The sequence below is a fragment of the Micromys minutus genome (assembly GCF_963924665.1).
Source record: "Micromys minutus genome assembly, chromosome: X".
NCBI lineage: Eukaryota > Metazoa > Chordata > Mammalia > Rodentia > Muridae > Micromys > Micromys minutus.
The window spans coordinates 27,388,810-27,532,988 of record NC_137970.1 but is presented as its reverse complement, the minus strand read 5'-3'; the positions used below and the strand labels follow the sequence as shown (position 1 = coordinate 27,532,988).

At 41.4% G+C, this 144,179-nt stretch overlaps 2 protein-coding genes and 2 pseudogenes across 5 annotated transcripts; 3 read left to right on the top strand and 1 right to left on the bottom strand.

The window, feature by feature from the left end:
• Nucleotides 1-27,041: 27,041 nt before the first annotated feature.
• Nucleotides 27,042-27,546, top strand: LOC308415411 (translationally-controlled tumor protein-like; annotated as a pseudogene). Its single transcript has one exon. The product of its transcript is annotated as a translationally-controlled tumor protein-like (transcript).
• Nucleotides 27,547-49,763: 22,217 nt separating this feature from the next.
• Nucleotides 49,764-50,354, top strand: LOC308414840 (large ribosomal subunit protein uL11-like; annotated as a pseudogene). The gene has a single exon. The product of its transcript is annotated as a large ribosomal subunit protein uL11-like (transcript).
• A 29,717-nt stretch (nt 50,355-80,071) lies between these two features.
• Nucleotides 80,072-97,774, top strand: RBBP7 (RB binding protein 7, chromatin remodeling factor). Its single transcript, XM_080910040.1, has 12 exons — nt 80,072-80,356; nt 81,224-81,368; nt 88,708-88,853; nt 89,428-89,601; nt 90,476-90,591; nt 91,432-91,592; nt 92,292-92,418; nt 92,513-92,590; nt 93,233-93,309; nt 94,535-94,592; nt 96,621-96,731; nt 97,336-97,774. Exons 1-12 carry the CDS (start codon nt 80,341-80,343, stop codon nt 97,402-97,404), a joined length of 1,278 nt encoding a protein of 425 aa, XP_080766166.1. The 5' UTR covers nt 80,072-80,340; the 3' UTR covers nt 97,405-97,774.
• Nucleotides 97,775-97,928: 154 nt separating this feature from the next.
• Nucleotides 97,929-140,292, bottom strand: TXLNG (taxilin gamma; the record flags this gene model as incomplete). 2 transcript variants are annotated; one of them, XM_080910038.1, is made up of 11 exons in its annotated part: nt 97,929-100,583; nt 101,570-101,665; nt 104,129-104,221; nt 106,494-106,568; nt 107,224-107,343; nt 110,307-110,501; nt 112,575-112,745; nt 118,726-118,817; nt 121,237-121,333; nt 121,481-121,540; nt 140,176-140,277. In XM_080910038.1, 11 exons carry the CDS (start codon nt 140,275-140,277, stop codon nt 100,248-100,250), a joined length of 1,437 nt encoding a protein of 478 aa, XP_080766164.1. In that variant the 3' UTR covers nt 97,929-100,247. The 2 variants fall into 2 exon arrangements, with proteins under 2 accessions (XP_080766164.1, XP_080766165.1); XM_080910039.1 differs by having other exon boundaries at nt 121,237-121,540; nt 140,176-140,292.
• Between the last annotated feature and the right edge of the window lie 3,887 nt (nt 140,293-144,179).

The following is a 144,179-nucleotide window of genomic DNA, read 5'->3' as shown; positions in this document are numbered from 1 at the left end:
ACAAGGCAGAGATCAATGATTCTGGGAAGCCTGACCCCTATGGATACATGTATTCCACAGCTCCTGTAATCTCTGGCTCAGAGAAGACTGTGGAAGAAGAACTGGAAAGATGGTTAAAACAATAATACCAGGTAGTCTGTTGTGAAAACCTAGCCTAGAAATGTCTGCATAAATAAGTCTGAAACAATGCTAACAGCAATAGTGATCATGTTAACATAGAATGCAAGGTAGGGGTTCATGGGATTCCACCCCTGGATAGAAAACTACAGGTAACTAACAATGGCTAATAAAAAAAGAATTAGCCTGTCCCGGGGATGGGCTCCCACACTGGTTATCCAGTACAAAGTGGCCAGCCTTGAAGCCAAATGTACATAAACAACAAAAGGATGCAGCATGGTGTATTTATATATTTTTGGAGACACATGTTTATATGTATTATGTAACAATTAAAATTAATGAAAAGAGGCTCCAGAGAATCAAACAACCCTATTAAAAATGGGCTACAGAGTTAAACAAAGAATTCTCAATTGAGAAATATCAAATGGTTGAAAAGCATCATTAGTCATCAGGGAAATTCAAATCAAAACAACCCTGAGATTCTACCTCACACCAGTCAGATTAGCCAAGATCCAAAACTCAGATGACAGCAGATGCTGGCGAGGTTGTGGAGAAAGAGGAACACTCCTCCACTGTTGGGGTTGTAAGCTGGTACAACCACTCTGGAAATCAGTCTGGTGGTTCCTCAGACAATTGGACATAGTTCTACCTGAAGACCCAGTTATTCCACTTCTGGACATATATCCCAAAGATGCTCCAACATACAATAAGGACAGATACTCCACCATGTTCATAGCAGCTCTATTTATAGTAGCCAGAAGCTGGAAAGAACCCAGATGCCCTTCAGTAGATGAATGGATACAAAAATTGTGGTATATTTACACAATGGAGTACTACTCAGCTATCAGAAACAATGACTTTATTAAATTCTTAAGAAAATGGATACATCTAGAGAATATCATCCTGAGTGAGGTAACCCAGTCACAAAAGAACAGACATAATATGCAATCACTGATAAGTAGATACTAACCCCAGAAAGCTCTGAACATCCCAGAAACAACTCACAGACTATATGAAGCTTAAAAAAAGAAAGGCCAAAATGTAGAAGCCTCAGTCCTTCGTAGGAAAAACAAAAACAAAAACAAAAACAGCAAGAGTATAGCACCCACTCAGTAGAGTACAACTAGACCTTAAACCATTAATAACTCAATAGCTAAGAAGATAGCCTTGTGGCAATTTTTGGTAGTTAAAAATCTTTAATCTTTACACACCAAGAAAACTTTGAATGTTTCCATGTTACATTCTGTTTTACATGTACTTTATGCTTATGGTAACTAGTAAGATTTCAATGCATACTATCAAACCTTTAAAAATATCAAGTACTGCAAATATATATTCATATAGTTTTATGCCAAAATGCTTTTAAAAATCTGTACATGTATCTCTATTTTTTTAAAATAAAGTTGTAAGGGAAAAAAAGAAAGAAAAGAGGCTATAAAATTGAGGGAGAGGTATGGGAGTGGTTGGAGAGAGAAAAGGGAAGGGCTAAGTGATGTAATCTATTTTAATTAAAAGTGTATAAAAATAAGAAATTTTTTTGGCTTCCTGAATTCACCCTCTGTTTCCCAGAGGGTCTGTTTCTCTGTGTCTGTTGCATGTGTGTATTTCCTCATATCAATAAAATGCCTTTCTTAACTGCTAATTCTGTCCTGGTGGGTGAGTTTTCTCTGCTGCTACCTGTTGTTCTTCAGGGTTTTTTTTCTGTCTTTAAATATTTTAACTGGAAGAGAAAACAAACTGAACCAAGACCCTTAGACTGCATCATTTCTAGACTTTATCATTAGGGGGAAGGGTTCACCTCTGGATTTCTTTTGAATATGGTATCATTTTGGGATCTTGGAATTTGCTTTTTAGGACCACCAACTCATCAAGATGGGGACAAACTCCCCCAAGATTTCTTCACTGCTACCACTGGCTTGTCTCCTGGACAACTGGAGCAAGTTAGACCCTCAGTCAAAGAAACCCAATGGCTGAATTTTAAACTTAAAATGGTTGACAAAAAGGTTCCTTGAACTCTTGAACCAGACAAATGACCTCCTCCACAGTGTGCATCTTACAGTAGACAATGGTACTACCTCACTTGCATGACAAGCTCCAAAGATACACACCTTCACCCAATAATTGCCTCTGTGCTATCTCTATCTGTTAAGTTTTATTTTGGCCACTTAGATAGGCCCTTCTAATGTAAGGGTCAGTGATTCACTGAAGAATAATAACCCAGACTCAAATAGTTACATAAAATCAAAGAGGGTTTTATTCTGCAGAAGTCTGGCATGCAAGGGTCTACCTTTTACCAAGATGGAGACACCCAGGTTAATTCTCAGGCCCAATTTAAAGCAGATTAGGGGAATTCCAGAGAGGGGTAGGTGACCTTTATCTTGATTTGGTTGGCTCAATCTCTAAGGGTGTGGAGGTCTTTGGAGTTGGCTAGGACCCTGGGGACATTCCAGGACTATTGTTCGAAGGGAAGGGGGACTGGAAATTGTTGCTGACTCACTGCTCTTGCCTCAGGCCAGGTGGCCGGGCAGCTTCTGATGGCAGGACAACTTCTGGTTGGCTGCCCACAGCCTGTGGTTTTTCTAGTAACTGACTTGTCCTGGCTTGTCAGAAACAAATTTAGGCCTAGTCTTATGAACTGCCAATTTGAAGCCTGTCATGGAGTCAGCCTGTCTCAGTCCTCTCCCCATGAGGTACTCCAACTGCTGATCGCCATCATCAACTCTTTGGTCATCTTCCCAAATCCTTTAAAAGCAGTTAGGGTGACCTCAGAGAGTAGGGAATGAGAGACCTGGAATTAGACAGACTTCCTATTAAGCAGACAGATAGGGAGAGAGGCCACAGCTAGTTAAGAAAAGTGTCAAAATTCCAGGATGTCCAGTTAATCTGAGACAGACTCCCTGATAGACAAGTAGAGAGGGGAGCCATGGTTAGATAATAAAGGTGGTAAATCTCCAAGATAGCCAGGTTCTTTCTTAACCTCCTAATTTAAGACAAAAGACTTTGTTGACTTTTGTCTTCCACCATCTGTCCCCCTGCTAATGAACTGGCTCAACAAGTTTAAGGCTGGATCAGGATACATCATACAACAGTTCTGGCCCAGTCAACCGTCCTAGCTTTCTGCAAACTGACCAACCCTAACTCAGGGGAGGAGGACGCTTCAGAGGCCTTAAAATCCCCAGACCTGGATTTTCCAGCCTCACAATCCTCCCTCTATTTTACAGAAAGTCTTTTTCTCTGTGTGTCTGCTACATATATGCATTTCCTCACCCCCCATAAATGCCATTCTTAACTGCTAAAAATACATTATTTATGCATGTATATATCTGTGTGTGTTTATATGTATGCCTTTAGAGTAAAACTAGAATGGAGATCTTGGAAAGAGAGGAAAAGAGTTCAAGTGATAAATAGAAAGGACCATGGAATACATGGACTAGAAAAGCAGAAGGGGTAATTACAGGGAGATGAAAGGGAAATCGGCATGGGATTGAAGGATGGAATGAGAGAACTAATGAGAAAGTAATATATGACATGTGTATACATACATGACATAATAAATTACATACCTTTGATGCTGAACCAAAATAGCTATATAAAGATAAGTAAGTGTGTGTGTGTGTGTGTGTGTGTGTGTCCTGGAACTGAAAGGAGGACTGTTGCACAAGAGAAAGAAACCTTATAAGAGGAAGGGAAAGAGAAGAGTTTTGAAATAAATATGACATAAGTGCATGGGAAGGCATTACCTAGGGGAGGGAAGGTAAGCAGCCAGAGAGGGGCAGAGGGTATGGGAGAGAGCAGTAGAGGAAGGCAATGAATAACAAAAAAGTATGATGACACGCCACACGAAAATTATATAGTACAACTTATTATTCTGCATAAAATTTGTTGACAAAGTAAAATGAGCAAATAAAATTCCAAAAAAAAAAAAAAAAAAATGAAAAGGCCGATTGAGTCTTACCACAGCATCTGACCATATTTTAAGAAAACACACCTTAGTGCATAAATGGAACAGATGGACAGTCATAAAGCAGAGATGAGTGTCAACACTGCCTGGGTAGAGTCCAGCGAGTCGAACAAGGCAGCCATTCTGCTTCTGTGGCTCCCTTACTGCCTCAAACAACCCTCCACACAATCCTCCACACACATCTGCAGGGCCCCAAAACCCCCCTGGTGTCTGCTCCCTTCTCCAACCTCTTGGACTGCACCCACGTCTAGTCCTGTCTCACACAGGTCACTCCTTTCTTGTGCCTCTTTGCCTTAGCCTATTCTTAACTCTCTTAAGTCCTCGTGCAAACTGAAAGGACTGGCTTGCATAATTTGTCTAATGGTGACTTTTCTCACAAATCCACCAAAGTAAAACCTCCGATGAACAAACCTGAGCTTATGGCTTATTTTAGTAAGAGAGACCAGGACCTTGATAGTCTTTATAGCATCTCAGAAGGGCAACAATGAAATTAGTATATTTATGAGGTCTTTTTGGCAAGGCTGCACTAAATCTGGTCAAGGTCACTCCTCACTGAGGAGCTAGTCTGCTGAGTTCCATCACTGTAAATTAGCTTTGCACACTCTTGAACTACACTTTAGTGGAAGTGCACAGTATTTCCTCTTGGGTGTCTGGCTTCTTTCACTTATCATGTCCATGAATCATGTATGTGATTAAGTACAGCAGGGGCCTGTTTTCATCAGATTACTATGTAGTATTCCGTTTGTGTGAAGATCCCTTATTTATTTATTGTCCTGTCAATGAGTGCTAGAGTTGTCTCTAGTTCTATTATGAACAAAGCTGCTTTGAACAGTCTCATGAAGTCCGTGGTAGACATGGACACCACTTTTCTTGATCCTATAAGTAGCATTGCAGTTATTAGGCTATGGGATGCCATATGTTTCCTTTCAGTAGATAATGCTAAGAGAATTTGACACTGTATACATAAATTTATATGTAGTTGAATGGGCTCTAATGAACATCCAAGGCATGTAAATAAGAGACCTTCTGCTCTACTTAACTCCCAGATCTATAGGGTCCGCATTACATCTGTCTTCCTCATGTAGTGCAGAGCCTGCTGCAGCTGAGATAAAGTACCTATGTGGGGAAATGAACAAGTAAGATTTTTCATGTCCAGCTGGAGAGATGGCTCAGTGGTTAAGAGCACTGACTTCTCTTCCAGAGGACCTGAGTTCAATTCCCAGAGACCACATGGTGGCTCACAGCCATCTGTAATGGGATCTGATGTCCTCTTCTGGTGTGTCTAAAAATAGCTACAGTGTACTCACATACATAAAATAAATAAATAAATCTTTTTTTTAAAAAAAAAAGTTTTTCAATTTAACAGCGAGAAATATCTCTTTAAGTTTATCTTTTAGGGGAATCAATACAGGAGAATACACTATCCCCAAATTCTTAATGCATCTTTGTTAGGATTCTCCAAACCCCACCCCACAGTTACCTGGCAACAGCCAGGTATGCTCTGCCCCACAGTTACCTGGCACTATAAAAGGGGCATATCTTTTCTTTATCTTTTTATAGCACATCATTGGTGCCGTGACTCGGATTGAGAAACTACTGGTCTGCATCCCACTGCTCACTAGCCTAAACTTCAGAGAACTGGTAAGCCCTCCTCCCCCACCCCCACTAGTCAGAGTAAGCGTCCACATGGCCCCAGAGAAGAGTTCTTAAACTTAGAGCTACCCCTGGGGATGGATCTTTTCACTAACCCTTATTCTAGGAATTTTGCCCTTGGGTGATATTTTCATCCCTCCTTTTCAGACAGTGTCTTTCTCTCTGATGAAGATGCCAGGCAGGGCCTGGGTGAACTGCTCTCTGGTTCAGGAGCACCGCCTCTGCCTCCGAGTGTAGCCTCTTTGCTGGCAGGGGCAACTAATCTCTATTCTCACACACGGGTCTATTAGTCTTCACTGTCTGTCCCTATTTCCTGAGATGTTTTGGTCTAATTTACAGTAAACGGAAAACAATATCTCTATGTGGTTACTAAACTGGCACGCCCTTGCTAGCAATCCATAGTGTAGGCTCCTTCCCTCATTGCTGCTGCCCTGCAGCATGAAAAGTAGGTCTGGTCCTGCCCCCTGCACCTACTAGGTGCTCTGTCTGTGAGACTTGCTTTCCCACAAGGCGAACATGCAACCACCTACAGCCCATCTCTCCCTCAGGGCTTCTCTGAGCTGTCCATCTGCTGCTTTGACCTCTACAGTACTGGTTTGCAATCAGGCCTGGCCCCGCCCCTTGCCCAGGGACCCTGCCTGCCTTGACTTGATTTCCATCCTCCTTAAGGCTCTCTGTCCAGAGAAGAACCGGTCAGGACCCGCCCCTTGCCTCCTGCTAGGGACCGTGTTTATGAGACTCACTTCCCTCCTATCCCCTGCTCCCCGTGTACAACCATTCTCCCTGTGTTCTTCCCATCCCACGTGTACTAGCTCTCTCTGTCCTGGACCTTTTCTGCCTGCTTCTAAAAACCTTGCGCCGCTACTGCCTTTGATTGTGGTTTTATTTTGCGCCCCACTACAGCTACCAGATAGTGATAGTTCAGGTATTTCACTTCCCCTGCCCACTGAGAGGCAGGGCAGCGCAGCCAGCCGGTGGCCTGAATCGCTGGTCTTGGGGCTGCTAGGAGGAAGCTCCACCTGCCTGGGTGCTAGCCATACCTGCCACAGAACCACCCTCACGCATGCCTGCGCCTGTCACATTCCCAAGGCTTGCTTGCTCCGTGTCACAGGCCTAAATCCTCCTTGTCACAGTCCTTGTCACAGTCTCAAGCACAGTACAGCTTTTTTTCCCTTTTCTCCTCTACTTCGAAAACCTGCCAAAGTTAAAGACGTTCAATCCTATCCTGTCTTGATAAATAATGATTTCTGCTACTGCCATTAAGTTATGATGTGCTCTATTTAGATGTAACCAATAGATAAAACCCTCAATCTTTACCAGTCAGAAGTCTGGTAATTATTAATATATGTAAGTTTATAATGGACAGACTCTCCCAAAGCCTTTAACGGTCACCCCTCGAGGTCGCAGAAGATAGCACAGTGTCAAGAGGCTTCCTGGGTCGTGGTATGAGAGCCACTGAGAAACAGTGGACAAAACTGGATACCCTCAAGTCAAATGATTTATCTAAATACAGGTAAGTCATTTTTCACACATATCTGCTCCACTGAGAAAAGGCCCTTTGTCTTCTGGGCTTGAAAGCCAGACTGACTCCGCCCAAGTTGCAGTGAAGACAACAGAGACCACAGGGAACTGTTGACTAATAGGCTCTGTCATTTTTTTAAATTGATATATGACTGCTAGATTATAGTTTATTCGTACCCAGATTTCTGACTCCACTGACAGCTAAGGTTACTGTAGCCTGACAACTAAAAGAAACAGACCTCTAATTTCTAGTAACTAGTCCAGATGTAAGCTCTCACAGATATGATTGGTTACTTCCTTACCTAAACTCGGGTTCAATAAATGCTTCATGTTTCCTCTTCTTGCTAAACGTTCCTTTCCACTATACAATCCAAATATATAACCACAAATTCTTCTTCCGTCTGCTCCACAAAAAGCTCATCTTAAAGAATGTTCATATTGTTAACTCATGTTGTTACCTCTTGTGTAAAATTATAAACTACAGGGAACCCACTCAGATCTCATGGAACAAATAAGACTCCACCCAGATAAGTACATCTTCCTAAAGGTCACTACCTGTTCCAAAGGGTGGGATTCCTTTAGCTTTCAAATGTACATCTAAGAAAAAGAAATATTTTTTCATGGAGATAGCTCCTGCCGTGTGGGTCACTTAGACAGGCTTTCATCAACCACACAGTTTCACATTTCCTGATACCAGATTGTGGCTAAAATTTTCACACAAACACCAGCAGATTGGTAGGTTTTCCCTCTAGTGGGCAAGGAGGACCCCGATTTCCCAGATAAAGCTTTCCCAGCCTTTACAGGGTAGGAGGGTTGGTCCTCTGCAGCCAAAGTCCAAAATAAAACTTTGACCATTGGGCGGAAGTTCCCTCGAAAGCGGTTCCTCGATCTCCTCCCCTCAGGGCTCAGGCTCCTTCATCCGACTGGAAATTTCCAGGCCTGGGTAGAAAGACTTTCTGTCGGGTCAGGACCTGTCACGTATAACCCCCAAGAGTCTAAGTGACGACTCAGACCTCTGGGCTTTGGCAGATTTTCGCTATTGAATTTACCAACTGGGGAGGTCCCCCATCCTGACGCCTCCCATCTCATCATTTGACTGTTTTCACTCCAAACCCCACAGATAACAGTCTTTCCAAACAGGGTCATAAAACTGCTTCATAACCAGATGCCAGGAACCAATCCAAATTGCTGATATCCCTATATTGGTCATCCTATCTAAATATTATGGTCTCTTTGCTTGCTTTTGACCAGACAAAAGATGATTGTAAAAAAAATGGCCAGATGAATATAGGAATTGCCCATATTGGTCTTGTCAGATACATATGCTAGGATCACAGATCAATTACTTCTTCTATCAGCAACATAAGACACTCTTTTTCTACATCCATGAAATCCCAGGTGGGAGACCGGAGTTGTTGCTGTGGTGCTTCAGAATCGTCAGGGGCTGGACAAACTGACAGCTAGAGAAGGTGGTCTTTGCCTGTTCCTCCAAGAAGAATGCTATTTCTTCGCCAACAAATCCAGAATAGTGAGAAATACAGAATTCCAAGAAATGTGAGGCCTCCAGTTCCTGGATTTTTGGAAAAATTTGAAATTGGATATTCCCTTTCATAATGTCTTTCCTAGTCAATAGTAATGTCGTCTTTCTGGCATTACTATTCACTCCCTGCCTCATTAATCTTGTTCCTACATTCCTACAACTACAGATACAAAACATTTCTAACCAAACTATTAATACGTTTCTGTTACAAGACTACCAGCCACTGTCCACAGAGAAACCTGATTCAAATGTTTACCAAGTAGACCCCGACAGTGAAATCCAGCTACACTCCAAAATTGACAATGCCCCAAGACAGCAAGAAGTAGCCTAAGTGAAATTGCATCTCTGTTCCCCTTTCATCATTGGCCTCCTCCCCACCTTTTCCTTTTTATGATAAGAAAAGGGGAGGAATGCTAGCACTAGGACCACTCCTGCAAAAATTTTCTTTCTTCCAAACGTTCTTAATCTCTACCTATAGTGTGTGTGTGTGTGTGTGTGTGTGTGTGTGTGTGTGTGTGTGTGTGAGTGTGTGTGTGTGAGTGTGTGTGTGTTCTAGCATCTTGTCAAGTCCATGTGTTTATTACCTCTAGAACAGCTCCAGAGAAACAACCTACAGAAGCTTCAACCTTCTCTCGAAGACACGGACATGTCTATTGGACCTGTTCCTTCTGACTTGTCCTCAAATGGTTCCACAGACCCTGAACAACAAAGAAACAACCAACTCTAAGACTGGACAAACATCCCCATTCCCACTTTTCTAGGTTCAACGAAAAACGTCATCCCAAAGCAAGCATGAAGTAGTCAGAGATCAGGATGACCCTATTCCTGCTCTACCATCACCTCTATTTTTTCTTTTTAATTAAACCAAAATGGGAAAAGGTTAGGATTCTCCAAACCTCACCCCACAGTTACCTGGCAAGAGCCAGGCATGCTCCACCCCACAGTTACCTGGCACTATAAAAGGGGCTTCTTGCCTCCTCCGCACTCTCTTGCTCTCTTCTCTTGCCTTCTTGCTCTTTCCCCTTTGTCCTTCCTCTCCCCATTCCCTTCCCACCTCTTTCACCACGTGCTCATGGCCAGCCTCTACTCCTCTACTTCTCTTCTCTCTTTTCTCTCTCTGTCTCTATTACCCTGTTAAATCCCCTCCCCATGCCCTGAATAAACTCTATTCTATACTATATTGTCATGTGGCTGGTCCCTCAGTGGGAGGAGATGCCAACATGGGTCCCCCAGAGGCATCCCTTCCCTCCCCCCAGACCTCACCACACCTCCATAGAACATACCCTCTTACTCTCTTTATCTTTTTCCTAACATTAATGCTGAAACCTGAGACATATATTTTCCTTATCATTTTATAAACAGAATATTGACTATAGGTGTATGAAGAAAAATTCACACAAGATTTTAGCACTGTAAAGACATACCCAAAATAAAATTATAACAGTTTTAGTTTTGGCTTTTTTCAAGACACGGTTTCTCTGTAGCCCTAATTGTCCTGGTTGCTCTACAGACCTGGGTGAGCTCAAGCTCAGAGATCCTCTTGCCTCTGCCTCCCAAATGCAGGGATTAAAGGTGTGTGCCACCACCCCCCAGCTCCATTTTTTTGTAGTACTGGTGATGGAACCCAGAGTCCCTTACATGCTAAGCCAGTGATATGCTATGAAAGCACACCCTGGACACTGGCAACTAACTTTTTTTCTTTCTTTTTTAAGTGTGTGTGTGTGTGTGTTTGGGAATTGAGCCTAGTAGCCTTATACATGCCTGTCAAATGCTCCACCAGACTTATAACCCCTGCCCTCTCTCCATTTCCCCCTTCCTAAATATCCATCAACATATGAAAGTATAAAAAAATGTGACCAAATACTTGGTGGAATTTTATGCAATCACAGTGGAAAAGGAAATCATGAAACTTACAGGAAGTACTTGGTGATCATTATGTAGAGCAAAATAAGCCATTTACAAGTGTGTATTTGTAAGTCTCAAAGGTAGAAAGGAGCATGAGCGGAGGAGGAAGAAATTGTAAGAGCGCTAGGAAGTATAGAGGCAGCAGAACACATGCAACAGGAAAGAGAACTATAGCAAAGCAAAACTATAGCAGAGGCAGTACAGGTCTGAAAAGGGGAATGGACAATGACATCAAGAAAGGAACTAAAAAGAACAAACTATAATCACACACACACGACATTGACATATAAAAATATATGAAATGCCATAATGATTCTTATTACTTCACATACTAATTTAACCATTTATATTTAAATAATAAGAGCAACTAAAATTAAATGATACAAGCTTCCATGTACTCCTAATGGCCTTCTTGTTCCTGTCTCCAAAATCCTAGCCTCCCCGTCTCACAAACCAAATCAAGCAGATTGAAAATAGGGCTGTTCCTTTCTGTTGTTTCTTACATTGCAAGTCAGTATGTATTACTCTGCTGAATTCCCTACTCTCTTAGGGCTCTACCCTTTGATATGCTAAACCTCAATTGTCTTCATATAGCTCAAAAAATGGGCTTGTATACTATGCTCAAGGATGAATCTATCTCAGATGCACCTAGGTAACCTGGTGAGAAAGCAACCTGAGTTTACTGTCTTATTGCAGTGAGGGAAACCATGACCTTCCAATATTGGCAGTCTCTGAAAGGCAACAGGTTTCAAATATTCGTTAAATCTTTTAGCAGATCGTCACTAAAGCTGCTCTTTCCATCTGAAGTCTTGATTAGGCTTGAGTAAGGATCTAACTGAGATATAAGAGAGGTGGGGGACATGAGGATTACAAGTTCTAGGCCAGCCTGAACTACATAACAAGAGCTGGTCTCCAAAAGGAAGGATCTAGACAGAGCAGTGAAGTGCTTGAGTGTGAGAAGAAACTTAATGTAATGCCTGTCACTGCACTTACAGCCAGAGTTAGTTTGGCTGATCTCATTTACTAGGCAGGTGTCTCCTTCCTCCATCCCAACTCCATTTAAAAGCTATATTCTCCATCCAAAAGGATAACCCCCAGTAGAAAACTGTTCTTTGGCCATGTGTATATGAGTAACTGTGCTTATGTACTCAAACTTTGAAAAGCTCCCACAGTCCATTTGTAGGATAACAGAGGATAGTCAAGCTTCCAAGACTCCAGACATTACCAAATGTGGCACTACATGGGGAAGATTGTCATATTATGAAGTAAGGGGGGGCTCAGTGGTTAAGAGCACCGACTGCTCCTCCAAAGGTCCTGAGTTCAATTCCCAGCACCCACATGGTGGCTCACAACCATTTGTAATGGGATCTGATGCCCTCTTCTGGTGTGTCTGAAGACAGCTACAGTGTACTCATATACATAAAATAAATATTTTAAAAAGAAGGAAGGAAGGAAGAGGGAGGAAGGAAGGGATGAAAAGGGAGGGCAGAAAGAGCTTGGTAGGTTAGAACCTTGCTGAGTTAACAAAAATAAATGTGAAGAAATGGTGTTTATTCTCTGTTCTCTAGTACAGCCTCTGAAATACATTTCTAAGACAATTCTGATCCTTAAAGTCTATAGTTTGCCTTTCTCTCTACATTCCTGCATCAATAAACTTGAAAATCATCAAGACAATGGAGACCTCTGGGGCAATGTGTTAAGAAAAACATTTATAAAGTATCAACATGAAAACATGTAACTACCCCCCTAGATCTTATATTCCTACATAAATATTATCAAACCCTTGACTTGGGGAGGTCTTTGGATTGTTTTTCAATAGAATGTCAAGTAGCCCAGGCTGACTTGGAAACCAATATGTAGCTGAAGCTAAACTTGAACTCTTGAACCTCCTGATTTGACTCCAAAGTGCAGAGATAATAGACATGCCCTACCTCAGTGGCTTTAATTTTTTAGGAACTGATGCTTGAAACAGTAGCTTACTCTATAGTCCAGGCTCATCTGAAAGTCAGAATATATCTCAAGTTAGTATGAAATTCATTAGGTAGGTAAGGCCCATCTCAAACTTATGGTAATCCTTTTATCTCAATTCCCAAAGTGCTGATCTTTGACAGGCATGTGCCACTATGCACAGCACCTGAGGCCAGGTCTACTCTGGGTTCCCCATCACCCTGACCAAGAATTTCTTAGGCCTGAGCTGCTTCCTAGTCAACCTTCTTCTACTCTTCTCTCACTTTGCAAGTGTGACCTGGAACACAATTGGAAATGCTTCTCGGGTTACTTCTTCTCCCTTGGCCTTTTCCTTCCACTGAAATTTCCTAAAATAGATTTCTTGTACAACTAGATGTGGTGGTTCACCTAGTATCATAATGCTCAGAAGTGGGTGAGCAAGAAGATCAGGAGTTTTGAAGACTTGCTCTCAACTAAATTTCTCAACCATCAGGTAACACACTACCTACTCTCAAATTGTATTGCAGAGCCATAATAAGAAAATCAGCATGATACTTGCAAAAACAGATGTGTAAGCCAATGACATAGAGGATCTAGAAATAAACTCATACCATTAAAGCCACCTGAATTGTGAAAAGGGTATCAAAAACATATCCCAGAGAACGAACAGTGACTTTAACAAATGATGCTAGGCCAAGTGCATTTCCACATGTAGAAGAATTCGTCTATATCCAGCCCCCTCACTTTGCACACAAAAAATGGTTTAAAATGGATCAAAGACCACAAATGGATCAAAGGCCACAATGTGAGAACTGGAACTCTGAAACTGCTAAAAGGGAACCTAGAGAAAACACTGGAAGCCATAGGCATGGGTAAGGTCTGTCTAAAAAGGATTTCTGTAGAACAGGAAATAATCTCAAGAATTGACAAATAAGATTACATGAAATAAAGAAGCTTTTACATAACAACAACAAAACAATCACCAGAGTTAAGAGACAACTAACAAAATGGGGGTAATACCAAATTATACATGAGTATATAAAGAACTGAACATTAGTGGGGTCTGAAGAGATGCACCAGTTTAGAGCACTTGATGCTCTTACAGAGGACCTGGGTTCAGTTCCCAGCATCCACATGGTGATTCACAACTATCCATAACTTTAGTTCCAGGGGATCTAATGCCTTCTTTTGACCTCCAATGGCATGAGGCACACATGAGGTACACATACATGCATGCAGGAAAAAAACACTCATATACATAAAACAAATCTTTTTAATGTAAAACTATGAAAAATTAAGTACCAATAAAGTATCATCCAGTCAAAAAATAGGACAATGACAGTAGACAGCTCTCAAAAGCAGAAACCCAAATGGTCAATAGATGCCTCTGAAAGTGTGTAAGATCTGGGAAATGCAAACTAAAGCTGCAGTGAGTGCTGCTCTTCCGGAAGAGCAGTTCTGACCCTAGTACACATGTCAGGAGGCTCACAATCATATGAAACTCTGCCCCAGGAAATCCAATGCCCTCTTCTGCACTCCTCCTGTACCCGCACACAAAAGATATCAGGACCACAAGCACATGCGCATAAAGATTCAACATACAAAAACTTTAAAAAAAATAAATTGAATTTTCAATGATAACAAATCCAGGGAGATATGCCCATTTGCTTTTTCCTTTATCCACTTTCAAGTTTTTTAATTTATTTGATTACAAAAACAATCTACTATGAGATAGAACTTCACACCGGTCAGAATGACAAACACCAACAAAGGCTGTGAAAATGTGGGAAAATGAACTCTCACTGTTGGGAGGTCTACAAATCTGTGTAGCCATAATTCTGAGGGTTCCTCAAAGAACTAAAATTAGCCAGACCGATGAATAAAAAGGAAGATACTGAAGGTCAACCTCTGAACTCCCCCCAGGTGCATGCACAGGTTAGTATGCCTGTACACACACACACACATACACACATACACACACACACACACACACACACACACACACACACACACACACACATACATACACACACTCACAAGTCTAAAAGTAGAAGTATCATACGTCCCAAGTATACTTCTATTTGGTCTATACCTGAAGGAATTCAACAATGTATCAGAGTTATTTTGCACATCTATATTTATTACTGCACAATCCTCAATAGCCAGGAAATGTTCTTTGCCATGTAAATGAATAAAAAAAATGTAGTACATACAGCAAAATTGTATGCAGCCATTAATAAAAATGAATCATAACATTCATTTACAGGAACTACATTCAACTGGTAATCATTATGCTAACCAAAATGAGCCAGACTCAACACAAATATTCCATGTTTCCTCACATGTGCAGAATCTAGATTTAAGAGCATATGTGTGTATCTACTTGTGTGTTTATATATCTGTACGTGTATATCACAACACTAAAAAAGATACTGAGAAAGGATGAGAATAAAATATGATACAAAGGTATGCAGCTGACAAAAAAAAAAACTGCATTACCTTGCACACTAACCTAAATAATTACAATATCTCTTCTCTCTGCCGGTCTCTCTTTCTCTCCCACCTCTCTACCCCATTTAATACTTATGTGCATGAACCATGTGTATACACATGAGTGGGTGTGTGTCTTGATCATGATACTGTATAAAGGGCCATGAAGGCAGGAAAAAGATGGGGCAGGGTTGGCGAAACAACTGTAAGAGCAACTGCTGGTCATCCATCAGTCCAGAGCTTGGACTCCCCTGGCACCCACTTCAGGAGGTTCACAGATGTCTGTAACTCCGGCTACCTGGGGTTTAACACCCTCTTCGGGCACCTTCAGGCACACACATGTGTGTGACACATGTACAGACACAGACACATAAATAAAAAGGCATCCAAAAGGAAGGCAAGAGAATATAAGGGACATGAGTGCAGGTGGGGGAGAGGACTTACCTGGAGAAAGAAGGGACCCAGCTGGAGTCAGGCAGGAAGCACCAGAGATAGTGGAGCATAAAAATGAATGTGTGATAATGCCATAATGAAAAGAGTAAAAAAATAATAACTCATTGAGGAGGAGAAAAAACAAGACAAATTGAAACAGCAGGTTCAGATACAGCAGAGACTCTGACTTTAAGACAACAAGGATCAGTGCACAGATGGAACAGATGGGCAGTCTGTTGTCCCAGTACATAGATGGAACAGATGAGCAGATGAGTGTCAACATCGGGAGTGACAGGATAGCCATTCTACGCATGTGGCTCCCTGACTGCCTCAAACATCCATGCACTCACACCTCTAGGACCTCAAAGCCCCCTGACGTCTAGTCCTGTCTCACAGGGTCACTCTTTTATTCTGGGCCACCGGAGGCCTTGCTAAGAATGTCTTAAGCCCACACTGCCTAATTCTTGGACACGTGAATGGGTCAAGTTTTGTAAAATCTGTCACCTCACTGACTGCCAAGGTCATTTCACTGATCTGGCTGGCTAAATGGCTGTCCCCCTTTCCCTCGACACTCTCTGTGCAACCTTCTCCAATACGTGGTCTGATGCAAAAGGCTAAACTGCCCAAAGAGGAGGCCCTTTCTTGGGTCAGGGGTATTAGGAGTAGCTGCACTCCTGTGCTACTAAAGCCTCCAAACGAGCCCTTAAGGTCCACTTGAGAACAAAGGGTGGTCACACTTCCTGGCCTCCAAAAAAATCCAGAGGAGACCCTGTGTGAGGTCTATCTTTGACAAAATAAAGAAGGGGTGGGAAAGGGAAAAGGTGAAAAGAAAGAATGCTGGGGAGGACAGTGAGGGGGGAAAGGAAAGAGGATAAGAAGGGTCGGCATTCTAGACCAGTGTTAGCAGAGCTAGTAAGCTGGAGGGTACATTTTTTTCAGTTTAATAATTATTGGACTTTGATATAAACGGTAGTGATCTAAGTAAGGAGTTGCACAGCATCAGATTTGGCAATTAGAAAAATCGAACACGGACTGGTCAGGTGGCTCAGTGGGTAAAGGCACTGGCTCCCATGTCTGACACTATGAGCTTGTCCCCAGATCCTGCATGGTAGAAGGAAACAACTGGCTCACACAAATTGTCCTCCTGCTTCCAGACACATACAAGTACACACACACACACACACACACACACACACACACACACACATACACTACATAAATGTAAAAAAAAAATACTGTGTTTTCTTTTAAAAAGAGAGAGAAAATATGATTAAGAAAAGACAAAGAGGGCTACTAGAGAGATGTCTCAGTGGTTAAGATCACTGTCTGTTCTTCCAGAGAAGCCAGGCTTGGTTCCCAGCACCCATATGGTAGCTCACAAACATTCTAACTCCAAAAGAAATATCATGCTGTCTTCTGGCCTCAGACACTGCATGTATGTGGTGTACATACATACTCAAGACAAAACCCCCATATACACAAAATAATTTAGAAATAAAGGAAATAATTTTAGAAAGACAGAAAAACTGGGGTTGGTGAAATGGCTTATTGATTGGGTAAAGGAGTTTATGGAACCTATTGACCTGAGTCCCACACAAAGGTGGAAAGAGAAAAGTGACTCCACAATGTTGTTCTCTGACACGCACTATGGAATATGCACACATGCACACATCATACACATAAAACATGTTTTTTTTTTTTTAAAAAAAGCCAGGCATGGTAGCTCACAACTTTAATTCCAGCACTCAGGAGACAGAGGGAAGCAGCTCTATGAGTTTCAGGTCACCCAGGGCTTTAAAGTGAAACCCTGCCTCAGAAGACAGACAGAGAGATGGAGAGAGAAGGAGGGAGGAAGGGAGGGGGAGGGGAGGGGGAGATGAGAGGGAGGGGAGAGGGAGGGGAAGGGGAGAGGGAGGGGAAGGGGAGAGGGAGGGGAAGGGGAGAGGGAGGGGAAGGGAAGAGGGAGGGGAAGGGGAGAGGGAAGGGAAGGGGAGAAGAGAGGGAGGGGAAGGGGAGAGGGAAGGGAGGGGGAGAGGAGAGGGAGGGGAAGGGAAGAGGGAAGGGAGGGGGAGAGGGAAAGGGAGAGAGAGAAATCCCCAGGATTATCAGGCTCTGGTAGGACAAAGCCACAGCATAAGCCTGTGAATTGCTAAAGCTAGCAGGTCTTACCTTGAAAAAGAAGCTTTTGGTGCTTCAGGCCTCCTGGGAAGATGTTCTCTTGGGTAGAATGTGAGGTTTGGAAGGGCTCTTACTTTTCAAATTAAAATATAAACGACATTTTTTTAAAGCCCAGGCCCAGATGGAGTCACAGCTGAATCCTCCCAGACCTTTAAAGAAGAACTAATGCTAACGCTTCTCAAACTATTCCATAAAATAAAGAAGAAAGGGACGGTGCCAAATCCATCTGAGAAAGCCGGCGTCACATTCCTACCAAAGCCAGACAGAAAGCAACAGAAAAAAAGAACTTAAAGGCCAATCACTCTGATGAATATGGATGTAAATTATCTCAATAAAATACAAACTGAACTCAAGTACACATCAAAAAGACTGTTACTATGATCATGTAGATTTCATTCCAGGCATGCAGAGATGCTTCAACATACACAAACTGATATTTGTTTCTCTTTACATACAGAACATCTTGGCTGCAGTTTTCCCCTACTTCCACTCCACCCACCATCCACCACTTCCCCTTCCCCCAGATCCACTCCTCCTCTGTTTCCCTGAGAGGGAGGGAGGGAGGGAGGGAGGGAGGAAGCAGGCCTCCTGGGAATCTCAACGAAACATGGTATAACAAGGGAGAAGAGAGAGGAGTGGGGCTGTGATCAGGATGTAAAGTGAATAAATTAATTAATGGGAAAAAAAACAAATTACAATAAGACTAGGCCCAAACCCTCAAATCAGTAGGAAGGAAAGGGCTCCACGCTCAAGCAAAAGAGCCAGAGACAACCCCTCTCCCACTGTTTGGAGGTCCCACAAGTACACTAACCATAATATGTACACTGAGGACCTAGCTCAGATTTATGCAGGCTCCTTGGTTATTGCTTCCGTCTCTGTGAGTCCTCATGAGCTGTGCTTAGGTGGTTCTATGGGTTTTACTCTTATGGTGTCCTCAACCCCTCTGGTTCCTACATTCCTTCCTCCTCCCTCTTCTGCAGGTTCCCCAAGCTCTGCCTGGTATTAAGCTGTGGGTCGCTGCATCTGCTCCCATCCGTTGCTAGAACAAACCTCTCTGAGGACAACTGGCCTAGGCACTGATCTTTGAGTACAGCAGAATATCATTAGTAATCATTTCACTGATTTTTTTTTTCGTCAGTCGTCTTTGGTTCTTTCTATACTGAGTCTCTGATCTGAGCTATCCAGCCTCTGGTTACTGGTCATCCAGGCAGGGCCAGGCATGGGCTCCTTCTCAGGTATGGATCTCACGTTGGACCACCCACTGATTGGCCACTCCCACGAGTTCCAGGCCACCATTACCTCAGCACATCTTGCAGGCAGAAAATATTGCAAGTGGAAGGTTTTGTGGCTGAATTAATGTCCTAGTCCCCACTGCTGGGAGCCCTGTCTGCACAGATCAATATTTGTAATTCAATATATTAATAGACTGTGGGGAAGAAAAGGCCTTTGACAATGTCTGACATTCTTTCACGATAAAGTCCTGAAGAATCTAGAAATAGATTGAACATACCTCAACCTCAATAAAGGTTACATATGCTAAACCTGTAGCTGATAAATGCCTTGGTCACTCCTGATTTTAATGGAGTTGCTTTCTACTCTCTTACTTTTGCCTCATGGTGTCTCCCCTTTATGGGGGGATATCTTTTTGAGATAGGATCTCACTATGTAGTGGCCTCAAAGTTTCACTAATCCTCATGCCTCCCAAGTGTTGTGGTAACAAGCACACCCTTTCACAAAGTTGTCACATGTGTCCTATTTACCAGTTCCTGTTTATCACTCAGTAGTACTCCACTGGATAATGATAGCCCTATTTGCTCATCCACTTTCCTGCTGATGGGTGTTTGAGTTGATTCCAACCCGAGTTTTTCTGAAGAGAGTTGCTAATGAATATTCAAATAGCTGTGTTGTTTATGCATGTGTAGGTGTGATGTGCTTGTTCATGTGTACATGTATTTGGAAAACAGGGGAGGGGGTGTCAAGAACACACATGTATATGTGTATGTGCTTATGGAGGCCAGAGCTCTACTCTGAATGTCATTCCTCAAGAGCTATCCAGATTTTCTTTTTGAGACAGTTCTCACTGAGACCTGGAACCTACCAAAAAAATCTAGGCTGGCTGGAATGTGAACTCCAGGGATCTGCTTGTCTCAGCCTCCCCATTGCCGGAAATACACATGTATAACGCCACACCTGGCTTTTTACATGGGTTCTGGGATAAAACTCGGGTTGTTCTTGTTGCTACTGTTGCTGTTGCTGTTGCTGTTGCTGAGATCCACTTGTCTCTGGCCTTGCCTAGCTTTTTATGTGCATGCTGGGAATCCAAACGCTTATACAGCAAACATTCAGTCCACTGAGCCATCGCCCTGTCCCTGTTGTAGACAGCTGCAGGGAGGGGAGTGGATGTTTTTATGGCTCTTCTTTTTTTAATTTATTTATTTGATAAAATATTATTATAGTTCACAAAATTTGTTACATAATAATATATGATGATTTATGGCTCTTCTTAAACATTAAATTATGTGAATTTGTGTGTGCCTGCATTGGGGGTTGTACACATGACTGCGGTGCCCAGAGGCCAGAAAAGAGTATTACATCCTGGAGCTGGAGTTATAAGGGATTGTGAGCCACGTAGTGTGAATGTTAGCAACCAAACTCTGTCTTTGGTGAGATCGGCAAGCTGTCTTGACTGCTGACGATCTCTCCAGACCCTGTTTTTGTGATGCCTGAGAAAATGCCTCAAGATATAAGATTTGTGAGTCCTCAAAGGTAGAGGTCAAGTTAGGATCAAGAACTTACAAAAAGTTCAACCAAGTCATATTTTACACTTCTACCAGCAGTTCTAGAATTCCACCAGGGTTGGAAAGATGGCTTCTCCACTAAGAGCAATGGCTTCTCTTCCAGAAGGCCCAGCTTTGGTTCCAGGCACCCACATGGCAGCTCACAACTGTCTGTAGCATAAGTTCCAGAGGATCCAACACCCTCTTCTACCCTCTGTGAGCACCCAGCATGCACACGGTATGCTGGCATAGATAGATGCGAGTATGTGACCTCTGTACTCAGTGGGGTGGGTGCAGGTAGAAATATTAGGAGTTCAAGATCACTCTTGACTATATGGGGAATTTAAAGCAGCCTGGGATACAAGAGACCCTATCTCCAAACAACAAAGAAGCAGTTATCTGGTAGGTATAGTGACTCTTATCTCTCTAACCCTGGTACTTGGAAGGTTTCAGCAGGATAACTGCCCTAAATCCAAAGTCAGTTTGGGCTACATAGTGAGTTCCAGGCCGGTCTAAACTACAGACTAATATTCTGTCTCAAATAATCACAACAATAATCAAATTTTTAAATAGTGAGAAACCAGAGCCAGGAATGAGGTCTTGTCCCTATAATCTCAGCACCAGAAGGCTAAAACAGGGTTACCAAGAGTTCGAGGCCAGCATAGCTATATAAGTGAATTACAGGCCAGCCTGTTCCATAGCAAGAAACTATTCAAAAAGGAGGAAGAGGAGAAGAAGAAAAGAAAGAGGAGGAAGGAATAGAAAGAGTAGGAGCTGATGTCTGAGCTTGTAGTCTAAAAGATGCCCATGATGAAACAGGTCCATTTGAGGTACATATTTACCCAAATTGCTTTTTATACTGGTCCAGTTTCACTGTGAAAAGCAGCCAGGATGGTGACTCATACCTATAATCCCTACAGTCTGGAAACTGAGGCAGAGAGTTTGCTGTGAGTTTGAGAACATCTTGGGCTCTGTCATGAATTCTGGCTAGCCTGGGGTACACAGGAAGATATATGTCTCTCGCTTGCTCTCTCTCATGAATATAGAAGGGGTAGCTGGGGAAGCAGGGATAATGTAAATATAGTGTACTCGTATCTAAAGTCTTCAAATAAATCAAAAAAAGAAATGAAAAAAAAAGGGCAAAACTTCCCCTCAAATAACTCCATATAACTTTCCCAAAGTAAAGTGCTGGCTGTGGTGTTTTATTCCCAAATTAGGGTATAAGCAGTTTCACCACGAGCATGACAGCTGGAAGCTCTGATCTATTAGAAATAAATTATGTTTCTCAAAACCAACCTATCGGATTTGGAACCAAGCTGAACAGACCTAAGGGAACATTGCAAATCATGACAATTTTTATTCCCACAAAATGAGGCTGAAAGAACAAGAATATATACATTAATTTTCAGTTGTGATAAGGCTGTAACCCAAGGCCTCAAATATGCTAGGCAAGAGCTACAGTCCACACAACAAAAGCGTGCATGCACGCGCGCGCACACATACATACACACACACACACACACACACACACACACACACACACACACCATGTATATACTAGTCAATGAGTCTTAAAAGTCTTTAGAAGACTGTTTTCATGTTATGTTCTGTTCTACATGTACTTCATGCTTATGGTAACTAGTGGGACTTCAATGCATGCTACCAAACCTCTAAAAGAATTGCCAAAATTCTGTACATGTATCTTTTAAAAATCTGTACATGTATCTCTCTTCTTTAAATAAAGCTGTAAGAAAAAAAAAGAGATTGGGGTGGAAGAAGAAACTGTCAGATTTTATTAAAGGATGCTTACAAAAAGTCCATTTTTTTCAAGCCGGGAGTAATAATGAATGCTTTCAATCTCAGCAGTTGAGAGGCAGGTGGATGTGAGATCAAGGCCATCCTGGTCTACATCCTGGTTCAGGCCAACCAGGGTTACACGGAGAAACCCTGTCTCAAAACAAAATAAAAAGAAAGTGTTTCTAAAAGAATCAAGCCATATGGTAGTGCCACATGCCTTTAATCTCAACACTTAGGAGACAGAGGCTGGTTGATCTCTGAGTTCAAGGTCAGCCTGGTCTACAGAGTGAGTTCCAGGACAGCCAGAGTCACATAATAAGACCCTGTCTGGCATCATAAGCTTTGCAAGCAAATGGATGGAACTCAAGAATATCATCCTGAGTGAGGTAACCCAGACACAAAAGGACATGTATTGTATGTACTCACTGATAAGTGGATATTAGCCATAAAATACAGGTATGCTATTATACTCCACAGACCAACAGAAGCTAAACAAGGAGAAAGACCCAAGCAAGGAAGCTTGAATCTCACTTAAAAGGGGAAAAATAGTCATAAGAGTCAGATAGAAGTAGAGACCTGGGAAGGAAGGAAAGAAGATGTGGGGAAATGGGGGATTCAGGGTCAGGTGTGGGTAAGGACAGGACAGATGGATAGATGGCCATGAAAATGAATGAAGGGCTGGAGAGATGGCTCAGCAGTTAAGAATATTGACTGCTCTTCCAGAGGTCCTGAGTTCAATTCTCAGCAACCACCTGATGGCTCACAACCATCTGTAATGGGATCGGATGCCCTCTTCTGGTGGGTTTGAAGGGAGCAATGGTGTACTCATATACATAAAATAAATAAATCTTTTTTTAAAAAAAGAAAGAAAGAAAATGAATGGAAATCTGCAACTTATGGAGGTAAGGAGTGGAGGGACATCTCTAGAAAGAGACAGAGACCTGGGATAAAGGATGCACCCAAGGATCAATGGGAGTGACCTTAGCTGTGGCTCACTACATTGGAGATATGGCACCTGAAGAGGCCACCTCCTGTATCCAGGCAGGAACCCCAGTGGAGTGATAGGGACACCAACCCACCCACAAAACTTTCAACCCCAAATTCAACCTGTCTACAAGAAATGTGGGGATAGGGTATAGAGCAGAAACTCAGAGAATGGCCAACCAATAACCAGCCTAACTTCACACTCATTCCATAGGCAAGCAACAATCCATGGCACTATTAATGATACTCTGTCATACTTGCAGACACACACAGACAAACAGTGTCATGTTGTCCTCTGAGAGACTCCACCAAGCAGCTGACAGATGCAGACACCCACAGACAAACAGTGGATGGAGGTTGGGGACTCTTATGTAAGAATAGGAGGAAGGATTATGGGCCTGGAAGGGATTAGTGACTTCATTAAAAAAATCAACTAACCTGGACGCTTGGCACTCTCAGAGTCTGAACCACCAACCAAAGAACATACTCAGGCTGGACCTAGGCCTGCCCCTTCATATGTAGCAGATGTGCAGCTTGGCTCAAACCCTAAAGCTGTTGCTTGTATGTGGGATATATAACTGGGCTCCCTTGTCTGACCTCCGTGGGAGAGGAAGTACCTAGCCTCACAGAGAATTGAAGTGCCAGGGGTCTGGGGAGTATACCCAGGGTGACTTCCCCTGCTCAGAGGAGAAAGGGAGTGGGGATAGGGGAAGGATTGTGGGAGGGGGTGACCAGGAAGGGGGCAGTGAGCAGGATGCAAAGTAAATAAGTAAAAATTAATAAATTTAAATAAAAAGAAGACCCTGTCTGAAACAACAAGAGGAAGGAAGAAAGGGGGAGGGAGTGAGTGAGTGAGGGAGGGAGGGAGGGAGGGAGGGAGGGAGGGAGAAAGGGAGGGAGGGAAGAAAATCAAAATCTTAAGCAAATAATGCTTGTTATAGCTGCAATCCTGACACTAAGGAAGCAGAAGCAAGAGAATTCTAAATTCAAGGTCAGCCTGAAATACAGAATGAGATCTTGTCTCAAAGAAAACCAAAATGAGGAGTCAGAAAGCCTGGGATCTAGTAGAGTGCTTTGCTAGCACGCATGAAGCCCTAGGTTTGAGACTTAGCACTGCAAAAGCCTAGCATGCTGTCTCGAGCCTGTGATGTCAGCATTTACAAGGTGAGAGAACCATCGGAAAGTGAGGGTCATTCTCAGCTCCAGTGTAGATCCCGTGTTGTAGCATGAAGAAAAAAAGAAATCTCCCTCCTCAGAGGACAGAGATTTTAAAAGAAAGATAGAAAGAACGAAAAACAGGAAAGAAGAGAAAAGAAAAGAAAATGGAAAATCTTGTATAAAGATATTAGGTTTCTGAGGAAGGCCCATTTGTCTTTAAATTGGATCTCCCTGGTTTCAATGGATTCTTCCTCACATTGAACAGCTGAAAGTTTGGTTATCACATCTTTGCAGGGGAAGATTTGTTACCTAGTATGTAATGTGCTATGTGGGATTCAGTATCACTGGCTGTGATTGTAAAGTCATGTTCGTGTGCAGTACAACAGCCATCATACCATTTAAGCTTCACAACTTAGTTTCTTACCTTCTTGGATATCTGTTGCATTATGTTCACATTACAACAACTCAAAGTTTTATCATCTTTACTCTGTATATTATATGCAGTCATTTTGAAGAAAGAGTCTCATTTCTCCCAGGCTGGCCTTGAACTCATTGTGTAGTCAAGATGACCATGAAGCCTCAATCCTCTGCCTTTACCTCCCATGTACTGGGATCACATGTATACCACATAGCCTGGTTTATATGGTGCTGGGAATGGAGCCTGGGGCTTTGTGAGTGACACACAAGTACTCTACCAACTGAGCTACAAGGCCAGTCCCCTTCTCTCATGGTTCTGGAATCCAGGAACCTGAAAGCAGTGCAGTGACAGAGTTGGTTCCTGTCCCTGAGCTCATGGTGTCTGCAGGAGTCCCTGGCATGGCTTAACTGATAGAGATCCACCATTCATTCCAGTCTCTGTCTCCCACCTCATAAGGGCTTCTCCACACGTCTCTGACTGCTCCTCTTATGTTCTTTAAAAAGCCACACTTTAGCTTTAGAGCCTACCTTCTATGGGATGCTCTTACAGTGAGAGCTTTCTACTAGTCAATTCTAAGAAGGCACTTACCTGTGATTCTAGCACTCTGGAGGTAGGGGCAACAAGACCATTACAAATTCTATATAGTGAATCACAAGGCAGCCAAGACTATGGAGTGAGAATCTATTTTCAAAAGCCAGAAGGCTGGAAGCATAGCTTGGTTGGTAGAGCACAAAGCTCTGGGTTCAATTCCCAGCACCCTGGCTGTGACAGACCATATTTATAACCCCAGCACTCAGGAGGTAGAATCAGAATGATCAGAAGTCTAAATTGGGACTGGGGAGATGGCTCAGTCAGTAAAGAACTTGTTGCCAAGCCTGAGGACCTTAGTATCCACATAAAAACCAGGTGGTACCTACCAGGATGGCGGTGGCACACTCCTATAATCCCAGCACTCAGGAGGCATGGGGCAGGCAGATCTCTCTGAATTGGAGGCCAGTCTGGTCTACAAAGTGAGTAGTTCCAGGACAACCAGGGCTACACAGAGAAACCCTGTCAATAAAAAAAATAATTATAAATAAACAAACAAGAAGACAGGTGCAGCGGCATGCATGTACTTGCAGTCCTAGCACTGAGGCAGCAGAGAGGGGTGGATCCCTAGTGCTCAGTGGCCAGACAGTCTACCAAAATTGATGAGCTATAGGGTTCAGTGAGAGACCCTATGTCAAAAATAAGGTGGACAGTGCTTGAGGAAGATAGCCAACATCAATCTCTGGTCTCATGCACACCCACAGACAAATATGTATATGTGCACATGAATATGAAAACACACACCACATACACACACACATATATGCACATGCACATATGCAACCAGAAATGCATGAAAATGAATGCCCGAGCTCATGCACACACACAACCACAGTAGATGGAGAATGAGCTTATGACCCAGCAAATGGCTCTGTATCCTGTCACAGAGACACCTGCTCAGTTTATGCTCATCGCAGCTCTTCTCACAAAAAGCCAGGAAGTGGAAACAGCTTAGATGTCCATCAACTGATGAACAGACAACGAAAATGGAGTGTGTATATGGGATGGGATTTTATCCAGCCATAAATAAAAAGGAAGTAGTAAATTTCAGAGGAAATGAATGAAACTGTGAATCATTTTATGTGAGTACAGTGCCACTATTCAGACGCACCAGAAGAGGGCATCAGATGTCATTACAGATGGTTATGAGCCACCATGTGGTTGCTGGAAATTGAACTCAGGACCTCTGGAAGAACAGTTAGTGCTCTTAACCAGTCAGTGCTCCTAAATGCTGAGCCATCTCTTTGGCCCCCGAAACTGTAAATTATTTCTTGAGCAAAATATCTCAACTTCAGAAAGAGAAATATCATATATCCATCCCTCATATGAAGATCCTAGGTTTTGATTTTTTTATACGTGTATATGTAAGAGGTAGGAGGTATATGTCATGAAAAACAAAAGAGGACCATTAGAGGGCAAGAAGATATTAAGGAAAGGTTGGGGAGAAGAGGAATAAAACGGTATAAGAAAATACATGTGGCTTTTCCACCCCACCCCGCCCCAGTGTTGGTCCTGCTCCACTGGGCTCGCTCCAAGCTGTCAGACTAGTTGTCCCCAGCTATCACCATAATCATCTACCAGGACCTCATCAGCCTTGAAGAACTGTTCTCCGACATCTACAAGATCCGGGAGACGGCGGACGGACTGTGCCTGGAGGTGGAGGGTAAGATGGTCAGTAGAGCAGAGGGTGCCATCGATGACTCGCTCATTGGTGGAAATGCTTCCGCTGAAGGTCCAGAGGGCGGAGGTACTGAAAGCACAGTGGTCACCGGTATTGACATTGTCGTGAAACAACACCTACAAGAAACCAGCTTCGCCAAAGAGTCCTACAGAAAGTACATCAAAGACTACAGGAAATCACTCAAAGGCAAACTTGAACATAAACCAGAAAAGAGAGCCTTTAATGGCTGGGGCTGCAGAGCAAAGGAAGCACATCCTTGCTAACTCCAGTAAGTACCAGTTTTTTATTGGTGAAAACGTGAATCCAGATGGCACGGTTGCTCTCCTGGACCACCATGAGGATGGTGCGACTCCACTCATGGTTTTCTTTAAGGATGGCTCCGAGATGGAAAAATGTTAACAAATCGGATCTATCACCTGTCACCGTAATTGGCTGCTGCTTACCATCCATAGAACACCAGGACTTAGGACAAATGGGACTGATGTCATCTTGAGCTCTATTTTGATTTATTTGGAGTGGAGGCACTGTTTTTTACAGAAAAACATGTCATGTGGATTGTCTAAAATTAAAGTGCAATAAAATTCAAAATAATTTAAAAAGAATACATGTGACACGGAAGAGGGAGGGGGCTGGTGGTGGAGAAAAGGGATCAGGAAAGAAACAAAGGGTTAGAGAAGGAGAATGGCAGGAGAAGCAACAGAACAAATGACTTCCCATTGCTGCACACGCTGATAGAAACTAAGGAAGACTAAAAAGCTAGGACTGGAACTGTGTGGCTGTAACCCTAGTACTTGAGTGGTGGAAACAGAAGGATACGAGGTTTAAAGTCCTCCTCAGCTTCACCGTGAGCTCAGCCTGGGTGCTTGAGATCTTGCAGTTGATTCTTTTGTTTCAGAATAACTTAGCAAAGCATGATAGCATACACACATAATCCTTGCACTCCAAATGGATCTCTGAGAGTTCAGGGGCAGCCCAAATCTATATAACGAGCTCAAGGCCAGCCAGAGTTACGTGTTAAGACCTTATCTAAAAAAAAAAAAGAAAGACTTATTTTGGCAAAGTTATAAAAAAAAAATAAACAATTCTCCAATACACTTCCTATTCGGTTAAGAAGATGAACAAACATAGATGCCTTCACCATTCTTTGGAGCTACAAAGACCAGAATTTAGGGGTCAGACACAGTGGCATGAATCTGTAATCTCAGCAGTTTGGGAGGCAGGGGTAAGTGGATGTCTGATAGTTCCAGGCCAGCCAGGGCCACATAGTGAGACCTTGTCTCAAAAAAAAAAGAAAAAAAGAAAAAAAGAAAAAAGAAAAAGAAAAAGAAATAAAGAAAGAAAGGAAGGAAGGAAGGAAGAAGGAAAGAGAAAAAGAAAATAAAAAAGCACTAAAATATCATTCCTTTTTTTCCTCAGTCCAGTTTATTATTTTGTTTGTTTAAAGATAGAGTCTGTAGTCCAGGCTGGCCCTGACCCCATGATCTTTCTGCCCCAGGCTCTCAAGTTTGGGATTACTGTGTGTGATAATGCTGGTGGTGGTGGTGATTAAAGGGACTTGAGAGGATTTTCATGAGGTTTGGGAGGGGTTTTTGTCTTGTTTTTGTTTTGCTTTGTTTTGGTGTTGGTGGTGATGTGTTTTGGTTCGATTTGGTCTTTTATTTATTTTTTAGTGTTTTGGAAGGTTGTAACTATGTAGTCCAGGATGGCCTAAAACTCACTAAGTAGCCAAGAGGTCTCAAAGTTCTGACCCTTCTGACTCTTCTTACCAAGTTGCTGGCATTACAGAAATGAGCTATCATGCTCGCCTCGTGGTCCAATTTAAATGTCATTTTGAAGCTCTCAAGAATTCTATGAAATGGAGAAGCTCCTGACCACGTTCTTGCGCTTATAATTTTAAAACTCCCATTAGGGAAAACGCTAGTCTTGCAAAGCTAACCACAAGCTGCCAAACAAAAAGAAATGAGAACTAAGCCATTTGCGGTGTTAAAAATAGGCATTCCAAATAGTAACAGTTCCACCCTGCGTCCTGGTGCTTTGTCTTCATTTCTCTCAGAAACACTATTACAATTTTATTGGATAATTGAATTTTGTCATGCCAAGTGTAAGGATTTTTAGTTGATTTGAGGTGAGGTCTCTCTGTGTAGCTTTAGGTGGCCTGGAACTCACTACCTAGACAGACCAGGCTGCTTTCAAATTCACAGAGATCTGCCTGACTTTGCCTCCCAGTGGTGAGATCAAAGGTATACACCACTATGTCTGGCTTCTTTTATTTTAACTTCTATTACATTTTTATTTATTTTTGGAAGGAGGGCATGCTACAACATGTGTGGATTTGTGAAAGTCATTTTCCTTCCACCATGTAGGTCCTGGTGATCAAACTTGGATTTTACAATTTTGTTTATTTTATCTGCATGAGTGTTTTACCCACATGTATGTCTGTATCATATGCATCCTGGAACTTGAGTGATGGATGATTGTGAACCACCATGTGAGTGATGAGAATTGAATCCTGGTCCTCTGCAAGAACAAGTGCTCCTAACTCCTTACTCATCTCTCCAGCCCCTGCTGTTATAAGTCCTAATGGGTACCCATTTCAAAGGAAACTGCTCACATCTTTCTTTTTTTTTTTTTTTTTTCTTCTTAACATGGGATTGTTACATGTCAAGTTAAGCTTGGTTAACTTCTGTTAAGACTGTGCTTTTGCTGGCAACATAAACAATAGCAGGGCTTTTCTCCTATAAAATCTGCTATGGGGTTTCTAGGATTCCAGGGGTCTTTAGGTTTTATTTATAAGGTCAATAAAATGAAATAAAGCCAGGTGTGGTAGCATTTATTTATAATTCCATAACTCCGGAGATGGAGTCAGGAAGAGCAGAAGTTCAAAGTCATTCTTGGCTACGTGACAAATTCAAGGCCAGCCTAGGATGCATAAAATGCTGACTCTAAAGGAAAAGAAGAAGGAAGAAGAAAAGAAAAAAGGAAGAAGAAAACAACATAAAAACCTCACAAATTATATATGTTTTGAGAATGCTTGAGTTACTTGGTTCATATAAACAATCATGCAATTATGTATAACTTTCAAATAAACTTGGATTCCATGAAAAAGATTCAGATAAAAGCACATATGAGAAAAAAATGCCTAAGTTAACTGTGTTGGCTAGTTTTTTGTTTTGTTTTTTTCAAGAAGGGGTCTCAGTATGTTGTACTGAATGTCCTGAAACTCACTATGTAGACCAGGCTGACCTCAAACTCATAGAGATTCACTTGTCTCTGCCTCCCAAGTGATGACATTAAAGGTGTGCACTGCCATGCCTGACTATGTGCCGGCTACTTTTGTGCCAACTTGACACAGTCATGTGAAAGGAGGGAACCTCCACTGAGAAAATGCCTCCATAAGATGAGGCTGTAAGGAAGACTATAGGGTATTTTCTCAATTAGTGATCAAGGGCAATTAGGTAATAATATCATAAACTTCCTCATATACATAAAGGTCCTTCCGAAATTTGGATTCTTTCTTCAGGAGGATTTCATTGAGCACAGCATTTGGATGACAAACCATAAGCATTTTCTATTAGTTCCCTTTGCAGCCCTATGACCACAATGCCTGAGAGAAATAACTCAGCAGCTTGGTCAAGGCAGCAGGATCCAAGTAGAAGACAGCTATTTATATCACAGGGAACCAAGAACAGGAGGGTGAGGCTTGGGCAAATTATTCAGAGTCCCACTCTTAGTGACTACTCCCTGCAGCTAGGCCATAGCTCCTAACATTTCTAGAACCTCCCAAAACAGCACCACTGGCTGGAGAACAAGCATTCAAAAGATGAGTCTATGAGAGACATTTGTGATTCAAATGGTAACAAATCTCACTTGGGCCAACATACATTTACAAAAAAATTAAAGGAGTTTCATAATAATTTACATACCCATAATAATCATTTACATACCATTGTCTAAATGCACTTTCTGCTTTCTTTCTTTCTTTTATTCCTTCCTTCCCTCGTTTTCTTTCTTTCAAGATAGGGTCTTGCTATGCTGCTCTGGATGGCCTAGAACTCCCTATGTAGATAGATCTCAACTCAGATGATTGGTCTCAAACTCAGAGATGTCTGGCTCTGCCTCCCAAGAGCTGGAATTAAAGGCATGTACTACCACACCTGGCCCATCTCTTATTTTTAAAAGTTCATTTAGTTTTTTATTACATTTTATCTGTTTACTGTGTATGTATCCATGTCCATACCCATACCCATGTTCATGCTAGTGTGTGTGTGTGTGTGTAAGCATGTGCATTTCATAGCACACATGTGACGAGATGCTACTGTATGTGTTGGCTCTCTCCTACCTTGTGGGTCCTAGGGATTAAACTCTGGTTATCATACTTGGCAATCCATGATTTTGCCCACTGAGCCATCTCATGTGTCCCATCTCTTGTTTTTTGAAGGCAGCCTCTAACTGAGCAATCCTCCTCCTTCACTCCAACCTCAAACTTGAAGAAATCCCTTGCCTCAGCCTCACCGGCACTAAGATTACAGGTGTAATTAATGTAATTAATTACAGATGTATTAATTTTGGTATAAGAGGATAATTGTTTCTCCAATAATTAATAAGTTTTAAAAATTTGGAAAGTGGTATTTTTTCCATACCTATCAGAACACTAGGTTAGTTGATTTTTTTTTTTTTTTTTTTTTTGGTTAAGTTTGGGGTTTGGTTATGTGAGCCAGTCTTATTTACCTGAGGCTAGCTTTAAACCCCTGGCTTTTCTGCTCCTACCTCCTGCATGCTGGAATAGCATGTGTGCATTAGCACATCCACCTTGAGTTGTGTTGGTTTGTTTGTTTATTTATTTATTTGTTTGTGTGATGGGTTTCTATATGCTTGGCCCATGGAGTGGCATTATTAGAAGTTATGGCCTTGATGGAGTAGGGGTGTCACTGTGGGGGTGAGCTTAATACCCTCACCCTAGCTGCCTGGAAGTGAGTATAATCCTAGCAGTCAGCAGATGAAGATATAGACCTCTCAGCCCCTTCTTCACCATGCCTGCCTGGATGCTGCCATGTTCCTGCCTTGATGATAATGGACTGAAACTCTGAACCTGTAAGCCAGCCCCAATTAAATGTTGTTATTTATAAGACTTGCCTTGGCCATGATGTCTGTTCACAGCAGTAAAACCCTAAGACACTTTGTTTCATTTTGGTTTGTTTCAATGCAGGGTTTCTCTGTGTATCTCTGGCTGTCTTGGAACTCACTGTGCCAACCACTTTGGTCTCAAACTCAGAGATCTGCCTGCCTCTGCCTCCTGAATGCTGGGATTTAACCTACTGCCCAACAGGTTTCTCTTTTGTAACTAAGCTTTCTATTTTTTAAATTAAAATACAGGGCTAGAGAGATGACTCAGTGGTTAAGAGCACTGACTGCTCTTCCAGAGGTCCTGAGTTCAATTCCCAGCACCCAGATGGTGGCTCACAACCACCTGTAATGGGATCTGATGCCCTCTTCTGGTGTGTCTGAATACAGCTACAGTATGCTTATATATATTAAATAAATAAATCTTTTTAAAAAAGAAATTAAAACACAATGACATCATTTTGTCCTTCCTTTTCTCCCCACAACCCCTCCTTTTTCTCTCTTAAACTCATCATCCTTTTTAGCTTGATTTCTTAAAATATTTTTTTTTTATTTCTCGTATTGCACAGCTACGTACAAACACTGAAAGAATGCCAGGTGTGCATTTCTCAATGTAGACCTATCAACATGAAGATTATTGATTGCGGCCTAACTCTCCCCTCCACAAGTCCTGACCAGGAAATTCCCATCACTATATTGTACCAATTTACAGATAATTACCTTAAATCATGGAGATCTTTGCCTAAAAATAATTTAGAGTTAGGGCTCTGAGAACATGCCTCTGTGGTAGAATATTTGTCCTAAGGTGCAAAAGGCCCTGGGTTCCATCCTCAGCAGCATAAGGTCCCATATCAGAGTCTAATTAGACTATCAGGTTAACTGAATGGCAGCTTCTGTTCATACAACAAAATAGCAAATAAAGTATAAGAAGGATAAAATGTCTCTGGGCATGGTGTCACACACACCTTTAATCCCAGCACTCATGAGGCAGAAGTAGATGGATCTCTGAGTTCAAGGTCAGTCTGGTCTACAGAGTGAGTATCAGGACTGTCAGGGCTACACAGAGATACTGTCTCAGATGGCAACAAAGAGGAGGAGGAGGAGGAAGGAGTCATTAAAATATTCTTCTTCATTGGTCATGATGATACACACCTTCAATCCCAGCACTTTGTAGGAAGAGGATCTCTATGAGTTTGAGGTCAGCTTGGTCTATATAGTGAATTATATATAGGTCAGCCAGGGCTACACAGAGACCCTGTCTCAAAAAACAAGTCCCTCCTTGTATGAACATGTCTGAATTAAACCCATTATTTTGCATATGCTAATATAAAACAGACTATACAGCTTATATCTCTTTAGATATGGCTTTAATTTATTGCTTGTTAATCAGTTATGTGACTATCAGAAATTTGTAATCACTTAATATTAATAAATGGTACTTTTTATAGGGCCCTTTTGGATTTGCTAAAGATTTATTTTTGTTTTATTGTGTGTGTATATATAAGTGTGCACTTGGGAATGCAGGTGCCTGTGGAGCCCAGGAGAGGGCATCAGATTCCCTGCAGCAAGAGCCATGGGCGATTGTAAGCCGCCTGGCATGCTGGGAACCAAACTCTGGCTTCTCTATGAGGATAATACGTGGTCGTGACCACTAAGCCATCTCTTCAGCTCCTTTTTTATAAGTGGGGGTGGGAGTATTGAGACAGTCACACTGCAGTCCAGGCTGCCTTGTAGTGCCAGAGAAATGGTAGTGACCCTCCTCGCCCCCCCCCCCAAAAAAAAAAACAGACAGGAGCTGATCTGATGTAACTCACAGCAGAGTCTTTATTCTATTCAAACTAGATCGCCCCCACCCAATGCACCACCATCATGCAGGATGGCTTTGGGGTGGGGATCCCCAAATGTCTACAGGGCAAGGCTTTATAGTAAGCAGCAAGCAGGGAGTAAGTGTGCAAGCATCTAATTGGAAAACTACTGTGGCCTTTAACATAATTGGTTGGTGCTGGTAGTCATATCAGAAACTTAATTTCTGCTCCCCTCTACATTGGTGATCATTAGGCAGGGGCTGGGCTTGTAACATGGGGTTACAGGTTTGTTGTAGGGAACAACCAGGAGACACTGGTATTGTTGGGGATTAGCTTAGAGACTGGAGCTCAGCTCAGGTTTCATTGAGGGGCAACTTGGAAACTAATGCTAGCTACCAGCCTGTTGGTTTACCTGAGTTCAAACATAGTCGTGTTCTCTAAAATGGAGTCTGAACTTAAAAGATTTGGCATCTCAGCCTGAATTCACTGTATAACCCACAGTGTCCTCAACCTCATGGCAATCCTCCTGCTTCATACTCCTAAGTGCTGAGATTACAGTCATGAGCCTACTACACACAGCTGAAAAGGGCCTCTTATACAGTATTTCTCTAATACATTCATTTCTCACATCTCTACTGATACCACCCTGTGGAGGTTTGAATAGGAATGGCCCCATAGCCTAATGTGTTTGAATGCTTGGTCCATAAGGCATGACACTATTAGGAGATGTGGCCTTGTTGGAGTAGGTGTGTCACTGTGGGGTGGACTTTGAGGTCTCCTCCTGTGGTCAAGTTATACCCAGTGTGGAAGATAGTCTTCTTCTGCTACTTGTGGATCAAGATGTAGAAGTCTCAGGTCCTTCTCCTGCACCATGTCTGCCTGGATGCTGCCATGTTCCTGCCTTGATGATAATGGACTGAACCTCTGAACCTGTAAGCCAGCCCTAATTAAGTGTTTTCCTTTATAAGAGTTGCCTTGGTCATGGTGTCTCTTCACAGCAATGAAACCCTAACTAAGATGGGGTGGAGGAGTGACCTTTCTTTCTTTTCTTTCTTTTTTTTTCTTTCTTTTCATTCCCTAAATCTTTACTATCTGCTATGGAATAGGCACAGTGGGTACTAGATTGTAAAGAAGGCCCAAGGTTTGCTAGTATTGGACTCATTCTGTCAAAAGATACCGTCAAGAATAAACATTAACAAAGATAAATTCTTCTCAATGTGGTCAGTACCTGAAAGAAAGCAGAGGGTTGTGTTGGACTAGAAAGTAATGGCAACTTAGATTGGACGTTGGTCAAGGTCTAACTAGGAAAGCGATGTTTAAGGTGATACTTAAAGGAAAAAAACAGAAGGATTAAGGCTACAGAGAAGCTGAAAAAGAAAAATCAATTCATTGTTCCCGAAGTAGAACAAATAATTGGCAAGTTCAGTGAACTGAAGGACCAAAATGTTCTTGGTTCTGAAGCAAGGAGAAAGTCAGCAGGAAATGCACCTGACATGCAAGAATGTGCCCTAGAGACTCCACTCAAGAGTTTGCATTTTCTTCTGATGAAGAAGAAAGCATTGATGTTAGAAAAGGGAAGAGAAATTATCAAATGTCCCATGGCGCTTTGTGGAGAGTGGACTAGAAGGGTCAAGGATAACGGTGGAAAGATAGAATTCTGCTCAGTCTACAGATAATGTTGGTTGGGACTGGTCTAAGGACTATGAAGAAGGAAAGGTTTGAGGATGGAGCTCAACAATAGAGCACTTGTGTAGCATGAGTGAGGGTGTGGGGCCCTAAAGACACAGAAATGGCTGAAGTCAGACTCAGGGACTTTCCAGTCATCCCAAGGCCATGAGATAAATGATGCTCTTGGAAGAAACCAAGCCCCGCCTGTGCCTGACAAATAAAAACAATGGCCCAGAGTAATTCTCAGAAAAAAACAGCAGAATATACTGACTGATAGCCACCTGACCCTCTAGAAAGCCCTAGATAGGGTCCTGACGCATGCCATAGTTAGCTCATGCTCTAATCACCCAATTCTGAGAAACAAAACAAGGATGAAAACCCACAGAATTTTCTAGCTGACAGCCACAAGGTCTCATGGAAAAGACCCAAATATACATCGGCAGCAGCCTAAACCTCCTCATTCAATGAATCCAAGGGTCACTATAACCCACCAATGCGACGTCACCACCCCATGCTATTGCTGAATAGCCCTCAGAATTGTATAAAAATTGGGTACTTTGAAACCTCAGGGTTGTTTCTGTCCCGCTTACAGAATGACCCCAAAATAATGGACTTATTAAACCTCTTGCTTATTTCATCGTTCTCAGACTGTCTCTGTGGGAGTGGACACCCTGATCACTGGGCCATGTGGGTCCAACAAGGGCCAGGCTTTTAGCTCTTGGAATGGAAAACAAAAGAAAAAGGTGGAAGTAGACAGAATCTGGAGATCTTGAGGCACATTTCACAGGTAGACTCATGTCTCCCCTATCCTTCCCCACACCTGACCCTGAATCCCCCATTCCTCCCAACCTCCTTCCTTCTCAAGTCTCTCCCTCCATCTTTCTCTTATGACTATTTTCCCCCTTCTGAGTGAGATTCAAGCTTCCTTCCTTGTGCTGTCCTTCTTGTTTAGCTTCTGTGGGTCTATGGAGTGTAGCGCAGTACCTGTATTTTATGGCTAATGTCCACTTATAAGAAAATACATCCTTTTGTGTCTGGGTTACTTCACTCAGCTATTCTCAAGTTCCAGCCATTTGCCTGCAAAATTTATGGTACCAGACAGAGTCTTACTATGTAGCTCTCACTCTATATATCGGGCTGACCTTGAACTTAGGGATCCACCTGCCTCTGTCTCCCAAGTGCTGGGACTAAAGGTGTGTGGCACTACCATATGGCTTGGTTCGTTTTGGAAACACTTGCATGATACACACTCCTGCAATCTCAGCACTTTGGAGGTGGAGGTAGGCAGGCCAATGTCAGCCTTGGATACACAGGAGACCTTGTCTAAACAAACAAGTAACAAAACAAAAGAAATTGCTTTTAAAATCCACTTTCACCAAATAGTTATAGGCTCTTTTGTTTGTGCGTTTGTTTTTATTTTTTGAAACAGGGTATCACTGTGTAGACCTAGCAGGCCCTGGCCAACTGTATAGATCAGGCTGGCCTTGAATTTGTGGCAATTCTTCTGCCTCTGCCTTCAAAGTACTGGGATTATAGATTCGGGTCACCAGGCCTGGCTCACTGTTTCCATTTGGCTTGGTTTGGTTTCGATTTGGATTGGTTTGGGTGGGCATTTTTCTTTGATTCTTTGATTTTTGATACAGGGAGCCATGTATGTTACACTGGCCTCCAACCAAGGATGACCTTGGACTTCTGATCATCTTGCCTCAACTTCCCAAGTGCAAAATTACAAGCATATGCCACCACAATCAGATTTATGTGCTTTTTAATAGTAAAAAATAATCATCTCGTTATCCCTGTATGAAAACGGTAAAACAGGGCTGGAGAGATGGCTCAGTGGTTAAGAGCACTGACTGCTCTTCCAGAGGTCCTGAGTTCAATTCCCAGCAACCACATGGTGGCTCACAACCATCTGTAACAGAATCTGATACCCTCTTCTGGTGTGTCTTAAGATAGCGACAGTGTACTCACATATATGAAATTAAATAAATAAATAAATAAATAAATAAATAAATAAAAAGAAAATGGTAAAACAATACGTGGGGGTGTCCTAGAAAGAAAGGTATTAGATGAAGCAACTAGTTATAACTGGAGTGGCTCATATCTAGTCTCAAAAAGTAACTTTCTAGAGAGAAATTGCTATGGGTATAATGTGAACAGTAGAGGACTCGGTTTTAGATTGGATGGCAGAAGACCAGGGAAGAAAAAGAAAATGCATCTAGACGGGGGTGACGTAGGCCTTTAACTCCAGCACTCGGGAGGCAGAGGCAGGCAAATCTGAGTTCAAGGTCAGCCTGGTCTACAGAGTGAGTTCCAGGACAGCCAGGGCTACACAGAGAAACCCTGTGTCCAAAAAAAGCCTCCAAATTAATGGTGAAATTAGTGGTGACTTGGAGGCAGGGCACTTGCCTCAGTGAAATAGCCTCTACTCAGTTCCCTCTGCTACAGAAAATATCCTCACGGTCATGTTCCTGAGGGTAGCCCCACTTAAACTCAGTAGCTCACACACAGAGAGAGATGAAAATCGGAGGAATACTCGTTGGGAGGAAGAAGTGATTCAGTGGGAGAAAGAGTGGAGATAAGATAAGGCAGTAGGAAGTAAAGGAACTGAAACCCATTATATGGATGAGTAAAACTGACTGATGATAAAAATGATTTGTAAAAACACCTATCAAAGACACAAGAGGCAAGCTCATTATCTAACTTGCTGATACACTAATGAGCAGTTACATTAAGACAATAAACAAAATGATCCAGTTGTGGTGGCACACACCTTTAATCCTAGTGCTTGGGAGGCAGAGGCAGAAGGATCTCTGTGAGCTAGAGGCCAACATACTACATAGTGAGACCTTTTCTCAAAAATAAAATAAATAAAACAACATAAATTCCAAATTCGTGGTTAAAAATAAATTTTAGAAAAGAAAAAAAAAGTATATATGCATATATATTTTTAAAGGAAATCAACTCTCTAAAAATAGACGGGCATAACGGCACATGCGTGTAAGGCCAGAACTCAGAAGGCAGAGGCAGGAGTTTCAACAGTTCGAATCATCATTGGCTACCTAGTGAGCTCAAAGCCAGCCCCAGCTGCATAGAGCTTGACTCCAAAACGGGGAGAGGAGCTGGAGATACAGCTCAATAAGCACAGCATCCGGGGTTTGAACTTCAGGACTAAAGTGGAGGGAGCGTCATCAAAAACTACGGAGATAATGAAGACGGAAGCTAGGCTCATATAAACTGTAGTAACTTGTGATAAATGTAGGAAAAGACTACCTTGTTTTTATGACATTTTCTCCCGGTGCCAAGCCTGTGTTCTCAGACAGATGACAACGGGGCCAGGCCTCCGGAATGGTTGTTTCATCAGGTCTTCATCACTATGCTCTGCCAGAAGAGGGCGCTAGAGGGAGGCTATAAACCTGGACACTAAGAGGCTTGCCTCTGACCTGCTTTCCCTACCCTGACCTAAGTGGTTCCTTCCTTAGGGGGACAGCATCTATCCCTGAGGGCGGGGTCCAAAACCCTCTACCACTAAGTTTCTAAGCTTTAATAATTCCAGTATCTTCCTCCTATTCACTCAACAATGACACCTTAGAATTCTCATTTTACCCTATCCTACTTAAAAATTACATTAAATGATGTGTGCCTGGACTGGCAAAATGGCTCATCAAGTAAAGGAGCTTGCTGCCAAAGCTGAGGATCTGATTTTGCTTCCTGAATCCTATATAATAATGACAGAAATAGCCAGGCGTGGTGGCGCACATCTTTTTTTTTTTTTAAGATTTATTTATAGATTGATTTTTATTTATATAAGTACACTGTAGCTGTCCTCAGACACACCAGAAGAGGGCATCAGATCCCATTACAGATGATTGTGAACCACCATGTGGTTTCTGGGAATTGAACTCAGGACTTCTGGAAGAGCAGTCGGTGCTCTTAACCACTGAGCCATCTCTCCAGCCAGGTGCACATCTTTTATCCCAGCACTCAGAAGAGTCCAGCCTGGTCTACATAGTGAGTTCTAGGACAGTCAAGGATACATACAAAGATCCTGTCTCATGAACAAACAAACAAAAAAGGTGAGAGGAGAGAACCTAATCCACAAATCTATTCTCTGATCTTTATACATGCACTGTGGCACATGCATGCACACACACACATTAAACAAACAACAAATAACTTACAAAATTATGTGACTAATGTGGTTTCTGCCTCATTAGACCCCCTAGCTAATACAGGCTTGAAAACAAATAAAAAATATCAACAGATGTCATTTATGAATGTAGATGTAAAACCCTAAGTCAAAATGTTTTAAAGATATATATACACTGTCACTATCTTCAGACACACCAGAAGAGGGCAACAGATCCAAGTTCAGATGGTCATGAGCCAGCCACCATGTAGGTGCTGGGATTTGAACTCAGGCCCTCTGGAAGAGCAGTCAGTGCTCTTAACCTCTGAGCCATCTGTCCAACCCCTAAGTCAAATTTGAATCATCTCAGAATTAAAACAGTTAAGGTACAGCCTGTAGCCTTGACCTGGACTATCCAGGCAGAGTAGCCTAATTTTCCAAACCATTTATTTGCCCATTTGTTCAATGTGTTCTTACATTGATGTAGTCAGGAAGAGGGGAGGCAATAGTGACCAAAATTAGAGGCTTTCCTTCCTAGAGCTCACCATCAGGAGAAGCCTGACGTTACCTCAACAGTCGCTAAGCCACAAACCCTATGAGAGCTGCTAATGGGAATGTGGCATAGTAAGGCAGGTGATGGAAAACTTAAGAACTATTGGACCAAAGATACATATATAAATGTACATAGTAATACATAAGTGTATGTGTGTGTGTGTGTGAGTGAGTGTAAAAGTAAGGGCTCATGAAAGAAGCCATTTGCTGGAAGGGAGCATAGATTGTAAGAGAAATCAAGAGGCCAGTTTAGCAAGAGCTGGGAGGGCAAGGATAAGGGAACTGGAAAATAAGGCTGAAGAACTAGGCAGGGGACCAATCATAATAGGCACTGTAAGGTATGCTAGCGAGTTTTGATTTTACTTAAATTTTAGTAAATCTAGACAGCAGGATACTGGTATACTAACATATATAGAAGACACTGGAACAAAATCGAGACCACCTATCTGTGGCCTACTTTTTTTTAGGTCTTATTTATTTGTGTGTTTTATGTGTTTGCCTGAATGTTCATGCAAACATAGTATTGCAGTACCCATAGCAGCCAGAAGAGGGCGGCATCAGATCCCCAAGAAAGCAGTTACAAATGATCGTGAGCCACCATGTGAGTGCTGGAACTCAAACCCCCGTCATCTGAAAGAGCAGTAAGTGTTCATAACTGCTGAGCCATCTCCCCAGGCCCATGGCCAGTTAATTTTTGACAATGGTGCTAATACCAATAAGTTGACAAAGCATGTCCTCTATAACAAATGGTACTGAGACAATTGTAAACAGAACACAAAAGAAAGAATCATAAGTTTTCAGAAGGCCTGGGCTACCAACTGAAACCTGTGTCAAAAAACGACTGTGCCAAAATGTGCCATTTCACCTAGTGATTCCATTTTGAGGTAAGGAAAATAAAATATGGCCACACAGGGCTTTATTAAAATAAAATGTCATAGGTGTCCTCTGAAAGGCTCCACCCAGCAGCCAATAGAAAGAGATGCAGAGACCCATGACCAGACATTAGATGGATCTTGGGGAGTCTTATGGGAGAGATGCAGAGACTCACAGCCAGACGTTAGATGAAGCTTGGGGAATCTTATGGGAGACTTGAAGGAAGGATTGAGGGACTGGAAGAAGACAGACTCCACCAGAAGACCATCAGAGTCAACTAACCTAGACCTTTGAAGGCTCACAGTGACTGAACCACCAAGCAAAGAGCACACACGGGCTGGACCTAGGCCTCCCCGCTCTATGTAGGAGATGTGCAGCCTGGTCTTCATGTGGACCCACCAACAACCAATAACTGGAGCAGGGGCTGTGCCTGAGTCTGTTGCCTGTCTGTGGGTCCAGTTCCCCTAACCTGGGCTGCTTCCTCTGGCTCAGTGGGAGAGAATGTGCCCAGTCTTACAGTGATTTGATGTGCGGGTGGTGGTGGGTACCCAAGGGGGCTTCCCCTTCTTAAAGGAGAAAAGGAGGGGGAATGGGAGAGGAACTTTGTGAGGGAAGACTAGAAGGGGAGATGGGACTGATACTAGGATGTAAATTAAATAGGCAAATAATTGTTTTATTGGTTCTTTTATTTATTTACATTTCAAATGTTATCCCCTTTCCTGGATTTCCCTCTGCAAACCCTGTACCTATCCTATCCCTCCCCTCCTCCTGCTTCTATGAGGGTGCTCCCTCTCCCACCCACCCACTGGCACCTCCCCACCCTAGCATTTTAGGTAAATAGTTTTTTAAAATTTTAAAAACTATATCCATACCACCATTATTCATGATCACTCTAAGCTTAGAAAAACTAAAATACCTACCAACTGACTGGTTCAACAAAATGTGGTGTTAAGAAAATCTGGATAAGCCAGCCGGGAGTAGCTCACACCTTTAATCCAGCACTGAAGAGGCAGAGGCAGGTGGGTGTCTGTCGAGGCCAGCCCGATCTACAGACCAAATTCCAGGACAGCCAGGGCTACACAGAGAAACCCTGTCTCAAAAAATCAAAGTAGAGGAGGAGGAAAAAGACAAAGATGACGACAACGATGAGGGGCTGGAGAGATGGCTCAGTGGTTAAGAGCACCGACTGCTCTTCCAGAGGTCCTGAGTTCAAATCCCAGCAATCACATGGTGGCTCACAACCATCTGTAATAGGATCTGATACCCTTTTCTGGTGTGTCTGAGACAGTGACAATATACTCACATTAAGTAGATAAAAAGATAAATAAATCTTTAAAGAAGACAACAATGACCTATATAAATCTAGATTAAATAGTTCTTATCAGCTTGTTTATTTTGTGTGTGTGTGCACATGTGTGGAGGTGCTCACAGAGCTGGAAGATGGCATCATATTCCCTGGGACATGAGTTGTTCAGTGGTTGTAATCAGCTGGGTGGTTGTAAACCATCTGATTTGGGTTCTGGGAACTAAACCTGGTTCTTCTGAAAGAGTACCGAGCGCTCCCACGTGTTGAGTCAAATCTCCAGCCCCTAGGTTTGGTTTTCTGAGACAGGCTCTCATGTAGCCCAGGCTGGCCAGCAACTCACTAAGCAGTGATGTATGACCTTAATCCTCTTGCCTCTACTTCGCAAGTGCTAGGATTACAGGAACAGGCTCCCGAATACTGCTTACCAACTTTTGGGGTGTGGGGAACCAAAACTAGGTGGACTGGAGAGATGGCTCAGTGGTTAAGAGCACTGACTGCTCTTCCAGAGGTCCTGAGTTCAATTCCCAGCAACCACATGGTGGCTCACAACCATCTGTAATGGGACCTGATGCCCTCTTCTGGTGTGTCTGATTAAAATATATTTAGGTGTGTTTAACTTCTATTCTCAATATCGATTTATGTAACACGCTACAAAGAAAAATGTCCACCTGTAGTGTAGTCAGATATGCCAGGGGTCCCAAGCTTTTGTCTATGCATATGGTTTTATTGGGTAAGAACATATTGGATCCTGAACATTTTTCATCATTTCTTCACTACATATTTGAACAATTACCATGGGTGGTAGAAAAATCTAAAAGATGCTTTTGATGAAAGAGCTCAGAAGCCTCCTGAGAGTAGGGCCTGTTATCTCACTTTCAAAAGGCATCCAGTTGTTTTGCCGTGAACCCTTTGATCCAGGAGCCTGTAGTGGGGGAAGTGATATGAACATACTCACACATTTTAATGAAGGTAAAAAATAAGAAAAAAAATCTGTAAAAGTAGGTAAGCTCTCTCTCTTTTTTTTTTTTTGACTCCTGTTGCCTTTTCAAGATTCTCCTACCCAGGCTGAGTCATCTCTATCTGTGGCATCTCTTAAAATGTTACTGCAGAGATGACTCAGTGGCTAAGAATGCACACTACCCTTGCCTAAGGCCTGAGTTCAGTGTCCAGCAACCACTTTAGACAGCTCACAAGCTTCAGAGATTTCAAACTCCAGTCTTAAGCTGTAATGCCAGGTTCGGTGGCATTCAGCACCTCCGGCCTCTGTGGTGCCTCCAGCCTACATATATGCCAGGAGTTTCTGCAGGCATCTTAACCCACACACACAAACACAAACACTCAGAGAGATAGGCATCTTCAAATGTATACGATGGCACACACCTTTAATCCCAGCACTTGGGAGTCAGAGGCAGGTGACTGACTACACAGTGAGTTCAGGTCACCCAAGGCTACACAGTCAGATCCTGTCTCCAAAGAAAAGAGTATATGTGTGAGTGTTTCGCCTGCACATATGTAAGTGTGCCATGTGCATACCTGATGCCTGACGAGGCCAGAGGAGGGCTCAGATCCCGAGGAACTGGAATTCCAGATGGCTATGAGTTACAATGTGGGTTCTGGGATTTGAACCCGGGTCTTCTAGAAGAGCAGCCAGTGCTCCTAACAACTGTGCCACCTCTCTAGGCCCCCACATTCGGTAATGCATAGCTGTAAGTGTAGAAATTAGAAGGTTAATGCAGTAGGATCACTCCAGCTTTAAGACTAGATAAGCTACCTGGTGAGTTCGAGGCTAGTCTATCCTACTAAATAAAACTCTATCTAAAAACAAAAGAAGAAGAAGATGAAGAAGAGGGGAGAAAGGGAGAGGAAGGAAAAGAGGAAGTTGTCTAGGCAAAGAAAGGCTGTAGGATCTTCACCACATATTAGAATCATCTAGACAGCTTTTTTTTCAAGGCCTCGAGCTGGGATGCAGAGCATTTAAGTTAAAATGCAGGGAGAATGACCTAAACATCGGCACTTGAAAAGATCCCCTAGGTGATTCCAAAGTTTAAAGTCAATGGAATGGTATCAGAAGCCTTAAGCTGAAAAACACACAAAACGCATCGCTTTGCTTTACTGATTAATAGCATGCTATTTACAAGCTACACAAAGTCATTTTTCCTTGGACGTTTCTGTCTGTTCAGGCAACTAAAGACAAACAGGTTGGTTAGTCATTTGAACTCCTATCTGTCTGTAAATTATTACTGCCCACTCCAAGAGAGCTTGTGGGCTTCAAATGCAAATGGAAACTGTGAGTTCAAAGCATTCAGAAAGTTAATGATTTGGCTTCTTTCGTTGTCATAGAATGATGACTTCGATAACCCTAGTCCGTGTTTTGAAAGCACAGGAGATACCTATCTGTTATAAACAGTGATTCCAAACTCCATTCGAAATGATAACCACATTTTTTAAGGGTTTTGTTGGGGTGTGTGGGGTGGAGACAGGGTCTCTCTGTGTAACTTAGCCTTAGCCTCATGAATGGTGTATTGTTCTTGATGAAACTATAACATCAAAGTTTCATGAAGTTAGCTTGACCCATTATTTTATCACTTCAGGAATTATTTTTGGTTTTTTTTTGGAGACAAAATCTTATGAAGTCCAGACTTGTTTGAAACTCAAAGTGACTCCCCCCACCACCACCCCCTTTTGGGATGACAGGTATGTACCATGCCCATCATTTCAGCATTTGACATAAAATGCTTAGCACACTCTAACCCATAATCTAATCTCTTCAACCTTCTGAATGTTGCGGCCCTTTGATACAGTTCTCTGTGTTGCACTGACCTCCAACCACAAAATTATTTTCATTGCTACTGCTTAACTGTAATTTTACTATTATTATTTACCAAAGGGTTTGCAACCCACAGGTTGAGAGCTGCTGGCCTAATCCTTCCTAGAGAGACGTTAACTTCTCCCCTTTTAAAAAACACACCAGCACAAGGCTGTGGTGGTGCACACCTTTATTCCCAGTGGCCGTGGCCTCTGTGAGTTTGAAGCCAGCTCAGTCTGTAGAGCAAGTTCCAGGACAGCCAAGGCTACATAGAGAAACCCTGTCTCAAAAACAATGTGTGTGTGTGTGTGTGTGTGTGTGTGTGTGTGTGTGTGTGCTTTGGCTGGGGAGAAAGCTCAGTTGGTAGAGTACTTGCTGCAAAAACGTAAGGATCTGAATGTGGATTCTTAACACCGACATAAAAAGGGGAAGCGGTGAATCCCTGGAGCTCAGCAGTCAACCACTCTGGGTGAAGCAGTGAGCTCCAGGTCCAGTGAGAGACCCTGTCTCAGCAACAATACTAACAAAATGGAGGGCAGCTAAGGTCTAAGCAAGCCCAGCCCAGTAGCACAGGCCTGTTTTCTCAGCTATTTGGGAGCCTGAGGCAAGAGGACCGTAAATTCAAAGCAATCTTCAGTAACCTAGCCAGACCCTCTCAAAATCAAAGGGTAAGGGTAGTGGCAGAACAAACTCAAGCCACCTCCCGGTACTTCAAAACAAATTAAAACACAAAAGCAATTCACCAGGCGTCTCTCACCAGGTTTGGGAGGAAAACTTTCAAAAATATAATTATACTATCAGTGTTTTTAAAAAAAAAAAATATATATATATATATATATATATGCTTACATTTTATTTCGTTAGGTCCTGATTGAAATATTTTAGCTGATATACTGTCTAGTTTACCTGATAATTTCAGTGAGCTACTTGGTAAAGCAATAAATAAAAATAACGGAGCATGAACCAGCAAGAGGGCTTAATGGGTAAAGGGGGCACTTGTGGCCAGGCCTGTTAATGTGACTTAGATTTCCAGAGCCTACAGGGTAGAAGAGAATCAACTCCTGAAAGCTGTTCTGTGACCTACAGAAGCACACTACAGCTCCACCCACCCACACACACACACACACACACACACACACACACACACACACAGTACAAGAAATAAATGTAATTTTTAAATAAATGCATTTATTTGTTTATGTATATATAAGTACACTGTAGCTGTCTCCAGACACACCAGAAGAGGGCATCAGATCCCATTACAGATGGTTGTGAGCCACTATGTGGTTGCTGGGATCTGAACTCAGGACCTCTGGAAGAGTAGTCAGTGCTCATAACCACTGAGCCATCTCTCCAGCCCCAATAAATGTAATTTTAAAGCTAAAAAATAAGTAAAATTTTAAGTTTGATTATACTTTAAAAATCATGTTCACAAAGTACCTTTAATATTTATCTTCTCTTGGTGTTACTGAATTATTTTATAACACATAGTTTAACTTTTTTGCTTTAATTTGTTTATTTTACTGTTTAGCTTGGGAGGCAAAGGAAAGCATATTTTTGTGAGTTTGAGACCAGCCTGGTCTAATGAGCTCCAGGACAGCCTGACTCTTTGCCTCCCAAGTGTTGGGATTAAAGTATATGTTATAAAATAATAATTAAAGGCCAAGATTATATTTTAAACACGTTATTTACACACACACACTGAGAAAGACTCCTTTTTTTGTTTCCTCCTCAGAAAATATATGTTTATATCACTACTGTAGGTGTGATTTAGAATTAGATACCTTTAAATGTTCATCAAAAGTTTAAGGCCAGCCTCATCTAATTTCAACAAATTTCAGGGATACATAGAAAGACTCTGTCTCACCCCCCCCCATTTTTAAATTAAAATAAAATTTACATCAAAGACTATAACTCCTTTCCTCTTTTGCTATTGTCTTGAAGTTGGAAGATTAACTTTATTTTTAGCACCTAAAATTATGCTATCAAGGTTTTTTAATGTAAAATGAAATTACAGTGTCAATTTAGTCTAAATGAGGAGAAGGAAAAAGGAACATGGAATAGGGAGAGAGAATGCAGGTGGTTGCAGTTCAGGATCAAAAATCAAACCATACAGGCAGGAACAGGCAGAGAAGAGTTAGCAAAAGCTCCCTCAGGCACCAAGCTCAGATTACTAGGAGAGTTTCGCTGGCCCTTTTTCGTTTCATCTTGTCCTCCCTCGGTCTGTCTCAAGTGGAAACTCCTGTGGAGAAAATGCCATTGTGCAATTATGTCCCGCTGCCCTCAGAGTGAAAGGAAAAAAGGCTTAACCGGGGGCCCAGCAACTGTTCCCACCCACCTCGCCGACCTCTCACCCACCACGGGCCATAGCTCACAGAGCTCACCAGGCTGCTCTGGTCTTTTTGTTTGCACCCTGGGAGAACAAAGCCAGCTCTCCCAGCCTTGCCCTGCATGCCTGGCGGCAGCCTAGGACGCTCTGTTCCACACAATCAAGGGGCTCTCCTTCCCCTCTGCAGTGGTCTGCTTGACCTCCCAATAAGGCCTTGTCAGATCACCCACAAAATGTCCTCTGTTCGCTTGCCCTCCCACTCTGTCTTTTATTTTTTGAAACCCTTGTAGCCCAAGCTGGCCTTGATCTCCTTAGGGCTAGAACTACAGGAATTCACCAGCACCACAGCCCGTTTTTCTGTCCTGTGATGTCACTTTTCCACTTTACCTTTCTCCAGGGTCCTTACAAGGGTCCACCATAGAACAAGCTCGTTTGCTTTGTCTGCTCCAGCCTATTAGCATGTAAGCCTCCCCGGGTGGGCATTTCTTAAAATATTTTGTGTACCAGTATGGAAGCCAGAACCTTGCAGGGAGCTACATGCTCAGCCCCCCGGCGGACATTTTTGTCACTAGATCCTCAGAACCAGAATGTATGTATGTAAGGCTCAGGAGGCAGAGACAGACAGACAAACAGAGACAGACAGAGAAAGAGACACACAGAGAGAGAGAGAGAGACGGAGTCAAAGACAGAGATAGAAACAAGCAGGGACACAGAAAAAGACAGAGAGGCAGAGAGATGTGGAGGAGACATACTCAGAAACAGAAGCAGAAAAGAGGACAAGACAGAAGAGGAGGGTGGGTCAGATAAAGCAGAGAGACAGGTTGGAGCTAGATTCTGTTGACTCTGTGACAAGGAATTGCCATTAAGTTAATGAGGCTTCAGGAAAAACCCTAGCAACCAGTTGAAATGTGCCAAACTAAACCACTCAAGCCGTGGTCAGCTACAAGCATTGTCTCTTTGCATTTCCAGCTCGACCTTTGCTGCACACGCTGTGGTTGCTTTGTGCTCGGTCTGTTTAGCTACGCTGAATGCCGTTTCCCAGAATTCCCCGCCCAGTGTGGTTCTGGCTTCTAGAAGCATTCTGTAGGCAAACCAGAAGGAAAAGCTACCACAACGTGTGTGGTGTGTGTGTGTGTGTGTGTGTGTGTGTGTGTGTGTGTGTGTGTGTGTGTGTGAGTGTGTGTGTGTGTGTGTGTGTGTGTGTGTGTATTAACTCTTGAAGCTTAATTCCAGGCTGGAGCAGCTCTTACAATGTCACTGTGTCACTGATCTGATCCCTCATTTACATGGCCCTGGGTGGCACTCAGTCCTATAGTCCCTACAGCTCCCACCACATCTCCCTTTGGAACAGGCTACACATTCTCTGTCACTTTTGACCAGCTTTCACAGTGACGTTAAGATTGAAGCCCTGAGGTTCAGTGGTAGAGCATTTACCTACACTGGGTTAGGATTACCTTAAAAGGTCACTGTCCTTGCCTTGGGAGGAATTTCAAAACAAATACTAAGACAGAGGTTGGGACTTAGCAGGTAAGTGGGCCAGAACCCAAGTCAAAAACCTGAGTATGGAGGCAGACATGGTAACACAGACCCTAGATCCCAGCATTCGGAAGATAGAGGCAGGAAGATCTCTGAGTTCGAGGCCAGCCTGGTTCACATAGCAAGCTCTGGACTAGCCAGGGCTGCATAATGTGACCCTGTCTTTTGGGGAAAAAAAATGCCTATCTCAGCCTAGTTCCAGATTCAATGAGTGACCCTGTATTAAGAGAATAAGGCAGCCTTCACACTTGCACAAAAAGAAACACACACACATATACACACACACCCACACACGTATATATACTATATGTATATAAATATCACACTCATGCACAACACACACAAAAATAAGTACTTTTTAAATGTATTATGAATGTGAACTTTTTCACTGACTGCCTCTCCTTTTTTGTACCCTAGAGATCAAACCCAAGGCCTTGTGTGTTCTGAGTGTGCTCTCCTATTTAGTCATATTTCCGCTAATATAAGATGTCATGATTGGCTTTCGGCTTTCAGCTCGCAGGAGGCACCAGTGCAACTTTCTTCAGTCATCCCAAATCCGGGTTCATCTGACACCAGCCGTCTCTACCTTGCTGCCCAAGTTCGGCCCCAGCAAGATCAAAGTTGTATACTTGAGGTGCATCAGAGGTGAGGTCAGTGCCACATCTGCCTTGGCCCCTAAGATCGGTCCTCTGGGTCCATGTCCAAAAAAAGCTGGTGATGGCATTGTCAAGGCTAACAGTGACTAGCAAGGCCTCGGGATTACAATGGGACTGACCATTCATAACAGACAGACCCAGACTGAGTGGTACCCTCTGCCTCTGCCCTGATCATCAAAACCCTCAAGGAGCCACCAAGAGACAGGAAGAAGCAGAAAAATATCAAATACAGTAGAAACATCACTTTTGATGAGATATTCAACATAGCCCGGCAAATGTGACACCAGTCCTTAGCCAGAGAGCTTTCTGGAACTATCGAGGAGATTCTGGGGACTGCACAGTCTGTGGCTGCAATGTGGATGCTACCTCCCTCGTGACATCATAGATGACACCAATAGTGGTGCAGTGGAGTGCCCGGCTAGTTAAGAAGTAACAAGAAAATATTTCAATGAAAGAGTTATCTGATCAAAAAAAAAAAAAAGATGTCATGATTATAAGACACATTTTATATTTTTAAAAAGCCAAAAAGGGGATGGAGAGATGGGTCAGCAGGCTAGAGCGCTAGCTGGTCTTCTTGAGGACCCAGGTTTGGTTCCCAGCACCCACATAGTGGCTCACAACCATCTTTAACCCCAATTCCAGAGGATCCGATACCCTCTTCTGGCACTCTGTGGGCACCAACTGACACTCATTACATATAAGATAATAAAATGAATTTAAAGAAAGAAAAGATAAGAAAACGGTTGCAAATTATGCCAGGAAGTGCTATCTGCTCTCAGATGAGCCCCAAGTTCACAGGTGAGACACACAGGAAAATGGTAAAGGTAAGATATGAACTATCACTTAGAACACCTGGGCCTTAGAGCATTGTTTGTGACGTGAGGAAGCACAGATCTGGAAAGACAAACCATCCCTTTAAGGCAAAGGCCTAATTAGTGACCTGTGTGGTCATGGTGCCCTAGGATACTGCCTTAGATCAGCAGAGTTCGAGTTAGTTAGAAAATTCTATGGAGGCAACCTTTCAGTGTTTTTTTTTTTTCCCACCCCAAGAACAGGGTGTGCTAAAATGTAGTCATCTTTCTGGATGGTCCCCCACCTCCCACTCCCAGAAGCTGCATATTTCCATTTATTCTCCTAGCCTTCTGAGTTTCTCTCCTGTCCTCCCCCCATACCTAATCCTGTTCCCCTTTCCCTTTTCTCTCCCCTCTCATACCTAGGTCCCTGTCTCCTGTGATTATTCTGTTCCCCTTTCTAAGAGGGGTTGAAGTATCCTCACTTGGGTCTTCCTTCTTGTTAAGCTTCTTACAGTCTGTGGTTGTATCCTGGGTATTCTGTACGTTTTGTCTAATAACTACTTATCAGTGAGTACATACCATGCATGTCCTTTGGGTCTGGGTTACCTCACTCAGGATGTGAGAGATTCCCAGGACTCAGCGGGGGGGGGGGGCTTAGACAAAGAAGAGGGAACCTGTAGAGCCCACCTCCAATAGATAGACAGGGCCCCAAGTGGAGGGATGGAGTTACCAGCCCACAGTGAAAATTTCTGACCCAGAATTGTTCCTGTCTAAAAGAACTGCAGGGATAAAGATGGAGAAGAAACTGAGGCAAAGGAAGCTCAGTGACCGGCCCAAATTGGGATCCAGCTCTAGGGGAGTCCCCAAGGCCTGTCGCTATTACTGATGCTATGATGTGCTTACAGACAGGAGCCTAGCATGGCTGTCCTCTGAGAGGCCCTATCAGCAGCTGACTGAGACAGATGCAGATAGTTATACCCAACCATTGGACTGAAGTCGGGGACTCCTATGGAGGAATTAAAGGAAGGACTGAAGGAACTGAAGGGGAGGGTAACCCATAGGAAGACCAGCAGTCTCAACTAACCCTGCGAGTTCCCAGAGACTGAGCCACCAACCAGGCAGCATACACGGGCTGGTCCAAGGCCCCCAGCACATATATAGTAGAGAACTATCTTGTCTGGCTTCAGTGGGAGAAGATGTGCCTAATCCTAGGGAGATTTGAGGCCCCAGGGAAGGGGGATGCTCAAACAGGGGTGGAGAAGCACCCTCTTGGAGGCAAGGGGGAAGGGGAATAGGATGAGGAAGTGTGGGAGGGGGGGACCAGGAGAGGGCAATGAATAGAATGTAAAGAAATAAAATAATTAATTAAATAAAGATAAAATATAGTTATCCTCAGATCCAAAAATGCCCCCCAAAAGCCATATACTGTCTAGTAAACACTACAACATCAGGCATGAGAAGCCCCCTCTTGAGGTATTGATCAGGGATGTCTAGGACCCACAAATCATAATCGGCTACTGCGGTGGCCCTTGGTTCCCTCTCCAAGGTGAAAAGTAAATTCCCATTGCTTACGATATCATGCACTTTGGACACAGGGCCCAGAGGACATGAGCTGGATCTGATCTGAAAGCCTCCTCCCTGAGGAGTAGCTTCAGTGGTACCAGAAGCCACCATGCAAGTCCTATCTAGCTCTGATACCCATGAACCACAAGAATACTATACCTATAGTATTTGCACAAATAACTTGGAGGCAACCAACAGCTCTCTAATTGGGCTTAAGATCCACTTACTAAGAGGGAAAAGATGTGTATTACTGGAAGTGTAGCCAAGTACTCAGGACTAGTGAAGTCATGGGTCTTGGAGGAGAACCTACAGCCACCACTCTACTAGACCAACATAATCCCTAACTGTATTCTATATTTCTCCCCATGCTCACAGATAAATCCATTCTTGCCTCTCATCGAAGAAGCTTCTCTTTGCCACAGACGGATACCATGACAGAATACCACAACCGATCATAAGGCAGAGTTGTGGGGATCAGTCCCAACTGATACATCTACAACACAGTCCCTACACCTAAGGCTCGGGGATCCTTACAGAAGAGGGGGCAGAGGGACTGTAAAAGTCAAAGGAACAGGAAGTTTGCTGAGCTATTGTGTCTCCTAGAAACACCAGAGAAGCTACTCCCATGAGGTCTCATCAACATGGCTGTCTAAACAACATCTGAACAAAAATACCAATGGCCATGCTATGAAGGAAGGAGAAAGCCCAGGAGGCCCCAATCCTAACCCAAGAACTATGAGCAATTCAGGAGTGCTAAGGGTAAGGGCAATAGTCTTCCCCAGGAAAGAGGACCCCCAAATGATAATCCAACACCAGATTTTCAGCGCCAAAATCATATACATGCAAGTAACACTGTACAGACTAAGAATATCATATTTATAAATTAGACATAGACTATATATATATATACATATATTATCTATGATCTCACAACAATGAAAAAAAAGGGGGCTGTGAATTTGAAAGACACAAAGTGAGGTACATGGGAGTGGTTGGTGATGTTAAAGGGAAGAAAGGCATGATGTAATTATAATTTCAAAACTAAACAATAAATGTAAAATATAGGCTAGAATGGCAACTGCCTTTTAAAAATGTTCCCATTGGAGTTCAGATCTCCAGCACCCACATAAAATCAAGTATTGGTTTCTTTTTTCAATTTAATTTTATGTGGACAAATGTTTTGCCTGCATATATATATATATATATATATATATATATATATATATATACACACACACACACACACAACACATGTGCCTGGTGCCCACAGAAAGTAGAAGATCCCCTGAAACTTAAGTATGCATGGTCATAAATCACTGTGTGGGTGCTAGGAACCAATATGGATTTTCAGAAAGAGCATCGAGTGTTCTTCACTGCTGAGACCATGTCCAGCCCCCAATCAGTGGTTTCTATTAAAAATTCCCAATGTCTCTCTTATATCTTTATCAGCATTATTTATTTGTCATTAACCTTAGGTGGGTACTACTGAACTCAATGACTATCTCAATGATTTGGGGCCAGTGGCTTTGTCTCTTTGACTTGTCTGCAAAGGAAGCTTATTAACAACCATCTTTCAAGTGAATTGAGGTTGACTAAGATAGGTGTATAAGCAAGCTTGGAACAAAAGCTGTCCATGGTAGGAATATCAATGTGAGCTTCCCTTACCTCTTAAGCTGTTAATCATTTATAAATGATTACAAATTCATACCGTCTTTCAGAAAAGTTAACCTCCTTATAGGGTCTAAGGCTCTAGATTTGTTGAATCCAATGTGGTTGCCAGCCCTTGTGGCTAAAGTTACAATTACCCTAAGCAAAATTTAAAATTCATTCCTAAAGCTAGGGAGATGGCTCCGTGGATCTTGATGCACAAACACGGGAACCTCAGTTCGGATGGACAGCACCCACATAACAAGCAGGGCATGGCAGCATCTCTGTAACCACAGAGTTCAGAGTCAGTCAGAAAGATCCTGGCAGCCAGCCAGACAACCAAGGAGGCCAGGTTCAGTGAAAGACCCTGCCTCAGACATAAGGTGTAAAGCAATAAAGGAAGATAGCCTGTGTCCACATAGGGCCTCCACACACCCATGCTCAAGTACTCTCACCTGAATACACATGTGTATACACGTGTACATACACACTCACTCACACACACACACGCATACATTCATTTCCAGGCTGGGCATGACCACACCTCCCAGCACTAATGAGTTAGAAGCAAGCAGATCAGAAACTCAAGTTCAGGTACATCTGGAATTCAAGGCCAGGCTGGGCTAAATGAGACCCTGTCTCAAAACAAAACAAACAAAAAATGATGTCCTCAGTTGTATGAATCACATTTCCAGGGTTTGGTAGTCACATGCCACTAATGGCTGGTGTGATGGCCAATACAGATGCAGGATTTCCGTCGCCATAGAAATGTCCACCGGACAATGCTACTCCATAGTAATAACAGTTCAACAGTGCCCAAGGTCTTTTTTCTTAACTCAGGTCACCCCAACATGTAATGCCAACCCTCAAGTGTTAATGTCTCTGTGCGCCCTCCGGTGGCTGGAGTTGGGAACTGGTCTGCCCATTCCACACTCGGTGGAACAAGACAGTTTTATACACAGGATTGCTTGGACATTTTCAAATCTGATTGTGAGACAAGATGGTAACAATGGCGTGGATGCACACCGAACGCTCTGGCGACTACTAAGGAAAATCGGTTTGGCTGACCGCGAAATCACATTATCCCTAAATCTCAGTACTTTCTGAACTACCTACATCTGTGAGAATAACACACTTGGTTTAAACAAAGGAGGGTACCACATGGCTGTTTGAGGTGTAGAATATCAGCGGCCCCCTAGCTCAGTCGCTGGAGCATAAAACTGTAGCGAGAGATGCAGGATCACTGGAAGAACAAGGCAGGGGCTCTCTCAGTGGAACCTAGCAACAAACACGCAGGGAGCTCACTCTCCGGGCCAATAGGAAGGTTAAATTGAAACTCCACCTCCCACTGGATAAGGGAGACGCCTAATTCTGGGGTGCCCGCCACCTGGCCGGTCCCATCGCTTCCTCTCACAGCTGGCATCTAAGCTCAGTCCTCCAGATATCTGAACCCCAAATTTATATCCCACTTCCTGACTCTTTGTGCAAGGCTGGTCTCGTGCTTGCGCAATAAAACATGGAGGCCAGTGGCGCTGGGCGGGGCTTCCCAGGGAACAGTTGGCGCCTGAGAGCTGCGGAGGATCCGGCTCTGCAGCAAGCTGAGAGAGGGAAGTTAGGGTTTCTGGTGGGGTTCTTGCTACTCTGCCAAAGGTGCCACCTTCGCCAATGATCCCCTGGTGTTGGTGAGGGTGGGAGATGCCAGTCAGCCCTTTTAGTAAAGGTTATTTTTTTTTCTGAGTACAGTTTTCAATACACACAAAACCTGAAAACGGAAATACAAATAAGCATCACCCATAATCCCATCAGCCAAGGAGAATCGCAGAACTAATATATCTAAATATAAGACTCCATTATTGCAGGGCATAATGGCACACACCTTTAATCCCAGCACTAGGGAGGCAGAGGCAGGGAGATTGCTGTGAGAGTTCAAAGCAAGCATATTTTACACAGTGAGACCCTTGTCTCAAAAGAAAAAAAAAAAAATACTGCATTATGTATAATGAGATCTAGCTCCACCTCCCAGAACTAGTTTACTCGGCCTTTAGAAGACATGAAGCAATCAATGTACTTAGCTGAAAAGCAGCCACCCCCTGAGGACTGGACCCTTGGCCAGGTGCAGCTTCCAGACCTTTCCAGGCCTTTCTCCCCCCCCCCCAACCCCCAAGCAGGGCGTGCTCAGTACAACAGCTGGGAAGAACCAGACACAAAGAGTCTCCTCCGTGCAGCACGTGTGTGCTATGCTCAGTACGTTGTTCCTGTCCAGGAGAAAATGCCAAGTCATAGCCCTCCTATAGCAGCTGCAATCCATCAACTGGGGAGGGGGAAGGTCACAATGAATGTTTTTGTAAGCCAGGTACAAGCTGAACTGCTAGCATTCCAGATTTATCTGAGTGCACTGCATTCCAGGGAACAGATAGTGTTGCTGTCCCCCACCCCCACCCCTGCCTTTAAAAAAAAAAGCTAACTGAGCTATATAGTTCACAGACTATACCACTCGCCCATTTAAAATATACAAATCGATGGCTTTTCATTTCCTGGGTTTATTTTGACTTTAAGTTAAAGAGAGGTTAGTTTTGTGTTTTTGTCTCCTGTAATGAACACAAGAACAGTTTAAGAATATAGGTCAGTTTTAAAGCCTTAAAAAATGTACTAGCTTTTAGTAGTCACAATGTAATAGAAGTAATTCATTCACCCAAAAGAGACCGGACAAAGCAGGTGTGGTGGCACATGCCTGTAATCCCAGGATTCTGGAGGCAGGGGCACAATAACCAGGAGTTCAAATCCATCCTGAGCTACATAGGGAGGTTCATGTCAGTCACAGTTGTGACAATGCCATACAGGGGACTGGAAAGATGACTCCGTGGTTAAAAGTTCTGGCTGCTCTTCCAGAGGATCTGGGTTACACCTACATTGCAGCTCATCTACAACTTCAGAAAATCTTGAGCCATCTTCAGCCTCCTTGAGTACCAGGTATGGACATTGTATACAGACATACATGCAGACAAAACACATATACACATTAAAAAAATACTCTCACCAGGCACAGTGATGCACCCTTTTAATCAAAGCACTTGGGAGGCAAAGGTAGGCTGACCTCTGTGAGTTTAAGGCCGGCCTGTTTACATAGCAAGTTCCAGGACAGCCAACGCTACATGCAGAGACCAAGCAAACAAACCAGCAACAAAAAGCAGCTTCCACACAGTGTAACTGTGTTTCCAGTTCTGGGAAGCAGAGACAGGCTGACCCACTGGGCTTGCTGGCCAGCCAATATAACCAAAACTCGGTGTGCTACAGATTCAGCCAGAAACCCTGTCTTAATAAATAAGGTCATCATAGAGGGACACCGTGTCACACAGTCTCTGGCCTCTTCACTCATTACATGGACAAAGATAAGACATAATATTTAACATTCTACAAATGTTTTTGGTGTTCTCAAGACAGGGTTTCTCTGTGGAACATCCCTGACTGTCCTGGAACTCACTCTATGGACCAGGCTGACCTTGAACTCAGAGATCCACCTACCTCTTACCTATTATGAATTCGCTCCTATGAACATTCATGGATGACTCCTGTATAAATTTGTTTTTGTTTCTTTTTTGGAGCATTCTACCAGAAGCAGAACTGCAGAATTTCTTGATAAAGCAACATTTTGCTGCATTATTTTTAGATAGTCTTTTACAGCTCAGGCTGGCCTCGAACTCCTTACATAGATAGCTGAGGCTGGCCTTGAACTCCTGATCCTCCTGCTTCACACTCCTAAATCCAGAATTACAGGGGTGCAATGGTTTGTGTGCAGTGCTAGAGGTCACACCCAGGGCTTCAGGCAAACTACCAACCGGGGTATATCTCCACCTCACAGTTCCACTTTCTTTTTTAAAATTTATTTATTTTATATATGTGTACATACTGTTGCTGTCTTCGGACACACCAGAAAAGGACATCAGATCCCATCAAAGATGGTTGTTAGTCACCATGTGGTTGCTGGGATTTGAACTCTGAAAGAGCAGTCAGTGCTCTTAACCATTGAGCCATCTCTCCAGCCCTGTTTTTACTTTCTTAATGGTATCATTTGCAACACAGACGTTTTTAATTTTGATGAATTAAGTTTATGTTGTTATTTTTTAAATCCCTTATGCTTTTGGTACTGTATCTCAGAAACTCAAAGTCATAATGTTTTTCTCTAAAGCTCTTTTGCTCTGCTTTTGAGACACTGCTGTGTACAGTAGGCTTGCACCATCGTGTCCAGTGGCTCCTAAAATTTGCCCTGAGTGTTTCATGTATATGTATGTTTAGCAGTCCCAAAAGTCAACTGAGCACACACACTGTCTTACTCTTCACCCGCCACTTCCGTCACATTAACACATGCTTGTACTGTGCCACTTGTCCACAACTTTGTCATTGGTCTTGATATAGGTGTGTAAGCCCTCCAGTTTGTTCAAGATGATTTTAGCTTTGCAAAGTCTTTGTGACTCTCCGTGCGAACCTGAGGATCTGCTTGTCTCTCCCACCAAGAAGGGGGTTCAGGGTTCAGGTTCTGCTCGGAGTCTGATGGACTCTGTCATGTCACTGGTACTGTGTTTAGGGGGTGGGGGGTTGGTTGCTGTGGTTTGCTTGCTTATTTTTTTATATTTCTTTTTTATTTTAAATTGGTTGTGCACGGCAGGAGTTAGGCACATGGAAGGGGAGGGCAGTGCCTGCAGAGTCCAAAAATCAATATCAGATCCCCTGTAGCTGGAGTTACAGACACTTGTGAGCCACTCAACATGGAGGCTGAAAACTGAACTCTGGTTGTCTTAAAGAGGAACACCTGATATTAACCACTGAGAGGCCCAGCCCAATAATGGGTTTCATTATGACATTTTCACATGTGTACATAAAGCATGTCTGTTGATCATATCCACTCTCCTTACCTTCTTTTCCCCTCTTCCACTCCCTCTGACACACTTCCTCTTCCCAACAAGGCCCTCCTCAAACAGCATGCCTTTTTTGGTGTTTTTACTGATGAGATTCAGTGATGTTGCTTGCAGGGTTATAGGTGAGGAGTTACAGGAGTGTGAGCAACTTACCAATGGATATATTGCTGAAGAAAATGTTCCCTCCCTATACTGTGTATAAATTTTCGGGGAGTAGGGGGACCCAAGGAGTGACCCCCACCTCTTCCAAGACAGGGTGTTTCTCCAGTCTTTTCAGATGTAATCTGAAATTCCCTGTATCACTGCAGAAGTCAAGCTGAATTCTCTCTCAACCACTACCTTTCCCCAACCTCAACCAGGTGACTCATAAAGCGCCTGTAGGCAGGAGGAAATTACAGGTCTTCGTATTTGAGGACAGAGGTTGACAAAGTCTGTAAAAGGCCAGAGCTGCTGAGACAGCTCTCCAGCCTCCTGCTTTGTCTGGTTTTGAGGTAGCTCAGTTTGGCAGAGGGCTTGTTGTAATCCTCCTGCCTCATCTTCATGAAAGCTGGAATTACTGGCTTTCTCACCACATCTGGTTAGTCATATCATTTTATAAGTGGCTTTTTTTCCCCAGCTGAACATATTGTAAACATGTTTCTATTTCAATAGCCACAAAGTCCACCATTTCTGTTATGTAAAATATTTCAACAATTGCAGGACACAAGATAATCTGGTTGCTTAGATACCAAGATGAATCGTGTATGTATCCCAGCTATAATAAAGAGATTTCAGCTGGGTGTGGTGTTCTGCATTTGTAACACCGGTGCTTAGATGGTTGAACCAGGAGGATCAACAAGTCAAGGGAAGCCTGGGCTACATAATGAAACTCAGTCTCAAACAAACAAGGTCTAGGAATATTGCTTATTAAGTGAACATTTGCCTTTTACATACAATGCTTTGGGTTGGATTTCTAGTACTCTCAAAAAAAAAAAAAAATCCCAGCTTTTAAGGATGGCAAGGTCAATCCAAACTGGGCAACCTGACAGATAAATAAAGCTGGACATATGCTTTTAATTCCAACACTCAAGTTGAAGATACAAGCAGACTACCATGAGTTTGAGGCCTGCTTGGCTTATATAGTGAGCTCTAAGATAGCCAGGGCTACATAGAAAAACCCTGTGTCCAGAGACTGAAGGAAAGACCATCCAGAGACTATCCCACCTAGAGATCCAGCCCATAAGAAGCCACCAAACCCAGACAATATTGCTGATGCCAAGAAGTGCTTGCTGACAGGATATAGCCTGATATAGCTGTCTCCTGAGAGACTCTGCCAGAGCCTGACAAATACAGAGGCAGATGCTCACAGCCAACCATAGAACTGAGCACAGGGACCCCAATGGAAGAGTTAGAGAAAGGTTTGAAGGAGTTTGCAACCCCATAAGAACAATACCAACCAACCAGAGCTCCCAGGAAATAAACCACTATCCAAAGAGTACACATGAACAGACCCATAGCTCCAGCTGCATATGTAGCAGAGGATGGCCTTGTTGGGCATCAATGGGAGGAGAGGCCCTTGGTCCTGCCAAGGCTGGATGTCCCAGTGTAGGGGAATGTCAGGTTAGTGAGGTGGAGAGGGAGGGTAGATGGTTGGGGGAGCACCCTCATAGATGCAGGGGTAGGGGGATGGGATAGGGAGTTCATAGAGGGGAATCTGGGATAGGGGATAACATTTGAGATGTAATTCTTATAAAAGTGATTCTTTATAAAGAATGAAGTGACATTTCCCCATTGATATAACCACTCAGTAAAAGGGTGGTTTTCTAGCCTTAACATCATTAATACTTTAATACATCGTCAATGGAGTCACAGCTCCATATGTTGTGAGGAGCTGTCTTGAACACTGAAAGATTACTAGCAACATCCTTTGTGTCTACCCACCAACTACCAGTTTTCCCTCTATCCCAGTTATGTCACCCAAAGATGTTGCTAAACATTGTTGAATTGCCTCTAGTTGTGAACCACTGTGTGGTTTGTGCTTGTCAGGATCCTAGGGTGAAAACCCTGACAGCATATTGAGAAATCCCCAACATTGTATATGATCCAAGGTGATAATATTGGTCCCAAAAGTTAGCAAGTTGTAGACTCCTCGAGTAAGGGTAGAGTACTCTGTTGTCCACAAATATGTAGAGCTCCTTTCTCAATAACATTAGCCACATATTGTCTGGAGGTATTCTCTCTGCACAAATACACACAGTAATGAGTTCCTAAAGGTCCCAGAGACTACAGCCATATGGATTCTCAAAATAGTGCCAGGGATCAATGGGTGCTTGTGGGAAATCTATGTGCAGTGTTCTCTCATTGGAGTTAGAAGACCCCATTGGATGAAATGTACTCAAGTTGCAAACACTACCTGTTGGGATAGTCGGCAAAGATCAACTCCAAGGTTGTGCATCCAAGTGTCTAATCATTAGGTCGATGCTGCTTTTCTTTTTTTTTTTTTTTTTTTTTTTCTTTTCTTTTTGTTTTTTAGTTTAGAATCAACAGATAACACAATCGCTTGGAATCTGCCATCCTAAATTCACCAACTCTTCTATGTTAGAAACCTTCCAGTGGCGGATGCTGGTGGATTCTGCCACCAGAACTATCTATCAGTCTGGGGCCTACATTTTCTCTGCTTTGCTCTGGAGGTCCATGATGCTTTGAGCACTCCAATCTCTAATTGGGGAGATTTTTTCTTCCTTCTTTTTTTTTTTGTTTTTGTTTTTTTGAGACATGGTCTCAAGTAGCACAGGCTACCTTCTAATTCATGATGTAGCTGAAGCTAGGCTTAAACGGGATCCTCTAAGCAGTGGGGTTACAAGTGTGCACTAGCACACCTGGTTCATGACTTCTTTTTTAATTGAAATAGAACAAAATAGACCTTATTAGAGCATTTTGTACATAGTAGGATGAAGTACTTCGCAAACGATGGATTTCAGTACAAAGGAAAGGAAAGCGAGACAGAGGGGCCTGAGCAGGGAGAATGTGAAGTTACCAAGTCTTTTTTTTTTTTTTTTTTTTGTTATTGTCCTTCTTTTCTTTCTTACACATACCCTAATCAAAAATACCTGGTATTAAAGAGTCACTCCCTGAAAAGGCCAGACTATATGTATAAAAAAGTATTTAATGTAAATTTAAGGTCAGGGCTCCACTTCAAATTGTCCTGACTCTTTAAGAATTAAACAATTCAATAAGAAATAAAGCCAAGCAGTGGTGGCACGTGCCTTTAATCCCAACACTCAGGAGGCAGAGGCAGGTAGATTGCTGAGTTCAAGGCCAGCCTGGTCTACAGAGCCTGTTTTAGGACAGCCAGGGCGACACAGAGAAACCCTGTCCCAAAAGGAAGAAAGAAAGGAAGGAAGAAGGGAAGGAAGGGCAGGTAAATAAATAAATCACAATACTTTTCTACATTTACAACTTACTGATTCTGTGTACATCACAGTGATTCTTGATGGCTCTGAATCTAACTCTTGTGTATCTCTTTGGCCAGTTCTACTCATTGAAATTGTCACTGAACATGTATGACATGTATAAGACCCTGGGTTCAATCCTCAGCATCCCCTAAAACCTAAATCATGATTACTTCCTGTAAGGAAGACAGGTCACATTCATAAGTGTACCTCCCTTAGCAACAAGTTAACATAGCCCAACGAATATAATGATGACTCTTTTGACTGTCTTTATTTCATGTCACAATAATATAATCTTGCATTACTAGATAATATTTTTGTTGCTCGGTTGAGACAAAGTCTCATTACATATCCAAAGCTGGCTGGGCTGGAAGTATCTATGTAGCCCAAGCTGTCCTTGAAATCATGATCTCCTGAGTGCTAGGATTTCAGGCATTTTTAGATATGTACCACTGTACTTTTTTTTTTTTTTTTTTTTTTTTTTTTTTTTTTTTTTTTTTTGGCAGTGTCTCACTATATAGACCTGACTGACCTGGAACTCACAGAGATCTACCTGCTTCTGCCTTCTGGGTGCTGAGATCAAAGTGGTACACCACCATAGCCTGTGAATGCCTGACTTTTATGTAAGACTCAACACTAAGATATTTAGCTATGAGACATGGTTACTAGAGGATTTCACTGAAATCATAATCTAAAAGAATTTAAAATATTTACTTTGACTCCAAATCATATTTTTTCCCAGATCACTGAAGCCAAAAATTAAGAAAGAGCACACAAGATGACTTTCAAACTAAAATAATATAAACAGAAAATATCTGATACACATATGAAACAAGTTTTCCTCACAGTTTTAGAAAAGAGTTTCAAAAATAGGTTTACATTTATTTAGTATGTGTACATGTGTATGTGCACACATGCATGTGTGCCCATGTGTCCCCAATGTGTGTGCAGAGGTCAGAGGACAACTTGTAGGACTTGGTTGGATCCTTCTACCATGTGAGTTCGGGGAATCCCAGCCGTGTGTTCGGGTTTCGTAGCAAACACCTTTATTCACTGAGTCGGCTCATCGGCCCAGGCCCAAAGTTTTATTTTCAAAGTTATCAGGGAGATCCCAAAATAACACAGGCTATTGCCATTGTCCTGACAGCCCACCATAACTACACGGTGGTAAGACCGCACTGATGGAAACACTGTATACTTAGCTTGTAATACTTAGAAAGTATCAAGCTAGTATTAGCCTGAAAACTTCCACTTGCTGAATAGCCTCCCTGGTGCCAGGCTTCTGGGGAAGAAAAGACATCCACAGTAAGACAGAATGACACAGCAGTGACCCTCGAATGTTACAATGCTGGCCTGCCAGGCTAGCTGTGCTCACTGGTGCGGTGAACTAGTGGTTCTTTAGTGTAACCAGCTGCCTACTGATTGGATCTGAGGCCTGCTCCGCCTGAGGAAATTTGTGCCTGGTGCTGTAAACCTGGCCAGCAGCTCATAGCTTGGGAGATCAAGGACCCTAGGGGAACCTACTCCTGTTGCTTCACTAAATGGACTTGTCAGATTATCTTCTAAATCTTTGTTCATACCTAAGTGACTGTTCTGTGCTGGGCCCTAGATGGGACATTTACAACCACCTCCCCTACCCCAAGGCTCTGGAGACAGAGTAGAAGGCTTGGAAAGTGTAAGAGCTACAGTATAGGTGAAATGTGGCGTCCTGACTAAACATGGCTATTGAACACGTGAACTCACTGTGAGATCAAGACGTCAAAGGCAGCTAACTTAGCAGACAGCACTAGCAGACAGTGGGAGAAGGAACGTTGTTGGGTGTATGGGAAGGAAAGGGGGGAGGGGTGGGGTAGAGATGAGCACGAATAGCTAATAAAAAAAAGAGTACCTGAAGAAACGCTGGTACGCAAAGGACGAGCCACTAACCTCGTGCTGTAGATATGAGAAACTGAGGCTAAGGGGTTTAACCATTCCCCCAAGTGAAGGGGAATTAGCACCCTGATTCCTTATAAAGCGGCCCCCATGTTGGGGCAGGTGATATTGAATCTTCCCAAGAAAGAAAGCTTAGAGAGAGAGAGAGAGAGAGAGAGAGAGAGAGAGGTTTCTGGGGGACTATGTTGAGAATGCTTACAGCCTACCCTTGCCAACTAGTCTGCTTAGCGCTGTGACTTTAGTATTTGTGGGTCTGGATGAATCAAAATTGCATCTTACTACCAGGTATGGTATTGTATGCCCTTTAATCTCAGCACTTGAGAGAGGAAGAAGCCAGCCTGGTCTACATACTAAGTTCCAGGCCAGCCAGGGCTACCTAGTGAGACCTTGGGGAAAAAAAAAAAAAAAAAAAAAAAAAAAAAAAAAAAAAAACCTCGCGCTGCCTTTGAGCGCCTGGCGCACTATGGTGCCTGGCGGGTTGGGGGCAGGGGATTAAGCTGAGGCGCCATAGCACTTTGCTGGCGCATAACTGGGGCCCGCCTGACCTTTGCGGGCAGCCCTTTTAACTGCTAGCTACAAGCTAAGAAAAAAAAAAAAAAAACCAACAACCCCCCCACCACCACCAAAAACGGCTTTATCAACCATGTTCCATCCTTGGTGAACTAAATGTTAGATTTCTCTCCCAGCATCACACATCTGCCAGGCCATGCTCTGGCTACCCAAGACCCACAGTTCCTTCAACACTCCCCAGTAAACACACATTGCTGGGATGCCACAGTTCTGATGAGGGCCTTGCCTCCTTTATTGCCTCCACAGCCCGATCTCTGCTACCCCCATTCCAGGAAGCCTGTCTGTCACAGTGCTGCAAATCACAGAAGATACTTCCCAGAACTCACTTGCCCTCTGAGCTCTAGTAGCTTTTTTCCCCTTTGATAGGGAACAGGATGAATGGGAACACTATTATATTCTTTATTATAGAGACATATTTGTACTCCATATTGTAGAAAAGAATCAGCCCGTACATGTTATTCCCTAGCTTAGCAGTAAACACTGTTAATGGTTTGTTTGTTCTGTGCTATCTCCTCTCACAGCTCAGCAAGGCTGATACCAGCAGAAACTGACGTTTCAAGAGCCCGAGGGAAGAGAGCACAGAGCTGATAACAAAAGGCACAGACATCACAAGTTTCGGCTACGTGACTGACCACCTAACCAGAGGGATAAAACAGAGCTGGAGAATGATTTATGGCCTGCCTCGCTCCCCACCCCCTTCCTCCCTGTCCGAGATAGCTGATAAGATAGAAGACAGATGTTCAGGAGGTTAAGTCAACTGTCTTCTTGGATTGCCAAATCTCTGAATAAAATTCATTTTGAAAATTCAAAGAAAAGTTAGCAGAAGCTGGGAGTAATGATGTGTGCGTGCCTTTAATTTCAGGACTCAGGAGCCAAAGGCAGGGGGATCTCTATGAGTCTGATTCCTGCCTGGTCTCCAGAGCTAGTTCCAGGACAGCCTTCACAAAGGACATTCCCAGAGAGGTCTTACTGAGGTAGGAAGACGCATCCTCAGTATGAGTAACAGCAGCTAAGGTCTTAGACCGAACGGTCAGTCAGGACCAGCATTCTCCAGCTCTGTCTAGCTGTGAGCAAGAAGCCTCATGCTCTGAGCTCCATCCATAGCTGAGAGTCTTTCCACGGCTGTGCTCTAAACCATGGTGGACTGTACCAAACTATGAATTACAATAAGTCTTTTCTTCCTTAAAAAAAAACCCCTATGAAGGAAATGTTTCTTAATCTTTTCTGTGAGCCTGTCTTTGTCAGAACAGCCAAAATCAAGCGATACCAGCTCAGCTGATCAACAATGCACTGATCCAAGAGCACAAGGCAAGGAGAAACATAACAAGGGGAAACCTTCAAAGACACAGAGATTAAAGAAAGTAGTTGACTCAGTTAAGAAGCCCACTGGTAAAGTACTTGTCCACTATGCATAAGGCCTTAGCGCGCGCGCGCGCGCACACACACACACACACACACACACACACACACATACAATTCAGTCAGGCATAGTGGCCCTTGCTTGTAATTCTAGCCCTCAGAGGACTGAGATGGGAGTTCAAAGTCAACCTGATAATCAGGTTCACTTCAGAGATGAAAAAAACTAAGACATAAAAGATTAAGGCATTTTAATAATCTTTAATGAAATAGATGTCTTACGTTCACAGAGCAACGTAAATGGAAAGTAAAGTCGCCAACTTGTTCCTCATCCCAAAAATGGTGCTCATGTCAATTCACGTGTTAATCTCTCTAATAATTCAATTATACTTGCCTTAAGCTTGCATTTCTATGATACAGTAGTTATAACCAATGAGCCAGTAAGACTACATGAAGTAAAGTCTATTCATTGTACTAAGGCTCACTCAGTCTTTGGGTTGTGTATTATATAGCTTTTGTTAAATGCATACCATATATCCATCATTAATTATAAGATTATGCAAAATAGTTTCACGGCTTCCCCGAGCCCTTCATGACTCATCATTTCAACCCTCTTTCTTTTCCTGAATTTCTGGCAAGCATCGATCTTGTTCTTATTTATTTGTTTAAACATGATCTTGCTATGATATCCCTGGCTAGTTTTGAAAAGTTGGTTCTCTTGCCCCAAACATCTCCATTGTGGGGATCGCAGGCATGTACAACCACATCCAGTTCAGCACTGATATTTTTACTATTTGGAGCTAATTTTTGGGTTTTGTTTGTTTTGTTGTTTTTCAAGGCAGGGTTTCTCTGTGTAGCCCTGGCTGTCCTGGAACTCACTCTGTATCCAAGGCTGGCCTTGAAATCGGCCTGCCTCTGCCTGCCAAGAGCTGAGGTGAAAGGCATGTGTCATCATCATCTGGCTTGTAATTTTCTAAATAGGTATGTAGGGCTGGGAGTAAGGCACTTGGCTTGAAAACATGAGGGCCTCAGCTTGAACTCCCAGAAGTCAGGGAGCATGCTCAGTTTCGGCACGCCTGGGAGATGGCAATGGGAAAAAGATAATCACTGAATCTGGAGAGCCAAGGCTAGCCCAGCACATGGAGTGAGAAAACAAAAGTGTCCGATTCAGATTTCAATAGGCATATACTCTCTCAACCGAGCCACATCTCCAGCACAGTTTCCTCCTGGTTCTTCCTGAGTAGCAAACATGGTGAGCATGTGTCACGTTTAGTTGAACTATTCACCAGTTCAATGGTAAGCTGATTTCAATTTGGAGCTTTTATAAATAAAGCTACCATGACTATTCATAGATGCACTTTTCTTTTTTTTTTTTTAATTTTTTAGTATGTGTATGTGCATGCGCGCTGACATGTACTTGTCATGATTTGTGTGTGGAAGTCGGAGGAAAACTTTTAAAAGTTGGATTTTTGTGTGTACCATGGGTTCCAGAGATTGAAATCACGTCATAATGCTTGGGCAACAAGTTGTCTCACAGACCGTATAGAGACATTTTTCATCCAGTGTTTTATTTTGTCTCTAATATAATAAGTTCCCCCTTGTTAAAAAAACAAAAACAAAAAACAAAAAACAACCAGCCTGAGCATAGGGCACACACCTTTAATCCCAGCATTTGGGAGTCAAAGGAGGGTGAATCTCTGTAAATTAGAAACAGCCTGATCTGGTCTACATAAAGTTCCAGGACAGCCAGGGCTACACAGAGAGACCCTGTCTCATAAAGAAGGAGGGAGAGGAGAAACAAGGAATGAAGGATGGATGGATGAATGGATGGATGGATGGGTGAGTGGGTAGATAAATATATAGAGTGAAGGAAGAGGATAGAGGAGAAACAAACTTATTTTCAGTAGTGGAGAGATGGGTCAGTGGTTAAAAGCACTGGCTGCTCTTCCAGAGGACCTGGGTTTGATTACCAGAACCCACATGGCAGCTACTATCTTCTGTAACTCTGGTTCCGAGGTATCTGAGACCCTTTTTTAGCCTCTAAGGACACCAGACACGTACAGAGTGCACAGAGATTCGTGCAGGCAAAAACAAAAACGACAACAAAAATTAACCTTGTATTGATTAATCTTAGCATTTTTAGTAATTTTGCAAATTTTTCAAAGAAAATGTGTTAGCGTAATAGATTTACACATATTATATATGCATAAGTCCCTTTAAAACATTTCAACATAATTTTCAATGATCATAATGAATGTCTGTATTTTTTCTTCCAACAGTTCCATTTTGTCACTGGGAATAGAACCTAGAACCTGTCCAAACTCGGCAGTTGTGACTACTAAGTTACAACCACAGAACTTTTAAAGCATATTTTGAAAGCAATTTTCAACAGGAATTTGTAAGGGACCTTACATTTACAAACTATTTGATGACTATGATAGTTTTACACCGATGCTAGTTCCTCTTTGAAATAAACAGAACAATCTTGCTGAACCTCCTGCACCTCATATGTACTCATGGAGAGACCATTTTTCCAACTGATATGTCCATATGTCCTTACTAAATGTAAGACAACGTACGGGTTCCAAATTTGTGCCCTTAGGTCTTTAAGCATAGTCCAATAACAGCATAATTTACATCCAGCCAGGGTTACAGTGAAATTTTCCAATTAGCTGGAGGATTGTATTTTCAAAAATTAGTGCTGATCCTCCTAAAAATGAGGTGAGCTTTTGTGGTGGATTTTTGTCTCTCTCCTGTCAGCTCACAGATAACCATTTTTTATCTCATTCAGAGATGTTGGTGCTGTGAATTGCTTTCTCCAAATTTCTATGCAGATTGTCTTCTCATTGTTTGGTTTGTTTCTATTTACTGTAGCTGGCAGACACACCAGAAGAGGGCATCGGATCCCATTACAGATGGTTGTGAGCCACCACGTGGTCGCTGGAAATTGAACGAAGGACTTCTGGAAGAACAGTCAGTGGTCTTAAACTCTGAGTCATCTTCCAGCCCAGATTGTCCTCTCCTTAGGTGCCATCAACACAAGGGTTTGTTGGGATCTTGGAGAGAAGGAAAAAGCACTTCTACTTGGCAGATTCCCAATCCCCATGGCTCACTTGGCCTTCTTTCCGTTGTTTTCCCCATGCCATGGCACCATAGTGCTAGCAGCGCCCACAGCCTTCTGTGCTCAGAATCTGAGCTGAGCTATGACCATAGGAGTGTCTCCAATGAGGCCTTGCAGCTGACAGTCAGACAAGGGGAATCAGTTCTAGGGGAATTGAAAGTGGAGGGGTTGCCTTTCTGTTCCTTCTTTGAGCCTTTATTAGAAGGTCATGTACCCCCAACAGTCTGTCTGTACGGAATCAGCACCATTTGAAATATTCAACATGACTTTTGTTTTACTGGGATGTTAACTGCTTTTAGACAATTATAAACATAATTTATAAATTTCGCATTTAAAATGACTTTTTAAAACAGGTATCCCAGGCTGGCCTCAAACTCACTATGTAAGCTTAAACTCCCGATTCTCCTGCCTTCACCTCCCAAATTCTGGGATAATAGGTTTGCCACCACTGTCTTAGTTAGGATTACGATTGTTATGGTGAACACCAAGATCAAAAGCAAGTTGGAGAGAAAAGGATTTATTTGGCTTACATTTCCATGTCATAGTCCATCATCACTAAAAGAAGTTAGGACAGGAACTTAAATAGAACAGGAACCTGGAAGCTGGAGTTGATGCAGAGGGCATGGAGTGTTGTGAAAAGATGACGTCCCGGGTTTCAGCACCAATGTTAGGGGAAGGATGAAGAGAGTGGGGGGCATATGGCCCATGGAGGTGTGGCGAGGCCTGGGGGCAAGGGAGATGCCTCTGGGGGGCCCATGTTGGGAATCCCTTCTCCCTGAGGGACCAGCCACACAACAGTATAGTACAAAATAGAGTTTATTCAGGTCATGGGAGAGTTAAAAGGGTGGTAGAGGCGGAGGGGGGGAATAGAGGAGTAGAGGCCGGCCAATGAGCACGTAGAGGGAGAGGAGGGGAAGGGAAGGGGAATAGGATGAATAGGGGTGGGAGAGCAAGAGAGCCAGGAGGCAAGAGAGGTCAAGAGAGAGAGGAGGGGGCAAGCTGCCCCTTTTATAGCGTCAGGTCACTGGGGCGGAGGAACATACCTGGCTACTGCCAAGTAATTGAGGAGTGGGGTTTACAGAATCCCAATAATCCCCCATTTTGGTTTAATTAAAAAGAAAAATTAGAGGTGATGGTAGACCAGGAATAGGGTCGTTGTGATCTCTTGACTGCTTCATGCTTGTTTGGGGCGATGTTTTTAGAGTGTCCAGAAAAGTGGGGGTAGAGATGTTTGTCCAGTCTTAGAGTTGGCTGATCCCTTGTTGTCCAGGGTCTGTGGAACCATCTGAGGATAGGTCAGAAGGAACAGGTCCAGTAGAAGCGTCTGTGTCTGCGAGAGAAGGCTGAAGCATCTGTAGGTTGCTTCTCTGGAGCTGATCTAGATGTAATAAGTGCCTGGACTTGACAAGATGCTAGAACACAGATATGTATACATTATAGGTAGAAACTAAGTACATTTGCTTTGGAAGAAATAAATATTTTTCAGGAGCAGTCCTAGTGCTGCCATTCTTCCCCTTTTCTTATCATAAAGAGGAGAAAAAGGGAGGGGGAGGCCGATGGTGAAAAGGGAATGAATAGGGGTGGCGAGAGTCTCATTGGCTACTTCCTGCTGTCTTGGGGCATCATTGGGGTGCAGCTGGCTTTCACCATCGGGGTCCACTAGGTAAATGTTCACATCAGGCTCCTCTATGGGCAGTGGCTGGTAATCCTGTAACAGGAACTAATAGTTTGGTTAGAAATTTTTTGTGTCTATCATTGAAGCAGACAGAGGATTGATAAGGTTTGGAGCAAACTACTACAGAATGTGTCTCGATGTCTTAGAACAGTTTGCCATGCCATGAAGAGGGATAGAGGAAAGGTGTGGAGTCATGGCGACATCAGAGTCAGGGCAGCTGAATGTTGATAGTACTTACTAGGGACCCTGGTTGATTTTTTACAGTAGAGCTTACCAACAACTTCTGTCTCCCACCTGGGATCTCATGGATCTTGTATGTGGAAAAAGAGCTGTAGGCATCTTGAGAATCACCTTAAAAGGGTCCTGGTAGGGTCTAGTAATTGGATGACAACAGAAGAGTGTTTAGCAACAACTTGGGGGTCTACCTGAGAATCTGGTTAAGGAAACATGTTTGTGTTAGTAGGCTGACGGGCTAGAAGGAGCAGAAGGGTTGCCGGAGAGCTTGGGTTCAGGCGAATGGGGGGGGGGCAAAGGAAATAGAGGTTCCCAACTTAGCTAGAAGATCTCTTTCCCAATAAGGGGACAGGACATGTTGGCACTACCAAAAAGGAATGACTAAGAGGTACACCCCTAAAAATGTAAGTAAGTGGTAGGGTCTGGTGAGGAAGATAAGGTGTCCTCTTATCCGACAATAGGAAAATGGGAGGGAAAAGTGTGTCCCCAAAACTCTGTCATGACCAAGTAAGTGGCCCCAGTGTCCAAGAGGAAGGAGATGGGCTGCTCACATACCATGATAGCTACCCGTGGCTCCCTGTTTGTGATGGCAGTGGTCAGGTCAAGGGAGCCTGGGCCTCTTCAGTTGTCCATAGCCAAGCCTAGAAGGCTGGAGGGTTATTTGGACATGACGTCCCTCTGTCTTGCGTGACCTAGGGCAACTGACAGTCCAATGTTCCTCTGGATCGTACTTAGGACATGGCCCCTTTGGCTTGTGAGGGCTGGAGTAAGCTTTCGTCCAAGGACCTGTTGACTACATCTGCAGCAGGGGCCTGGTGGTGTAGCAGTGGCTGGGGCTGGTCGGGAAGCCTTTGCCAGCATATGGTATTTGTATGTGAGCCTTTTTACCTTTCCCATGGTACACTTTAAAGGCCAGCACCAAGACTTCTGCCTGTGGATTTAGGGGTCCCCTCTCTAGCTTTTAAGCTAGTCTCTTATGTTGGGGTAGTTCTGGGGAAAGAAATAGGTCATTAGAAGTTGTTTACCTTTTGAGTTTTTAGGGTCTAAGTTAGTGTCTATCTGTTTGATGGATCTCATCATTATAAAAGGGGCTGCTTGCCCCCTCCTCTCTCTCTTGGCCTCTCTTGACTCCTGGCTCTCTTGCTCTCCCACCCCTATCCATCCTCTTCCCCTTCCCTTCCCCCCTCTCCCTCTACGTGCTCATGGCCGGCCTCTACTCCTCTACTCTCTCTCTCTCTCTCTCTCTCTCTCTCTCTCTCTGCATCTACCACCCTCTTAACTCTCCCATGACCTGAATAAACTCTATTCTGTACTATACTGTTGTGTGGCTGTTCCCTGGGGGGAAGGGATTCCCAACATGCCCCCCCCAGAGGCATCTCCCTTGCCCCCAGGCCTCGCCGCACCTCCATGGGCCATATGCCCCCCATTCTCTTCACCCTTCCCCTAACATTGGTGCTGAAACCTAGGATGTCACAACACGGAGGGGTGCTGCTTACTGGCTTGCTCCTCGTGGCTTGCTCAGCCTGCTTTCTTACAGAACCCAGGACCACCCTTTCAGGTGGAGTGGGTTGTCCCCTTCAATCAGGAATTAAGAAAATGCCCTATCTATAGGGTTGCCTGCAGGCTGATCTTAGGGAGGCATTTTCTCATTTGAGGCTCTCCTCTGAGGACTCTAGCTTCTGTCAAGTTGACATAAAACAAGCCAACACAACCACCATGCTGAGCTGCAACTTTTGCACCCATATCTTATCTATATCTTTAGCTAGCAGGGTCAGGATCCTTATGCGGGATGGTATATGCTTGAATTCAGAAAGGGACAAACAAGTCTAGGCAAATACTGGAGCTCTTTTTGTCAATAAGCAAGAAATGGAGACTCGGGATAACTTCAGGAAAAGGCAAAATCTCTGGAAGGAGGTGGGCAGCTCACAGAATTGAAAGTGTTGACCTTGTGGGAAACAGAACCATTCCAGAGACCTAGAAAGAGGGTCCCATGGCCTGGAGGGCCCTTTTTACATCCATCAAATATCCATTCCAGGATGGGTGGAGCCTGCTGGGGTCAGATGCCTTGGCTGGTGGAGAGCTAGATACTGATAGACAAGTCCTCTTCCACTGAGACTGTTCTAGAAGAGTAGCTTACCTAAAAGAAATATATCATGTAGGAAGAATGTGATGGTGGTTGGCAAAGGCAATAAGCTTTCCCTTCAGTGAACATCAGAAAGTCTTTAGTTGTAAATAAGAATGCCTTTTTGTTGAAGACGTAGCTCAGTAACAGAACACTTACTTGCCTGCCATGTGTAAAGCTGGGTTCAATTCCCAGTGCTGGAAAAAAAAATGAATGCGTTGTATACAAGCTGCTTATGTTAGAAAGTTCAGAGTCATGCTTTAAAACATTATATAGTTGAACAGAAGAAATAATCTGCAGTAATATAAGTGGCACAGAAAATCTACTAAAGAAAACAATTCATTGTGAAATTCAAATTGCAAAAAGAATAGATTTTTTAATGTTTTCATCACAAAAAATGGTATCTGATGCAACAAATTTGTTAATTGCTTTGATTGAATCATTTTGTAACATAAATATATCAAAACATTACATTATACCCTATAGATATACACAATTATCATCTGTCAAATAAAATAAAAAGGAAAATAAAGTTTTATCTGAGATTGGTGGTGTAGGCCTGTATTCCCAGCAGCACTCAGGAGGTTAAGACAAGAGAATTACAGACTCAAAGGCCAGCCTGGCTTATAGTGAGACCTTGTCTGAATGAATGAATGAATGAATGAATGAATGAATGAATGAATGAATAAATAAATAAATAAATAAATAAGGATGGGGCTGGACATGCTGGCACATGGCTATGATCCCATCCTGGGAGGTAAAGCTGGACGAATGCCAAAAGTCTGAGGTTAGCCTGGTCTGTGTGAGTGGCAGGCGAGCCATGGCCACAGAGCAAGCCCTATCTCAAAAACAAAAATGAAATAAAATAAATCTAAACCATTTCTCATGTGATACCTTCTTATCATTGCTTACTGGATGGGACGAACCCAGGAGTTTCTTATTCATTATTTTTCGTTTGACAAATATTTATTTACTACGCCCCAATGATCCTAAGTGTAAGGCCCAGTAATTGCCATCTAGGTCATTTCCTTTATTTGCTGTCACCAGTGAACCAGTGTGAAGCTCTGGGTTGCTTAACATTAACAGCTAGCACAAAGGGATAAGCTGCCTTTTAGAACCCACAAGGAAGCCCCACAAGTTAAATATTAATTCATGTATGCATAGAAAACAATTTAACTAACATAACAGTAAATGAAAGTATAAACTTCAAACAAGCACAATGTATTTTCAAGCATAATCGTTTTCCTTCAACTCTTTTGTATAATTACATTAAATGATATTGAAGATAATTACTTGAAATTCTGTCACAAGGACGACTGCTCAATTGTATTACTCCTCTGCCATCCCCTTCTACAAGTTTTCAAAAGAGCATGGCATTATTTTTCTGCTTTCAAAAGCAGTGTGTCCACTGGAGGAAATTTGAAAATAGGGCAACATATATGAAGAATAAAGTAATCATCATTCTGGGCCACAAATGTAGCTCAGTGGTAGAGTTCTTGCTTAGCATGTGAGACCCTGAGTTCAATTTCCAGTACTGCAAACTAAAAAAACAAACAACAAAAGAAAAAAATATGAAACCAACAAATAAAATAACCTTCATCTGAGAATGAACGGTGAGATGTTACATATTAGTTTTTATTTGCTCCTAAGGATTTGGATGAAAACTGAGTTTGAGGAGGAACTCTTCTTGTTTGTTTGTTCCAAGGCAAGGTTTCTCTATATAGTTCTGGCTGTCTGGAAACTCACTATGTAGCCCAGGCTGGCATGGAATTCAGAGCTCTGCCCGCTTCTCTTTCCTAAGTGCTGGGAGTTAAAGATGTGCATCACCACGCCCAGCTTGAGAACTTCTTTTTTAAATAAATCCCTCTTAAAGTTTAAATATTTTTATGTGTGTATTAGTCATGGTTCTCTAGAGTCACAGAACTTATGGATAGTCACTATATATTAAGGGAATTTGTTATGATGACCTACTCCCCAACAATGGTCAGCTGTTAATGGGAAGCCCCACAAGGCTAGTTGTCTTCTGTAGAAGTAGATTCCAACAGATGTGCTGGCAAGTAAATGCAGGCAGGCAGAGAAGAGCAAATCTTCCTTCTTCCAAAGTCCTTATGTAGGTCTCCAGCAGAAGGTGTGGCCCAGATTAAAAGTGTGTGCCACCACTCAGGGATCTGGGACTTGTTTTGTCCCAGGCTGACTTTGAACTCAGAGATCTTCTTGTCTCCTGGGATTAAAGGTGTGTACTACCTTGTCTGGGCCTAAACTCTTCGTAGCCACTAGGCATCAAGATCTTCATGCCAAGATCCAGGTCAGAAACTTGTGTCTTCTAGGTGAGCCCTCCGATTCTGGATTGTGGTTCATTCTAGATATAGTCAAGTTGCAACCAGGAATAGCCACTACACTGTGCACGGGTGTTTGTATACATGTATTTGTATGTGCTGCACAAGCATGCCTGGTATTTTTGAAGGCCAGAGTCTCTGGAGGTGGAGTTACAGACAGTCGTGAGCCACACCAAATTGGTACTGGGAATCAGGGTCCTCTGGAAGAACTGCTTAACCGAGAGCCTGCTTTTCAACCCAGTGAAAACTGTTTAGCTTGAATCGAAATAGGTGTTCTTTAATGCTGTTCTTTTGTGCTTTGTAGTCTTTTCCGCAAAGGAGCTTTGCTTATTTGTTGTTGCTATTGTTCCTCAGTGCTGGAGACACAACCCAGAGCCTTTCACATGCTAATTGATCCCCTGCAGGGTTACAGTCCCAGAAAAACAAACAATAAGGAACAGAACAAAGAGTGAGATCTCAGGATTTCCTTTTCTTCCTTCTCTCAAATTCCTAAGGCAAAGTTTGGCACACAGTAGGGATTCCAAAGTAATTTCTGAATGCCTAATAGTTATGCCCTCCACTAGGGAGACAGTGTTGATAAACATAAAATTACTCTGAAGCTATCTTCTGCTATCATGGCTTGCTCATGGTTTCAGTAAGCACTCCGTCCTAACATACACATTGTTTTGATGTAAGACTGGTTAAATTCAAATAGCAAGTTCTGCCCTCAAGAGCTATTATTGTAACTGTATCAAACCAAATACAAGCAACCAACATCCCCCCCCCCCCAAAAAAACCCAAAACCAAAATTTAAGCTCTCTATGCTTCACCTTCTTCATCTGGTAAGCTCTCATCCAGGAGCTAGGGGTATAACAGAACCAAGTTCTCAAATTTACAGTCCTGTGTTGAGCACAAACATGAGCCAACATTTCTCAGGTGGTGAGAAACAAAACCACTAAACTGCATAGAAAATAATTCCCTGTGGAGACACATTAGGCTCTGTTGCTGTTTTATAAAGGGTAACCAGGGACAGTGAAAGGTCCTATGGGAATGTCTTTCACACTTCAAATTCTGACTCAGTCACTCAAGGCAGTGGCAGAATCAATGTAGAAGGTGAGCTCCCTTTAAAAAAAAAAAAAGAAAAAAAAGAAATCAAGTACCAGAGTGCATCACATATCCAAGCTCAGCACTAGTTTCCTGTCATTTGTTTTGGCTTATATACACATGGGCCAATCTGCAAAATTTACTGTCAGTCAAGCTTGAAGAAAATGGGGTAAATGCTATGGCAACCTTGAGTACTGAGGACTGGTACCTAAACACACGGATGCACTGGATGCACTCATGCGCAAACATTCACACAGAGGCCAGAGAACTGTTGCTGTCTTTTTCTACTGCACGAGTTCTCTCTCTCTCTTGTTTTTTTTTTTTTTTTTTTTTTTTTTTTAAAGGTGGGGACTGAAGCTTGCTGTTTCAGCGAGGCTGGCTGGCTAGGGAGCTCCAAGGATTTATCTGTCACTGCAGTCCCCCACCCCACATTGTTGTGACAGGACAAGTGAAGACACGTCCCGCTGAGTGCCAGGGACAAAAACTCAAAGTCCTCTTGCACAGCAAATACTCTTATCCACTGAGGCATCTTCAAAGCTCTCTAAACAGGACCTTTCTTAGTTAAGATAACCCACGTCTCATGCATGAAAGTAGTTGTGCTTTCTTTCCTGTAGGACTTAACCATACCCAGGAGAAACAAGGAAATAACCACAGAAAAAAATACCAAGGGATACCGAGACCACAGCTAAGAGCTTGGGGAGACAGGCAAAACAAAACCGAACAGTTAAGCAACTCAAAAGAGATTAGTGTTAGAATTTTATGGGAAAATAAAGCACACAAAAATAGATTAATATCAATGAATTCAATTTAACAAAAACAGTAACAAAAAAGTTTAAGCAGGAAGTAGTGACGCACACTTGGGGGACAGAGAAGGTGGATTCAGGAGTTCAAGGCTACAAAGTAAGTTTATAGATCTCCTGTCCTTAAAAAAAAAAGGCAAAAACCCAAACTCCAAAGTTAATGAAACAAGGTTTATATGGACCTTTCAGACTAAGTGTACAGCAGAATGTGAATAATCTCAGAATTCCTGAAATGTCTGCTGCTCCAAGCTTCCTTCTCAATGTCTTGAAGGTAAAATAAACAGTATAAAGAATTTAGTGAGCTGGGAGGCTCGGGTGAAGCACATTTGCCTGCCATGTGCAAAGCCCTGGATTAGATATCCAGGACTGACCTTCTCCCCCCAACCCCCACCCCTCTCTCTCTCTTTCTCACACACACACCCCAACCCCCTAACACAGCCTCCCCCCGTGCATACATAGCTTAAATTAAATTCATAATCATATTGTCTGGGAAGATTTACTTGTTTTTTTTTTTTTTTTTTGAGACAAGGTCCCTAGGCATTCCAGGCTGGGTTTTGAACAATGAACTTCCTACCTCCAGCTTCTATGTACTGGGATTACAGGCGTGTACCATCACACCCGGCTCACTCAGTCCTTTAAACGTTTAGTTTGGAAATCATCACTAACCATCAAAATGAGCAAATTATATTAGAGACAGGAAATCACCTCTCAAGTCTTCTCCGAGCACACGCAGTCCCCGCTGAAGCAGAACAGTAGGACACAATTATTCTACAGTCCTTTAAATCTCACTCACCAACCGGCTTTTGCATGGCTCTGAAGCGGAGAATGATTTTTCCATTTCTAAGTGATTGAAAAAAAAATTGTGACTATTTTGTGACCTGAGAAAAGTACACCAAGTTCAATTTTCAGTGTCTATAGTTTTACTGGAAGATGGCCAGGTTTATCCATGTTTCCTATGGCTGTTGTGCTACCGCACGGAGGGCTGCCTGGCCCCTTTCAAAGAAAATGTTTGACCACCAGTGTTCTAGAACACGGAGGACCCATGCTGCAAAAACCTTCTAACCGGCCCCCACCGCCTCCAGCCACCCCTTCAGCGTTAGTCACCAGCAAGATTCTTGGAGCTGACATGGAGGGAGGGCATTATAATAATGGATTGTACCACATGGGAAAACAGAGACCCAAGACAGCGAATTTCTATATAAGGGAATATGACTGTTTCTGTCACATACTAGAGTAACGTCTGAGTTTGTTTCCCGATCAGAAAAGAGGGCATCATCGCGGCCTCTGCATGGTTGCGTTTAAGCATGAAGGCACTTGGAAAGCTATCAAGGGAACAAATGTTCCGGGGGTGTTTCTGCAAGGAGAGCCTCTGAGTTTGGATGTAGACCTGTGGTTTCCTTTAAGCATAGGCGCCTGAGCCCCTCTGCTCTGGTCCTCATTTTCTCCCTGGGATCATGTGGCTGTTTCTTTTCAACCCCCAACACACACACACACACACACACACACACACACACACACACACACACACACACACACATGCACACGCACAAAACTGGGATTATGTGGCTCTCTTTCTCCTCAACCCCCTCCCTCTCTTTTTCCCCCAGGCTAAAAAGCTTCAGAGAAAAGCAGAGTTCAGGTATGCTGGCTTAGAATAGCCCAGCCCAGCCCTCTCCAGTTCAGCAGCCAGCAGCCAGGTCAAAATGGGACCCCCTTCAGGTGACAAGAATGACTCAGCAGGGGCCTAGGCAGGAACTGAGATAGGGAAGCTCTGGCAGGCACAAAATACCCCGGGGCAGCAGGAAGCTTACAAACCAGTGTGTTAAGGACGCGAATAGGAGAACAAACAAAAAGTAATTTAAGTCAACTTTAGGCCTTGGGCGAACTGAAGGCCTGTGCCTTCGTAGACCTTAAATAAAGGCCTGCCCAGCCCTTCTCTGATAGAAAAAAAAGGAAAAAGAAAAAGAAACAACGCCCAAGGCCTCTCCAAAAAGTCCTTTTTACTTATGATAAATAGCTTGACTAGGCCTTCGAAACGGTTGGATGGGAGCATTTGAGGGATGCAGAAAACTGCGTGTCCGTGATTATCTGGGAGACTTTGAGGGCACTGTAATCTCTCGAGAACAGGAAACCATTTTCCTCGCTAGCTCTGAGATTTTGCTTTGCTAAGGCGGCTGCAGCTTCCCTGCCCCCCTCGCACCCCCCGCCGTAGCTGCTGCTTTAAGCAACCACGCCCCGTGGGCCCCAGGCTTCTTGGCCCTGGGGCTCGCAGCCCCCGCGCAGCCTGCACACCGCGCTCTCATCCGCCCCACCCCCGCGCGGGCCCATCCGCCCCCGCGGCCAGCCTGGGGAGCGCCGAGTGACGCCTTGCGCCTGCGCCCCACGAACTTCCTGCCGCGGAACGCCCCACCCACTCCCGAGAAGCCCGCCTCCGAAGAGCGCGTAAGACCCTCCCGTTGCACGCTATTGGTTGAGACGGTGGAGCCGTTGGCTCCCAGGCCCGCCTCTTCACCGCCTCTCCAATTTCCCAGGGCGGATGCGCCTGCGCTCAGCTGCCTGGGCGGGCTGAGAGGCGCGGGTTGAAAAGTCTCGTTCCAAGTTTGGAGAGAGGGAGAGAGAGGAGAGCGTCTCAGACCTCGCTACCCGCAAGCGGGGAGGAGGCAGCAGAGGAGATCGCGGCGTCTGGGGAGCACCCAGACCGCAGACCGAGCTCAGGCTTTCCGAGCCAGGAGTGCGTGACGTGCCTGGGAAAGGCAGGAGCGCCTGCGATCGGGCTGCTCTTGACTAGCGAGAGAAGTCCGAGGCGGCAAAGGGGGGAGAACGACCCGACGCAAGATGGCGAGTAAAGAGAGTAAGAGGCCCTGCGGGGCGGCGCGCGCCGAGGCTATGGGGGGCGGCGGGCGCGCGCCGGGGCTACGGGGGGCGGCGGGCGCGCGAGGCCGCGGCACGCGCCGACGAAAGGCGCGAATTGGCGTGAGGAGCAGGGGGCGGGGCTGGGCGCGAGGCTAGCCGTGCGCCTGGAGGGGGCCTGCGCGGGACAGGGCCTGCTGGCTGAGGGCTGTGAGCACTTCCGGAGCCCGGCGCGGGGCTGAGGGGTAGGCCCCCTCCCCCACCCACCCCCTCTGCGGCCTAGCTCCCTCCGACGCCCTTGGTTGGGGGCGCAGGCGGTCGCGGCGGAGAAGTAAGCGCGGCGGGATTCTTCCGTGCGCGTGTTCGTTGTCCGTCTCGGGGTCGCGGCCCTTGTCCGCGCTGGGAAGAGGGGGTGGGGAGAATCTGGAGCCCGCCGGACTATGGCTGCTGATGTTGGCGTGGTGGGCGCTGGGGCCTCTTCTGGGGTGGGGGTGGAGGACCAGGCCTACGGGCTGCTACTACACGTGGATTTTGTCTGTTCGAGTGGGTCGTGGCGCCCGTTTACAATGCAGGTCATCTTAGAACAGGTGCGAACAGCTATAAAAAGGCTGAAAATCTCGCTGTTAGTGCAATTAATGACCCAATTCGATAAGTGCAGGAGATACTGATCTTGAAAGTGGAGGTGAAAAACGTTTCCTGATGTTCGTCGTCTCCTCACTTTCTGGGAGAGCAATTCGTGTGCGCATAATAGGTAAACGGGAAGAATAGATAAGGTGTGGCCGTTTCGAGGTGACCTCCAGTATCCATATCTATGCTTTGACTCCAATCCTTCTCAGCCACTTAATTGTGGGCTTTTTCCAAATTTCAGTGTTTGAAGATACTGTGGAGGAGCGTGTCATCAACGAAGAATATAAAATCTGGAAGAAGAATACACCGTTTCTGTATGACCTGGTTATGACCCATGCTCTTCAGTGGCCCAGTCTTACCGTTCAGTGGCTTCCTGAAGTGACTAAGTAAGGGTTTCATGCAACTTTTATTTTGCATAGATTTAAGTACCGTTCTAAATTTGCAGGTATTGATGATGATGATGTTTTACACACAGAATATAAATGTAATCAGGCCGTGGGTGAGGCGGCAAGTGGTTATGTTCAAAACTTAAGATGGTTTCCAGCATGGAGGCGTTTTGAGAATATTGTGATACTAATGGTCTATATAGGAAATGCTGAATATTTTGCCATTCCATGAGCTGTATCAGACCAGCATCTCTGGACTCCGGATCAATACATTATTTCTAAACTTAACAGGGAAGATTACATACCTAACAAAGTAAAAACTATTATGGCTTGATGCACCTTTGGTAACTGAATACAACGTGAATATACTTAAACATATATTTAGTTACTATTACTAGCAAAAGGAAAAAAATTGACAATAGTTAAACAGAATCATTTGGTTTCAATATAGAATTCAGGTTGAGATTCTTGTTAAATGATTTTCTTGAATGTTTGCAAAATTTGGTTTAAGCACTTAGAATAATAGGAGCTGACATCTGAAGAGGGTAAGCCTCACAACAACTACAACTATGGTTCAGATTTTACAGTGAGGAAAAGCACTGTGCTCAAGTGCATACTACTGCTGAGCTCATAGCTTACAAACTAGGGCTCAACCAACCCAAACCGGTTGGCTCCAGAATCAAGGCACCTCCTTCTAGACATATACCTCTTCTGTAGGAACATGGGCACATACCTTTAAAGTATATTAATTTTTTGTATTGTGAGCCTTTAATTAAAGTTAAATAAAACTAACATACAAGTAATATTTTTGTGACCAGTGAAAGGAAGCCAGTTTTAAGTAAAATCACTTGTAAAGGCTAGAGACTTTCCAGGTACGGACTTTGTCTCAAAATCTGATGTTTTTTTCTTTTTTTAAATATTTGATTCTTTTTTTTAAAAGATTGTTTATTATATGAGTACAGTGTAGCTGTCTTCAGACACACCAGAAGAGGGCATCTGATCCCATTACAGATGGTTGTGAGCCACCATATGGTTGCTGGGATTTGAACTCAGGACCTCTGGAAGAGCAGTCTGTTCTTAACCACTGACCCATATATCCAGCCCAAATTTTTATTTGTTTGTTTGTTTATGAGTACACTATTGCTGTACACACCAGAAGAGGGCACCCAATGTCTGTTACAGATTGTTGTGAATTACCATGTGGTTGTTGGGAATTGAACTCAGGACCTTTGGAAGAGTAGTTGGTGCTTTTAACATCTGATCCATTTCTCCAGCCTGATAATTTTTATTTGCAGGTTTTTTTATATGAAAATTCCATTTAAAAATTTAAATGTCCAGTGAGAAGAGTCTTTAAATGGCTAAATAATAGGGGCTTATAGGTATTGATTTTATTTTTTCAGCACTGGTTCAAACCCAGGGCCTCGGCATGGTAGGTGTGTGGTCTGTGGCTAAGCTGTTTATGAACAGATTCTAAAATAGACTGAGGGTTGGCAAGGTGGCCCAGCATGGTAAAGCCACTTGCCTCAAGTCTAAGAACTTCAGTTCCATCTCCAGAACCCCTATGGTAGAAATTGACTCCTGCAAGTTGTCTTTTGATCTACACATGTACACTGTTGTAGATATACATAACTATACACAATAAATAAGTAAATAGTACAAAAAAGATTGAGCTGGGTGTGGTGGCACATGGCTATAATTCTAAGTTACAAGCCTGCCTGGGTTTTAAGACCCTGTTTGTTTGGTTTTTTTGTTGTTTGTTTGTTTTGTTTGCTTTTTGAGACTGGTGTTTTTGTTATCTTGAATTTTTTTTTTTTTTTTTTTTTTTTTTTTTTTTTTTTGAGACAGGGTTTCTCTGTAGCCCTGGCTGCCCTGGAACTGGATCTATAGACGATGTTGTCCACAAACTCATAAAGATTTACCTGCCTCCAGGTGCCTCCTCACCACCATCTAGCAAGGCCCCTTTTCCTGGGGGGAAAAAAAAAATCCCAAAAAAAGTCCAGTGGTTAAACTGTTCTTCCAGAGGTCCTGAGTTCAATTACCAGCAAAAAATGGTAGCTCTCACCCATCTGTAATGGGATCTGATGCCCTCTTCTGGTGTGTCTGAAGACAGCTACAGTGTACTCACACAATAAACTTTTTTTTAAAGGAGCACTTGACTGCTCAGTCTTTCTTAACTGAAGCATAATAGAGTATGGACTTTGATATCAGAGACCTGGGTTTGAGTCTAGCCTTTGTGTGCTAGGGCAGGTTGTTTAGACTCTCATCTACAGCTAACTGAAGATGGTAGTAAGTAGTATTACATACATTTTGGGGAAATTAAGTAAGCTTCTGCTTGGTAAATGTTTTGTATAGAGTAAAAACACAAGTGATGACATACTGATTTCCTACGGTGCCCCAATTTTAATCTATTTACCTATTTATCCATCTACCTAATTTAAAGGCTTTATTATGTATACAGTGTTCTGCCTAGAGTAGGCCTTCAGGCTAGAAGAGGGCACCAGATCACGTTATAGATGGTTGTGAGCCGCCAAGTGGTTGCTGGGAATAGAACTCAGGACCTCTGTAAGACCAGCCAGTGCTCTTAACCGCTGAGTCATCACTCCAGCCCTTACTTATTTTAAAGACAGGCTCTCACTATGTATAGCTGGCTGGCCTGAAATGTTACACTCCTGGCTAAGCTTCTAAAATACTGGGATTAAAAGTATGCTAGGGCTGGAGAGATGGATCAGCACTTAAGAGCACTGACTGCTCTTCAGAGGTCCTGATTTTAATTCCCAGCAACCACATGGTGGCTCACAACCATCTGTAATGGGATCTGATGCCCTCTTCTGGTGTGTCTGAAAACAGCTATAGAGTACTTATATATAATAAATCTTTTTTTAAAAAAAGTATGTGCTACCATGCCAGGCCTGTTCAGAGGTAATTTTTTAAATGGATTTATTTCATGTATATGAGTACACTGTAGCTGTCTCCAGACACACCAGAAGAGGGCATCAGATCTCATAGATGGTTGTGAGCCATCATGTGGTTGCTGGGAATTGAACTCAGGACCTCTGGAAGAGCAGCTAGTGCTCTTAACCGCTGAAGCATCTCTCCAGCCCCAGAAGTAATTTTAAGGTCTAAAATACCACTCTTTTTTTTTAACTTCAATGAAAGCTCTTTAGACATGGTCTCATTATGTATCTTTGACTAGCTGCCTGTTTCTGCGTTCAGAGTGCTGAGATAAAAGGCTTATGTTATCATACCCAGTAAAAACTATTTTAATGTTACCTCTGTATTTTACTTAAAAAAATTAAAAAAATAATACACACTGAATATCCCTTATGATGTGCTTGGGAGCAGAATCTGCATTTTGGAGAGTTTTATTTGCATATATTTAATGTGTTATCTTGGGGCTGGGTACCAAGTCTATATATACCCTAAAAATAATTTTACAATGGATTTTTCAATTGTACTGGTACTTTGATTAAATAGTTACATGAAGTCAAATGTGGAATTTTCCATCAGTAGCTTTGTATACAAATAACAGATAATTTGGAGCATTTTGAATTAGGGATAGTCAACCTATAATTTTGTATGTTGCTTTCAACATTTAATTTCATGTTATTTATATGGGGATTGATGGACCATGGTTTTTTAGGTCAGAGGACAACTTTTCATGAGTCAGTTCTTCAACCATGTGAGTTCTGGGGATTCAGACTTGAGATGTGACGTTTAATAGCTTAACCAAAGACATCATATTACATATTTAATTTTTTTGAAACACGTTTTTTTGGTATGTAGTTCTTGGTGGCCTAAAACTTGCTTTGTAGAATAAGCTGGCCTTAGAGGCCACTGCCTCTCAAGTGGTAAGATTAAAGGCATGTACCACCATGCTCTACCTTAAAAGTGTTAACTTGTATACAAAGAAATTGTGAGATAAAATTGTGGGATGTTCAGAGGTTTGGAGATTACAAGGAAACAGAAAGTACATGAAATATTGAATCTTAAGGACTGCTGTGTGGTGCTTTGTCAGGTTTCATTTTGAAAGTATGGAGTGACTGGTTTATTCCCACATACAATGGTTCAACTATTGGCTGATTTTTACAAAATGCCTCTCTGAGTAACAAGACCACATTCTACCTCATGTCTTCCTGCCTATATTTCATACATGTTCTAATGATTACTTGGACTTTGCTGAAGAACTGATTTAGCTTTCTGAAAAGGTTTTATAAATTGGAAGGTGAACACAGCTGCATTCATGGCATGCAGTCTGCTACTGGATTATATTCCACTTCCTTGTTAAATAATTTAAGTAACAGTATATAAGTCTATGGTGTGAAAAATAAGTTTCCTTCCATGCCAGTACTCTGCTTCAGCGAAGGGAGTTTTTAGGTTTTTGGTCCATCTTGAGAGAATTGAGAAGTGCATTAATTAATTTTTGTCCTGAAGATTGAATCCAGGGCTTCATAATTGCTGATCAAGCACTCTACCACCAAGCATTATTCCCAAACACTTGGGCTGAAGAGATGGCTCAGAGGTTAAAAGCAGTATATTCCTCCTCTTCCAGAGGTCCTGAGTTCAATTCCCAGCAACTACATGGTGGCTCACAACTATCTGTAATGGGATCTGGTGCCCTCTCTGGCTGGCAAGATACACACAGGCAGAATGCTGTGTATATAATAATTATTTATTTATATAAAAATATATTTATAATAACTTTCTTTATTTGAAGTGTTACTTGCCGATAGTGTCCTTGAAATGAATCCTGTCTCAGCTGAGTAGCTTGGATTGCAAGGCTGCACAACAGACCTGGGTTCCTTAGGGTTTTTTTTTTTGTTTTGTTTTAGTTTCTGTTTTTGTTGTTTTGAGACCAACTGATCTTCCTTTCAGTTCCCGAGTTTATCTTTTATGATGGCAAGTTGTTGAATGAATTTTTTTTTATTGAGAATGTATTGGAAAGCCAGTTGTGGTGGCATGTACATAACTTTAATCTCAGTACGTGGGAGACAGAGACAGGAGAACCTGGTCTGCATACAAAGTTCTAGGATAGCCAGGGCTACGTAGACCCTGTCTCAAAACAATCAAACAAAAGAATATGTTGGAGACTCTATCAATATGCTGACACATACCAATTCTTTATGAAGATCACATACTATTCTATTTATGAATACAGTTAATGTCACTGTGAACTTGTTGATGGGTATTTAGGTTTTTGGTCCTTTGCTGCTATAAACAGTGTTACTGGAAATAGAGCCTATTTTGTGATTGTTGGGTCAGTTTCCTAGCATTGCAGTTACATAGTAAAAGAATTTTTGTACTAAAGATAGATGGGGTCTTTATAAATTTGAGATAGGGTCTATTTCACTGTTTGGCTCTGGCTGACCTGAACATCATTGTGTAGATTAGGTATGGGGTCTATTCCCAAAGATCCACCACCTGCTTCAACCTTAGTACTGGAATTAAAGGTGTGTACCACCATGCCTAGCTTAGATGGTTTTGTCATCAGTGCCTTTGAGTGTGTCCAATATTGGGGAAAATAATATTAGTTTGGGAAAGAAGGTTGGTTTTTTTCTTTTTCTTGAGATAAGGTTTTTCTGTGTAGTGTCTTGAAACTCACTATAGACCAGGATGGCCTCAAACTTAGACATCCATCTGCCTCTGCCTTCTAAGTGGTGGAATTAAAGGTGTGTGCCACCATGGTCTGAAGTAGGTTTGATTTAATAGTGGAGATACAGGACTTTTTAGTAAAATGTGAAAATGATCTTTCTGTGATAAACAAGTCATGTAAAACTGAAATGTTTGAATTTGAATTGAATTTTTAAGGTTTCCCCCACTTTAGCTGGAACAGTGTTTATTGAAAGGTTCTATGATGAACTAAACTGTCTAGCTACCTGCTTTTATTATACTTTCTGGTCTTCATTTTCCTAGTCATTTTTGTTGCTTTCTCTCCCCTAATGAGATATACTTAAGATCCCTTTTATTTTTAAACCACTGTTGTTCCTGTAAAGTTTTTAGTTTGTCCAAGTTCTAAAGTGCATTATTTAAGGCCTTTTGCCCCTCTCCAACACTAGAAATTGAACCCAGGATTTCATGCAGGTGAATTGAATGCGATACTACCGAGCTATACTCCCAGTACTATAATTTTTTTGAGTCAGTGTCTCTGCTTAGTTGTGCACACTCACTTGAGCTCATGGAATGGTTTTGGCAGACCTTATTTTGTGATCCTGCTTTAGCAGCCCCTGAATAGTTGAGATTATAGATGTAGGACACCAAGCTAAAGCCTAAAATTTCCAAGTTTTTTTCTGAGTAAAAAATTTTGGTTTACTGTGTATAAATATTGTGTAATACCCCTCAAACTTACTATTGCTTAGCCACTCCTATCCATTCTTTTCAAGAGTTGTGTATGTTGTTTTACCATAAGCTAAACTTTAATAATTTGATAGAATGTACTTTTATGTCATTACTAAATGACATGTACATCCATAATCTCCATGTCTTTTTTTTTTTTTTATTTTAAAAAGTCACTGACTCCTTTGTGCAAGTGAAATTTAGGAATAAACATGACTTGACTTGTCTGTTGTTAACAGTCCTACTTCTCTGGGACAGTGGGGCACAGTTGAAAATTGTTGTTCTAGATAAGACAATGGGAAAGCATTGTTGATACTTAGTGCAAAAAATTGCTGTTTGGACCAGTCTAGAGGCACTGGCAAGTTCAGCTTCAAGGTGAATTTCTGTTGAGCAAGGTAACAGAAACACATGAAATTGGGAATGTTTATTGCATAGGTATCATAAACAAAAATAAATGATTTTATATCATGTCATTCGACTTAACCTATTTTTTTAGGGGAAGAAAGTTGAGGCTGGAGAGAGGTTGTGCATGTAGAAGTTTTAGTTTGAACGCGGATATAAACCCCCATTTGTGCCCTTACTTAACACTTCACTCATTCCATTTTACCTCATTGCCTCTTATTGGGAAAACAAACATCTAGCATATTAAACCATCAGCTATAGGCTGAAACTACAATCTGAGAAGTCTAGATGTGGACTTCTATGTAGATGGTCAGCTTGATCTACTGTCCTTAATGCTGTGCTAAGGAAGGTAGCATTCAGAATGATAATTGAGGACAAGGAAGATTGTCAGGAACCAAAGAAAAATGAAACTCTTGATACAGAATGCTTCCTTATATTTGAAAGTATGGGGATAATAAAGTTGGTAATTAAATGGGAAGCAGGATTGTAGTTGGTGTTCACTACATATTTGAAATGCTTGCGTTAATTTTGAAGGAACCAGACTTAAATTTGTTAGCAACTGGAAATCCTATAGAATTGGCTTTTTGGTTTTTTTTCTTCTAAACAGACCAGAAGGAAAGGATTATGCCCTTCATTGGCTAGTGCTGGGCACTCATACATCTGATGAGCAGAATCATCTGGTGGTTGCTCGAGTTCATATTCCCAATGATGATGCACAGTTTGATGCTTCCCATTGTGACAGTGACAAGGGAGGTGGGTATACTACATATTTCAATATTAATGTCAAAGGCAGTATTCATCTTAGCATGTATATGAAAAATTTGTAGTTAGCTTTTGGTTTAGCAGTGTAACCTTTAAAGAACTAGTCACACAACATATGTGTTAAATTTTCACAATAATTTTATTGTACCAATAAGAAATTAGGATCAGCCTAGCAAAACAGGAGGTTCATAGGAAACTGTTTAAGCCCATTATAGTGTGTTTAAAATATTACTCAGCAATTAAGAATAAGAAAAGCTTCATACATTGGTATGAAAGCTGAGATTTTTGTGAATAATCAGATCTGAACTAAAAATTTATCCTATATACACACACACACACATATAAAGGTAGAACTAACTGTATTAACTTCACATAAGATAGCACTTCATATAATGCAAATGGACTTTGAGAATAAATTTTATTTAGCAGATAATCTGTATTTTGGAGATTTTCTTTTTCTTCTCAATTTGTGTTCTAGTCTGACAGGGTAAAATTGGTTGAGTTGACTGAACTAAATGACTTGTGAGTTTTATTCCTGAATGTTTTCTTTGTTTCCTCACATTAGAATTTGGTGGCTTTGGTTCTGTAACAGGAAAAATTGAATGTGAGATTAAAATTAATCACGAAGGAGAAGTAAATCGTGCTCGTTATATGCCACAGAATCCTCACATCATTGCCACAAAAACACCATCTTCTGATGTTCTGGTTTTTGACTATACAAAACACCCTGCAAAACCAGGTATGTAAGAATAAAGCCAGGCAATTACACCTCTTTATTGATATGAGATAGTAATATTTTAAAAATAATTTAAAGTACTGTACTGTTGAGGCTGGAGAGATGGCTCAACAGCAGTTCAAAATTCTGACTGCCCTTCCAAAGGATGCTTCTTTAATTCCTAGCACCCACATGGCAGCTCACAGGCCTTTGTAACTCTAGTTCCAATTCTTTGGACCTCTGGGCACCACTATGTGTATGGTAGAAGCAGAAGAAAATAAAGATATCAATCAGGTAGATAGGTCTCCAGAGCGGACACATACAGGCTTCTGAGTACCTCCTTTCTGGGGTCAAGCAGGATATGCTTTTTCTATAGCAGAAAACTACAGGAATTTGTGCTAAGTGATTGTCCAGAGATGCTAGTTTGAGGCCCAAGGTCTGGAGTTTTTAATGGAAATCTGGTCACAAGCTCAGTGTGATGAAACCAACAGCTTCAACAGTGAAGTTAGATGAATCCTTGTTGATAAATTGTACAAGTTGCTACAGCATGTTTCACTGCTCTGAGCATGTCACATTCTCCAAGGTTGGCAAAGGGTCATCTGTTTCAGGCCACCCTGGGTATGTAAGGACTAAATGAATGAGACATGTTGGATATATTTCTAAAAATTGCCTTGTAATAAGATGATAGGGTAGCTACTACACAGGGATAGCTATACTTGTCAACATTTCTATATTAGTGATAGTATTGAGTTTTCTAAAACTAGTCAAAGCACTTGTGGGTTAGATGTAGTTCTTCCTGTAGAGTTGCTATTTTGGTTCACTCAATAAAAGGAGTCTGAAGCTTGGCTCTTAACAATTCTGATAAACAGATAACTTAGTGGTTTCTTTTTCCTCTTAGATCCAAGTGGAGAATGTAATCCTGATCTTCGACTAAGAGGTCACCAAAAGGAAGGCTATGGTCTTTCCTGGAATTCTAATTTGAGTGGACATCTCCTGAGTGCATCTGATGACCATGTAAGAGTTGTGTTATTCTTTATTGAGAGTGAAAATGTCCTAGATCTAAACTACAGGATCTCTGTATAGATTGAAATTTTTCTAAGATAACATAGATAGTTGTGTTAACATTTTTTCTAGGTTTTACAACAATGGTTTCAGACTACTCTGTTAGAGCTTTAGGATTTCACAAAGCTTTTTTGAAGATTGGAGAGTTACTATCATTTAAAAGAAGACTGCCAGATTTACCTTTTCATTTGTTTGTGTAAGGTTCAACAGGTTCTATTTTTAAGTTTTGTATGTGTTGCCACTAATTTTAAATTATTTGCATTAGGTGTCTGAAAATGAAATTCCATAGATGTTAAGCAGTTACTCCTTGCTTTCCTTCTGCTAACATTAGCTATAGGTAACAGATTATGACCTATGGCATTCTAAACTGGGCATACACAGGTTTACACCACCAGATTCTCTGCTTTGGGTGTGCCTCTCACATCCTTATTAAGAAAGGGATCAGTCTTTTCTGTAACAGTCTTGCCACATTACACCAGTGTGCACATCTTGGTATGTAGAGTTTAGAGTTGAATAAATTAATGACCTCACTACCCTAGCTTCCTATGGGCATTGTACCTTCTGGCACCAGGAGGGTTAGCCAGCAAGTAGTAACATGTAACTCAGTTCTAGCTCGATTTCTCTGCCTTTTCTAGTCTTCCATAATAGGATCTTAACGATCTACTTCTGGTGGACAATCACAGTAGCAATTGTCTATTTTGCTTTAGGGAGATGAATAAGTTCCTTATTTATTTTAAGATGTTACATTTTAAATTTGGTATTTTCATAGCTTTTGTTCTTTTTTGTTCTTAGACTGTCTGCCTGTGGGATATAAATGCAGGACCAAAGGAAGGCAAAATTGTGGATGCTAAAGCAATCTTTACTGGTCACTCAGCTGTTGTAGAGGATGTGGCCTGGCATCTGCTGCATGAGTCCTTGTTTGGATCTGTTGCTGATGATCAGAAACTTATGATGTAAGATGGAGGGCTTAATGGAACTTTGGGTAATATGGATGACCATCAGTGATTGGTAGACTGATTGAGTTCTGGTTCTTGAAAGTTACATTATAGTAGTTTTAAATGAGAAATAGCTTTTTTGTGAGTTTATATATAATTAACTGCATTGTGTAGTGAACAGTTTATTTTATTAAAAATGAAGAAAAATTGTTACACAAATGTGAAGAAAAAGGCTTGAATAGTGATAAATTCCAAATTTGTGATCCAGAGTTAACTAATAGAGCTCAGGAATGAAGGGATTGGTTCCATCAGGGTGTGGCCATTGAACTGCATTTAAAATCACTGAATAATTTATGTTTTATAAGTAACTATTGTACTACTGAGACTAGGAGAACAATAATTGAAATTTGGCAAGGCTAATTATAGGTAAAAAAAAAAAAGTTAGAACCTGTAGTCTGTATTTTGTATACATTTAAGACGGTATGTAATTAAGATAGAAATCCAGTAAAAGGAACTAGAATAATAGTCCTAGTTATTTGGAGGTTTAAAATATGTCATTTAATAGACAAAAGCCCAAATTGCTTCCTGTGTATGAGGTTTGTGTACCTGTGAATGGGTAAAGCATATCAGAGCTTCATACAGAAAGAAATAACCTATACTGAGCCAAGCATTTGGGGGCTGTAGGTGCTGTATGCCTTGTTCTTTTTTGTGTTTCAGATGGGACACCAGATCCAACACCACTTCTAAGCCGAGCCATTTGGTGGATGCACATACTGCGGAGGTCAACTGCCTCTCCTTCAATCCCTACAGCGAGTTCATTCTAGCAACTGGCTCTGCAGATAAGGTTTCATGTTTTGTTTTCTTTTTAGTGTTTACCAAGTCCTGTTTTTTTCTTAAAAGATTGTAGAATTAATTTCCATTTGGTTTCTTCTGTATAGACTGTAGCTTTATGGGACCTACGTAATCTGAAACTGAAACTTCACACCTTCGAATCGCATAAGGATGAAATTTTTCAGGTATGGGCAGTTTTGGGGTATAGTCAATTGTTTTGTTTATAATTGTGTATATATGTATGGGCATATGCATGCTGGAGGCATGTGGAGGGAGGTTAGAGGACACGATTTCTGGAAGTAAGTTTTAATCCTCCACCTTGGGGATGGGATCTAATCTGTCTTGCTGGCCCAGTTTCCAGATATCTTTATGTCAAGGGTTTTATGAAAGAAGAGAATATTTGAAGTTATTTTCTTTTATTTGGTGGGATTTGGACATTGTTTTAAAAAGTTCGTTATTCTACTCTATAAATCTATCAGGATGATGAATTTTTTTGTTGCTGCCATTCATTGTTTTTTAGAGGCCCCTCCCATCCAGAAGTAAGAAAAATTCTTGGAAACAGAATCAGTTTGAAATACATTTTCAAGGACTTTTCAGTTAAGAGTGCCAATATGATGGGTGCACCATATAAAAGATCTTATGTAGTTTCAGAATAGAGCCTATAAGTTTGGGCAGGCTAATTTTAAAGGTTTTATGGACAGTTATAGGCCTAAAGTTTTTTGGGGTTGAGTTCTTCACTACTAGAGAACATGAACATTGATTAGAATAATACTTACAAACTAAGGTATAGCAGCGGACTCATAAATTTTCAAAATTTCTATTGCTAGGTCCACTGGTCTCCACATAATGAAACTATTCTGGCTTCAAGTGGTACTGATCGTCGCCTAAATGTGTGGGATTTAAGGTAATATAGGATCTGCTAATAAGGAACTGCATAAATGTGCCAATATCAGATTACATAATAGAACTCATAAACCAGGAAAGTAATTTGCTGATATAACTTCAATAAACAATTTCTGTTTTATAATATAAAAGTAAATTAGCAAATTAACATAAATTGGTCATGTATTTTGTATGGCTATTTTGTCTGTTTGTATGTGTATACAAACGCATACACGCCAGGTGTTCACATCCGATCCCTAAACAGGTTGTACAGGTAGTTCTGTATGTGGATAGTACAACGTGGGGGCTGGGACATAAACCCCTGTTTTGCATCAGTAACAAGTGCTCTTAACTGCTGAGCCACCACTTCAGGCCTGAGTTTTGTTGCTCAAGTGTTAAATTTTTGTTATGTGTGCTCAATGATAGAGCTAGCATATACAAGGCTGTGGGTTAAGTCTAGCAACACAAACATTAAAATACTATTGGTGTGTCCTTGGAATAGCATAGACAAGAAATTTCATTTTTTTGTGACACAGGACCTTGTGTAGCACTGATCAGACTGGCCTCAGACTCCTGATATTCTTGCATTTTCCAAGTGCTAGAATCACAGGCCTGTACTACCACACTCAGGCCAGGGGCTGCAAATTTAAAGCTATCATCTCAAACCAACAAGATGTAATTTCTTTGGGGCAGACAGGAAGAGGAAAACTGTAGAAAGCTTTGCCTGCCATGTGTGAGGTCCTGTTCCCCACCCCAAAATTTATGATAGTTTTTCTTGACTTATGTTCTAATTCATTAAAACCACAGTTAAAAATAAATTGAGCTAATGTTTATTGTGAGCAACATTTCTTCGTTGTGCAGCTTTATTCATGAGTGGCTCCAACCAATTTCCAGGAAATAAACAACTCAATAATAATTTAAAAAATATCAAGACTGTTCTCAACATTCCTTAATGCTGTGACCCTTTAAAATAAAGTTCCTTGTGTTGTGGTGACCCCCCAACCATGTTATTTTCATTGCTACTTCATAATTAATTTTGCTACTGTTAGGAATCATGGTGTTAATATCTGTTTTCACATAGTCTTAGGCCCCTGTGAAAATGTTTAACTCACAAAGGGTTGTAGCTCACAGGCTGAGAATCACTGTCTTAAATACTTATTATAGAGAAATACTTTGTGGATTAATACAACATACATTCATGCTATAAGACTTTGCAATAATGAAAGCTTTATTTTCTTTTTTAATAGTAAAATTGGAGAAGAACAATCAGCAGAAGATGCAGAAGATGGGCCTCCAGAGCTCCTGGTATGCACACTTGATTACTTTTTACTAGTCTATCTTAGGAATAGGTCAGTCAGGGATTCACATTTTAGCTTGTCAATGATTATAAAAAATGCAGGCCAGGAAAAATTTGTGATTAGGGTTTGACATTTATCACATATAGTAAATGGAGCCCCAGAAGGATTTTAGAAATGTTTCAGTGAGGGCAACTTGAGCTCCTATTGATTTCAGTTACAATGTTTTGCTTGGGAGGAGGAGGAGGTAGTATCACTGCTACTTGATTACCAGCACTTAAGGGTTTTCTCTAACTGTATGGAAAATATAATCACTTTTCTATGAAATATTGAGTAGTTCTTAGTCCTTTTTCTGAATGGTTTACCATTTGTCTCCAGCCATTTGGTCATTGTCTCTAACATATGTCTTAGCACTTAGGGTGAGTATTAATGTATGCTGCATGAATTTTAAGAAAACCTTTGAGAGTAAATCCAAGACAAAGGTGTTCACTGATGCCCACTTTGTGTAAGTTCCCTAGCCCCTTTGCCTTCCATGCCCAGCAGCTCCAGGCAGAAATGAGCAAGAGAAGTATAAGAGCTTTAGACAGACCAGCATGTTTGGCATATCATTGGTGCTTTCAAGAATTATTCTGGGGCTGGAGAAATGGCTCAACGGGTTAAGAACATTGACTGTTCTTCTAAAGGTCCTGAGTTAAATTCCCAGCAACCACATGGTGGCTCACAACCATCTGTAATAGGATATAATGCCTTCTTCTGGTGTGTCTGAAGACAGCTACAGTGTACTCATAACATAAAAAGGAATAAACATACATGATTGTTTTTTTAAAAAAATATTATTCCACATCCCAGGAGGCTCAAGCAGGAACGCCATGAGTTTTGAGACCATGGGGGTTGGGAGTGAGGGGAGAGTGAGTGAATGTGTGTGTGACCCCAAATAAACTACCAGAACCAAGTGGTAGTATCTAAATATTATGTGACTTAGCATTCATGATTTTCTTACAATGGCCTTTGTTTGCAGCTAGTTTTCTTGGTATATATTAGGAATTTGCAATGGCTTTATAGTTCTTAAGGAAAACAGTTCAGTTCCCAGTACTCAGGCCAGGTGGCGCATAATGGCCCATGACTCTAGCTCCAGAAAGATCAGACACATCTGGCTTCTGTAGGAACTGTACTCATATACATAGTCACACATACCCATATAATTGAAACTTTATGGTTTTGCTGTATTCATAAGAAAGCTTAAAATCAAAGAAGATTTAAGAGTAGTAAATTATCAGCTGGAGATGTGGTTTAGCTGATATAAACTAAGGGGTGGGGATCATAGGTTTAAACCTGGCCTACAGAGGAAAAACTTGTTTCCCTCAAGGAGAGAAAGACATGAAAGATTATTTGTAAAGCTGTTTATCATATTTCACTTAGGTGGAAATTGTTTTGTTTTACCTTTTGGGAGATGTTCTCTCTGTAATGAAGGCATCACTTTAAAGTGCTGAAATTACATGTGTGATCCCCACATCACTTTTTTAACTGACAAAATGGTTAGGGCATTTTATTTGGGTTGAATATAAGCTAATTGTTGAAGTCATTGACAAACTATAAGTCATTATATTTCATTGGCCTATACTGCAAGTCTGGATATTAAAGGTCTTGGTATTATATTTTTAGCAACCCTGTCACTGTATTATATCTTGGGACTATTGAGAAGAGGCTACTGTGAAAGAAGGCTAAAGAACCAGGGAGATTCCTCAGTCAGACCCCTGAAAGAGCATATGACCAGACATATAAAAAATGCTTATTCATTGTACTCAAGTTTGGAAGTTATAGGAAAATGTTACTGTGCACAGCGGCCAGAAAACTTAGGATGAAATATCCTACCTGGAATAACATGCTGAGACATTTGAATGTATGGACAGAATTTTAGTCCTTTTTCTGATTTCAGGTTTTAGACTATAGGGGTGGTGATAGAGCTCCTGTCACTCTACTTCTAAATTATGGGGCAGGATAAAACTGTTCTAGAAACTATTTTTTTTTGCCTATTAAGTTTATTCACGGAGGACACACTGCCAAGATTTCTGACTTCAGTTGGAACCCCAATGAACCTTGGGTCATTTGCTCTGTGTCTGAAGATAACATCATGCAGATATGGCAGATGGTGAGTTGTAATAAGTTTTCAACCTGTAAAACCATTTTATGATTTGTAGGGTGGGACCAATTTAAAGAAACCATTTCTGAGCCTGCATGATTGGCTCAGAATGTAAAAGCACTTTATTTTATGTAAACTGTCGCTGTCCTCAGACACACCAGAAGAGGGCATCAAATTCCATTACAGATGGTTGTGAGCCACCATGTGGTTGCTGAAATTTGAACTCAGGACCTCTGGAAGAGCAGTCTTAAGTGCTTTTAACTCCAGCCCTAAAGTATTTAATTTATAAACCAATATGCCCAGAACCCATGTAAAAGTGATAGGAGGAAACCAAGTTGTCTTCTGACCTCCACACATTTAACAAGCTCAGTACATCATTTTATCCACACACACATGCACTTCTTGACATTTCTCATTGCACTGTCAGCTGGGATCTTGATATTGTGTTTAAGGGGTGGGAATCATCAAGGTGTTAAATGAAGCAAAGCTATGAGGAATCTTTTTCTGAGCAGTGACTATGTCTAGGCAACTACATGCTGGCAAATAATTTATGAAAGGGTCACTGAAGGAAATTCTGTTTTTACCTGTGAATTTATTTGGTTGTTATCTCCAGGCTGAAAATATTTACAATGATGAAGAGTCAGATGTCACGACATCGGAACTGGAGGGGCAAGGATCTTAAACCCAAAGTATGAGTTGTTTCTATTGAATGTATTGCTACATGAATGCTTGATTTGTCAAGCGCCAAAAAGGCATTGTATAGTAGGAAATGTAAGTGGGATGGCTTCTGGCATTCTTTACCCTCTGATTCTAGCACTTTCAAGTGAGCTGTTGCGTACTGTATCATATTGTAGCTATTAGGGAAAAAACGGAATGTTGCTTAAGAATGGACATCATTGTTTTAAAACACACTGCTGGGTATTGCCTTTGATTCAACTGTCATTTTCTCGAAACTTTTAAGTGCTTGCTCAAGTTCCCAAATATGCGAGGATAACTTTTACACTTTTTCCTTCCAACACTTATTGATTGGCTTTGCAGAAATAAAGTTTTAAAATAAAGTTTGTTTTGTTTTTTTAGAAGATGGGGGTGGGTAGGGGTGCATGTTCTCATATCTCCTTTATCAGGTAGTTAGGTAAAATTGTTCCTTCAGTTTGCACGCAAGTAAGGCAACATAGATAACCAAAGAATACACAGAAGCTGTTAAATTCATCATACATATTTACTTAATCTCTACAGAATTGAGTAGATAAAATCAGATTCACGTTAGTGAAAAATCTCTACAAAATGTCTTTGAAAAGCAAAACAAGACTGCCTCTTAACAATTCATATCCTCATGAAAGACGTGGGCTGTAAAAATAAAGCAGTGTGTTTAGCACAAACTAGAAGATCTGCATCATTTTTTCACAGTTATTTCCATCTACAGTCTGAAGGAGGTAGATTTTTTTTTCTGTAACACCTGAGAATTGAATTGTGATAACCAGGTGTGTAATAAAGGCAGTTGCATACATAACTGAAAAATAAAGTTCTCAAGACCAGAAAATGTACTTCTACAAGTCTGAGGATGAAATGGCCTGATACCCAAGACCCAAGTTTTCGCTACATTTTGGGGTCTACTGCCACTAGAAATATACATCAAGATTGCATGGTAGTGCACCATATGCAGTAAGTGAACTCAACGTTTAAACCTTTTCTGAGCCAGCATAGTAGCATTACAGTGTTCTAGAATACGGGCGTGCTACAAAGCCACAACACTGGGCTGGTGAGGCGATCACTTTAGGGGAGGGCATACTTGATGCCCTGTCTGTTTTTATTCACAGGGTAATAGGAGAGATTCTGCATGTATCCCATACAGAATCCCTATCTAAAGATCTAGCTAAAAATGCATTTAAGCTGAAAGCAGCAGGCCAGGACTGTTAATCACATTGCTTTATAAAGCCCTTGAAAATATGCAACAGGTCGAAGATTTACAGTCTTCCACACAGGACAAGCACCACAAAAATGTGGCAGGCTACACACATGGCTTAATAAAATGTTAAGAGCTGTGTATCCAGCAGACTTATGAAATGTGATCATTAGTTACAATTTCAAAGTAGATTATATATTACTGATACATGTTCATGGGAAATGGGTCCAGTATTTCATTTAGTAGCTGAAGACAGGAGGGTAATAAAGAGGCTATTTAAAGTTGTTTCTGACATCACTTTGACAGAATAAGATTGCAACCTACTTCATGAATTTATCTTCCACTGTCTTGACTCCTTGATTAACATGGCTAATGATAAAAGTTTACTCCAAGGACTGTTTTGAACATTTTTTTCAATTCTTTCAACCCAGTTTTGATGGTAAGATGTGACAGGAGCTTACAAATTTAGTTTTTAGCAAAGAGAAATGGAATTTAGTTCAGTCCAGTAACCAATTCAGTCTGACAGTAAGTAGAACATGGTGCATCGGCTCTACTTGAATCTTTAAAAAGTTTATGTAAAGCATTTCCATGTAAATTATATTATAAAAGACTTAGTAATTTGCATGGCTGAGCCAAAACTAAGATTTCTTGCATGCTTAATTTGGAAATTCCCCAATTCAAAGTGTAGAAACATTAATACTGGTTTTGTTAAAGCATCAAAGAGAGTAGACCAGAAAGACTATGTAAACAATCTGCCAAGTTTTCCCAAGATTATAAAAAAAGTTCGAGTCTTTTTACTTTGAAAATGAAATATTTGTTAGTGCCAATCTATAATTTAAATTTTCTATTAGGAAACAAAATAACAGTAGTTCTTTGCTGATAGGGCCTCTTATGATAGGCAAATGCTTGCCACTGAGCTACATGTACAGATCCTGCTTGGCGAGTCTTACAGCAAATGAACACCCCCAACTTACACATAGCCAAAATGTACGGTAGAGGAGGGGCTCAGTTTTTAAGAAATAATTATCTTTTTGTAGGAAGTGGAGAACTAATCACCATCCTCATCAGGTAGTCCAAATTTGGTCCTACCCCGAATCAGCATAACTGGACTAATTTACAGGTAGCATCTTTACATGTTTTGTCAGAACTTGTCAATTTGTCAGGTGAATGAAGAAAAGCTGATTTAAATGAAACTTGCTAAGCTTGTTTCTGAACAGTTCTTCCATTCCACTGTATTTAACTGGGCTATCAAAGGTATTTAGACTTGTTTTCACATCCAAAAACCATCAGGAGAATATAATTCTTCTAATGGCTTGTTATGATATTTTAGTTGGGTAAATTATGTGCAAGGAGCAGGAAGAGAACAAAGAATTGAAGGCATGCATTCCAACAAAGGGGGAAAATGAGGCAGATGTGCAACATAGTTGAGGGAAATTCATATAGAGTAAAACTATTCCAAACTGCTAAGCAGCCTCCTGTACCACATATAAGTCCAGTAGTTCTAAGAAAATACAGATATGGTAGAAAAAGTAAGAAAATTTTCACCACAAAACCAATAGTTACTACTAACAGAGGAAGTTATACATAAAATATATCTCTCAATACAGTGGTCATACTTCACCCTAGTCAACTGACTCAATTCCTTGAGCAGCAGAACCTGAAGATGCGGGCTTTTGTGCAGCACTTCTCTCGCTCACTGACTTGGCCTTGGCCCTAACCTCCAAGTGCATTCCCAGGGCTCTTGAAGTGTTCATCTCTTTGAAGGAATCCAGGACAGCACAGGGCTGCGTTGCAGGTGACACCAAGTCCCCATCTGCTGCTTTGATAGAGACCTGCTCTTTGAGGACTTCGACCTTCTCGTTGAGCTCATTTCTCTCAGTCTGAAGAGCCCTGCACAGCTTCTCTAACCGTTCCAGTTTTATTTGAAAGGCCTTGTACTCTTTATCACGGACAGTTTTCTGTTGTGTGTTTTTTTAAAATGAAAAACAAAACCAGTCGAGAGTTCTATAACCTCATTAAATACAAGTCAGGTATTGTTTTGTAACAAAAAATAACTGAGCTGAACCACATAGGAAACCTGTTGTTATCTACTATAAATGTTTAGTTTCCTCAGAAACCTAACACCCAATCTTATTTGTCTTGATTGTCTTAAATGTAGGACTGCTATTTAACATTTTTAAATTTCCTGTTTCTTAAAAATAGGTAAAATCCCCTTAAAGTTGGTAGAAATTTCATGTTAATTAAAGTCAACTTTTTTTTGAGACAGGGTTTCCTCTGTATAGCTCTATATGTTCGGAAACCCATAGATCCACCTGTCTCTGCCTCCCAAGTACTAGGATTGAGAATGTGCACTACCACTGCTGGGCAAAACAGATTTTTATGTATTTGTGCTTCAACATTTTGCAATCACGTCAAATTAGTTAACATGTGTAGTAACTGCAAGAGATACATTTTCTCTTGTAACATGGCTAAAACCTACTTTACCTTTTTTCAGGTAAAATGTCATCGAGGTGGTTTGTTGGTAGTCATATAGGAAGTCTAATAAATGCAGTTCCTACGCCTGGACTCAGTGTTAGTATCTCTAGGTTGTTTAAGGGCAAGGTCTCACCATGTGGCCTTAGCTGGCCTGGAACTATGTAGCTCAGACCAGCCTAGAACTCCTAGAAGCCCTATTGCATGTTGAGTGTGCTGTTAAGGCATGCACTGCCAAGCCCAACCATATCTTTAGATAACTCAGGCCTAGTGATTCAATGCCTCTGGCTGGCATCTAGAGGAGAGAATCTGTTATAGATTCAAGTTTGAGAAGACATCAGAAAATGTTTAAATTAACTAATAAAAATGTTTGATCATTCAAGGCCTCTACCTCTATCCAGCTACCAGAAAAGGCTGTCTATTCAGTAACTTCCATATTCTATGCATAACTAACGACAGACCCTAATCTTACCTCTTCGGCCATCTGCAGAAGTGCTTTATTATTGTTTTCCCATTTGGTACGCCATATTATTGTTTCTTTTTCCAGTTTTTTAATTTTCTTTGTCATCTGTGAATGAACATAATTAAAACTTTAAAATCCTAAGTTAGCAGTCAAAATTTTCTTTCTATGTGTGAATGCTTGGCCGCACATATGTGTATATATAACATCTGTCTAGTGCCCTCAGGAGGTCAGGCCATCAGATCCCCTGAAACTGGAGTTAAAGATGGCTAGGCCATTTTTGTGGGTGCTGGGAACTGAACTTCAGTCCTCTGCAAGAATAAGTAAAGTTAATTGCTAAACCATTTCTGGCCCCTGAATTCCATCCTATTTCTATGGGCTGCCCCATCACCAAAAAAGGTTAATGTTGCTCTTTTCTCTATCACTGCATTTGTTTCTGCCTCCCAAGAGTAAATATTGATGTCTACCACAACATTTGATTTGAGAACTACAGGTAGTAGTAGTTAATTATTTGGGAGAAATTAGCTAGCTTTGTTTGGTTATCTTTCTTGCTTGTGTAAGACTTGAAGTTTGCTAAAGGTAATAAAATAGGTCCAAAAGAATCCAAGCAGCTTTTTTGTTTTGGTTGTTGGTTTGTTTTTGACAAGGAAGGTTAACCATGACTACTATGGAACTTGTTATTACCAGACTAAGCTAGAATTCAGAGATCTGCCTGCCTATGCCTCTGAAGTACTGGGAATTTACCACTATGGCTGGGCAAAGGAACATTCTTAAGCTCTTGTTATGAGAATTCAACTTTTAGAAAGTTAATAGGCATAGATCAATTCATTATCAGCATTCCCTTGTCTACTGAGTTCACACCAGCTATGACTGATGTCAGGACACTAAGCCAGGTGCAAGTGAAACAGAACAAGACAGATAAGATGCCTTCCACTGTGTGGCTAACACAAACTACGACAAAAGCCATGGAAAAAGCTCATAGGTTGAATACTAACCCACAGTGATCTGTATTTTTCCATCCCACAGGATCCTCCAGAAGGATAGCAAATTTGGGGATTCCCTGTCTTGAATTGTGTTGCACTTCAACAGTGAGCATGTGCTGGGATTCAGCTAATACTTACTGTGCCTAACAGTTACCCCTCTCGATCGGATTACCAACTCAAAGAACTGGTAGGCAGAACAAATCTGCTGCTCATGGAATTCTCCAGATTACTAGGTCTAAAAATACGTCAAGGTGGTAATCTGAGTACTGTTTTAGTTCATGGTAATTGAATACAGGTTTAATGTGACAAACACTACCAGAAATTGGTGGGTCTCCTTTACTATTTTAAAGGGACAGAAGGCCAGTGAGAAGGTGTTTGTCACCAAGCCTGGGACATACATGTTGTAAGGAGAGAACCTACTCACAGAAGTAGTCTCCTGTCCTGCACGTATGTATACAACACAATACATAAATGAGGGTGAGGGGGCACACAAAGTCAGCAACTTGACTACAATCACACTTTTTTTTAAGATGTATATTTTATTAATGTGTATGTCCACATGGCCATGGGTGCCCATGCAGACACCAGAAGAGGGTAATATATTTAATGGAGCTGGAATTACAGGTATTTACAAGCAACTTGACATGGGTGCTGGAACTGAACCATATAATTTACTTTTATTGGTGTATATTCATGGGGAGGAGAATGTGCTCCACACACCAGAATAAGGCATAAGATCACCTTGAATTACACAGATTGTGAGCCACCCAACATGGATGCCTCTGCAACAGCACATAATGGAAAGGACCCAGAGTATGCATTCCTGGTTAAAAGGAATAATGGTCATGGCAGGGGGTTAGAGAGATGGCTCAGTGGTTAAGAACACTGCTATTCCAGAGGTCCTGAATTCAATTACCCAGCAACCACGTGGTCGCTCACAACCATCTATAACAGGATCTGCCCTCTTCTGGTATGTCTGAAGATATCTACAGTGTACACATGTACATAAAATAAAAATTATGGTCATTGTTTACACCATACATTGTGGTACTTTTCAGTACCACTTCTGAAAATTCTTCTGTCTGTAGCCCAGTTACCTAAGCTGGGAAGTTTGAGGATTGAGGCAAGAGGGCTGTTTGAGTCGTAAAATACAAGACCAGCCTTAGCATCATAGTGGGAGAAAAAGTGCATGTGGTAGCGTTTAAGGTCATGTCAGGCTACACCAGTCTGAGCTACAAGGTCTTTAAAATTTATTGCGTGTTCGGGCGCACGCACGTATATGCTGTCACGGTCTTCAGACACACCAAAAGAGGGCATCAGATCCTGTTACTGATGGTTGTGAGCCACCATGTGGTTGCTGGGGAATTGAACTCTAGAGGATAAGTGTTCTTAACCTGAGCCATCTCTTCAGCCCACAAGATCTGGTTTCCCTTAGAGTATAATTAAGGCAGAATCCTAAGTATAGATTAGCTATTTGGGGACACATTAAAAAAAAACAAAGTAACAATCATTAACAATATAAAATCACCCAAGTAGTAAAAACTCTTAAGATCCTTTTTATATTTCAGTCTACTAAATATATAAATACCTTTTCCATTTCCTGCCTGAAGGTTGTAAAAAGTTCATTGCTTTTTGCCATAGTAGTCTGGAATTCTTCAAATTTATCCATATAAAGAGAAAGCTACAGAACAAAATAGAAAGTTATTTTGAGTAAACAATTCAAACTCAAAGTCTATATGATGAGGGTAAAATATGATGGCTGTTTTAATAACTCACAGATCTCGTACTTGGAAAGCTTAGTGCTGTTCATATAATTTAAAATGCAGAACTATTTATTATAACCTCATTAATTAAAATCCCATGTACATGGTTTTAGAAATTTCATACCTGCAAATGTTTTGAATCTGACCCCTACTTGCATGGAGATAATTGGTGACAATGAGACAGTGAGATAGATGCTCAAGAAAGAACAAAAACTGGGAGACAAAGGAATTCAGTATGAATTTACACACCCCACCTGTAGAAAAAGCATCCAAAGACAAGAAAGGAAAAACTTTTAAGTTCCAGTAGGGAACTTCTTACATTACAAGGAAACAAGTTCAGAGGATTTTTTTTTCTCTGTGGGTTTTGGTTCCCAGTGCCTGAATGGAGGTTACCAACTATGGGGATGCAATGCTATGCAATGGGGATATACATACATACAGGGAGGAAGTAGAAGGATTGTCTAGGGCTACAGCTAATTAATCCTTAGGATTAGGGGAGAGGAATGCAATTCACCAGACACCAAAAATACCTATATGATCAGTGACATGAGAAAAATACATAAAGCAAACATTGAACAAAATGTGGGAGGCTGAGGGGGGGGTATGATGGAAGATGGACCACCCATACACATTTCCTGCGTAGGAGTCACATGGCAAGCACTTGAAGCAGGTGCTACTACTATTTGGGAAGCAGCAGCAAAGTTCATTGGAAGATAAGCAATGAGCAATACCGGCAGAAACGTGTAGCAAAAGAGCAGAAGCTGCAATAGGATGTATAGGGAATGAAGTGTTCCACCCTAACCTGAAGGTGATGGCCTGAAGTCGGGCAATGGTGGTACTTTTTTATACTCATAAGTTTCAGTGAGGTCTGCTCTAATTGAAGATGGGATATCCGTGTAAAGGCTGTATCATTATAGTTCAGTGCTGGCCCACAGAAGTGAATAAATGCCAACTACCCACTTGGACCAAGGCAAACCAGTAAGACCAACTGTACTATGAAATATCAGAGAGCAGCAAATTAGAAATGACAGCAAAGGAAGCAGTACGGTTGCACAGGTTCCAGGCAGCACCTGAAGTGCAGACTTTAAACCTTAGCCATCTTGAGTCTTGCCGCCTGCACTTGGACAACTGACAAAGTAATGGATTTGAGGATTTGAATTTCCTACTAGCCTATGGCAAAAGTTTCAGACTTCTGATCAATGCCTGTTAAAATATGACCTCTTAAATAAGGCTAACTTTAGTAGTACCACCAATACAGTAAGATGTCCTGCCCTACCCCCAAAAAATAGTAAGCAGAAATGGTACTTATAAAGATTCATGCCAGGTTTAATGTACTTTATTTAGGGTCTTATTTTAAAAACACATCAACTTTAGTTTCTTTCAATAGAACCTAGCTAGCTAAAAAGCATTTCACCTACTAAGACGGAATCTTTCTTGTACCTTCTCAAGTAAGGAGATAGATGGCACACACTACATGTATTTTAAACAGATTGTACCAAAATACATGTGTAATGAAAGGGGAGGGGAAGCCTTGGCTAAAAGTATTTAACAAAACTGTCTTCAAGTGGAACAATAATCACAAGCAGTTTTAAAACAGTGTAGGTGACAAATTAGCACAAAAGTATAACTACATTAAGGTATGTGAAAGTATAACATTCTTTAATTGTGGAAGCTTGCTGGTTTCCCTTAGTGTGGAATACGAGGTAAGACACTTTGGTATACATGTCATTTCCAGTTACCATTCATGCACACTTTCCATCACTAGAAATGTTTGAATACTTTTATTTCTTAAGTAGAAAAAGGTACAGTGGTGTTTTGGGTAAAAATAGTCACATGTCTAATATTAGCAGAAAACATAGCTAAATACCTCAAATGTGGCTGAGGATGTTTCTCTACTATCTTGAAAATGAAAGCCATTAGAGATGGATAACTAACCATCCCAGTTTGGGTGAGATTTGAGAGTGGGAGACACTAGTACTAAGATATAGGTCTTTTAAGTACTAAACCCAGGGATACTCAAATTTGGATGGTTACCCTAAATGAAAACACACTTCTAAGAGTTAAGACTGCTCCATCAGCATTGGTCAGCTCTTGCTGGGAACAAGCAAAACCACATTAGAGGAGTTTCCAGGTATGTATTAAATGAGTCATTTTTCTTACAAATGCTGCTATCCCCAACCATCAAGTTACCTGCTGTTTTAGTTGGACTTCTTGCTGTTTCATTTGTTCATATTTGTGCCTGGATTCTGTTGCTTCTTTTAATAACTAAAAAACAGAAACATCCTTGCAAAAGTACTAATAGTAATTACAAATATGAGTATGTCATACCGTAGTTACTCCACATCCTTCAGTTCATTATTATAGCAAGAAAGACTACACCAGTTATCATTTACACACCTTCCATCATTAAAAAGTAGAAATGTTTGAACTTTATTGCTTTTACTGCTTAAATAGAAAAAGGTACAGTGGAGGCCTAAAGCAATTTACAAAGTTTAGGTTTCTAAGTATAGAGAACAGATTTCTGAGCATTAAAAACAAAACAGGTGTAAGACTGGATGTGTTTGCTTTATAGGCATAAAGCCTATAAATTCGGTATGGTGGTTCAAGGAGTTCAAGGTTATATCCTCCAGCCAGGGCTACAATATGAGACCCTGACTCTAATAAAATTAAAATTACACCAAGGAATATAAATAAAAATAAATCATTTCCCTAGTATCAACTTGTTCAAAAACCAAACAAGGGGAGGGTATGGTAATGTATGCCTTATTAGTCCTAGTACTCAAAACACAGGCATGTGGAACTCTGAACAGAAGCCAAAAGCCTTTAGTGCTTTCTTGTCATACCCCTGGAGTGACATTGAATGTGTTACTGGTAATACCGTTTCCTTTTTTTTTCTTTTTAAAAAAGGAACAGAACTTACAAACTCTCTCTCTCTCTGATGTTTTTCATCAGCTTCTTTTATCAGCTGTGTTGTTTGCTGAAGTTTGGCATCCACAAGCTGTTGTTGCAATTCCTTGTGTTTGAATACTTTATCAATATGCTATGAAAAAAGAATTCCTTCCATCACTTCATGAAGACAGGAACACAATGGGGGAGGAAATATAAGATGTTACAACATTCTGCTTACCTATTAATACCACATAGCTAAGAATATTAGGTCTTTCTGTCTGCACTTAAAGTACCTAAAACTCTGCAGTGTTTGACATCACCTGCCCCTTTGGTCAGCCCTATAGAGCTAGGCATCATCACTAGACAAAGATCAAACTAATAGAGATATGTACACACTGTTTTTTTTCTGTCCATTTTCCCCTACCCATTAAATTTTGATAAATTCATCAATTGAAGGCAGTATCTGACAATGTGAACGATATGAGTCAGAGCAAAACTAATGTGTGACACTAGGCAAATTTCTGTCATGCTAAATCTCAATGCCAGTATCTGATATAATCATACCCAGATTTGCTGAGCTGTTAGTAGTTGACCCACGTAAGGTGCTTGGTGCCATACGGACACAAGAAGAACTGGTAAGTGGATGGATATACACTGAAGGCATGGAGCTAGAGAACCAGGATTCTTCCAGTTACAGTATGATACAATATATGACCAGGAGAATATTAATGGGTGATGAGGTAGTCTACGTATTAAGAGCATGGCAGATGATTTCTTCACTTATATAAACATGCCACAAATAACAAGATTTAAATAGGGTTTTCTTATTTGCTACAGCTATGAAGAAGCAGACAGCCCATTAATAAAACTGAAAGAATCATAAAATGGGGGAGGGCTACGTAGATGCTTCAGTATTTACAGCATAGAGGCTCTGACACCCTCACACAGACACACATGCAGGTAAACAGCAATGCATATGAAATGAAAAAAGAGAATTAGGGCTAGGTCCATGCCTTTAATCCTAGCAGGAGGATCTCTGTAAACTCAAGGCCAGCCTACTCTACATGGTAAGCTCCAGGACAGCCAGAATTACAGAAAAAAACAAAAAGAAAGTAAGGGCTTTAATAATTTAATTTTAGCCTGTACGACAACAAAACCAGAAAACTATATAACTTCAATAACAGGACAAGAAATCTTATATTTTGGAGATGAGACATAAACTAGTAAAACAGATAGGCTTTATTTGGTTCTTAATTCAGACTTTTGTTTTTAGTAACAGAAAGTAGGAATGGTTAAGAGCTCTTGCTGCTCTTCTTGTTGCTCTTGCAGATGACCCAACAATAGGCAGCTCACAAACTGCATGTAATTCCAGCTCCAGGGACTCCAATATCTTCTTCAAACCTCTTGGAGCATTTACATAAAATTTTAAGAGAAAAGCAGATACATTCTAGCAGTGATTAGATTTAGCATTAAATAACCACTTTTTAGATGTGAAAATGGTATGGCCGAAAAGAATTTTCTGATTTATACACTTAATATCTACAAATGGGGCTAGAGGTTTGATCTAGAGGTTAAGAACACGGGCTGCTCTTCCAGAGAATCTGGGTTGAATTCCAGCACTTACATGGTGGCTTGCGACCATGTGTTGACTCCAGTGCCAGCACCTTCTAGATATAAGGTGACTTCAAGACAGAAGCTATGGATATGGCTTAGCAATTAAATGCAAGTACTTTTCTGAGTACTTTCTACCTTGGGCATCCCTTAATCACCAGATATTTCCTCTAATAGCTTCTTCAGGCCACTATAGCCACTGCACTTCTATGCAAATACATATCCAGACAAAGACAAGCATATACATATAATTAAAAAAAAAAAACAGACTTGTTCAAGGCCATAGTGAGATGCTGTCTGGAAAAAAAAAACCAACCAACAACAGAAAAATCTTAGCACTCAGGAAGCAAAGACTACATCTGCCATGAGTTCCAGGACAGCCAGGAATACAGTAAGTTTCAAACTAGCCTGGGCCATAGGTAAAGGTTATACTTAAAACATCAAAAAAAAACTAATGAAAGGTGTGGTATAACGCATGCCTTTCATGCCAGTACTCAGGTACTGCAAAGGCAGGCAGATCTGAGTTTGAGGCCAACCTATCCTACAGAGTGAGTTCCAGGACAACCAGACGAAACACACAAACCCTGTCTCAAAACACCCCCACCCTTGGAGAACAACAAAAAAAACTCACAAAAGACAGACACCTGGGGTATAAGTTAAATGATAAAATATATGTAGTATACACAAGATCCCTGGGATTGATTTCAGCACAAAAAGGGGGGGGGGGTTGAAAGTAGCAGAAAGCCCTCAAGAGTATGGCCAAGCACTAGATATAGCACAATTAACCAAAAACCTCAGTAAAAAAAAAGATTAGGATTTTAAATGTAAAGCTGGGTATATTTTATAAATGCCTGTACATATTTTACAAATGCCTACCTGGGGGTCTGCCTACCTGGGGGTCCAAACACCCATGGTGATAAGCAAAACTCAATCTGAATGACAAAACAGACCAACTAAACCAAACCAAACCCTGAAACACAGACATAATGAAATGACTATATAGATAATCAGTAATGTTTGAGATGCAGGGTATTCTGAGGCCAGATATTTATTGGTTATTAGTCAAGAAAACAATTTGTGGGCTGGAGAGATGGCTCAGTGGTTAAGAGCACTGACTGCTCTTCCATCTTGAGTTCAATTCCCAGCAACAACATGGTGGCTTGTAATAGGATCTGATGCCCTCTTCTGGTGTGTCTGAAGACAGCTATAATGTACTCATATATAATAAATAAATCTATTAAAAAAAAAGAAAACAATTTGTGTTGTGAGAGTTGGAACTAGTATTTAATAAGACTAGTATTTAATAAGACTCCTGGAATAATATTACCTTATGTATTCATACAGATAGATTCCCAATCCTTCTCGCTGTGCATTGGTTTGATGCTTTCGCTAGTCAATAAACTCACTTCTGCTACACAAGGAAAGAAACTGCAGTAATACTTTTACTACAGTAGTGAACAGAGAAGTTGCTACTAACAGTGAGAGGCAATATAAAACAATTACCTCTTCCCGTAGTGCATACTGCTCAATAAGCTTCTTTAGCTTCTCTCCCAATTCAATATTCTCCTGTCGAAGTTTGGCATTGTGTATGTCATGCTGTTCCAACTGAGCTTGGATTTCATTTAGAGTTATCTGAAAATGTGCTGTTGCTTCTTTACGTCGCTCTTCCTCCTCTCGAGCCTGCTGCATATTTTCCTCCTTAGTGCCCAAAAGAATTTCTGTTAATAGGAGACCTATGGAAAAAATGCTCAAGGAAGGTGCTGTGGCTAGACTCAGGAGGTGGAGAAGGAGATCCTAAGTTTGGACAACTGTCTCAAGCAAAAAGAAAATTCAGGAGAAATGGTTCAATTATTTAACTGATTGTTGCCCAAGCCTACAGACCTAAGTCCAAATTAGTACCCACATAAAAGGTAGAACATGCCAGTCTGTGCCTGTAATCGTAGCTTGGGGGGGTTCCACATACCTACCCACACTTCCACCCCAACAAACAGATGGATGCACACACAAAAAAACAAAACAGAAAAAAAGATTGGAGATAAAGCTCAAGTAAAAATGTTTGCCTGTGGGGAGAAAGAAAAGCTGCTGTAATATGTTTACTACCACCACTGCCCTGAAACATTACATCTAAGGGACAGTTTGTCCCCCTTACTTAGGACCAGAAAGCATTTGAAAGCATACTTTTCTCTTTTCCCATTCAGAACACTGAGATATATTAACCAAGGATAATACGACTATCTACTAGAACAGGCTTCTTGAAAACCACATTAAGAATCAGATTAGTCTGAGCAAACATCCCCTCTTTCAGTTTACTTTCTAGATCAAACCTCTAACTCTTGAGAGGTCAAGAGACCAATAGCATCCTTATTTTAAAAAGCTTACCTTCAAGTATATTTCACTATCCATTAATTGGGTTGGGATGGGAGTAAGTTAAGTGGGATTAAAACAGGGGCATTGGAACACACTAGGCATGTTCTCTCTATATATATAGGCTATATCCCCAGCCCAGTTTTTAGTTTTCATTTTGAGACAAGATCTCATTAAGTTGACCAGGCTGAGCTGACACTGAACTTGCTCTAAAGTGTAGGCAAGTCTTTGACCCAACGTCAGTCCCCAGCACCCAAATCAATTAGCTCAGAACCACCTGTAACTCTGAGAGATTGAAGTTCCCATCAAATGCTATAAATAAAATATTTTTTAAGGAAGCAAGGGGGATGGAGAGATGGCTCAGAGATTGAGAGCACTGACTGTTCTTCCGGAGGTCCTGAGTTCAATTCCCAACAACCACACGGTGGCTCACAACCATCTGTAATGGGATCTGATGCTCTCTTCTAAAGACAGATACATGAAATAAATCTGTTTATTTTTTGTAAAGAAAGTAAATGATAATTCCCATCTGGTGAAAACCCCATGTCCTAAGTTGAATGTTGTTCTGCCTAGGTCCTTGGGATGTAGAAGAATTTGCTCAGAGTTCCAGGTCAGTATCCTACCCTATTATACAGAACAACAGGCCAGTTACAATGTTAAGAGGTAGATTCTTTTCATGGCTCTTTTTGTTTTCTTCCTCCATGGGGATACCAATTCATACCTGCTTACTGTTCCTACATAAATCTGCTCAAGATTTAAATGCTACTGCCAAAAGTACTTAGCAACCAAGACCTAGGAGTGAGCCAGAAAACTTGGGCAGTGCAGTGCTGGCCTTTCTCACATCCTCTAAATTTGCTAGTTTCTCATTTTGTGGCAGCTACTTTAGTGCTCTGCAAACAAAAACAAAACAAAAACTGGCAAGTCTGAGATTTTTTTTAAGCCATGGCTTTGAGAGGTGGAGGACGGAGGAAGGGAGAAGGGACTAGAGAGATAGGTCAATAGTTAAGAGCACCACCGATGTTCAGTTCCCATCACCCAGCACATGGTGGCTCATAAGCACCAGTAACTTCAGTTCAAAGAGACTGACACTTCTGGCTCTCCTCCAGCATTAGACATGCACATGGTACACACAAATAAAAAATCTTTTAAAAAGAAAGTTAGATGGGAGTTCCATGTTTACTTCATGTGACCAAATATGAGGCAATTCCTGTTTTGAACAGGAAATCCAAATTTAAAAAGATAGCGTTCTAATAGTCTCACACTATATTGCTTCATTCACATCAGCCCAAGCAAACCAGAAACAAGGTCATATTTGCTCTCTAGATAGGCACAAATTTCAAAAAAAAAAAAAAAACAAAAAAAAAAAAAAAAAAAAAAACAAGACAACCTTTTGTGACATCAACTAACCTTTAAGGTCTTATTATGACGTTGAAGTTCCCTGCAAAGAGACTCCAGTTTACTTCTTGCCAAGATGGCCTTGCTGTGTTCACTCTGAAGGTGAACTTTCTCTTTCACAATTTGGGCTTGTTTCTTCTGCAGAATCTTCATTTGTTTCTGAACATTCCTGCTTTCTTCCAGCTAAAATTAGCAAGTACTTTACATTCAGAAAGCATAGCAAAAGTCCCCATTCCCTCAGTGAAGGCTAGAACAATCAGTTACCAGCTATGTGATTTTCTTTTTTTAAAGACAATCTTGCTATGTAGCCTGGTTGGCCTACAACCTTCAATCCTCCTGCCTCAACCTGAGATCTGAAATTACAAGCAAATGCACCAAAGCCAATTAAGAGTTGTGGCTAGAGGAATGGCTAGGCAGCTACGAGTATTTACTGATCTTCCAGGGGACCATTTTGGGGTCCAGCATCCATATGAGGTGGCTCACAACTGCCTGTAACTCCAGTTTCTTTTTTTTTTAAGATTTACTTATTTATTATATATAAGTACACTGTAGCTGTGTTTAGACACACCAGACGAGGGAATCAGATTTCATTACAGATGGTTGTGAGGCACCATGTGGTTGCTGGGAATTGAACTCAGGACCTTTGGGAGAGCAGTCAGTGCTCTTATCCGCTGAACTCCAGTTTCAAAGGATCCAATACTCCTCCTATCTCCCCACCTCTCTACCTCGAACAAGCGCTCTTGCCTCCCCACACACACAATGTTTTGTTAAATCTTAAAAAAGATAACAGGCTCATCACCCAGAGAGAGGGGCCCAGGAAAAATATGAGCATCAGGAACATTTCAATCAAGATGAATATTCAAATGTCACGGTCCCAGCCTGTAATCACAGCACTCAGGAGGCTAAGACAAGAGGATTGTCATGACTTCAAGGTCAGCCTAGAGTTATATGAGTACCAGCTCAGCCCGAGTTACAATATGAGCCCCCGTCTTTAAATACAATACAAAACAAGCCAACTATTAGGCTAGAGAGTAGGTTTAAGCAGTGCTTAAGCAGAGAACTAAAGAGTTCAGGTCTATCATAAGTCTGTAACTCCAGCTCTAGGAGATCTGATGCCCTCTTCTAGCCTCCTCAGATAATACATTTATATACACACCACCCCCAACCCAGTGGTAGAACACTTGCCTCCCACAAGTAACACTTGGGGTGAGGATCCAATCCTTAGGACAACTAAATGGCGGCTGGGAGAGCTCAACACTACATTGTATAATTTTATTCAAGCTGTTTCATGCTATGTGAAACCACCAACCTCCTCTCTGTAATAGTTTTAAGGAAAGTAAGCCATCTAGTGTGAGTGGAATACATGAGCCAACTCTTTCTTTAGCCCCTTAGATTTACATCTTCAGAACAGCTTTTAATTATTCTACTTATTATCCAAATTTTGTACAGCTATAATCAGACCAAGAGTTGCCCAAGAGTACAGAGTGGGGGATGGAGATTGGAATCTTGAAACCTTCCACATTGACCTGGGGACCTTGATTTGTCACCTTTGCCTGAGATACTAATTATGGCCCTTCCTTGTTTCAAATCAGTGATTCATGGGCAGTTTAGGCTCCTCATTTTCCAGCTGTAATCCTGTGTTTTGAACTGATGATATACTTGATATTTCTTCTCCCAGAGTTTCATCTTTCTAAAATGAGCTAAACCCTATTCTGTCCAGAATTAATTCAACAGGTAAGGCCAGTATCTCTTGAATTTCTGTTTGTTGGTTAGGTGTCTATAGACTGTTTCTTAGCTATTAAGACTTGCTGAAATCCAAACATAAAATACAGGATTATTGGAACTGAAGAGATGGCTCAGTGGTTAAGATGACTAGTTACTCTTCTGGGTGCCTGGGTACAATTCTTAGCACCCACATGATTCTCATAACCATCTGTAACTCCCTGGTTCAACTTCTAGCATGTAGAAGCAGTTTACAACAGTCTGTAACTCCATCCAGTCCCAGGGGATCCAATAACCTCTTACCTGTCTCTGACAGCACCAGCACACACATGGGATACAGGCATACATATAGACAAAATACCCACATACAAAAAATAAGAGAACTTCAATTAAAAATGGGATTACTGTGCTTCTGTCTTTATTTTTACTATAAAAGAAGCTACGTTGTGTCAACAAGATAAGATGGCTTAGGGGAAGCTTGCCACGAAAACCTTATGGCTTGAGTTCAATTCCTAGAACTCTGAAAAGTTGTCCTCTGACATCTATATACACACTGTGGGGCTCAAGTGTCAGTACTCTTTCTCACACATACATACATACATATAAAAGCTGGAATTAGTGCGTATGTTATTTAGATATTAATATTGAACTTTATTTTTCTAAAAATACCTACAGAATACTTAACTAAATTTAGAACCTTTTTTAAAAAACTAACTAACTAGAATCCTGCAATTTTAGGTTAGAAGCAAATGAATCCCTTTCAAGGTATTATCTATACTAACAGATAAGATGGCCAGCCACCTTACCAACTGTCCTGAACAGCTTTTACTCAAGAAACTGAGTCACAAAAAGCAAGAGTGCCACCTTGTGGCCCATCAACACAGACCAAAAGCATCATAGCAGGATATAGTAGGTCACATATGCAATCCCGGGTCCTTGGGAAGGTAATGAAGGCAAGTCATACTTGTGACATGAGTTCCAGATTGACCTGGGACAAATACGGCAGTCTGTAAAAGACCACACCAAACAAACAAAAACCTTTCAAACTATTTACAAACACTTCTCTAGAAATCCCTATGGAAAGAATTGCTGCCCTTGCTTATGTGAAGTTGCCCAAGCATGGACTAGGCATGACAATGTAATTCCAGAGGCTGAAGAGTCAGACTGAATTACTGCAACTACCCCTGCTCCCACAACGCTGTGCTCAGCCTGCAAGGGCTGGGATTAAAGGTATATGATGCCACACCAGCTATCATGTACTTTTAAAATGCATTTAAAAACCCACTCTTAGCAAGACATGGTAGTACACGCCTTTAGTCCCAGCACTCAGAAGGCAGAGGGAGTCAAATCACTGAGTTTTAGGCCAGCCTGTCCTATAAAATGATAAAATGAGTTCCAGGATAGCTAGGGCTACAAAGAAAAGCCAAACTGTCTTGAAACCTGCCCTCTACACACACACACACACACACACACACACACACAGAGAGAGAGAGAGAGAGAGAGAGAGAGAGAGAGAGAGAGAGAGAGAGAGAGAGAGAGAGAGAGAGAGAGAGAGAGAGCGCAAGCTAGCTCCAGGGGATCTGAAACCCTCTTTTGGCTTGACTTGCACATGCATAAGTAATTAACAATAATTTCTTAAACAAGTGGGAAATAAAGACAAGAGACCATGCAAATCTGCCTTCTTTAAGTATATGAAGATTGTATTTCTTAATTTGTGCCATATAAGAGACATGAAATGGACTAAGCATGTGGGTTGGTCAGGTGACTTAGTGGTTAAGAACACTGACAAGTCTTCTAAAGGTCCTGACTGAGTTTTAATTCCCAGCAACCACATGGTGGCTCATGACTATCTGATAAAGGGATCTGATGCCTTCTTCTGGCATTTAGGTGTGTATGCAGACAGAGCATTCCTATATTTAAATACATTTTCAAAAAGGTTTTGCAGTTGTAAAAGTGCTACCTTATGAGCCAGCTAGTGGTAGTGGCGTGAGCCTTTAATCCCAGCACTTGGGAGGCAGAGATAGGTGACACTCTTCGAGGTCATGGCCAGCCTGGTCTACAGAGAAAGTTCCAGGAAAGCCAGGGCTACACAGAGACACTTTCTGAAACAAACAAACAACAAATAAGGACCAGGCATGATGGTACATTCCTTTATTCCCAGCATTCAGGAGGCAGTAGCAAACACTGGTGATCTTTGCTGAATTCCAGGCCAGTCTGGGATACACAGTGACACCCTGTCTTTAAGAAAGAGGGAAAGAAACTGGCATCTCATTGTGATCTTTCTCTCTGATCACTACACGAAGTTAAAACCTCTATGTCCCACTTTCTACTGGTTTTTGTTTGTTCCTTTCATATTTGTAGGTATTCTTTTATTTTTCCATATTGTTATTTTACTGTGTTAGGAATTGAATCCAAGACCTTGTGTGTGTAAAATAAATGTTCTACGACTGAACTATATATATATATATATATATATATATATATATATATATATATATATCCCGTCCTAGATGTTCTTTCAGGTGTATCTTTTAAAAACGTTATGTGTGTAGGCACTTTGCCTGCATGTATACCACAGTTATATTACTTTTCTGGTACAAAGGCCAGAGAGGGCACCAGATCCCCTGGAACTGGAATTATAGTACATTGTTAGCTGTCGTGTGAATGCTAGACTCTAATTCTGAGTCTTTTGGACAAGCAGCTAGGTGCTCTTACCACTAAACCATGTCCAGCCCCTTTTACGCATTCTTGATACTAAATCTAACTCTGGTGTAAAGTTTGTCCCAGGTTTGTAATGTCATCTTTCAAGGTACTTTGATTTTCTTTTTCCTGGTATACACTGAATCTGGGGCTGGCATGTGCTAGGCAAGCATACTACCACTGAGATGTAGCTCTAGTCCCTTTTTACTTTAAGGCAGGAGACCACTGAATTGCCCATATAGCCCCTGAACTAGTGATCTTCTTGCCTCAGCCCCCTCAATAGCTGGCATTATAGGCCTGCACTAAAGGGCCCTAGACTTTAAGGTATTTACTGGAGGCACATACTGATTCCAGTAGACCAATTTCTACAATTTTTATTTATTTGCTTACTTCTTTTATTTATATATACCATGACCTAACTGTAATGTCTAGGGATCAGTTCTATCATGTGAGTCCTAGGGATCCATTTTAGGTCATCAGGCTTGGCAATAGGTACCTTTACCAACTCAGTCAGCTTTTTGTTTTAAAAGATTTATTTACTTATTTTATGTATGTGCTGGCCTATTTTTTGTTTTGTTTTGTTTTGTTTTTTAAGACAGTCTTGTTGTATAACAAGATGACTAAGTTGGGGGCTGGAAAGATGGCAAAGGAGTCTGCACTGCTCTTCCAGAGGTCCTGAGTTCAATTCCCAGCAGCTACATGGTGGCTCACAACCATCTGTAATGGGATCTGGTGCCCTCTTCTAGTGTGTCTGAAGACAGTGACAGTGTCTTAATTAATATATATTAAATAAATCTTTAATGAAAAGACAAGTAAGGTGGAAAGACCCAGTGTCCTTGCACTAACTTGCCATATTTGTATCATTCCCCCACCCCCACCCCCACATAAGGGGGAAGGACGAGAGCCTTACCACTTACTATTTCAACCAATGGGTTACTGAAGGAGTTGTTCAAGGCCAGTTTAGTCCATATATCATGTTCCACAGCAACAACCAAGGCTACATAAGACTCAAACAATAACAAAAACAAAAGAAAAATGGATCTTTTCTTCCAAAGTTAGGAAAATATTTAACTATTGAGAAATCTAAATATTATCTAAAAGGTTTCTTTTTTTTTGAAACAAGGTCTTATATCCCAGGCTGACTGGTCTCAAACTGCCTATGACACTACGACACTGAACTGCTAATCCTGCCTCTACCCATCAAGTCCTGGGATTACAGGCATGTACCACAACATTGTTTTTATGCAGTGCTGGGAATGGAACCCAAAGCTTCATGCATACAGGTACAATGTAGGCACATGGAACATGCACTTATGTGGGCGCGCGCACACACACACACACACACACACTTTCTATAAAAAGGAAACAGTCTATACCACAGCTTAGCACTATGGTGTTCTCTGTGTGCTGCACTGGCATCTATCTTTAATCCCAGCACTGGAAAGGCAGAGCCAGGCTAACTTCTAGGAGTTATTTAATCCCAACCTACTCTCCATAGCAAGTTCTAGGCCTGCCAAGGCTACACGGCAAGAATTTGTCTCTAAAAACCAATTGATCAACCAATCAATCAATACAACAAAATCATGAAAATCATGAAAGACTGAGAGATCAGATTCTTCCAATTTTTGAATAAAGTATTTTATAATTTAAGCTACATCAAAATTATTTTTTAAAAAGATTATCAAGCATACACATATATTATTACATTATATGGCCCTTACAGTTATGATTGAATACTCACGAGATCAGCATATTTCTTACAGAGAGCTGCCAGCTTTTCCTCTGGGGTTGAAAGGGTGTTTAGCGCTTGCATCAGTAATAAAACTTCTTTTCCTAATGATTAACAAGATAAGAAATAAGGCCTGAATAATAAGATCAAATATGACCTGTGAAGTTTACCAGTACTTCCCATGTTCTAATCTCAGAACAAAATAATCTTTTATTACAACAAGAAATATGGTATTTGCCAGTTTTTAAGTATTTTGAGCTGGGTGTGTTGTCTCAAACCACTAGTTGCGACATGAAAAGGGATCCTCAAGTTCATCCTGGGCCACAGAGTGAGACCCTGTATCAGAAAACCATAAACAAATCAAACTATTTAGTGATACAGCTAAATGGAAGAACAATTGGTTACCATGTCCGGAATTTGATTCTCAGTAGGAGAGGAGATACTTTTACATTCTGAATTTACAGACCCTCCTCTGTTTCTCACCCATTCATATTTCTATAGTTACTAACACTGCCAACGAAGAATTCTTATGGAAAGGTAAATATTCTACTGTCTAATCATTAGGTGTCTATGTTAAGACAAATGGCAAACTAAAAATGGCAAAGAATATTTTAAAAAGCTTCAGTCTGACAGACTCAGTTTTGGTTGGACATATGCTTTGCCCATCTCAAATGTGCATACCTTTCTTAGGTGCAATTAAGTAACTTACTTTTCTGGTGGTTTATTTTCTTATTTCTGTGTTAGCCAATGCTATCAAAAGCAAAACAATAGCAAAAGAACAGTAAGATAACTCTTCCCTGGGGTAGGGTGGAGGGAAGGTGTAACAGTATTTTAAGGACTGTGACAGGGAAAATCAGGTAGGAACTGTGTTTCAAAATAGGTGATTTTAAAATTTTAACTTTTTTTGGAGATGGTTTCTCAGTAGCCCTGGCTGTCCTGAAACTCATTATGTAGTAGACCAGGTTGGCCCTGAACTCACCTGCCTCTGCTTCCTGAGAGTACTGATACTAAAGGTGTGTGCCTGGCTTAAAAAAAAAAAACACCATTTTCTTTCTCTTTTTCTCTCTCTGCTTTCTTAGATTTGCTTTTGTGTATGTAAGTGTATGCCAGCAGGGTGTGTCTGATTTCCTGGAACTGGAGTTGCAGATGGTTGAAAGTTCCCACTTAAGTGCTGTGAACCAACCAGGATCATCTGCGTGTTTGCTCGTTTACTCTTATGTCTCCTCTTACAGATAACCTCTCATTAGTGTGTATACATCAATGACTGGTATATAGATTGCCGTGGGAAGAAAAAAACAGAATGACTTCAAAACTGACTATTTTTTTTAATACGAGCACAGTGGTGGCTTGAGACTACAAAAAAATTCCAGCTGAGTATGATGCCTTCTTCTTCCTCCAAAAACCTTTCTTTCCACATATTTTATTACTAAAGCTCAAAAGCCATTTGGCCCAAGACTAATAATATCATTATGAGAACTTGTAAACAGAAACATTTTTGTTGGTTTATATTTGTTTGTTTTCAATGCTAGGACTTTTTGTGTGAAACAGAATTTGCATACTACAAGTCACTTTTAATTTACTTTTGATTTAATCTTTTTGTTTTTAAAGAAATTCTGCCCAGGTTGGCCTTGAACCCCAAGGATCAAATCACAAGCTATGTAGAAGAAAGCAAAAACTACTTTTGGAAACTGAGATACTGTTTCTAAAGAACTATTAACATACTGTCAATAAAATTTTATGTCTGGTATTTTATTGTTTTTCAAGACAGGGTTTGTGAGTGTAGCCGACTGTCCTGGAACTCTGTAGATCAGGCTGGCCTCAAACTCACAGAGATCCATATTCCTCTGTCTCCTGAGTGTTGGAATATCCAAACTTTTATTTATTGTCTGTGTATAAGAGTTCTGCCTGCATGTACACTTGCACACCAGAAGAGGGCATCAGATCCCATTACAGATGACTGTGAGCCACCATGTGGTCACTGGGAATTGAACCCAGGACCTCTGGAAGAGCAGTCAGTGCTCTTAACCACTAGACCATCTCTCCAGCCCTGGAATGTCCAGTCTTAAACTGATTAAATATATAGTTTTCACATACTTTTTGATCAGCCTGATAAAGATGCAAATAATACAAGTCAAATGCTACTCTATCCTCCAGTTTTATCCAGTTAATTCTTAATTATATCGAGAGAAATAATTAATCTTCCTTCTATTTTCTCCACCTCCTGTACATAACCGCAGCAAAGAAGTTGACTATCCTGAGGTAACAGATATTTATTTTATACTGACTGTGTGTGTGTGTGTGTGTGTGTGTGTGCCACAGTACGTGAGTGGATGTTAGAAGACAACTTATAGCAGTTGTGCTACAAGTTTGACAGTTGTGGGTTCCAGGGATCAGACTGGCCCATAACAGGTGCTTTAGTTAAGCATACCCAACCTAGCAGTGCTCATGATCACCTGTGTTTGACCTAATGTGAATAAAATGAGCAACAGATGAAACATGCGACTAATGACCAGAGCTTATTACCTAAGGTCTTCTCTTTGTTCCTGTTGCACTCTGAATCTTGCTGGCCATCAGGCGGACCTGTTCGAGCTTCTCGTCCAGGAATTTCTTCTCTTGTCTCCTGTGTACAGAATACTGAGCTCACCAAATTTCTGTTCTTTGTTAGAAAGTCACTGCCTTCATCCCCTTCCAGTGAAAGCTTCTTAGTTGTGCCACCAAAAGTGGAGTCTTGATGTTGAAGAATATCATTTGCTTGCGAGTTACATACCATGTCTGCTTTTACTCCTAACCCACAAATTGTAGCTTCTTCCATTGTACCAATTTCAAACTAGAGGAAAGGGGAGAAAGACGGAAAGAGTGAAATTGACTGGAATCAATATTTATAACCAATGGCATGACATAGCTTAACAGTTTTTTTTTTTTTTTTTTACTTAGTGGTTTGTGTGTTCAATATAAACAAGGCAGTTTGAGTTTCACTGAGACATGATCTAAACTGTTAAACATAAGGCTTTTAAAGTAAAACAGCTGGAGTATAACTTGGAGGTAGCAGTGCTTTAGAGCCCTTGGGTCTGATCCAGACCATTGCCATGATAACGTCAAAACAAAGCCTAACTATATGCTCCCAAAGGAGGCAAAAATGCCAGTTAGGAATAAATCTAAACATATTTCCCTATAAAAATTCAAGATTTAAAATAATTACTATCTTTTAAATAGTAAACTGTCCTGAGTTGATAAATGTTAACTATCCTGTTGTTATCATAAGGATGATAGGTCAGTGCAGCTAGCTATCTATCTCCCAAAGTATCTAGTGCAGGGACAATATATGAGGGACAAATGACAGCATCCAGTAGTAGGACACTGTATTTTCCAGCCCGTTGACCTCCATGTTAGTCCAGGCTATAAGTGTCACTTTAGCAACAAGATTTTTATTCCTAGAAGAACATGGTCTTTGTCCTTTATCTCTTCTCCATTCTGGTTAAATACAGTGGTCACCAAGGTGCTATAAGATGGCAGGGTCAGAGGACAAAAGCAGCCTGGCCCAAATTCCATGTATACACAGGAAAGGCACTCGACCTGCAAAGAAAACACATACTGGAACATTAGGTGGGTGAATAATCAACTTCTATCAAGTTATACCATAGGAATTGAGACTGGTTGTTAAACAGTTCTATCACTAATATGGAAGACTTCCATACAAAAACAAAAACAAACTGTAAAAGCATTTACTCTGGCTTTCTTCTCCCTTCAATTATAGTTTTTTTTTTTTTAACCTTATTCTCTTTTGTCATATCTTTGTTCAAGGCAGGGTCAATGCTCTATGTATAGCTCAAGTTGGCCTAAAACTTAACTACCTACCTGTCTGGGCCTGCTAGATTTTGAGATTATAAGTGAGCACCATCACAAGTGCCTAACCCTATTTGTCTTCTCTGTGTCCTAATTGTTAATATTATTTGGTTACATGACATGTCACAATTGTAAACTCTTCATTCCTTTAGGTTAAAAAAGGGATTTCTAGCTGGATGGTGGTGGCACACACCTTTAACCCAAGCACTAGGAAAGCAGAGGCAGGCAGATCTGAGTTGAAGCCAACCTAATCTACATAGTGAGTTCCAGGACAGCCAGGGTTAGAGAAAAACCCTGTCTCAAACCCCACCCCATTCCCCCCAAAACAAAGGTTTCTTCCTTCTGAATACAACTGAGGTACAAAGTATCTAATATAGTTAGTTCTTATTATAATTAGAGAACAGCTACTTTGAAAATGAATGGATTAGGGGTGTAGCTCTGTGGAAGGGATGATACCTAACATATGCAAGGCCCTGGGTTCAAGCACTAGCACTGAAAAGGGAAAAAAACACAATACGTTTTAAAGATTATAGTTGCTCACCCTGGTGGTTCACATCTATAATCCTAGCACTATATATAGCAGATCTCAGGGGGATGTTGAAGAGAGGAAAAAACATGGTCAAACTATATTATATATAAAAATTGTTTTCAATTCAGAAAAAGTTAAAATAAATACAACGTTAAAACTGGAAGACTGAAGCAAATTCGAGTCCAGACAAGTCTAAGACAGAATTAGTGGGAATCAGATGCTTAGAAAACTAAGGTAGGGGAGTCTGAGGGCAGCCTGAGCAAAGACAAGAACAATTAAAAGTCTTTCATTACACTAAATTTTTATGTGCATTTATACCTGTGTGTGTGTGTGTGTGTGTGTTGTGTGTCTGTATAAACATGCCATAATCCATGTGACAAGTTATTTAGAGGACAACTTATAGGAGTTGGTTCTCTCCTTCCACCATGTGGGTCCCAGGGATTGAACTTGGGTTTTCAGGCTGGATGGCAACTGCCTTAACCTCCTGAGCCGCCTATTATTTCCAGTTTACAATACACCAGAGCTGGAGAGGTGGCTCAGCAGTTAGGAGTGTATACTTCTGCTCTAAAGGATCCACGTTTGCCTGCCTATTACCTTCAGAGGGATTCATCACCTCTAGCCTAGCAGTGCCCTTACATGTATATACCCCCACACACACTTAAAATAAAATAAAAGGTATTTCGAACTGTAGCATATCCAAACTGAAGATCTAAAAATAATTTAAGGATCAGTGTAGAAGGGAATGAAGACATCAAGGCCACTACTACTTATCTTGTATGATCTAAGGTTCACATAAATCAATTACTGTGCTTTTAGGAGGTTGTTTTCCTCTTTTTAAGATAGGGTCATGTCTAACCCAAGCTGGCCTAGCATGGACTGCATCTCCAAAAAGACCTTGAATCCTAGTCTTCCAGATACCATGTCCCAAGTGTTAGAATTACAGGCTACCGACACCTCTCTGGAGAACAAATTGGCACTGCAATTCTTTGGCAATATGGATAGCTTCTAACCCACTTAATTCCACTCCTAGGATTTCATCCAAGTGTGTACATAGGTGCACTGAAAGCCCAAAATGTGTTTAAAGCAGTCCTACTTGGAACAGGTATAAAACTGAATCAACTCAACAGAGGAATCATCAAGTGCAATATGTTCAGAGCACTGAGCCATGAAAAAGAACACAATGCAAACACAGCAGCAAGGCTTTCATAGACTTAACAGGAGGAAGGCTTCAAAGAATACTTACTGAAGACAGCGATTTATGCATAAAAAGCTAGGTGAGTAGATGGTACTAGAAATGAGCCATTGGATGGACTTCTTACTTAGATTGTTGGTAATATTTCTTGATATAGATGAGATAGCACCAATTTTTCACTTCTTAAAAATTAAGTCCAAGCGTTCATAATTTGTGTACTTTTCTGAACTTGAAAGTCTGTTAACCATGTCAGATAGTTCACAACTGCCTACTATTCCACCTACATGGGATCTGTTACCCTCCTCTGGTTTCTGTAGGTATGCGCTCTCTCCCTCCCTCCCTCCCTCTCCCTCTCCCCCTCTCTCTCCCCACACAACACACACACACACACACACACACACACACACACACACACACACACACACACACACACACACAGTTACAAATTACACAATATCTTCTTTTTTTTTTTTTTGAGTCAGGGTCTAATTATGTAGCCTGGCTGTCTAGAACTCACTACATAGATCAGGCTGACCTTGAACTCAAAGATCTACCTGCCTCTACCACCTAAGTGCTAGGATTAAAGGCATGTGTAACCGTGACCAGGTTACTTAAAGAGTTGTAAGGACAAAACAAACCTTTTTCCCTAAGGAAATTAAAAATTAGTTCCCGGTCTGGAGAAATGGCTCAGAGGTTAAGAGCATTGACTGATCTTCCAGAGGTCCTGAGTTCAATTCCCAGCAGCCACATGGTAGCTCACAACATCTATAATGAGGTCTAGTGCCCCCTTCTGGTGTGTAGACATACATGCAGGCAGAACATTGTATACATAATAAATAATCTTAAAAAAAATAAACAGTTCCCATGAAAACCAGCTATAATGCTGAAGGAAGCAAGTACCTGAGTGTAAGAAGCAAGTGGTATGCACCTTGGCTAAGATGTAGCACTAGATCCAGGTTCTATGGTCGTTTGACTAGGTATGGCCTCCCATATACACTTGTGTTTGAATGTGTGGCCATAGAGAGTGGCACTATTAGGAAGTATAGCCTGGTCGGAGTAGGTGTGACCTTGTTGAAGAATATGTATCAATGCTGTATAGCACACCATCTCCCGCTGCCTTCAAATGAAGATGTAGAGCTCTCAGCTACTCCAGCACTATGCCTGCATGCACACTGCCATGCTTCCCACCATGACAACAAGAACCTCTGAAACTTTAGGCCAGCCTCAATTAAATAAATGCTGTCCTTCATAAGAGTTGCCTTGGTCATGTTGTCTCTTCACAACAATGAAACCCTAAGACAATGGAACTTCAGGAATTCTGGCCCAAAAATAGGAAGCCACTCCACTCCACTGCAGGAGAGCCAAATATGTATGGAGAAGTAGCTTATATGTTAGCGATTATTGAAGGAGACGTGGAATGAACAGTGGAACTGAGCTGGCAGAGTCCTACTGACAAGTTGGAAGAGATTATTAGACCAGATGGTTGTGAGCTGCCATGTGGGTACTAGGAACCAACCTAGGTCCTCTGCAACTCGGCTCTGCTATGAGATGTCTTGCCTTCCCATTACTGTATTCCTCCCTCTTACTTAACTCCCATTACTATACTCATCCCTTTGATCCTGACTCTACCTAAGGCTAGCTCCAAAGCTGGCCCTGAGACAGGCTTGCTCTGAGAAGTCCTTTTCTTTTTGCCATGTCCTCATTCTCCACCCAGCAACTCCAACTGAGTAGAGGCTTGAGCACCTTTGGGAACAGCACTTAGGAAAATATGAGCACAATTCAAAGTGTCTTTATAAGCATGCAGTGGTGTTGTTATTCTTTTTTAATCTGTAGCAGGTAGCTGGGATGGACTTTTGTCACTTTGAGAAACACTGAGCCCAGTGTGGTAGCACAAATGTATAATCCCAGTATTAGGAAAATGGAAGTAGAAGGAATCAGGATTTTAAGGCCATCCTGAACTACAAGAGACATCTCCTTAAAGACCAAAAACAAACAAATAGCAGCAGAAGCAACAATAACACCACCACCACAAATCCCTTGGACTTTTTAGCTATCAGTCTTTTATCTTCCCCACTAACCCCAGCCTGGGTGACCAGTTAGTTCTCTTTCCTATACTTTCTATATATTTGTCTTTTCTGGACATTTTCTCTAAGTGGAGTCCAAGACTGCAGCCCTGACTTCTTTCATTTAACATGAATGTATTCCACGCTGCAGCACCTATCAGTACTTCACCTGTGCAGGAACAAACCACATTTTATTTATCCATTTATCAATTAATGGGCACTCATATAATTTCTAATTTGCTATAAAAACTAATGTATATTTTTGTGGTCATGCATTTACATCTCTGGAGTATAACCAGAAAGGCTGCTAGATCCATAACCACTCCACTTAACCACTGAGGAACCAATGAACTGTTTCCCCAAGCCCATGTGTAAGGGTTCTAATTGCTCCACACCCTCCATTTATTATGTCTTTTTGACTGTGCCCATCAAGAGTGCTATGAATGTAACCAACTGTGATTTGGATTTGCATTCTCCTAGGACTGAGAATGTTTTGCATCTACTACTTATTAAGTATTTGTATACCTTCTTTGGAAAAAAGTTTATTTGGATCCTTTGCCCATTTTGTAATCTAGTCATCTTTTACTTTATTATACTTTATATAAAAATATAGGACTTACCAGATACATAATTGCCAAATATTTTTACCCATTTCTGATTTTTTCATAGTCCAAATTTGGACAAAAGTATTGCTAAAGGAGATTAAATTAAAAGTTATGAATGTTCTGTGGGCCAGCGAGATGGCTCAGCAAGTAAAGGGACTCAATCACAAGCCTGGTGACACACGTTCAATTTCCAGGTCCTGCATGAAGGGACTGAGTCCTGAACATTGTCCTCTGACCTCCACACATGTTCCATGCCCACACAGAGAAACAAATAAATATATCTAATTATTAAAAAGCTACGTTGTGAAAAAAAAAAAAAAACTAAGTTGTTCCTGTCAGTCGTAGTGGTACACATCTATAATACAAACACTCAGAAGGCAGAGGCAGGTCCCCTAAGAAGTCTAGACCAGCTTGGTCTACAAAGTAAGGTGGACAGAGTGAGTTCCAGGACAGCTAGGACTATAAATAAACTGTTTCAGAAAACCAGAAAAGAAAAAAAAAACCTAAAAACTAACTTAATACATAAATAAAGTTACAATTTGAAGACTGGGGAGATGGCTTGGTGGGTAAAGTCCTTGCTGAAAGCATGAGGTCCTGAGCTAGGAATCCAGCAGCCATGTAAAAGAGCCAGACATGGACACACACCAGCAATCTCAGAGCTGTGAGTAGAGAAGAATCATTGGGGTTTAACTCCAGGTTAAGACAGAGATCCATCTCAGAGGAATAAGTTAGAAGATGATAGAACATCCCACATCCTGACTTACACACACACACACACACACACACACCCCTAAAAAAATACAGAATAGAGCTGCCCACAGCTTGCCTGTAATTTCAGCACTGGAGAGGCAGAGATAGAAGGATCCCAGGACTTTGAATGATTGAGGAAGGTATCCAACATCGGCCCCTTGTCTCAGTACATGTGTGCACATATACATGTACACATATATACCCACATACAGCTATTTTTTTTCAGAATAACATATACTCTTACCATATATAGAAAAGGCAATCTGAAAGATTTAGCTGGAGAGATTGCTCAGTGGTTAAGAGCACTAACTACTCTTTCCGAGGTCCTAAGTTCAATTCCCCAGCAACCACCTGGTGGCTCACAATCATCTGTAACAGGATCTGATGCACTACACCTTTAAAAAATTTAGCTGGGTGTGGTGTCACATGCCTAAAATCCCAGCACTCAGGAGGCAAAGGCAAGTGGATCTCTGTGGATTCAAGGCCAGCCTGGTCTACAAAGTCCAGGACAGTCAGGGATACATGAGACCTATCTCAAGAAATAAAAAGCCTCAAGAACAGCCAAACAGACCCAACAAGGATAGCTGAGAAGGCAAAAAGTGCTTGTTGCATAAGCCTCACAATAGGAGTTTAATGTCATAAAAGTATAAGAGAGTCAATTTCACAAAATTGTCTTCTGACCTCTACATGCACATGGCACATCTACATACATACACAAATACAATAATAAAGAAAAAATTTAAATGCTAAAAACAATCACCTAACTCAAAATGACCAGTGGCACTCAGCAGAAAGATGTCATACAGTGCACTATCATGTCTCATTTCACTTCTAATTCCATGCTATCATTCCCAATGCACTTAATACTTTCAATCTTTTTTTCAGCTGAGACAGGGTTTTCTTTGTGTCTTGAAACTTACTCTGTAGACCAGGCTGGTCTCAAACTCAGATCCACCTACCACAGGCTTAAAGATACACACTACCACTACCCGGTCATTTTTTCAATCTTTGTAGCTACTACCTCTGAATTCCTGTCACATATCAAAGATGTGCCACTATTATTGTTTTATCTTTAAACAAGGCAGGGTTACCTCTCCCTTGTCTCCTAGTAACTAATTTTGATGCAGTAGTAGTTGTTTTGTGGAGTTTTTTTTTAAATCTACTTGCTAATGAAAGACTTGCTGGTTTTGAATAAGCCTAGTTCCAAGGTTGAAATCAACAAATGTTACTGATCCAGCAAGTGCATTTTCTACTTACCAATGTTCTTCAACTTCTACACTGGACCATTAAATAGAAAACAAATCTTTATGCCAACATGTGAATGATTTTCTAGTTCTTCCTATTTTTCAAGAGTATTCTGTATCATTTAGTCAATGAATTTTCTTACTCCAGAGGCTGGGATTGTAGCTAAATTTGTAGACGTCCTGGGTTAGGTTCCTGGGACAGTTTTTTCTTTCACACGGTCTTTTCTATGAACAATAGCTGCAGCAGCTAACATAGTGAATACTACAACCCAGGACCATAGTAAGCACCTCCTATTATTAACTAACCTCATCTACACAAGGTCATGAGGAAAGTTTTATCATTTTCTTGCACAGATAAACAAACTATGGCCTGGCAAAGTGTATGACCAAAGGTCATTGGATATTACAGGTCAAAGATTTGAACCTTAGCAATTTAACTTTCTCAGTCCATGCTGGTAACCTCAACAACTGACTGCTTTATAATTATCCTCTTTCTACTTCTATACAAACATCTTTGTACTGTGTCCTAGCTGTCTTACCACAGTCTACTTAGTAGTAAGGAGAAACTAAACATGGTGGCACATAGCTGTAATCTCAGCACTTAGAAGACATACAAAGAGAACTTGACTCAAACAACAAAAATTTTAAAAAATGGAAAAGAGATGATCTGAAAATAATACTTAAAAGACAAATGATGGGCATGGTACAGCTTGGAGTTAGAACAGCCAGTTTACCATGTGCAAGGCCCTGGGTTCAAATCCTAATGTCAATATTAAAATAAAAATCACAAGGGGCTGGAGAGATGACTGAGTGGTTAAGAGTACTGACTGCTCTTCTAGAGGTCCTGAGTTCAAATGCCAGCAACCACATGGTAGCTCACTACTATCTAACTCCACTTCTAGGGACTCCAATACACTCTACATGCATACCTGGTTTCCACAGAAACCAAACAAATATTTTAAAGTGTATAATTCAACTAAGTGTCTCCTTTGGTGGGGCGGGATCTTATTACGTGGCCCTCCCTGGCCTTGAGCTTACAGAGATCAATGTGTCTTCCTAAATACTGGGATTACAGGGGTCCACCACCACACCCAGCATCAATGCTTCCTTAAACAGTTCCAGGTTTTTCTGTGTTAGAACAGAAGAATGAAATGAAATGACAAAGCTTTTACTTTTAACACCTCAAATGATCAAATGATAACTATCACGTACTAGTATATATTAGATTTTGGTGTATATAGCTCTATAATTTTTATGCCAATTTTTTGTTTGTCAGTTTTGTCTTTTGAGACAAGGTTACACTATATATATCAGGTGGCCTTAAAGTTGTTATAATTCTCTTTGCCTCAGGTTTCAAAGTGTTGGGATTATAATAATGTACCATGACACCCAGATTATACCTATATCCAAAAGACAACACATTAGGAACTAGGGAGATGGTTTGGTCAGTAAAATATATCTTCTACATGAATAGGAGATCCCTAGCATCCACATACAACAGGAACAGTGATGGACACTGGAGGTTAGGGGTTGGGGGATAGAAAAAAAGCAAACCTCTAAGACCTCACTGGCCAGATGGCTTAATTGAATTGATGAGCTCCAGATCAGAGAGAGACCTGTCTCAAAAATTAAGGTTCAGGTCAGGCATAATAGCAAATACCTTTAATTGCAGGACTTGGGGGTTTGAGGCCAGCCTGGTCTACATAGTGAGTTCTAGGACAGTCAGGGCTATATAAAGAGAAAGAGAGAGAGAGAGAGAGAGAGAGAGAGAGAGAGAGAGGGAGGGAGGGAGGGAGGGAGGGAGGGAGGGAGGGAGGGAGGGAGGGAGGGAGGGAGGGAGGGAGGGAAGGGAGAGATAGAATTTGAAGAATAATCACAGATATTACTTGATGTCAACTTCTGGACACAAAATAAATTTTAAAAAATTATTCATGTCTCAAAATATAAAATGACAGGTGATATATGATTATCTGAGAGTTCCTAATTATATTGCACAATGTTCAAGTATAAACCACACAAACATTAAAAATGGTGTCACTTTAAATTGGTAAAGAAAATAAATGATTTAGGACATATCCTAAACCACATTGGGAGGGAGTAGGAGGAAGGGAGAGAAACAAAGTGGTGTTCACATACCTGCAGGTAAAGCAAAACTGAACCATGAAAAGTGAAAACCACAAAAAACCCTGGGGAGGAGGGGTGTACAGTCAAGTCGCTAAGTGGTAACTGAACAACCCAAAAGCTGCAGAAAGCCCTAGTTTTCCACAGTTTGTGAATAGGTACATCATAACTAAAGAACTAAAAATGCCCAATATAGAAAAACATTTCAACCTTGCTCATAATAAAAGAAATATGAATAAAAATATCAATCAGGCTGGAGAGATGGCTCAATGGTTAGGAGCTCTTGTTCTTGCAGACGACCTGGGTGAAGTTCCCAGCACCCACATGACAGCTCACAGCTGCCTGTAATTCCAGAACCTATGTCTTCTACTGGCCTCCAATTGTTCCTACAAGCAGAAGGAACACAAACTCACAAAGGTGTATGTGCACACATTATACATAAAAACAATAAACATATTTTTTAAATGTGAGTGAGTGGGCCTGCAAGATCTATCAGTGGACAAAAGAACTTTATGTATAAGCCTAACAACCTAAGTTCAATCTTTTGAATCCATGAAAGAGACAGCCAACTCCAAGAAATTCTCCTGATTCCCACACATGTACCACACTTATACATGCATGAAGAGTAATACATTGATTTTTAAATTTAAATCCTAATTAAAGTAAGGTATTGACTTTTACCTACCAATATTTGTTTGTCTGTTGAGACAGGTTTTTTTCTATGTAGTCCTGGCTATCCTGAAACTCACTCTATAGACTAGGATTGCCTCAAACTCAAAGGTCTGTCTGCCTCTGGGATTAAAGGTATGCTATAACTACACCCAACTAATACCTACCAAACTTTTAAGACTAAAAACAAACCAAACCAAACAAACCAACCAACCAACCAAACAAACAAAAAAACAAATCCCAATGTACCCAAATAGGCCAATCAGTAAATTTCAAAATATCTAAATTAATATTTCTGAGGTTTGAAGAAGTAAACAATCTCTATCAACATCTGAATACATAGTCTGCTGTAACTTAGCAATTCGGCTTGATTTACTATCCAGATATTCTCACTTGAATACAAAAGGTTATTCACTGAACCACTACTTTGTACCATGCAAAATCTGGAAACAATCTAAAAACTAGCTAAGTAAATAATGGCAATGCATACACAGCAAAAAGGACATCACAATTCTAAATAAGACTTGAGGGCCAGTAAGATAGCTCTGTGATAGGCACTGTTGCCAAGCCTAACAGTTCGATATCTCTGGATCACACATGGTAGAAGAAAACCAATTCTTGTAAGTTGTCCTATGACCTCTATAGGCAATGGTGGCACACACCTTTTAGCCCAGCACTTGAGAGGCAGAAGCAGGCAGATCTCTAGGAAATTCAGGATAGCCAAGGCTACACAGAGGAACCCTGTCATGAAAAACCACCACCACCACCACCACCAACAACAACAAAGTCTTTGAAATAAGAATACATTTGTCAAACAAATTAGATTCCATGCTAGCTCTCAAAGGTTAATCAAATATGAAAATAAATAAAGCAAACATCCAGTACAGAATAAATACATCAGCGTAAATTAAAGGCATTAAAAACAAAGAGTCAGGCATTGTGTAGCATACCTTTAATTCCAGCACTAGGGGGCAGAGGCAGCAGGTGATTGAAATTCTAAGAAACTTGTTGCCATAAGCTATACCTAATAACATTTATCATATTAGAAGTTATGCCAGAAAAATTAAAATTAAAGCTAATTTTTAAAAGAAAACGGATTTTGAGCCAAATACCACAAAACTGTAATAGCTTAAATTATTTATAATCTCAATTACCATAGTTTGGCAATCTGGGTGTGGCTTGACTGGGTCCTTGACGGGGTCCCATAGGTTGAAATTATCTGAAGCTTTGACTGGGAAGAAATAATTTCCTAGCTTACTCTTATGGTTGTTGCCAGGGTTCAATTCCATATGGGCTGTTGGATTGAAGCCTCAGTTCCTCATGAGCAGTTGGCCCAAGACCTTCCTTGGTTGCTTGCCATATAGGTCTTTCCATCAGCCTCTTAAATACATGATGGCCAGCTTCTTTAGCATGAGCCAAAGATCGTGGACATGAGAGAGAGGCAGTCTTGTAAGCTAGAAGTTACACTCCTTCAGTTTCCCACTCGGCCCTCACTTGACAAGAGTCCTGCAGTGTTATAAAGGTTAGTCTCAATTTGCGAAATTGCTGAGCTCAAATGTTCTTCCTTTAAAATAAAAAGCAGCTGCTTTTCCAAAAAGAGAAAAAAAAAAACCCTCTTTTCTGTTCTTTTTCTTGTCATTTTATTACTTTTTAAAATTTTTTAACCTTTATTATCCTCAAGAAATGTGCTAAGAGAACACAAGTGCCAAGCATGGCAACATTTGAAATCTCAGCAGCTAAAGATGAATATAGGAGAACCAGGAGTTCAAGGTTATCTTCTGCTATACCTAGGCTCCATAAGACTATCTCAAAATAAACAATGGGGAGGACCCCAAGATACATGGAATACAGACACTGGCTGTTGAGCCACATGATAGCTCATAAACATTAACTCCAGTTCTAGGGGGCTGATGCTCTCTTCTGTCCCATACATGCACGAGTGCACACATACATAAAGGCAAAACACTAACACAGATAAACAGATGAATGAATAAAGCTGGGTATAGTGGTGTAAGCTTTGATCCCAACACTTGAGGAGCAAAGGCTCTCTAAGTTAGAGGCCAGATTACATAGTGAGCCCTTGTTTGAACCACCTCCAAGACAATAAATTACTTTAAATATATATATAATATTTAAATAAAGAATATTTACAAAAAGCATTATTTGTGAGATGATCCAGGAGATATAGGCACTTTTATCAAAGCCCAGCCATCTGAGTTTGATCCCTGGAATCTAGTAAAAATGGAGAGAACAAACTCTACAAGCTGTCTTAAAACATCAAGCTTGTGTCATAGCAAAACTGCTTGTACACATACACACAACATACACATACAATAAGATTTTTTAGCATATATTCTCACTTTTAACAAGGCCCACACTTCTGTTTGTTTATTTTGAGATAAACAAACATTGTTTATTTTGAGATAGTCTTATGGAGCCTAGGTATAGCCCTTGTTTGAACCACCTCCAAGACAATAAATTACTTTAAATATATATATAATATTTAAATAAAGAATATTTACAAAAAGCATTATTTGTGAGATGATCCAGGAGATATAGGCACTTTTATCAAAGCCCAGCCATCTGAGTTTGATCCCTGGAATCTAGTAAAAATGGAGAGAACAAACTCTACAAGCTGTCTTAAAACATCAAGCTTGTGTCATAGCAAAACTGCTTGTACACATGCACACAACATACACATACAATAAGATTTTTTAGCATATATTCTCACTTTTAACAAGGCCCACACTTCTGTTCAAACAATCCTTAGAGAAAGATGCTTGCTAATGGAAGGTGGTCATTCAACCCTTATAATCCCAGGCCTTGGGAAGCTGAAGCAGGACCACCACAAGATTAAGGCCAATCAAGGCTACATATGTCCTCAGATTTCAGACAGCATATGCTAGTATGGAAACTGATAGAGATGTTCGCATGGTATGGGACAGAAAAAGGTGTTTCTAAACTATGGCTCTATCTTTCTCTTCTTTCTCCTTTGACTTTCCTATGAATAAAGATAAATAAAAATGTAGAAGTGTGACAAATCGTTATTATTCATAAAAGGGATAATAAAGGTCACACTGGAGATACTTTGGAAATACAACATAGAAACCAACACTCAAAACAATAAATTCTGGGCTGGAGAGATGGCTCAGCGATTAAGAGCACTGACTGCTCTTCCAGAGGTCCTGAGTTCAATTCCCAGAAACCACATCCTGGCTCACAACCATCTGTAATGAGATCAGATGCCCTCTTCTGGTGTGTCTGAAGACAGAGACAGTGTACTTATATATATTAAATAAATATATATTTAAAAAAACAATAAATTCTAATAAAGTATTTTGACAACATAGGATACACTGATCATTTTATGTACCTTTTTTCACAGCTAATAAAATTTAATTAGTTGCAAGTGGGAAGAGAACTTTAACTAGGAATAATTTTAAAAAATGGTCGAAGTATGAGCAGCAGAGTCTCACTATGAAGCTCTGACTGTCTATAGACCAAGGTGGCCTCCAATTCAAGAGATCTACCTGCCTCTGCCATCACACCCAGATCATTTGTGAATAGATGTTAAGTTTTGTGGGATAAAAATTAATACAGCCATTGTAGAAATCAGTTTGAAGATTATTTGTATATGTTTATTGCTGTTTATTCACTATAGCAAAGATTTGGAATCAACTTAGCTGTTAGTCAAGAGATGAATGGATAATGAAATTTTGGTTATATCTTTAAAAATGGAATGCTACCCAGCTCTAAAGAAAAATTAAGAAATTTACAGGAGCCAGGTGTGGTGGTAATTCAGCTTCAGGGAATTCAATGCCCGCTTCTGGCCTCCACAACCACCTATACTCACTTAGCCCTATACATATACATAATTAAAAATAATTTTAGATGAAACATCAGCAATAGTTAAAATAATGTAACTAGACCACTTTACTTATTACTATCTATGCCAGAAAAGTGGAAGTTCATCAACTTGACAAATAGAAAAAAAATGAACAAAAATGATTTCTTCCTGAAGTATACCCTTACCCAGCCCTGACTGCTTTACTACAGAGATTCTGGAAAGGGAAGAAAATTCAGAGCCTGGAAGACGAATTACAAAATTAATAGCACCCATGAGAGCAAGAGAATCTTATCTACTATGTTATCCCTTCCAAAGTATATAAAATTTTATATACCCCACACTTTGCCAAATGTCACGTCAACTCATTCCTCACAATAATGCTAATATGGTTCAGAGAGCAGCAACCCCACTTTCCCAACAATCCAATTGAGGTTTGTACCCTGAGAAATGTGCCGAAGGTTACCAAGCTATTAAGTGGCAGAGAGCCAAGAGTCTTGACTCTAAAACCCATACTATTTACCCACTGCTATACTACTTATTACCATAGTATAGATGAAAGGGCATTGGGTTCCAGACTTAGCTTCATCCCTTGGGCAAATCTCCTGCCCTTACCTAGCAGTGTGTCATCAGAAAATGAGGGCAATGTCAGCTGCCCAACCTTCTCTACAGCATCTGAGTGATGCTAAAAGAATTAATGCATTTGCAAATATGCTATAAAAATGATAGGACACTATATAAATATAAGGTTTTGTTAAGGTGAATCCAAGTATCATATTTTAGTCTTCAAAATGGTTTGTAGACCTAAAAGCAAATTTATTAATTGTTAAATGTTTCAAGATTTTTATTTTTAATTATCTTTATGTGGGGGTGGGGAGTATGTGCAGGTGCCCATGGAGGGATTAAGAGTTCCCTGAAGCTGGAGTTGTAGGCCACCTGATATGGGTGCTAGGAATTGAACTCTGGTCCTCTGCAAAGAGCAGTTATCCTCTTAATGGCTGAGACATCTCTCCAAGGTTTGTCCAACACAATTTTATTCAATGATGATAAATCATCTTTTAACATTCCCAAGCAGAACTTTAATGAAAAACAAAAGCACTGAGACATCTTAGAAAATACTAAACTATGGAGACAGTTAAATGACAAATTTGGAAGACACTCTGGACTACACAGTGAGACTCTGTCTGCTAATAAACACATGCATACAGTGGCAACTTGACATATGATGCCTGCAATCCCTGCATTCAAAAGGCTAAGGTGGGAGAATCAGAATTTTGAGACTAGCCTGGGCTACATGGTGAAATACTATCTCAAAAAAACAACACCACAGGCTGGCAAAAATGACTCAGAGGGTACTTGCTGCCAACCTGAGTTTGATTTATAGGGACACATATGGTAAATGTTGTCTTCTTACCAGCATACATGACTGATATGACTGACAATGAGACACACACAGACACAAACACACACACAAATAACAACGAAAAGAAAAAAAAAATTAGCTGGTACCAGCAGTTGGAAAGGATGACTAGTTGGAGCACAGGCTACCCTAGAAACATGTTATTATATACTTGTCAAAATTCATACATTATGTAACAGCACTGAACCTTGTAAACGAAGGGGTTAGTCGGTAATAATGTATCTGTGGTGTTTGAACAACTGTAACAAATTGCAACACATTCCTGCAACATGAAAATAAGGGAAGGGGCATTTGTGAGCAGGAATACCAGAACTCTACTTTATGCTTATAACTAGTTTTTGTTTGTTTTGTTCTTCAAAACAGGCTTTCTCTGGCTGTCCTAGAACTTACTTTGTAGACTAGAAGAACTTGAATTGCCTTCCTGATCTGCCTGCCTTCGTGAAGTTAGGCTAGTATGATTGAAAAGGAAAGTTTAAAACTTTATTTAACCTTAACAAATTGAAGCTGGGCCCAATGGTACAAACTTGTAATCTCCACCACCCAATCCCAAGTATTTAAGAAAATAAGCAAATCAGATCACTACATGTGGTTAGTGCCTATAATACCAGCAGTTTTAAGGCAATTTCTCAAATGGCATCTAAAAATATACTGCAATATTACCTTTAGAAGAGAAAAGTCACCTCAAGAGCCTGTTCAAGTGAATATAGTTATGAAACCATGCTATAATTAACTGAGCAGGTCAAGAGTGACTAGGCACTTAAGCCCAGAAGTTCAAGGCCAGCCAGATGAACAAAGCAAGATTCTGTCTCTTTTTTAAAAAATGGGTGTAGTAATCTCACTTGCACAGCACTTAGGAGGCCAGACCAGACACTGCATCAGAAAAATAAAAATGACTAGGCAGATGATTTGAACCAGGAACCTACAGAGCCTGTCTCCACTTTTCTTCACTTCAAGTCCTATAATATAAATAATAACAAGAAATCACGTTTCTCAATGCCTCCAATACTTTAAAAACAACTGAAATTTCTGCTTCCTGAAAAACAAAAATTTAAAGGTTAAGTTAGAAAAAGGAGTACTTTCTAAGGTTCCTCACCTAGAATCAATAAACTGAAGATCATGAATGAGCAACTAAAAATTAATGTTTACAGATACAAGATGTTCACCCAATTTTCAACTGATGATTCAAAAGTAATGTTAACTTCTATTCCATTTTATAGTCAGATAGAAACCAAAACATTCCCAAAAGAGCATGAACAAAAGGCAAAGGTGGTAAAAATAACATTCATATCCAGCCATTAATCAAAGCTCTGAACTCCAAGAGCCATTACCTCTTACCCTCGTAGTTTAAAATACTAGTTGATTAAACCTTACTTCCTAATTCAATAACTTTTTGTCCTTATTCCAGTGACATAAAAGGGAACTTATGTCCTCAATTGCAGTGGCTTTTTATCAGAGTTCTCCCCTGGGGAACCTATGAAATCAAACACTGAGTTTGGCTCCCAACCCTCAGGGAATAAATGTCCAAAGTGACAGTGTTGAATCTGTAAAGAACTGTTGGGCCACAGTGCCTTTTCCAGTCTAAGCAGTAGGTCCTTCTTTTATGAGAGACAGAACATAACATGAAAATACTCGACCTGACCAAAAAAAAAAAAAAAAAAAAAAAAAAAGAAAAGAAAAAAAAAAAAAGAAAAAGAAAAAGAACCCCAAGCCAGAGTGGTGGCTCATTGCTATAATCTCAACACTCAGAAAATGAAGGCAAGAGGAAAATGGCAAGTTCAAGACAAGACTACATAGTCAAATGAGGCCAGCCTGCTACAGGGTAACCCATTTCAAAAAGAACAAATTGAGGGAGAAAAGGAACAGGCCCCAAAAAGCCAATTCTTGACACTGCTCAAATGTAAACCAGACCTTTGTTCTCCCTTTTGAAGTTCATGAATCGCATTAGAAAAATATTATTTCGTAACTTCATACAGGAGTGGCTTTTAAGATTAGTCAAATACCTAATTAAGTAATATTAAATAGCTCTCAGTGGTCACACAGTGTGTCCAACAAGTCAAGCGGTTTCAGTATGTTCTCCTGCAAGGCAAAGGGACTTTACACCTTTTCAATACCATACAACCCAGTTCTTGGTTCCTGGGCCCGAAAGCCCTGTACCCTACTCGTTGTGCAATCATTGTCAAAACTCCACCCACTGAGCTCCAGAACAAGTGGATTTCTCCCATTCTGAAAGAGATCTCGATTTTCTTGTATCCAGGGAGACACTGAAAACTCCTTGACAAGAGTCAAGTAAGGCAAGGGGAAACAAGCGGTCCAGGTCCTCTCCTAGATTAAGAAAGACCAAAACGAAGCCCAGGAGGCACTCAAGTTTCCACTTACCAAATCAAAAAGAAAGAAAAGAAAGAGAGGGTAGTTGCAGGAACGAGGAAACGGCTATCAGACGATGATGCTGGTTATCCAGCATCACCACCTCACCGCCAGCATCACACTCTGGGCAGGTCGATGATGCACAGAGACCAAGCCCGGGTGCGAGTCCCGGGAGCCCCGCGGCATACCCCGCGTAGCCACCCGCGCAGTGTCGCGGAGGGGGGATGCGGAGGGGGGGGGGAAGGGGAAGGGGGAAGGGGCGAAAGGAAGCCCCGGCTCCTGCGCTGTTATCTTACTGCGCAACAACCTCAGCTCTAAGGCCAGGGAGCACCCCGCAGCGCGCGCCCTACGCACCTGCCCAATGCCAAGAGGGCAATCCTGTACCCCGGTAAGCCCCCCACCCCCACACCGCCACTTCCTTGGGCAGCGGAGTCCCAATGCACAGTGAGCACACAGGCTAAGGCACAACACCTGATGACCCGGGGAAGCGCCTTCCGCACGTGGCTGTCACACCTGAAGCGCCCCTGCCTAGCACCCCTTTACCCTCCTAGCCCGGGGTCCACCCTGTCCTTCCTCAGCCCCCAACCCCCTTAGTGTTCCCAAGTCCCAATCATCATCCCTTCTCACCTGATCCATTTCAGCCTCAACCCCCCCACCTGCTCCCAACTATCGTCACGCTTCTGAAGGAAAGGGGGGAAAGGGCCGGATGTTCGTCCCGTAGCTAAAGGTAAAGGGGGTAAGTGAAGAGGTGAACCCCAAAAAGGATAACCCAATCATCCCCGCGACCCTCCCACAACGAAGGCGTCCCCTCCACTGACCTTCTGTTGGGGGCTGCGTCGTCGTCCGCCCCGTCCGCCCTCAATAGCCTCCTCAGTACCGCCGCCTCTTCCTCGCGTTGCCTCCTCAAGCCGAGTCGCCATGAGGTGATGGCAGCAGCCAAACAAGCGGCTGGACCAGGGGCACGGAACCTCTCAGGGACTTCGGCCCCGCCCCCTTTACACTCCAACCAATCGAAGCGTGAGAGTCTTCCCACGTGACCGGAGGAGGTTGGCTCCTAGGGGAAGACAGTTTTATGGGGGTGGGGAGCGTAGAATTTTGGGCTGGGCTTCTGTTAAGGCCGAAGGGCAGACAGAGGCCGCTGGAGTCTGCGCGGGCAGTGAAAGGGAGTAGACTACAATTCCCAGAAGAGTGTGCGGCCACGGCGTCCAGCCATAGATCCGGATAGGAGCGTCCTGGGGGGGGGGGAAGAGTACCCACTGTGCTGAGTCTGCAGCCTTCTGGGGCTTGTAGTCTTTGAAGGGCAATGTGGCGGTACCGGAAAGTAGTCATTATTAACCTACAAGAAAAGTTTTTAAATCTTCCAGAGTTTGAGAAGGAATAGAACTAGAGACACTTTTTTGTGGTTTTGCTTTTGTTGTTGCTATTCAGAATTGTACAAGTATAATTTGGGAATAAGAGACTCTAACTTCGCTCTTTTCGAGGTGGGAGATGCAATCTTAGAATTTGAGACATTGGACACTTGCCCAGAGTACAGCCTCTCTACCAGAGTTCTCACCAAGGTTTAACTGTCCAGAGTTCCTTTGAGCTGGAGGCCTAATCACCTTTGCTCACCTACTCTGGCTTCAAGCACAGTTCTCCACGCTTAATTCAAGATTAATTTGTGTTGAAAATTTCTTGCTTTTTCTACCAAATGTTTTGCTAATTAAAAATATCATAAATTCTGTTTACTGACAGTTATTTTTTTCTTGATATGTTGGAGTAGGTAACAGAAACATCCCGTTTTGTGTTTAATGGAACCAGATCCTCAGTGGACTAGAGTCTAGAAGTCACAGACCATCACGAATCCAGACATTGTTTGAAATAATTCACTATAAAAAATCTGTGCAAATATACTTTTTCTGCAGGTGAACATGAAACAATGATAGCAGGAGCCAAAACTTAAACAACTTGAGTGATAGAAAATTTCAATTGAGCAAATTCTTAGAAGAAAATAGGGTTGGTTTTGTTATTGATGTTGTTTGGGGTTTTTAATATTGTTTTATTAGTGTTTTGTGGTGCTTGTCATCAAACCAAGGATCTCATGCAAACAACACCAGCACTCAACCACTGAACTATACTCCAGCTCAGTTCAATTGAAGATATTCTTAATTTTAACTATTTTATTTTAATTTGGGAAAAGCACCATTATTCAGACACCTCAGTCCAGGTTTGAGGTTTCAAAACAAAAGCATTGTTCATGACACAGATAGTACATAACAAAGAACCTACAGCAAGACTATGTATACAATCATCTCTCACCTTCTAAAAGGAAAACTGTCACAGCAAGACTTAGAATAAATATATTAGTAGTGCAATTCTCCATGGCTTTAAGTGACAAAATGCACCACAGTTAAATTATAGTACAATAAAAAATAACAGCCACCAAAATTACAAACATTTTTAAACACTTATTTTATGTACGCTATAGCTGTCTTCAGACACACTAGAAGAGGGTATCAGATTCCATTACAGATGGTTGTGAGCCACCATGTGGTTGCTGGGAATTGAACTCAGGGCCTCTGGAAGAGCAGCCAGTGCTCTTAACCACTCAACCATCTCTCCAGTGCACTTTCTTTTTTTTTAACTTAGAAAAAGATCTCGTTTACATAGAACAGCATATAAATATGTTTATAACAGATGTCAGGAAATTAGTTCTTAACCTGGTGTGGGGGTGCAAACTTTCAAGACCAGCACACAGGAGACGGAGGCAAGTGCATCTCTGTGAGTTTGAGTAGTCTGGCCTACTTAATGAGTTCTGGGCCTAGCATAGTAAGACTCTGTCATCAAAAAGAAAAAAGAAAAAGTTGGTGTAAAACAGGACAGTTGAACTACATAGAGAAACCCTATTTCAAAAAAACAAAAGAAAGAAAGAGGAAGGGAGGAATGAAGGAAGGAAGAAAGGGAGAAAGAAAGAAAGGAAGGAAGGAAGGAAGGAAGGAAGAAAGAAAGAAAGAAAGAAAGAAAGAAAAGAAAAGAAAATTACTCCTTAATGTGATATGCTAATTCTTTTCCTGAGTCACCAGTCAGGAAAATATTTGAGGGTATGGTTACTTCTGATTTTAGGTGTTGAGTTTTCCAACTAGGCATGAGTACAAATGCCTGTAATCCCAGCTTTGGGAAAGTGAAATTACAACTAGAAAGGAGAATCAGAGATTCAGGTTTATCCTTGCATGCATAGTTACAGCAAGGGCAGGCAGAGTGGTGTGTTCAAGACTAGCCATGTCTAATAACTACATAGCAAGTTCCAGGCCAACCAGAGCTCTAACAGTGAGGCCCTGTCATACACACACAAACACACACACACACACCCTTCCTGAATCAAATCAACTGGTTTTGATATTTTGTTTGTTTGTTTGAGACAGGGTTTTCTCTATGTAGCTCTGGCTGTTTCTGAACTCCCTAGACCAGGCTAACCTAGACCTCACAAAGATTTGCCTGTCTCTGCCGCCTAATTGCTGAGATTGAAGGCATTTGCCACTTAGTTTATTTTTAAATTTTGAAATTATAATTTGATTACAAAAGTTTCCCTCCCCTTCCTTCAAACCTTCCCATTTACCCCCATGTTTTGCTTTCCTTCAAATTTATGGTTTTTCCCCCACTCAAGTAGCCCTGGACCACTAATGTATTCTATTGAGAGTGCAGATTCCAGGTCTAACACATTCAGGTTTTTGTTTCTGAGTCTTTAAGGGGTGCTCAGTACAATCTTCCTTGATTGTTTTCACCTTTGTTCCAGGAAGTATCTGTTTAAAGCACACCGCCTGTAAATTTGCTTGACAATAGGGTAAAGGCCATGCAAACCACTGCTCACCTTCTTGCAGGAATTCTTTTAGGGCTCCCTGGGGGCTGGAGCTGGACCTTCTTTAAGATTTATTTTGTTTTTCTTGGGGAAGGAGCTGAAGTTGAGAGTGCTAGAGACTCTTGTAGAGGAAAGGAGTAAGATTCTTAGCACCTACATTAGGCAGCTCACAACTACTTGTAACTAAACTTTCAGGGCATCACACACCCTCTTTTGGCCTCCAAGGGCATCTGCATGCATGTGTACATGCTAACTACACACACACTTAAGCACACATAAAAAGTTTTAATCATGATAAAAATAAATCTTGAATTTTTCTTTTCTTTTTTTCCCAGTGGTGAGGATGGAACCCAGAAAGACTTCCGCATGCCAACTTGGGAACCACTGAGTCATGTTATAGGCCCATTCAGAAACTCATTACAGTCTTTGACATGTAGCACAAAACTGTTCCTTCAATTAGAAAAACAGTTCTGAGCTTTCAGATGTTTTAGCCATCATTTTTGTAAAACAGGAAGTACTCTAGACAGACTCAACACTACTGCAGAGGGAGCATTCTGCTGTTATTGCAGCAAATATCTAGAAAGTGGAAACCCTCAGAATTCATAGCTGAAGGTAAGATTGTTAAGAAATTTAGGCTATGGTATTCTTTGATTGGTTTTGTTTAAATGTTTAACTTTTGGGGATACTTTTGAATATATAGCATTTCCCTCTACTGTCCAGGATAGTAGTTTCTTCCTTCTGTTCTTTCCTTCTTCCTTTCTTTCTTTTTTCTTTCTTTCCTTCTTCTTTCTTCCTTCTTTCTTACTCTCTCTCTCTCTCTCTCTCTCTCTCTCTTTCTTTCTTTCTTTCTACAGGATCTTCCTTTGCAGTCCTGGCTGGCTGGCCCAGAACTTGACTTGTATCCCAGTCTGGCCTCAAACTCCTAGAGATCAGCTTGCCTCTGCTTCTTCCCAAGCACTGGTTTGAAAGCATGCATTTCCATACCCA

Bases quoted from the DNA above. Each gene is read 5' to 3' on its own strand.
- RBBP7 (XM_080910040.1), top strand. The intron at 89,602-90,475 runs GTATGTAAGAAT...TTTTCCTCTTAG, and splicing joins AAAACACCCTGCAAAACCAG to ATCCAAGTGGAGAATGTAAT. The intron at 92,591-93,232 runs GTATGGGCAGTT...TTCTATTGCTAG, and splicing joins ATAAGGATGAAATTTTTCAG to GTCCACTGGTCTCCACATAA.